This window comes from Telopea speciosissima, chromosome 3 (genome assembly GCF_018873765.1).
Source record: "Telopea speciosissima isolate NSW1024214 ecotype Mountain lineage chromosome 3, Tspe_v1, whole genome shotgun sequence".
Taxonomy (NCBI): domain Eukaryota; kingdom Viridiplantae; phylum Streptophyta; class Magnoliopsida; order Proteales; family Proteaceae; genus Telopea; species Telopea speciosissima.
This window is the reverse complement of record NC_057918.1, coordinates 2102170-2211769: the sequence shown is the minus strand read 5'-3', so window position 1 is coordinate 2211769 and position 109600 is coordinate 2102170. Positions and strand designations below refer to the sequence as shown.

Below are 109600 nucleotides of genomic sequence, written 5' to 3'. Positions count from 1 at the left end.
ATGTCCTCTTTGTTCCCTCCTTCAAATATAACCTCTTGTCTGTTAGCAAATTTATTGCTCAAACCCAATGTGTTATTACCTTTTCTCATGATGCTTGTTTTTTTCAGGACCCATGGACGAAGACGATTTTTGCGACGGGTAGACGCCATGGTGGTCTTTACCTCTTGGACACCTCACCTCCACTTGCATCTGCTGCCACCACCACATCCTCGTTCGATCTCTGGCATTGGCGACTTGGTCATCCCTCCCATTCTCTTTCTTCTAAATTAAGACAATTTGATTCTACCATTTCTTGTTCTAATAAGGATTTTTGCACTGTCTGTCCACTTGCCAAACAAACACGTTTACCATTCCCTTCTAGTTTGATATCCACTACACGATGTTTTGCTTTAATTCATGTCGATATTTGGGGTCCGTATCATGTCCCCTCTCTCTCAGGAGCACGTTTTTTTCTTACTATTGTCGATGACTATTCACGCTCTACATGGGTTTATTTAATGAACCACAAATCTGAAACTTTTTCCCTAATACGTATTTTTTTTAACATGGTGAAAACACAGTTTAATACCTCTATTTGTCGTATTCGTTCGGACAATGGTAAGGAATTTTTTAATAAGAATACCTCTCCATTTCTTCACCATCTTGGGGTTTTACAGGAATCTAGTTGTGTTTCCACCCCACAACAGAATGGCGTGGTTGAGCGTAAGCACCGCCACCTCCTTACCGTAGCTCGTGCTCTTCGTTTTCAAGCAAACCTACCCCTCTATTTTTGGAGTGACTGTGTGCTCACCGCTTGTTACCTAATTAATCGCCTTCCCACCCCGGTGCTAAAAGGGAAAACACCTCATGAGGTTCTTTATAACAAAATTCCAATATTTTCTCACCTAAAGGTTTTTGGTTGCCTTTGTTTTGGTCGCCAACCGAATATCAAACACAAATTTGACCAACGCGCCCTCCCTGGCATTTTCATTGGTTACCCGTACGGCCAGAAGGGTTACAAGGTCTATGATCTCACCACTAGGACAACTTACGTCTCCCGTGATGTTGTTTTTCAAGAACACATCTTCCCTTTTCAATTATATAAAGACCCATCACCCCTTCCCTCATATGTTTTCCCCATTCCCCCTGTTGATCTTGATGACCCTGTCGCCAATCCCATTCCACCACCCTCTACACCGACACCCCCTACCCCTACACAACCACAACCCCCAGCCCCTCCTCCTACACCACCCTCTGCCCCTCCACCTTCACCTACCCCTCCACCTCCCTCCTTAACACGACCATCTCGTGTCACCAAACCGCCAAGATATTTAAAAGACTACCATGTATCTCTTCCCCAAGCGAAGGTTTCTTCCTCCAGTGGTCACGGTACGTCTCACCCCCTTGCTCATTTTTTAAGTTATCATCGTTTCTCACCACCCCATATGTCTTTTCTTACTGCTCTTCATGATACTACTGAACCACACACATTCACTGAAGCCATAAAGCACCCTGCTTGGCGTGATGCAATGCAGCTTGAGATTAATGCGTTAAACATCAACAAAACTTGGTCCTTGGTCCCGCTTCCTTCTGGCAAAAAGGCAATTGGGTCCAAATGGGTGTACAAAATTAAACGACATGCCGATGGATCAGTCGACCGATACAAAGCTCGCCTTGTGGCCAAAGGGTACACTCAGCTTGAGGGGATTGATTTCCATGAAACATTTGCTCCTGTGGCTAAGCTCGTTACAGTTCGAGTCCTTCTCACCATCGCCATTGCCTCTAGCTGGGCCATTTCCCAATTGGACGTGAATAATGCCTTTCTCCATGGTGACCTTGACGAAGATGTTTACATGACCCCCCCACCTGGGTATCGTCGTAAGGGGGAGAACATCGTTTGTAAATTGCAGAAATCTTTGTATGGCCTCAAACAAGCCTCTCGCAATTGGTTTGCCAAATTGTCATCGGCCCTTGTCAGCTTCGGGTTCACTGCTTCCCAAGCCGATCATTCTCTCTTCACCCTTCATCGGGATGGTGCCTCCATTTTTGTCCTTGTATACGTGGACGACATCATCATTACTGGCTCGGATTCTGCTATCATCCAGGATGTCAAAGCTAGCATTTGCCACACATTTCATACTAAGGACATTGGTTCCCTTAAATACTTTCTTGGCATTGAGGTCGCCCGCTCTACCAAGGGTCTCTATCTTTGCCAACGAAAGTATACCTTGGACATTCTCAATGATTGTGGTCTTACCGGTTCTCGACCAGCGGATTTTCCCATGGAACAGCATCTCAAGCTCTCTGACACTGCCGGATCTATCCTCCAGGATCCCTCTGCTTATCGACGCTTAGTAGGCCGCTTGATTTACCTTACGGTCACCCGCCCCGACATTGTGCACTCTATAAATATTTTAAGTCAATTTATGCACGAGCCTCATCAACCTCACTTGGATGCTGCCCATCGTCTCCTTAGATACTTGAAGAGCACTCCTGGTCAGGGTCTTTTCCTTCCCGCCTCGAATTCTCTTCAGTTATCCGGCTTCTGCGACTCAGATTGGGCCAGCTGCCCTATGACTAGACGTTCCACTACAGGATATTGCATTCTTCTAGGGCCCACTCCGATTTCTTGGAAGACAAAGAAGCAATCTACAGTCTCCCGTTCTTCGGCTGAAGCTGAGTATCGCGCAATGGCTGTTGCCACTTGTGAACTTACTTGGCTCTCTTATCTATTCCGCGATCTTGGTTTGCCCGCTCAACACCATATCCCCTTGTACTGTGATAACCAAGCCGCTCTTCATATCGCAGCCAACCCAGTTTATCACGAACGCACCAAGCATATTGAAATAGACTGCCATGTCGTTCGTGAGAAAATCCAACAGGGTCTGATTCGCACAGCAAAGATACCTTCTGCCGACCAACTCGCGGATCTTTTCACCAAATCCCTTGGACGAGCTCAATTTCAAAATCTCAAGTCCAAGTTGGGCATTCGTGACCTTCATGCTCCACCTTGAGGGGGAGTGTTAGCTGTCTATATTGAAACGCAGCTGTATATATTGGAGTGTAGGGCTGTCTTCATTAGATAAGATTGGTGTTGACTCATTGTACATATCCGTTGAGTTATTTTAGGATTTAATTATGGAGATAATTGCTCCACCTTTGTGTATTTATCCCATTCAGTATCATTGGAAAGATTATCAGAGTTTATAGAATCTCTATTTTATCAAGTTTGAATTTCAGCAACGACAATATGAGTTGACCTGATCCAAGCAACTCCTACACGTCTCTAGCCGTGATCAATTTTTTTTTATCTTGTTCCTATTATCTCTCCAGTATAAATTGTGTAGAGTAGTTTTAGATAAACTCAAACTTGAACTTCTTTTTTATTTTCAAATTCTAAAATTCTTTATGTAAAGGTCATATACATTATAAATACAAAGACCCAATATCAGAATGATATGTGGGTGAATTCAATTCCATTCTCATCTCTTACACCACCCATATATTGGACTTAGCCTCCAGATGGGTCTCTGAAAGTAAATTGTGATGCTTCACTGTTGCCAGATAGTCTAATCGGTGGATTGGGATTAGTTTCTGTGATCATTTTGGGCGTCTACTTCTAGCTGCTTCTTAATCAGAAACTTTTGGGTCGGTTATGATTGGTGAAGCCATGGCTATTCGGAGAGCCCTACTTCCAATGTAATTGAGAGGATAAAAATTCAACAGTTGCAAGCTTTCCCAACACTAAGTACTGAAATGGAGATAAGAACAAGGCAAGGCTATATCCTATCCCTGCAAAAGAAAGTAACCAGAACAGCTCCCTGTCGACCTCTCTCACACACACTACACAAACACCCACCTCCTCTCTCAAAGCCCAGCCGTGAGATTCTCCTACCTCCCCATATTTATTTCCGCAACTCTTGTAATAACCTCCTTGACCTCATAATACCACTGTAAAAGGACCCCTCAAATTAGAAGAGGTTGATATATCATACTTTGAATAAATATACAAATATGTACCTACCTGTATATGAAATCCCAGTCCCACAAATTGGGACAGGATTCGTTTACTTTCTTTGTTTTTGGGGGTGGGGTCAGAAATTATCATACAACCCACAAGCAACTAGGGCAACTACTGTCGATAAATTGGTGGTGTTGCTGGCACGGGTGGGTGGCCATAGAAACCACCTTCAGATCCCTGAAAATTCTGATAAGGATTTGGACCTGTAACTGAGGCAGCAACCGTTGGATAACCAGGCAAAGGTGGTGGCTGTTGGGCTGTACCATAGTTGTACGGTACACCTGTCATAGATCCTACAGTCTGCATGAACTGGGCTGCCTGTGGTGGAGGCATTGGTGGAAGTGGTGGCGGTAGCTGCTGCATGGTAGGGCCTGGATGGGACATAGGAGAAGACGATGGAGGTGCCAGTTGATGTTCCAACTGTTGGGATGTTGCCGTGATCGTGTGGTGGAGCGAGTCAGGATGTGGAAGAAGCGGCGGTGGTGGCTGAGGATGCTGATGAACCATGTAGGAAGATGGTCCACTCTCAAGTTTAGGCCTCTTTTCAGAAGGATAATCACCAGAAGGTTCACTCAACGGATTGCCAATGACAGCCTCTGATGCCAAAGATGACAGCACATATGTGAGCATCTGAGCCGAGGAAGTTGAAGCAGCAAGCTTTGCAGCCACAGCAGCAGCTACAGATTTGCGGGGATCTTTTTCAATGTGGGCAGCCTTGTCAGGGAAAGTTCCCTGCTGTGTATACATGACTGGAGCTGATTGCTCTTTGCCAGTGCTGATGGCTGCGGTTTCTTGAAGTAAACTGGAAGGTGCATCAGATGGGGTGTTTGTTTCCTTCAACCTTTGCTCAACAACCAACTGTCCATTGCTGCAGTTTAGCACTTGTTGGCAGATGTTGCCTGCCTGTTCATATCAAGACTGCACAACCTGAAAATTGATACGTACATGAGAAACCACATCACATATACACAGTTATCCAATTACATATCTGATGAACAAAAGGTCAAAGTCAATGACATCAAAGAATGAGGATAAATTATTCTTTACAATAAATCTTCTGACAAATTACTTAGCAGCCTATTTCATGTAAGCAACCCTATTTAGTTGGGAAGAGGCTTAGTTGGGTTTGAGATTATTTCATAGGATCGACATACAAAGTTTCCAGATGGTAAGAACTATCCAATTTATAGTTCCAGCCAACAAGCTGGCAAATGGACAGTCCATATTGTTAATTATGTGCAATTGTAAATCAGGGACTATTATGATGTAAGGAATACACAGTTACCCAATTACATCTCTAATGAATAAAAAGTCAAAGTCAATTGGTCCACCTCGGCGTGGTTCCAAGTTCTGGCAGACCTCCTGTGATGCCAAAGGCTATTCAATGTTTTACGTGCAAAGGGTACAGACATATAAGTGATCAATGTCCAAACTGTTTGGTAACCTATATTGATAAGGATTCTTTTATACATTTTGGTCCCAGAAGAGCAACGAAAACTTGAGACAGATAATTTGGAGGCTAAGGGTGAGCAGGGTGAAGTCAATGGCAATGACACTGATGAGGAGTGACAACCTTGTAATGTTCTTCATCCTCGTTTGACCACAGAAAAGGTCTCTGAGGATGAAGATTGGCGCCGCAACAATATCTTCCAAACCTGTGTGAACTGCAATGAGCAATTATGTAGCATGGTGATCGATGGAGGTAGTTGCACTAATGTCGTCTCTGAAGACATTCATAACCTTGGATTGCAGACAGCGCCACGTCCAACTTCCTATAAAGTTGCATGGGTGAACACCACTAATCTCAAGATTACTGATATGTGTTTGCTCACATACTCTATTGGTGGATTTGGAGATACAGGACAATGTCACGTCCTCCCTTTGAAGGTGTGTCACATTCTTCTTTGTCGATCGTGGTTCTTTGATAACAAGGCACAACATTGTGGGTATTCAACCACAGTAAGAAGGCACAACATTGTGGGTATGCAAATACCTACTCTTTCAAGCACGACAACAAAGAAATGAAGTTTTTTCCTGCTAAAGATCTCCCCAACATTAAGCTAAAAAAGGTAGCAGGATCATTCCTCCTCCAATGTGCTAATTCAGATGGCCTCCTCGGTCCTTGTCCAAACTCGACGAAGTCGAGTTCTTTTCAAAGGAGGAGAGTTGATGCAGTGGCTCTAGAGTGGTTGGACCAATACGGCCGGCTTTGAAAACCCAAACCCAAACCCAAACAGAACCAAGCCAACTTGGGTTTTTTGTCTAAAACATGATAATATAAAAGAAGAAAACAACTTGGGTTATTCATGCTGGTAGTGGTTTAGTTTGTAGTCTCTTCTTTTATTTCTTTTATAATATCATGTTCTTCTTTTATATTATCAGCCTGAAACTATTTTGACACATGAATGGTCAGCATGAATAAAAATAAGCAATGAATTTCAGGCTGTTTACTCATGTGCCTTTCTCGTATTTGGGAATTGGCACGCCAAGATGAAATTATTCAGGTAAGTTCAGGTCCTAAATGTGGAGCATGTGAATTCCAGATTACCATCACAGGTATATAAACATTTTAGTAATAGAGGAAAAAAATTTTACCATGCAATTTTAGCAAACATCAAGTTTTGGTTCAATAATTACCCTTCTCACAAAATACTGTAGCAAACTCCAGCAGACTAAATCTCTACAGCTATAGACAGGTATCTTATTCTTACCAACACAATCTTGACATAGTTTTAGAGAAGAAAAGTACCACTACTGAGCTCGACCAAACAACTGACTTGGGGATAAACTTTGTCAAGCATACCAATAGTAGCAGAACTTTAAACATGGACAATGCAGCCACTAATCTACTTCATACAAGGACACAAACAGATAGTCTGATACCCTCAAATTTTCCCCATCATAGTTGATTTAAGGACTTCATCTTGAGATTTTCAATACTGCAAACAAATTGTAATTGAAAGGTTTAATTGTTCTCCAACTATGGCCACACTAGGCATTGCGAAATTACCTTAAGTTGATTACGAACATGGTCCAGCTTAAATTCCTGAAAACAAATCAGATCTCTTTTAATAAAAAACAAATAATTTTAAAACGGAAGAAGACTTTGTCAACTCAAACTCGACTTTCATAAAGTTACCATATGCTAACCAAACAACCTGCTCCTGAAGAGCATCTCTTAAATGAGATACAAGATCTGATCTTGATGATTCAACCAATCTCAGCTGCTCAATACATTCTCTCAGTATACTATACTGGTCCCGCAACTCATCCACAAATCTAGATCCATTAAGCTGCCCTATTCATCAAAGAATCCAGATGAAGTGAGGAGCTAAAACAAGAATCCACATCTATTGAGGAGCTTAAACTGTTTCACATTACGATTTTTTCCCTACAAAATAACCTTAACCACATTGCCACCAATAAAAAAAATGATAGGCTTCTTTCCTTTCAAAAACAAAGAAGAGAAGTGAACGGCGGTAACCTTGAGAACACCATGATGACCTCTACAATTTTAGAATGTGTTAAAAAATTATTTATCCACCCGTGTCCCCCTTTGGATAGTCCGCCGTCTTAGAGCTCCTATATGATATACATATTGTTTCCTCCCTTTCCTACAAGGTCGGCCTTTTAGAGGAAGCGGTTTCTACATGGTATCAGAGCAGGCAGGGGTCACGGTATTGAGTCCCCCTGGGAGCGGGCAAGTGTTAAAAAATTATTTATCCACCGTGTCCCCCTTTGGATAGTCTACCGTGTTAGAGCTCCTGTATAATACACATATTGTTTCCTCCCTTTCCTACAAAGTCGGCCTTTTAGAGGAAGCGGTTTCTACAGAATGCTCTACTGCCACTTTGATACCAAGCCAACCAGGTGCACTCATTTTTCCAAATGCACCACATAGGAACAGTGATCAGCAGGAAAATGCAAAGTCATGGATATAATCAGGGTCCCATTCCAGAGGAGTTAGCCTCAATAGTAATAGTCAGAATACACAACAAGCACGTATACATTCTCATTGAAGAGTCATTTGGCTTTAGGCAAGACAGAGCTCATTGCAATACTAAGAATAAATGAAAGAAATGTACTCAGAGAATAAAATATATATATATATACACAAAAAATCTTAAATTAAAGCTATGAGTAGCTTCCAAATCATGTTTGATGATATAATTCAAAGTTTAATGTGCAAAAAGTTATGTTGGGATCTCATTCCATTTACATGAAATAGCCCATCATCACATTAAATCCAAGTTAAGTGAGTTTCCCATGCGGAATTGAAAATTTGAAAGGTAAAAAGCATAAACAGAGACAGCAAAGGTCAAAGCTAAAAAATGCCACCAGGAGATTACTTGAAAACCTTCAAACAATGAGTATTTGCGGTTCTTAAAATAAACTGACACATACACATAATGTCAGCAATACCTGAGTTATAATTGCCACCAATTTCTTTGTCCACTTTTTCAACACCACTAACAGCAGTCCTGCATTTGCTCAATAAAGCCTCTTCATCCCTAGAACCATCACAAACAATTTGGAAACTTGAACTGATCTTTTCCAGCGTATCTCCAACAGACTGTTTCTGCTTAACAAGAATATTGATGGCCAGGAATAGGACCAGTTACTAAAAACCTTTAACAAGAGCAGCACATGTGCACATAAAAATGAAATATCTCTGCAAACAGAAGCATAATGCATATGGGGATAAAGCTCACCAGTTTGAAGCATGGACTTTTTCCATTTCTGTTACTATTCTCCAGGTTCCTCCCTACAAGCTCTTCCTTTAGAGTTTGGCCCCGACAACCAAAAACTTTTCTCTTTTCCCATATATCAATCTAGGTAAGAAAAATTAAAATGTGGCAAAAAAATTAGAGTTAAGTAATATAATCAGATTTATAACCAAATCAACATTTCGGCTCTGTAAGTGTAAGTGATGGCATAGGAAAAGGACTAACAAAACACAAGCACATAATTGCCTACATACCCACTTGCATACATGTAATGTGTATACGTTTGTCTCTCATTGTATGTACTATAGAACAGTTGTCATGGCGCCATAGTGACCACAATAATGGCCAGCCACCTTGACGCCTAGGCAACACCTTGGCCTCACCAAGGCGCCCAAGGTGAGCACCAAAAGTCATATTCCAGGCTATATTTTCCAAGTATTTGTCATCTTAATAAATGTAACTATATAAGTCCTAATCAATCCTGAAACTGAAAATTGAATTGAACTCAAACTCTATCTCCTATCGTTGGCTAAAACAAGACTAAATATTAAATGAAAAAAAAAAACTCTAATAGCTAAATAGGTCCCTATTGAGGTCAGTCCAGACTTGCTACTGCATCAGTCCAATACAAAGCTGTAAACTTGGACTTTGTTTACAGTAGTCAAGAAAGCCAATTTCAAGGCTAAGGGAACCAAACAACCCCCCCCCCCCCCCCACAAAAAAAAAAAAAGCTTCCAACTGCAAATCAGCTATAACAGAAGTCTCTTCAAGACTCGGGGCAAATGCCAAAAAGCAAACATAACCAGCAACAAACTTGTTCTATTATAAACGAGGGTGGAGGGTGGTTGACCAAAACCATCTGCAAAGCATAGGAACAGATGCTGGCAATCACCTCCTCCAGGTAATAAGATTGAAGGTGATTTAAATTTCTTAAGCAAGGCTACCCAGAAAAAGAAAGCCACTTTAGTCTAATGGACGAACCCCAAACCGGCTCTGCTGGGAAAGAAGAACAATATGATCAAAAGGATCCTCCCCCTTCTGGCTTTCCAAAACATTTATCATCCAATGAGACCAAGCACACCTATCTGACCAAAAGCTCAATCACATAACCCACCCCCATTACAGAATAGGAGTGTGTGTACATAATGAATTTAAGGCCTCAATAGTGTGCTCCTCCCACAACGATAACCTTCACAATTTAATGAATGAAAAATATGATAACCTTAGTAAAAATTAATCTAAGACATCAGTAACATACTGTGGCTAAATGATAACTTTCACAATTAGATGAATAAACATGTATTAATTTGGCCTCCTCTCCATCCAGCAATCTAATACCATTTTAGTAAACCTAGTACATATTCCAATCATACTTCCGTCACATGTTGTAAAACTTTTTGGATTCAAATCTAAACAAATTATCACTTCGAATACAATCCTCATATGCACAGAATCACAGAGAAAAAGTACACTGATGCCATGAGGATTGCCGGATCTTCTATATATATGACGAACCATACAAAATATACCACATGTAGGAGGGATGACCTGTACTTCCCCTACTAATTCCAAAATAAAAGGGACTAGCAAAACCTTGTGGCATGATTCTATTTGAAAGAGGCTATCTAATGGTCCTTGCGATATTCACCCAAAACAAAGGTCCTAGCGGCCCTCCAATGATTTTTTTACAAGAATGCAAGTTAATTTTGCATACCAGCCGGAGTGCAGCATTTCTTTCAAATTCATCCCCATTCTCAATCACATCACTAAGAGCTTCAGGAAGAACCTTCTGAAATTCACCAACAAACTCTGAACCCTTTCGCCGACTGTTCTGCAAAATATCATTTGCAAGATACAGAAAAGACACTCTCTGCTCCCGTGGAGAACAGCGGAACTGTCTATCCCATGTTTCAACAACTTGGTTTGCTTTCTTCCGATGAAAGATACACCAATGTGACAAAGCTTGTTATGGTTAAGAATTTCATATCAGCAAAATTACCGAGTAATAAGAATACAAATTAAGGAGTAATAACTAATATGAATACAAAACACTGACACAGGGAGAAATGTGTTAATAAAAACATTGAAAAGCAAGATTTGGGGCTCCACTAGGCACTAGCAGCACAAAATAATTGAGCACTAGTTACCCATGAAAAGAGAAAAGAGGAGACAAGGTCACAGGTTGTTGACTGATCACTTCCATAATGACATATAAACAAGGAGATGGAAACCAATAGTCCTATATAGACCTGATCAGTTGTCCTCGCAAAATTGTGCACAGGCCCATCACACCATCTAATAATTGGATCCAGCTACAGAACCTATCGCATTTAACCTCTTATACCCAGTTCAGATACACTAAAATTGTTCCAATAGGTGTGGCTTTAATATATTATCATTAACTTTGGTAAAATATATTGACACCCTTGGAATGGTAATGCCAGTTTACCCCAAAGATGCCACGAATATAGTGATAAGGAAAAGAAGCCGTCCTTTTCATTTTGTTTCCTTTTATCTAACTCAATATTTCTTTCTCTTGACAGAAACCTTCTATAGAGATAGCATAGACAGCTGACAATTTTATGGTAATGAGATGTAACACAAGATGGCTACGCCTCACTTCAGTAAATGGCAAGGCAGCAAGAAAGGTGAATATATGACAGCAATGATGGTGGAATTACTTATCAAATTCCTTTCTCTGGTTTTTTCCCATGACAAACATACCCAGCCAATCGAATAGACCTTAAGGATTTTTAATGTAGGAAAGTTCTGCTCTTCAACTAACCAACCAGCAACGCATATATGCTTTTCCACATGCACACTCCCTGCCCAACCTAGTAACCAAAATCTAAAGTGAGCAACTTAAAACCGATTGAAAGGTGTAACTGTTTAAGAACAGGTTTGGACTTGAAGCACAGATAAAAAAAATTAGTATCAACATTCTAAAGCTGATGTTAATTTGTAATAATAAAAAAGCGTCCCAGTGCACGAGGCTCCTGCTACTGCAGGGCCTGGGAGGGGACAGTGTACGCAGCCTTACCCCCGCTTGCGAAGAGGCTGTTTCCATGTTTCGAATCCACAACCTGATGGTTGCAATACCGCAACTTAACCGTTGCGCCAAGGCTCGCCCACTGTTAATTTGTAATAATAGTTTGTTCAAATAGGGCTTGTGAGATTGAGAACTAGTCTCTCTCTGCAGTGTGGGATAATCCTCTTTTCCCCCCTTCAAAATTAACTCATAAGTCATAAATGCACCCCTCTCTCATGCACACACATTTTTACATGGTCACCCAAACATAGAGAATGATACCACACACACCTCAACCTGGTCCCTCTTTATCTTCCTTAAATATATAATTTATACTCATACTAACAACACATACTCATACACACTCCAATGGCGCTGATCAGATACAGAAACACAAGAAATCTAACCATGGACACGCTACCACAAATCAGACTATATAGAATAGAATACGAGTAGAAGTGAGATTATAGAAACACATAAAGGTACAAATGAAATACAACTGAAATTTACAACATGCAAAACCCATCCCTTGCTTGGTTAGGTAAGAAGTGCTAACATGCATCCGTTTTCTTTGCGGGGCACTCCTGCACCCAACCTAGGTTAGGGCTCCAAACCTCCGTTTGCACCGTTTGCAGGCTTGAAAGCGGCAACCGCCCTATAGAGTTTTGGTTTTCTACGCTGCTCGGGATGAAGATTCTGAGCCTGATGAGCGTGATTGATAGCCCGATCCTCGTGGTAGAGATGAAGAGCCTACCTACCTATTGGTTCAGTAGTTTATTCATTAGTCGAATCAGTTGTTGATTATGCAATCGGGACGCTGTCACACCCCACTCCCTAAGGCTAGGTAGTGGGACTGGAATACCCCCGTGTATTCCACACCAATCCCAGGATCCACACTTTGCAGTACCATGGTCACCAACCCAACAATACAAACATAATCAAAGTCGCAGCAAAAGGATAGTAACATGATAATAACTAATAGAATATGGGAACTAACAAGATGATATCATATAGCAAGTGACATCTTATCTCAACATTTCAAAGTTTATCATCCATACCATATTTATCTTAGGGTTATATATATATACCAAAACCAAGAAATAAAACCATACTTAATTACATTTCCCAAAACTGAGTAGAAGAATGTATAGTTAGGGCAAGATCATCCAGTTCTGAGTCTGTTTGCCTTGGTAAATAAGGTGATTGGCCACCTTGGATGGTTGGACCTCAAGGGGCACCTTCCACCTAGACAATCATAGGCCTTATGCCACATGCCTTGACAACTATGTTCCAAGGTTTGAAATTTCAGATTTCACCCCCATTTCAATGTCTGCCAAAACCGGATATGTCAGTGAAATTTCAGTAAATTTTGCTTATAGATGTAATGTCTTTTTTTTTCCACGAACCATGCTTGTTACCTATGTCCAACAATTTGCAACTTTTAGGCATCAAGAGAAAAAATTATTAAGATTTTTCTCTTTAAAGAGGCCACCATTATCAAAGACCACAAGTTGCGAAGTCCAGCTTGATAAGAAGATGCAACACTTCTTTCTGATTTGAACAATGAATGGTGTTAATATTTTGTGATGGTTATACAAGCCTACCAGTTCATCAGAACAGATGTTCAGGTATCATATTAAGAGAGTCATTCACTAACCCTCCCCCCCCCCCCCCCAAGAGAGGGAACCAACCCAATTAACTGCAGAATTACCCGATTCAACATCATGGGTGGCAAGTGGTGACCACAGGGTGGGGAAGTCTATATGGCATTTTCCTCAATTCTTATAAAACTAATCAACTACTATAAATTTGAGATTATTTTATACTCATTTAGATTGCATTGTTCTGTATAATTATTGGACAAAACAAAGTAGGTGGAGATTCTTGGCTCCGGAGAAGTTCCAGGATTTTGTCTCACTTGACTCCTCTACACAAACAGTTGATTCTTGTGTAGACTACAAGAAGCAATAGGATGTAGCGTGTATTTAGTTCAGTTCATTAGTTAAAGAGCACTTTCTCAGGTGGAAGCACTAACTAAAATTTAACAGTAGACAATTTCAGATGTGCTGCTTACCAAATCAGCTTCTACATTGCTTATCAAGCGGATATTTGAAAAACTCTAGTATCAGAAAGCTAGCCAAGGATTAAACCTTTTCTCTTTCCCATGGCATTTTATCTTGAAATCACACACCAACGAATGAATGAAAAGTAGGGTAGCCAGTTCCCTATGACTATACACTCCAAAAGAAAATTGGGTTTTTCCTAATGTTCCCTTACTAACTGTGTCCAGCCAACAACTGCAATGAGAATAAACATTAAAATGAATACGTAAGAGGAAAATTATATGCCAGTCTTAAAACATGATCAAAAGGATACTCTCTATACTCTGTTGTAAGTTGTTAAGCTTGGCAAGCTTTTCTACCAAAATCTGTCCATTAAATGTTCTGTTCATTGTTTCTACTTTCTGTCAAAAATATAAGAGGAAAATAAAACGATAGATACAAAAGTTAAGCTGCATTCATCACATCAGAACACAACACAAAACGTAAAAGATCCAATAATGTAATAATTAAAAAGAAAAGCTTGCTATCTATATCAACACCACAAAACCAATCGCCAAATCATTTCACAATGTTCAAAAGTTCATGCCAATGTGTGTGTGTGTGAGAGAGAGAGAGAGAGAGAACATTTTTAAGTTTCAGAATGGTTTACTTAAAACTAAACAGGTTCAAATTCATGTCAGAGAACCTTTTGCAATAAGTAAATTAACACGATGCTATCAGAAGTTCTACCCTATCAACATTAAAAAGAATAGCCTATTGATCCACCAACATAAAATATTTCTGAGTAACAATATCAGGAAGAAGAAAAAAAAGTGTCTGGATTCAGAATTAGCTTAACAAAAACATATAAATTGAAAATGGCGTAAGACGTTACAAAAAAAAAAAAAAAATTGCTTATTATATACATCTATTTCTATACTGAACAGGTAGTCAGTTTGCCAATAAAATAATAAATCATGGTAAAAACATGCATAGCTAATTTCACAAATATCCAACCATGAAACTCCCAATCAAGACCTCAGGCCCCACATTAATTATCACACTAAACAGAAAGCTCGTATTGCACACAGTGAAATAGAACATCCAAACTCCCATTTAGACCAATCAAGAAACCTAAGGCCCAGCAAAGGTCCTGCCAAACGAAATGGGAAAAATAAAATCACAGAGCCAACACTCCTCAGAAATATGAACAAATACGTCCTCAAGACATCCCAGTAGCTCAACAAAGCCGTATGACAATTTTTCAAAACCTCATCAAAATCTCCTTTCTACCCATAATCCCGCATGAGAGTGCTTTTGCTGTGGCCACATATAGGTGTGTCAACTCCATGAAATAAGCTTCACTTCTTCGCGTCACAATCTAGGAATCAGCGAATATTTCCAACATTTTTTCTGAATTCTGATTCACCTTAAGATACACTGAAAATTTTCCGCTTGTCCGAGTCAAGCAGTCGCCATGACTACCTATGCGAAGAAGAAAAATAATTGTCCTGTATTAGCAAAGCAAACCAGATGCCTATTGACGCTTCCAGACAATTATTACAGGAACCAGGCAATATATATATTTCTTTACAGAAAAATTAGTTCTTGAAAGTTGAAACTTGAAAACCGTAAATTCCGAATTTTACAACTAATATATTACATTATAAACAAGCCATTTCACGTGACATTGCACGACGTTATGAAATCCAGATGAAGCTAAAGTAAATTCAACTACGGAAAATTAGCAAGAACTAGTGAATTTCATAGAAGTGAAACCCTAAAGCAGCTCAATTCGATAACTTTATTGAAAGTGAAAACATATCCATCCAAACACGGAGACCTTGAAATTGGCATCAAATTTAAATCAGGGATCAGAAATCTAACATGTCAAGGAAAATGCAGCCGACGAGTAAGACAGTTATCGGCCAATAGAGATACTATCTTCCATGTTACCATCTCTTCCTGATGACCTTTTTGAGTGATGGCTGAAGTAGATTAGGGTTTTAACTTTTAACGAGGGGTTTTGGTCGGAGGGTGCTCAGAGGAGGGAAATTTATTTTTTATTTTTTTAATTTAAGTTGCTACTTAAGGGAGACGGCAACACTGAGGAGGAGAGTCTCGTGCAGTAGTCATCGTCTACCTCTTCGTCCTGAAAGAGGACGAGATGAAGCAAGAGAATTTGTTCCCTTAACGTGTCCGCTTGCAGTACTAAACACTTCCAATCCAACTGTGTCAAAAACTGGCCCTAACCAATCGGTGCTAACCAGTCCAACCGGTTAGTAAAATGGTCTGGTGTCGAGCCTAGTCATCTATTATTCAGACGTCCACGATGCAATGTTGTAGCCCGACGGGACCTCAACTGGACCGACAAACACCGGCAACTGACTGGGACAATCGTTTACAGTCCATTTATAATTTGATCAACTCATTTATGGTAATGTTTACAACTCGTTTAAACCCTAGTTATCCCGTTTAAAGATGCGTTGGGCTCCTCTGTAGTGCACATCCAACGGCCTGCAGTGTTTGGACATGTAGCCTAACACCTCGCCTGTGTATTGGGTTACGTGCCTAAGCAATGCGGGCCGTTGGATGGTGCGCTACAAACCATGTCGCGTTATAGAGGACCTAAATCCTTTAAAGACTGAATATAGCGTGATTGGCCTGATTAACTTGACATTGAATATGAACTAGTAAATGTCTAACTGTATATAAATGTGTCCATGCTCAGCCTATGAGACCCAATTAATTAGACGATGAGGTAACGATGTGAGGTCTTAAATTGGTGGGAATCGATTAAGTTGGACTGAAACCGATCGGTGCCAATTGATTGACACTCCTACTTAGGGGTGTCAATTCCAAGCCCGGCTCAGCAGAACCGATCGAGCCCGACAGGCTAAAGCCCGGCCCGGCCCTTTAACTAAACGTGTCGAGCTTAACCGGGAGGTCTCGGTGTGAGGTTCTAGCCCGTCGGGAGCCCGAATGCTACCCTGACCTAGCCTGACCGATCCTAGCCCGACATAGCCCGACCTATTTACTGGTTTTGAAACCTTGTGATTGGTTCTAACCCACTTACCTATGAAGGTTATGGCAGCAGATTGGGTGTTGAGAAGGGAGCCATTCTTGCCTGAAGTGACTATTTCTTTCTTCAATACTTACCTAACTCCCTTAAGGACCATAACAAGTGGCCTACTCTCCCAACTCCGCTTAGGTAAAAATTTTAATTTTAAAATTAAACCATTACTGTTGTGTTCCTACTGTACCTACATGAGCTGGCCCAACTTTTTAACTTGACTTATCAAATACTTGGAACTAAATCCATATTATGTCTTTTTTTACTGACCTGAATTGATCTGGACATTTTAACAAACACCCATTAATTGTAATTTTTTGTTGAGTGTAGGGAGAATCGAGGAGTACTGTGGACAATTGGTCCTCTGTGGCACTTTAATGAAACTCTACTCCATTCACTTGGATTTGCGAGAAGATCATCTACATAAGGCATTTGGAGGAGACGACATTGGTGCGTGCAAGAAGGCCAAACCTCACACTTGGTCTCTCCTCCCAGTCTGACCCTGGTGGAATGACCATTCTCCTCCCAGACAATTAAGTCTCAGTTTGAGTTAAACAAGTCCATAGTTAGGTTAAGGCCCGATTGAGGCCCGGGTAGAGCTAGACATGCCCACAGCCCGGTTAAGGTCCGATTAGCCCGAATAAGGTTGCCCCGATTAAAGACCGAACACCGACCGACCGAATTGAAACCGTACCATGGCCGCCCAAGATAAGCCTGAATGCTTAAATGGTCGGACACGGTGCAGCTTATAAAATTGGTGAGGCCCGTCCAGGCCTGACCGAGACCAACCGAGCCCGACCGATTGACACCCCTACTCGTACTTCCAATGTAATTTACCCAACTTAAAAAAATGAACCTTCTAAATTGTAATGCAAAGTTTGAAGTGAAATCCCATAAAACTTTTTGGCTTTCAATCTCCAACCCACCTCTACCCTCTTAAAGGGTGAAAACTAGGGAGCAAGTTTTCTTTTACCCGACGAAAGCTCATCTAATTTAAGGATTAAGGTCATCATTACTCTCCTCCATAAACATTTATATGTTGGAGGTTTGAAATGTCCTTCATTGTCCGAGAGGCCCATCGAAGTACATTGATGGTCATCGATGAAGGGGACCCCCCCCCCCCTTATCAGTACCTATGTTATGGAGGGGAGGGGAGGTGAGGACCATCACCTCCTAAGAGGCCCGAACTCTGAGACCTCCTAGTAGGATAGGATAGGCTATACCGCACCATTCTCTATCAATTGTGCTAGGCAATTGTTCTCAAGCAAAATTCGGTTCGAAAAATTGAGATAAACAAACAAAACAAAAAAGGGCGATATTGCAAATAAGAATAATAATAAAGAAAATGGATTATAGTGTTTTTTTTTTTTTGAATAACTTGAATATGTTATTATTTAATATGATATCTTCCACTCTTCTATGAACTTTCAAACTTTTTTTGTTTTTTGGATCAAAGAAGGGTAGCAATAGCTACCCAACCACTTTATTAAGAGAACAGGGAGGGAGAGAGCCTGCGGAAGAGCGCAGGAGCAACAATACAATTAGGTGGGGCTAGCCACCAAACTCTAGATAAATCAAAAAGAGACGCACCCGTAACCAACATGTGGGCCTCCCTGTTGAGGGAACGAGGAACAAAAGTAAACGAGACCTGTTGAAAGTGAGACCTAAGAGCAGTAATATCCTCAACTACAATCGTAGCAGCCCAGTCCAAAGATCAAGTTGTCGAATTTAAAGAATTGACCAAGGACAAACAATCTGAAAATACTGAAACGCGATCAAGGCCTAGGCTACGCCCCATCAGTAGAGCATCTCGCACCGCCTCAGCCAACATCATCAAAGCAGATACACCTTCGCTATGCTTGCACTTTGCAGCAACAAATCTACCCCGCCAGTCGCGAATTACCACTCCTCTTCCACCTGAATCACCATTAGTGGACCAAGCACCATCTGCATAGACAACAAAGCACCTCTCAACAGGGTGAAAATCGACAAAAGGGCCATTAGCAAGGGGGTGGGATTTAGCTGAATCACGGCCCATATCCAAACATAGGCGCCCTTCCTCAACAGACACGCTAGAGGCCTTGAAGGTGGTCAGCACAGAGCCGGGAACCTGCTGAAATACAAACTTTGAATGGTTGAAATACACATTGTAAAATATGCAATTTCGGAAGTCTATTTCATACACCAAAACCCTCATTTATCTTGCATAGTTTGCTATGTATTTTCCCACTAGTAGCTAATGATATCTAAAATTATTTGATAATGTGCATTTTAGTCATTGAAACTAGGATGCGGTTGTTTCTTTTAAAAGGAGAAAGACAAGAATTCACTATTTATATAATTCAATAAGATGGTGAAACTTTCCATCTTCCATAATGATGATATTCTTTTCTCTAGGCTCAAAATACTCCAATACAAATTTGTGCACGAGGTGGGATTTCTATCTTAGGGAAAAGTACTTTGATGATGCAAGTGATATGTCTAAGTGAAAAATCAGATATCGCTCTTCGGAGGAATACTCACTCGTTCAATCCATGAGATAAAAAACCGCACTATTGGAAAGAAAGAACCTTATTAAGCGAAGACAAGCCTTACTCCTAAATAGGATAGTCCCAACGATTGAAATGCCCAATGCCATAAAATTTTACTTTTTTTTTTTTTCCGAAGATAGGGGAGGTTGCCATTTATAGGCTCTCATTAATCTACAGAATAGAATGGTATAAGATTCCTCCTCAACTAAGAAAAGCAATATAATATCAACAAAAGAGTTCCTGATCATGAATTATAAAATTCTATAGTCCATTGATCAGTATTACCAAAAAAAAAATAGTCCATTGATCAGTATAGTAAATAGTTGAATTTGTATATCTAGGAGTGAATTGAAAATAGACATTCTCTATAGCTTGATAGAGAAATTAACACCTTTTTGTTTTTTTCAAGAAAAATTCTATTCATTAAAGTGTGACCAACGTAAGTTGCCCGAGTTACAAAGATCAAACAGCCAAGAAATATAAATGGACCCAGATGAACTACATGTCACAGACATACCCCTTCGGGCCAAGGAGTCAGCTACGCTGTTATCTGGGTAGGTCCATAGGAATAACTTGTAAGGCTGGTCAGCCCATCAATTTCATCTCTGATATGTACCTAACTTTGTTAATACATGTCTGCACACGATTGGCACCTTCAGTGGGGGATTGCAAAATACAATAGGATATGTCAATGCATGGGGAGAAAATATAATTTAAATTAAGACTTGCAGACATTATGGAAATAGATTCTAGGTCTAGAATGCATTTTGAAACCTGATTCTTCTGTATGGTCTTCTTTCATAATACATTATAGGCTCAAACTCTATTTAGAAAATGAATACCAAACAAAGCCCATATCTGAAATCTGAAAAGTAATCAATTGAGACCATTCCCTGAAACCTAAAAATCTCTTTCATATGACAGAAATATGTTAGAAAACCTCTCCAAATGTACCTGTCTAGCTAGAAAAATTAGAAACCCTTTTAAACAAATTAAATAATAAATGGAATATCCATCCACAAGAAAGCTGGAGAGATTGTAGAGTATTATAGCACGTGGGAAATGGGATGGGAGTGGAGGGAATGTAATACGGACGTGTTTGGTCTACTCTGGATTCTACTAATAAAAGACGAAACAAAAAATGTCCAAGCCCTACAAACAATTCTAGAGTCCTACTTCTACTTCCTAAGGCTTGGGATTGGGCTTCCCTTCCCAGCCCATGAGCCCATCCATCAACTTTAGGAGTTAGAAGTTACAGATTTACCGCTGTAGATGAATTATTAAATGACAAAAATAACCCTCTCAATTTACTAATTTCAAGTAGACCACAACTGACTACTAGTGGAATACGAGTAGTTGTACTTTAAATAAGTATATTAATCGAATCGATAGATGATGACGAGACTCCAGCAGAGTCAGGGCGGGGAGCGCCTGAGCATGACTCTCTGCATGTGCGTTTCCTTTCGGAGTTTAGTCGGCTGCACGTCGTGTATATCTGCCACTGTATGACGCGTGGCCGCTTGGTTAGGTCAAAGAGACAAGAAAATCCCGTCTCCAGATTCAAAAATTAACTCTTTTATATTTCCCTCAACATTAACCATTTGTGGCGGACCCATCAAATGTTCTCCAAGCCAAGTAGGTCTGGGACGAATTTTTATCCGCTGTTGTGCGCATTTAGCGGTCATGTGTGCATAGCAGGCCTTACTGTACGCACATGGTCGCTATTGCACCGCACGATATGCACAGCATTGCTCCAGTTACAATAGCGAATAAAGGTCCGTCTGGGACTGGGACCCTAAAATCGTTTTTAAGGGTTTTGAATTGAATAGTACATGTTAGGATATAGCAAGAGTTTCAAGACTATAACGTATTCTTAAAACATTAACGTGTTCTTAATCATATCATCTGTTTCACATGACAATGCATGTATTAGAGGTTCCTAGAACAATGTATGTAATGACATTTTTTTTTTCTTAGTAGTTTTTACATTTCATTGTCATAGTTTTTTTTTTGGTAGACCATTTTCATGTTTTTTTATACGTACATAGTGCGATAGGTTAGTTGTAGAATTCGTAACTATTGAAGATTGTAATGTTGATAGTTATCTAAAAGATTCATATTAGACGAAATGCAGCAAGTTTGGAATCATAGGAGTTAGTTTTGTTATCTTTATATGGATTTAGGCCTTCATTTAAATTTGTGGAGTTCATATTTGAATGAAACATGAGAATTAATGGATTATATTGAGAGGTTCAATGCAATAATTTATGGTAAATCCAAGCTTGAATCACTATGTAGTAAAATTTTAAACTTTTGGGAGAACTGCTTTTAAACTGACTTTGAAGCATAATATCCTTAGTTTTAAAAATCGGATTGATCGAAATCCATGAAATCGTTCGATTCGAATTGGAATTGATAGAGGCTGATTCGTATTTTTTTTCCCGCAAATCTTGTACAAAAGGCGGAGTTGTGAAAAAGGTAAAGAAATCTCATTTTCTAATTGTTATCTTCTTATTTTGATCACAAAGAAAAAAAATAAAAAACATAAACATTGTTTTACATCATCCTTTGATTTGATTCTGTTTTTCTATGCCCAGATTGTTCTGATCATTTTAGACCAATTCAAATAAAAATCATAGTGAACAATATGATGTTCAATACTAAGTTCTAGGACTTTGCTAATATTGCCAAATAACCAAGATTATCAAAATTTACATACATTTTTCTAAATCTCCATTAAGTCTCGCTATATGAAGAAGCGATCACATTATCATTTCTCAAGGGAAATCTCGTTATAACCAATGTTGTGGTGAAAAAGAAATTGTAACCTTACTATTTTGCTAATTTAGTATGACACTTTTCTTATTTTTTAATGAAAGTAAAATCAGATCCCTTCGCATATAAATTCCAATATATACAAGACAATAACAACTCTTGATAATGATATAATAGTAAAAATCTGGTATTTTTTTCACACTTAAATAAAAAAAATAAAAAAAATAAGAATAAGACAAGGGGTAATAAAAAAAATTTGAAAGTTCTTTAATTCACCACTTTAATGACAAGAAACAACATTTCTAAAACCATCTACCACCCACTAGTCTCTGTTGACGATTTATTAGTTGTCACAAGGTGTTTACAACCAAAAAAATAAAAATAAAAAGTTCTCCACTCTACACAACTCCCACAAAAAATCCTCCATGTCTATCTAAAACAAATAATAAAAAAAAAAAGCTTAAAGTGAGTCGTGCTCCCTTCATCGTCATCTTACACGTTTTACATTACATATTAACCCATATAATTATAAAAAATTATATAATATATAAAAACTCAATCTTAATATAATCAAACATGGTTTCATTGAAATGTTACCATCCTATGTGAGCTATTCAAGACAAAGGTCGATCAAGGGCTTGCTCTATAATGGTTTGGCATTACTACCTTAGGAGAGTGATTAGGGACTTGATCAGTGGATTAAAGTCCCTTTTGATGGCTTGATGGTATCTAAGTCACAATATTATTGTGTACTAGTTTAATTGCTTTTCAATAAGTTTGACATCTTTAGTCACTATTTGGCCCTTTGGTGGGTCTTGTATGGTCGTGAGCCCTTAGACCTTGCCAAAAAAAAAAGACAAGGGGAAAATTAATAGGGTAAAAGATTCACATAGGGCCAGCTCAAAATCAAAACTGCATGTCCTCACCTGAAACGTTGTAGCTTGTCTTCTAAGTATTGTCCTAAATACCCCTTATTAGATAGTGTCCTCCTTTGCTCAAAATTACACATAAGCATCAATGGGAACCTATTCCCAAATAATTATTATGATCAGGAGATTGTTGCCTGGTTGTGTAATCCTTGCACCAACATCGGGGCTAATGAGAGCACATGTATGTACATCAACAGAGATGGAAATTTTCATTTCATGAGAGGTGGGATGGTAATTTCACGTGTTCTTGTGTCTAGGCGAAGAATCCACACCACAAGACACTATTCTACAATGCATTTGTGTATTACACGAAAAGTGGTAAAACCATCACGTAACCATGGAACAAAAACTTGACCTAAATCTGTCGAAACCACCGAGTTAACTCGGTTTCCCAAGTTTCCGAGACGAGTTGAAGGGGGATTTTATAAAATCCCTGGATTCGATCGGGTTTCGATCAATTTCGACCATATTTTGGTGGTTTCAATATATTGCCCATCGAAACTAGGGGAAACTTGACTCAAAACTAGGATAGACAGGTATTTATGCCAGAAACCAGGCCAGAAACCTGGACAGACACTTAGTTATGTCTAATATCAGTTAAGTAAATGATTTCATTTACTTAAGATATTATTCATAAATAAGCAAATACCCCCATATTTGAATCCAATAAAAATAGTTAAAAAATAAAAAAATCCAAAAGAAAAAAAAAGTCAACCTCCAGTTCAAGAACCAAAACTGGATTTTCGACAGTAGGTGTAATTTTCAACTTTCTAATGCTGGGGTTTTTCTCAAATATAAAAATTCAATAAATCCGAGTATGGTAAAACATTGCTAAAAATCAAAAGTGCAATAAAATATTCAATTGTTTTGATGTCCAGAAAAACATTTTCGTTCAGAGCGATTTTGACAGCATTCGCGCACACCAAATTAAGTTTGACCAATAGATAATTCATTCAATATAAATCAGATTTAAGCAATCTTGGACTTGTTGGAAAGCTATCAAAACAAAACTTTTTAACAAATCCAAGATTGCTTAAATCTCATTTATATTGAAAGAGTTATGTTCCGATCAAACCTTATTTGATACCATGTCCAAGAACAATATGCAGTATCAAACTTGGATTAAAACCACAAGTAATATTTTTAGTGTTTTCTATGTGAAACTAATGCATGGATTAAGTTTAAAATGTAAAAAATAGGCAGCACAACAAAAATCAAAGTAAAAAAACAACTTCTGAGCCTCGAAACCAAGGTTCGAGTTAGCCTGGAGAAAGTCCCAAGTTTCAACCAAGATATGGTCGAAACCGAGATGAATTCGTTTTCTGGTTGGTCGAAACCTAATCGAAACCCAAGTTCTAGAACCTTACACGCAACAATAAGTGTAGCCAACACGAACTATAGTTACACTACAATCATAAATAAAAAATGGGAAAAAGAACACTAATCGGTCGCGTAGCGTGGCATGTACCTATCCTCGGACATAGTCGCACATGAAATGATCGACGCACCCCTAATCCTTTCGGTGTTTTTAGGGGGTGTGTTAGTCATTTTGTGCTCGACTCTGTCTGAGCACAGGTTAGCATTTTTTATCCCATAATTTTTATTAAAAAAAAAGGGATTTTATATATAATTTTTGGTACAGATGAGAGAGATTGAATTGGAAGCATGTATTATTGATAGATACCTCTTTGTTTTATTTATTATTAATTATTAAAAGGAAGGGTGGAAGGAGCGGAGAAGTACGTGTACACTGTACATGAGGCCCAAACGTTAGCCGGTTGTGTTTAACGGTAAGCATCTCTCAAGTCTCAAGTCTCAAGTCTCAACGAACTTGAAACCGAAGCGTTATTTCATTGCTGTTGAAATTTAATTTCATTCGATTAATTTGCGATATCCTCTGTGCGACATGCGAGAGAAGAAGCCCGACCACATTTGATTGATACTCATAGAGTTGACAAGATTAAACATGAGGGATTGAACGAACGGTTTGAAATATTTTGCGGTATTTCACTCTTGATTGGGTGGAAAATGGGCTGCTTTTCATGCTTTGATTCCAAGGAGGAGCAGCATCTTAATCCGAGAAAAGAGGGGGATGTCAAGAAGGAAGCCCAGCCAACAGTGAACTCCAATGTTTCTCGATTAGCTTCTGGTGAGATTTTAATCTCCTAGTAGTTGATCTGATCTGAGGTTATTTTTATTTTTATTTTGGGGGAATGGATTACTTTAGAAGTTCGTTGATGCTACCATTTCTCTTTTAGTTATATATAGATTGTCGTCGCTGGGATTTCCGTTGCTTGTTCAATTGGAAGTTGTAAGTTTTTGATTGCTTCAAATTTATGGAAGCCTCATATCATTCCGTTTGTTTAAACAACATATCAATGTGATTTTGGTTTCAATTCAGTGCGTGGTAATTTGTTTTCTACTCGTCGAAGTTGCAAGCTTGACAGTCATGTTGATCCACATTACTGAAGGAAATACGTGTACTTCATTACTTATTCTTCTTGGGACTGTAGGTTAATTGAGATCAACTACTATTTCATCCAACATTTCCACGATAAGCCCATTTTTATTTCCTCATAGATGTCTATTTCCATGAAGTCAATTCATTTGGTGTCGTTCTTTCAGAAAATTCAATCCTAAATTGATGAAATTGCTATATTTGGTGTGCTAAAAAAGATTAAAAAAAAAAAGGTCTGCTTATTGGATTTGAGTTCTCAACTCTAAATCCTTGCACTCAGCTATATTTTGGAATCCTTACCTACATGGATTTGCGCTTGTTTGTGATGGATTTTGCAGGAGCCGACCGACTGAGATCAAGAAGTAATATAGGGTTGAGAAGGGAATCATCGAGTCCAAAGGATGTGCCTGATGTTCATATCGCCGCTCATACATTTGCCTTTCGGGAGCTTGCTGCTGCAACAAAGAATTTCAGGCCAGAGTCCCTCATAGGGGAGGGAGGATTTGGGCGAGTTTACAAAGGGTGCCTCGAGAGCACGGGTCAGGTAAATTTGGTACAAAATTTCCGTAATTCACTTCTTCTTTGGTACTGTGGCTCCTACTTAGTAATTTCCGTAATTCACTCTTCTTTGGTACTGTGGCTCCTACTTATTGTTGTAAGCTTGTAAGTAATCAACTCTTGTGACTCCTGACCTGTGGAATAAGTGTTCGAGTGCCAATATCTGTTTGCAAACTCTCGACAATGTCTGTTGCATCTCATTTTTTTGATCCTTTATGGCTTGAAGAAGTCTGGATGCCATTGAGTAGTTAAAATCATCCTTTTTCGAATTGAAGTTTATGAACACAGTGCCCATTGTTAGCAGGTTGTGGCAGTGAAACAGCTAGACAGAAATGGTCTGCAGGGCAACAGAGAATTTTTGGTTGAGGTTCTCATGCTTAGCCTTCTACATCACTCAAACTTGGTCAATTTAATTGGTTACTGTGCGGATGGTGACCAGAGGCTTCTTATCTATGAGTTTATGCCACTGGGATCGTTGGAAGATCATCTTCTGGGTAATCACTAGTTCCTGTTTCCATGTTTATTTGGTTTGTCTCAGGCATCAGATTAGTAGCTTTTGTTAGTTATTTGGATATTTTGTTTTTCCTTTCTATTTTTTTTTCTTTGTTTATTTGTCATCCTAACTTATATTACTTAAGATTTCTGGGGTTTTATGCATATAAAAAATATATGGCTTTCCAGATTGATGCAAGTTAAACGGTTAACACCACTAGTTGCTTATGTATTTCTCCACTACATGATAAGGTTTAATTATTCTCAGAGATATGCATATCTCATTTCTGCTACTGCAAACTGCAAAAGTATTCAATACTTGAAACAAAGGGCATTATTTATTTTTATTTTTTACTTCTTGAAGCAGAAATTTTCAAATTTTCTTCCCTTTTATTTCTTCTGCATGTATTGGTAGGTTTGAGTAGTGTGATTCTTGGCTCTATATTTATGTTAAATTCTTTTTTTATTTATTTCTTTTACTTCTTAAAGATGAATTGGTCCTCTTTTATTCCCCTTCTTCTTTCTCTGCCTTGTTTTTGCGAGTTTGGGGAGTGTATTTTTTTTTGCCTTAGTCGTCGTTACTGCCTAAATCTTATCTAAGTAAACAATTAAATTGTAGATTTGGTTTTGAATTTGTTATCCTTTGATTATTCTCATATACAGGGAAATGTTCATAGACATTATAGAATCTAAAACCTTGTATACAACTATAATCATAGGTTCTACTACATGAGTATTAAAATCTTGCTTGCGTGGTGATTTATCTTTGCAAACTGGCCTTAGGGTACTCTAAAAGCGTTCATGGCATTGACAGCTTTCGAAAGTTACATAATGGTAAATCACTTTCAGATTATTTTAGAAAATCTTTTTTACCCCGCGACTTAAAGAACTTTTAGGAATGAGACAAGGGGCAATCAAAAGAAGGTTTCAACTTAGTTCACTACTTTGGTTACGACAAGATGCACCAGAGTTAGTCTTTTCTGGGTGGGAGTGTATGTTAGAGGAGGCATAAGAGAGATTTAAGGGAAATAATCAGAGAAGGACCAAAGGAAACAGAGGGGCAGTTGCAGTTAATAGGAAGGCTAGATCACAAAGAAGAAATAAAATAAGGTAGGAGATTGAGGGATGGGCTGGTTGCGAAATAAATCAAAGAGAGATTTTAGGAACCAAGTAAAATTTAAAGATAGATTAAGGATATGGAGTGGGAGACGGGGAAAGGGGATTGTCCACCCAACCTCCATGTCATCCCAATCAGGGTTTTAAACACAGAATCGGTCATTGGCGATCCGATCTAGATCTGATCGGAATCAGCCCAAATTGGTGCTCAAGAAAAATAGAATCGAACTTCCGATTCAAAAACAGGGAATTTCTAGGGTTTTTGGGTGTGAATAGGCCATGTCGGATCGGTGGAAATTGGGATCGGTCATGGCTAATTCACCGATCCGATTTACGATTCTTAAAACCCTGATCCCAATACTGAGGTGGTGGGTAGATAGAAATGCAAACCTAGTTGGAGGAGAGAGAATTTGGAAAAAGTGAGGGTGTCAACATTGATGGGATAGCAGAGCTTGAAGTTTAAAATGCTTTCTAGATTATAAGGCGAGTCAAGAAAGAATCAACATCAACATCTGTTAAATTCTGGGATTTCCCGCTTGCTTCCATAATGATGGTGCTGAACAAGGGATGCTTTAGGAGTTGTGAACACAATAAGAGTTGATGCTGAAGTGCTCCCACTGACTTGAGGTCATTTCTTCTTCAGCCCTTCGCATATGAGGAGTCTTAGAAGCTTTTTTTTTGACTGATTGAAATTGATGTTGAACTTGTCAAGCTAATTATTGTGAACAGTGATAGATTTGTTGTTTCCCACATGCAGTTTGCAATTCTGCTGCTTATTGGTCAAATTGGGATTTTTTGTGCTTTCATTGTCTGTAGTGAATACTCCAAATTGATCGACTAACTCGGTTTTGCTTGCTATTGTATATTAGTGATGAAAGAAATCAGTTTGCACTGATGTCAAATTGATGTAGGAGAGGTAGTGGAAGATGAAAAATAACCCAAATAGCTAAGCTTCAGAAGCTTAAAAAATTAATTAGCTCGATTAGCCTGGAAAGTTGGTCGATCATTTCCCACTTCAAATGAAATTTTAACACAGTAAGCTAGACCCTTCAATTTCTAAGTGGCCTAAATTTTATGGTTGTCAGTAAATTATTGGGAATCTTATAGCCTAGTTGTCAGGGGTCTCTGCATTCTCAAAAAATGATGAACATTAATATCAATCAAAACTTACATGGGCCATTGCTTGGTAAAAGGTTTGGGCTGTTAGGGAAAATGCCCGGGTTCGATTCCTGAGGGCAGCCACTTTGTGTATAAAAGGCCAAAGGTTAGGACCAACTCCAAACTCACCCTTCTCGGGACCCTGCATAGGCGGTACCAGCACTGGGTAAATGATCCTTTTTTATTGTTTAAAACTTATAAACATTGACATGAAAGAAATGGAAATGTTAAAAATATCCTGAATAGATGAATAATTTCAGTTTTATGCAGATAATTGATACTTTGATAGGCTAGCAACAGCAGCTAAAATGTGAACACTATTTCTTTGATTAATGTTCACAGTTTTGAGCAGCATTTAAAGCAAGCACAAAATAAGAACTGTCAAGAACAGCGTATGAAATACTTAATTGTTAATTCTAGATATTGCTGCTGCAATATATAGAATAAAGTTGAATCATACAGCCTCCCCTCCCCAGACCCCGCAGTGGCGGGAGCCTCGTGCACTGGGCATGCCCCTTTCATTTAGCCTCCCTCCCTCCCCCCCCAAAACATAAAAAAGGAATCATAAATTCATAATGGGATGATGACCTTTGGTGCTTCTGAATCTGTTAGAAATTACATCTCATTAATACTAGTAATCAGAGGTTCCCAGTAATTAATTAAATATAAAATAGAACCAGCCTTACTTCTGAGCTCTTCAAGTTTATCAATAGAGGGAAGTGGTCTTTTACGTGTTTGAAATAGATCTGTGTCAAAGTGGAAGTTCTCAATCTCAGAACCAATTTACCTGTCTAGAATAGTGTATGCAATACTTAAGTATTGTCTATTTATTGGTTTTACGATTACATCTACTTTGCTTTTGTAGCAGCAGGTTTGTTCTTTATGAAAGAACAAATTTCTGAGTGTTCTGGGATTTGGCCAGGGTGACTGATGCTGTCGTCCCTAAAGGATTCTAGTGATGTGCCTTGATTAAATGGTTTTGGACTTTTGGGTGTTGAATCGGCAACTGGTTGAAAACTGACGCCTGGTCCCTAGAATGGGTCAAGGACCAGTGACGCAGATGGAAGGTTCATCTGTAATAGAGAGATCAGATCTAGTTTATAGGGAGGTTAGGGATAGGATAAAGGGAGAAGACGAGGTTTCAAGATCAGATTCTGATCTTGGATTAAGAGAGAAGAGGAGACAGGGGGATGAGAGGGAGTATTGTGAGAGTGAGGAGAAGAGATGAGATTGAGAGGGGGAGAGAAAGAAAAATGAGATTAGGGAGAGGGGAGGGATAGAAGGTGATCAAACACACCTGCTGATTTCCAATGAAATCCAATATTCAATTTATTATTCAAATCTTCCTTTCATTGTTGGATCACATGAGGGTATAAAGAAAATAAAAATGACTCTTGGACTCAAGCATTAATCACCTAGAAGTTAATTCTAATAAAGCATTAAATTACCTAGAAAGTAACTCCAAAAAGCATTAAATTACCTAGAAAGTAATACCAAATAAAATTAATTACTTAACACAAACTTTTGGACTCATACATAGAAACTTAACAAAGCCAAACTTGAAAACTGAAAAGTCTAATTAAGGCACCTAGAAAAAGAGATCAACTCATTAACTAAGCCTAGGAAAATGAAAAGACACGTTGAAATATTAAAAGACACTTTAAGAAAATTAAACTCAGGTTTGGTGGCTCTTTGGAGTCGACTTCATGGGCCCCACCAGCAATAATATCGCAGGGACTAACCCTGGCCAGCTTAACCCACGGCTGGGCTTAACTGAGGCTGGTTCTTGGCACTGCGGGTTGGTCTAGTTCTGATGTGTACCAAAACAGCATGAGGGATCTTCTTCAGGCTTGATACTGCATCAACTAGTCTGGGTGTAGGAACACTAAAGTTTCCTAGGGATTGATGGTCAATTTTATTTGGGCAGCAATATTCTGGTCCTTTATTTTCCCTCTATATCCTATAATGTTTTGTTTCTTTCCTTCATCATTTATCAATAAATTTCATTCTTCTCGGACATATTCCTGTAATAGGTTGGTTTTCGTTTTTGTTCTTTCTTCCAGTCTGTGATTCTCATATAAAAATTATGGGAAGTTCCGTTTGGTAGGATGGTAGTTAAGGGAAAATAAGAACTTTGATTGGTGGGGATATTGTCCAAAACCAGGTATGCCATGACAACTATGATTCTTCCTTTACTGTTATCTTTATTATCTGTAGGTTTAGTGTACTAAAAACTCTTCACCAAGATATTTTCAAATCTTATTTCTTTTGCTAAAGCCCAAAATTCTGCGTCAGAATTCTGGCAAGAACACTGACCTGTTCAAATTGGACCGCGTAGAACCTGTGGAATTTTGCTTTTTTCTTATATTGCTAATTGGTTCTTGACTTAATAGAGGTTCAAGATCTTACACCCCACCCCCTCCAAAAAATTTAAAAAAAAAAAAAAAAAGGTTAAAGATGAATTCCAGCCTAATCAGGCAATAGTGTTTCACCTTCAAACTCTAAATTCTGATTTTTTTGAATTTGTGTAATAGGGTTCAACTTTTCTTTGTTCAGTTTGGTCCAATTACCTGCAGTCTTGCTTAGGGCCTCTGCATTCCTATCAACATTATCACCCCTTGGACCATATAATAGTTTAACATGGATCTATTTTATGATCATTGACATATTCCTTTTTTTTTTTTGGAGCGGTCTGTAATCTTTATATACGAATTTTGGAAACTCCTTTGGTTAGCAGGGATATTGTTTTGAGTTGGGGTTGACATACTTAACTCAAGCCTTACCCGTATTACTTGGGGTTGGCTAATTTTGGATTAGGTCTAAAGTAATATTCCATGAAATAGTTTAATATGTATCTGCTTTTCAGCTGTGGGGTACAATCTGATGGGAAACCAAAGAATAAATAATATTTCTTTAATACTTATTAGAAAGAGGAAAAAGTAACTTTACTATTGAGTGATTTCAAAAGATTCATGCCCATACTGAAACAAAAGGATTAGTAAATGCTTAAGGAATGAGAAGGCTTAAATATGTATTCATTTTCATTAATTTTCCCTAATCCTTACACTTCTAGTTTGTGTGTATGTGTGTGCTTTATTGTGTTCTTCAGTTAAAAAAAGAAGAAGATAACAAATTATTGTGGTTTAGTTGGATCTAATTGCACTTATTGCAGCTGAATCAAGTGAAAGAGACTCTTCTACATATTTTTTTAATTTTCTTACTCCATTTAGTCTCATCTGTCTTGGAAACAGCCTCTCCTGCTAAGCAGGGGGTAAGATTGTGTACATTTGCCCCACCCAGACCCTGCAGTAGTGGGAGCCTCTCCTGCAAAGTGGGTGTAAGGCTGTGTACATTATGACCCTTCCCAGACCCGCAGTGGCAGGAGCCTTGTGCACTGGGTACGCCTTTTCTTAATGGATTTTAAGATATAGTCCCAACTTGCTCCTTTTTAGGAGAAATAAGTGTGAGAGTAGGGGGAGAACTTAGGCTTAACCATTGTGACTCTTAATTTGTATACTGGATATTGGGATGAAAAATCATATTTATGTTCTCAAGTCTCAACTACTTCACTAAATAACTTTTAGGAATTAAAAAAAGATCACTTTCTCTTAGCACTGATTGCAACTTATGAAATCAGACAATAGATGTGCCTGTTCCTAGCATTTCCAAACTACACTTTTATTAGTTCTCTTTTTATTTTTTTTTTTTGGTCAAGGAAATTTAATGTTTCTCTCTCAAATGTTTTGGATGGTTGAGTAGAATAGTTTGTGTAAGATCATTTTATTTTATTTTTTTCCAATTATGGAATGTGTGAGTTTAAGTTTTAAATGGGTGTCTTTTTATTTGTTTCTTTTTTTCCCTGACTTAGCTGGTAAAAATGTTCTCTTTTATGTGTGTCACTGTTTAAAAGGTATTCTCTCTATCATATTAGATTTGTTAGTTTTTTTTTACATATCAAGATGATAAATTCTTAGGAGCCTAATAGTCAAATGATCAAATGGTCTTTTTGCAGATCTTCCACCTGATGAAGAACCGCTTGACTGGAACACGAGAATGAAGATTGCAGCTGGTGCAGCAAAAGGGTTGGAATACCTGCATGACAAAGCAAATCCTCCTGTTATCTACAGGGACTTCAAGTCATCCAATATACTATTGGATGAAGAGTTCCACCCGAAGCTGTCTGATTTTGGGCTTGCAAAGCTTGGTCCAGTCGGGGATAAGTCACATGTCTCCACCAGGGTCATGGGCACTTATGGTTATTGTGCTCCTGAGTATGCCATGACTGGACAACTGACAGTGAAGTCTGATGTCTACAGTTTTGGGGTTGTCTTATTGGAGTTAATTACTGGACGTAGAGCAATTGATAGTACCCAAGCCCGTGGAGAAGAGAACCTTGTTGCATGGGTAAGCCACTGATTACTGGACTATAGAATTGCCAAAACTTAGGTTCCTTTTTGCCTGGTTTGATCTTGAAGTGATGTCTAATTTCAGTATTTACATCGGAATAGCTACAGGGGGCACTCATTTGGGCTGTGGCCCCTAATGGCAACACCAAATTGAATTGGCAAATGTGCCTGATAGTAAGGTCAATGGGTTAGATGGTTGCTGTTTTCTCACTGGGTTGGCTAATGATGTAGACACCCATGGGATCTAATAATACCTTTTGTGTTGCAGGTAGTAGTAGTACTGTACTTTGTATGCACCACAACTATAGTTTGTGATGCTCTAACTTCACACCCTCCCCGCAGTAGTAGGGGGAAAAGAATACTGAGATGCAGGGATTGGGTTTTAGCGTCTAAGTAGGGACTTAGTTCATCAATTTTGTTTGGTTTTAAACAGAAAGAATGTTTTAGCTGATTTAGCAGTTGGATGTTCCTATTCTTTTGCTATCTTTCATCAGTATCTGCAAAATTTAGCATTGTATCTCTTACAACATGGCGATGAAATGGGCTAAAACTTGCTAAGTACCATTCCAAGTGATATTCAGCCGAAGAGGATTAGTCACATTCCTAGTAGTAAATTGTTTTTCCCCCTTAGTTAAGAAAGCTTCTACTGTACTTAACTGGAAAAAGTATCTAGTCCTTGAAGTGCCTTGCTTGACAACGTGCTTTCCCTCCCTGATAAAATTAGTTTCTTGATTTGTATACATTTCTTTTATGAGTGGAATCCATGGAACAATTGGATAGATCATGTGGACATTTCCATTGTGGTGTATGCAATATGCATACACAGAGTGTCAAAACCATGCTTTTGATGCTCTTCCTCTGTCGAAGAACCAATCTCTTTTGCTCAAAAGTCAGCTTGTGCAACTGTGAGTGGGCATTCTTTTCTATGCATTCATCTAATTCATTTGAAATTAATTTGATGAAATTTAACTGCTCGACTTCTTAGATTTTGGCAAGACGTTGTCTCCACTTCCTTTTCTGAATCTGAACCTCTCTGTTGTTAAGATATAAAAAATTCCTCTTATTATCCACCCCAGTTTAGTGCTACAAAGCTAACTGTCAGGTTTATGTCTTTGCAGGCACGCCCCTTTTTCAATGACCGCCGGAAGTTTTCAAAACTGGCAGACCCTCGGTTAAAAGGTCGATACCCAATGCGTGGGCTTTACCAAGCACTGGCTGTGGCATCGATGTGTATCCAAGAAGAGGCTGCTACCCGCCCACTTGTTGCTGATGTGGTAACCGCCCTGTCCTACTTGGCATCCCAAACATACGACACCAATGCACATCCTCCTCCCAGCTACAGAGGTGGGGATGAGAGAAGAAACAGAGGTGGGACAGACAAGGATGAGAGGGGTGGAAGAGTTGGCAAGAATGATGATGGGGGAGGATCCGGAAATAGGTGGGATTTAGAGGGATCAGAGAAGGAGGACTCACCGAGGGAAACAGTGAGAGTGTTGAACAGGGATTTGGATAGAGAGAGAGCAGTTGCAGAGGCCAAAACATGGGGAGAGAACTGGCGAGAAAAAAGGAGGCAAAGAGCACAAGGTAGTTTTGATAGTGCAAATGGGTAGAGTATGCATGATAAATCTCCCACCATGGGTCTGTCCATGCTTTCTTACCATAGCGAGTGGGAAACTTGTGGGACTAAGTTTTATTGGAGGACTTCAACCACAAAAAGCATTTCTTAGCTTTATCACCCCCTGCTCAAAACACCTCAGTGAAAGGGAAAAAAAGAACATCATTGAGAAGAGTCTTGTAACTTTCACCTTTGCAAGTTTGGATGGCCTAACCCATCAAGTGTTGTGAAAGATTGAAGGAATTTTAGGACTAAACTATGCCCCGTCCATATGTGTATGCTGATTGGAATCCTGTGTCTGAAAATATTTCGCTTCATTCGCATTTGGACAAAACAAATGAAATGGACAGAAATAAACAGAAGGCCAAAACAGATCGAATGAGGTTTAGTGACTGAAGCGAAATATTTTTAGCAAGAATGAAACGAATCATCTACTATGGTTCAAGTGAGAAACTGTTAGTCTTTTGGTGGCTGGAAAAAGTAGAGATTATTGTGCCTGACAATTGTCCATTACTTGTGTAGGCGAACTTGAGCTGTTAAGGCCTGAATTCGACCCAGGGATTGTTGGGGATTGTTGGGCTGAGTCTGGTCAGTCTGCCCATTGGTCAGTTTGGGCTGTGTAGTAGAGGCCTGACCTGGCCAACTTTAACCACTCTCTCGGCCGAAGCTCATACAGGCTAAGCTTGTAGCTGTCAATGCTTTAGTGGATAATATATAATAGGGAGAAAGAATGCCACCCGGTCATGCACTGTGACGTGTACCTGTGCCAGACACTGCTGGGTAGAGTAAATCATTTTATTCTAATAAGAATCAGCCAAGCCTGATTTTGATTCCAATGGATTCCTATAACCCTCTTTTGAATTGCTAATTATTCATGCTAGATCATTATTTTGACTAGGGTTGCAACAAGGTCGGGTTGGGTCGGGCTTTATAGAATCCTAGTCCAACCCTAAGTCCCCTTAGTTGGGCCCAGGCCTGATCCGACCCTGACTCAGGGTCAAAAAAATCCAACCCTGACCCGCCTTCAGGGTCGGGTCGGGCTGACCTTGATTGGCCCTGATCATGGGGAGGGGGAAAGAAATGCATGGGCTAGAATGGACTACGAAGAACATTATTAATTTTACATAAAATAGCAATATAATAAATTATATTATAACACTTATTGTCTTCATATATAATATATTATATAAAAAATGTGGGTGAAATTTAAAGTTTATAATGTATAAATTATATCAATATATATTTTATAGTATAACTGAAATCAAGGTCGGGCCGGGCCGGGCCAAGCTTAGCTCGAGGCCTCAATCCTAACCCGACCCGACCCTAACTCAGGGTCAGAAATTTCCAGCCTTGACAATTTCCAGCCCTGACCCGCCCTCAGGGCCAAATATCTCAGCCCAGACCCTGTTCGGGCTTAGGGCGGGCCAGGGTGGGTTCGGATCGACAGGGCCAAACTTGCACCCCTAATTTTGACTATTAGTCAGTAAAATAGCAGTGTCTTGTAAGCTGCAACCAGATTTTTAAGGTTATTGAATAAAAAACTTTAAAACAAGAAAGAAAGAAAAGAACCCAAGTCCAATTTCTAAGGTTTCGATCGATTTCCGATGTAGGTAGGGGATTCTTAAAATTTTCCAATTTAGCACTCCACATGGGACGTCTCCTGCTAAGTTTATCAATACTATAAATCGTTGGATAGGGTGGGGGCAAAAGTGCAATAACACAATCCCACTCTCCCTAATCCAATAGTTAATGGCACGACCCTGAACATGCATTAAAAAAAAAACATATAATTGGTATAAATCTTTCTGATTGGGTCGGGCTAGGGATGAGCCACGGTCACCTGAAGGGCATGGTTCATAATTTCATTGGATTGGATCGGTATCGATCGAGATTGATCCTGAGAGTGATCCGATACACTTGTATGGACAAGCGTCAAGAACTGAGGGGGAGCGTGCTGTTCCTGCAAAGAAGAAGATAACAATAGAGGATCGGGCCGAGCCGGTTTGGTCACTCCGATGTCTAAGTCAGAACTCTTTAGCAACAGATGATAGTAATTGAAATCCGATGATCATAGAAGGAGGTTACCTGGTTATTTATAGGTGGTTGAGAGAGTCCAGCAGGCGGTGACGTGACTCAATAGGAAAGGGAATCCTCCCAACGTGAGTTTAGACGATTAGGAACCTTCCTAGGGCTAGGGACAAGCTTTCCAGCCCATCGCACCACGTCAGGCTAGATTGGTGCGCTGATTTAGGGCCGTTAGGGCCATTATGCGCTATTTTCGGGGCACGATTCCACCGTTTTTTCCAGATTTGGCGTTGGGACAAGGTCGGCCCCTCCCGGGATCGGGTCACTATCTACTCCAGGTCGATTGTTCCTCACCTCGTCCTCAGTGGTTGGCCCCTCTCAGGATCGGGTCGCTATCTACTCCAGGTTGATTGTTCCTCACCTCGTCCTCAGTGGTTGGCCCCTCTCAGGATCGGGTCGCTATCTACTCCAGGTCTATTGTTCCTTACCTCGTCCTTAGTGGTTGGCCCTTCTCAGGATCGGGTCGCTACCTACTCCAGGTCGGTTCACCTTGCCTCGTCCCCAGTAGGACGACTTGATCGTAGGTATGCATCGTGCTTGCTCTTATGGGGTTACACATGTCAGAAACCCATTGGGTGTTGGTTTTATGACGTATCAAACAAGGGTAAAAAAAACAAACAAGAAAAGCATATTTGGCCTGATTCTAGGCCATACCGACCCAATCCCAATACAAAGATTACGAACCATGCCCCGGACTTGGCTCTTGTGAAGTCGTGGCGGGAGCTGCACAAGTGCAACATGAAAACTACCACAAATACAGGGGGAGGTGGTCATTTCACATGTGGACTCCTCTTAAGGTGCGGGAAGTGTGAGAGCGCATATCCAACAGCTGGCCAGGATGCCACGATACGTATCGGGATGTGAGCTGATGTATTCATCGGGGCAGCACAGCCATTCGATGTGCACTGCACATTTTGCCGCTGCAGAGGAACCCAATCCAGTCCAGTTGGGCTCGCCCTAGCTCTTCATCCACTGACAGCTGTATTCCGCATCTACACATGACAAAGCAGGCAGAATGAGTATGTGTTCCTCGCCGCAGCCCGCAGGTAGGCTCTTATTACAAATTCACTGATTTACCTGAGCATCGGCCGGATTGGACAGTTTTACCCCTCAAAGTATCCATACCTTCAGTTTTTGTTTTTTTTTGTTAAAATCATTTTACCCTCTACAGTACCGATACAGTACCGATACCACCACTATGGTATCAGTCCGATTGGCGATAAAATATCAGATACAGCAGATACTGATGTCTTGAACCGTGAGTCAGACTTACGATTATATATTTGCACATTAATTAGAAGAGGAACATAAATATAGTTGCACTGTAATGCATCTTTATTCTTTGGATCGTTACAAGAGAGAGAGAGAGAGAGAGAGTAGAAAAGTGGTGATAATTAAACTACTACATAGAGTGCAAATGAATTGTAAAGTTGTTGTGAATCAAATTCGAGATTCGATTAGTTGGATTTCCGTGGGAGTTGTGATTTGATTAATCTTACAACTTGATCATCATCATCATCATCATCAAGTGTCTTGTTTTGATCATGAATTGACGACGACTCTTCATCATCATCATCGACCTGGATTGGGTGGACCTCTGAACTTCCCATTGTGTTTAGCTTAATTACCACGACATCTTTACCCATCTTATTCATCTCCTGCTGTTTCTGCTTCTGCATCTGCTCCTCCTCGTTAATGTTGTTGGAGTTGTTTTTGTACATCACGACGTACGTATAGCACCATCTGAATCACCCCCAGGATAGAACCCACTATGTTTGGAAGCTATATATATATATAGGTAGGGATCGAACCCGGCCATTTGTCCATCCATAATATCATTATTTATCATAGGCATATATGCAACAATGAATTAATGACGAACAACAACAAATTAATCTAATTAATTAAAAGGATTTTAATGATCGAATTGAAGAAGTAGTAGCTAGCTAAAGTAAAGTGATGGCCGGGGATCAGATCAGTACTTGCAGCAACATGCATGTCTTTGAGTAGAAGAGCATTGGCCGGAGAACCACATTATTGCGCTGAGAGTCAGAAAGAGTGATAAAGAGAAGGGCATGAACTGGACACTCTTTGTATGTATAACCATGCACTCTCTGCTCAATCATTCCATAACATTATAAATAAATTAATTCAGCTAGCTAGTTTGGTATATAACTCAAATAAATAGAAATAGAAAACTCGATGATGATCACCATATATAGCACTTAAGGGGGGGGCTAAGAAGACTCCTACAGAGAAAACAACACAAACCCATCCTAGAAATTGGACACGGTTGTCTGAGCCTTTAAATAAAAAGATGCTTAGTAGAAAGATCAAACTAGACACTCCAAAATTCAACAACACCACCAACTTGGCTGTCAGAATCTGCAATATTAATTACAAACCCAAAACTTGATTCATTAACAGATAATATCGATCGATCCATCACTATATATATATGCATGTTTAATTGTTAATTAATTAGTATAATTAATTTGTAAGAGGAATTGAAATTATATATATATATATATATGTAGCCTTAGTCTCTTGGGTGCATAAACCATGTAAATAATAGTGTAGATCAGGGTTTCAAAGATGCAGCCAATTGAGTTTACTAGGATGAGAAGGTAAGCATTGGACTTGAGGAGGAATGCATAATATAATATATCCACAGCATTAATTGGACTTAATAGTGAAATCACATAAGGCAACGATTTATACTCTTCTCTTGATTTCTTCTTGTAAATTCCATACAATGTTGGCCTGCCATCCAATTAACCCATGCATAATTAATAACACAAACAATATATAATATAATACACTCAGACAGAGAGAGAGAGAGTCACAAGGGTGCAAGAAACACCATGAAGGAGAAGATATTACCTAAAACGTCAATGAGAAAAGGATAAATATATTAGTAACGTACCCTTTTTGTAAATGAAGAAAGGGAAAGTAAATTAGATACACAAGAGAAGCAGTACTTGAAGAAGAAGAAGAAAAAGGTTTAATGGTTGACCTAGGAGTCCAAAGATAAAAGGCAAGGGATGTTGGATGTTCATGGCCGCTCTCTTTTTCTCTTTCCCTCTCAAATGGGTTGGTGTAGTAGTGAGTGAGTAAGTGAGTGGGAGATCGAACTCTAAGTGTGGTGAGGTGGTGATGATGTTGAGACAATATTGATGCAAGGAGGGTGGTGGCATTTATAAATAATGACGATCTGACGAAAAAGAGGCATCATTGAAGCATGGGGGATTTGATTGGTGGTCCCTGATGGATGATGATCGATGAGGAGGTGCCAATGCTGCCAGTGCCTGATTAATCTGCTCTTTTTCTTTCTTAAACCCAAACAGTACTGCCCAATGCTCTGCCCATGCCACCTGCTAAACCAAACCTTTACAAGTGCCGGCTCTTAAGAAAACTCTCAAACCCTACCCTTCAATAGTCATCACCATTGGGTTCGTGTCAGTCCTCTAACCTTGCCCAACTCAACTATTTTCTTAAACTGTTGAGAATTTAAGCTACTTTTCCCCCCTAACGTAACAAGTAAGGATCGATCTCAATATGCTTCCTTGCCTGTTCTCTCTCTCTCTGTTTTGCTGTTGAGATGTAGTTTGGTTTTAGTGGGATTGCATAGCCATCAATCCTCAAGGTACTGTGAGTGTGTGTGTGTTTGATATTCCGAGTGCAATCACTTTTTCCTTTCCGTCGCTAAAAATTTATTAGAGTAAATTATATGATCTTATCCTGTAATTATGCCTAATTCAAGGGATACCCCTGTTTTTGCAAAAACTCCACAGACTTCCCTTATCAACACAAACTTGATTACACTCGGCCCCTGCTCGTTAGTGAGCTGCTGTTAACTGATGACGTCATACAAGAAATAAATTTATAATGATTAAATTACCCTTACTTAAAAGTGACATTACCCTTTTACCCTCTCAAATGACTTGCCCCAAATAGTAATGTTCCATTTCCTAGTCTGGTCTCTTCTTCAACCTCTGTAACTGGATCGACCTGGGAGCGATAGTGGACAGCGTCTTTGCAGATTTGGCTGGAAGAAATGCAACTCCAACTGAAGAAATGCAGCCATGTTGCAGTGAACTCCTTTCACCGTCCAGCTCCCATCTCCAGCTTCATCTGAGACCACCCATCTCTCTCCTTCCCTGCAACCCTGCCCCAGCCCCTTTCCAAATTAGAAAAAACAGGGGAAATAGCTAGAACCCTAGAATCTAACTCCAAATTAGATGGGTAATAGTCTTCGATTTCAGATTCCACTAATTGGTTCCACACTTCGAATCCAGCATATTTGGAGAAAGCTTTCGGAGGCTGCAACAAAGAACTGCAACAAAGAACACACCAGCTTCTCTCTTTTTCCGGTTTTTTTCCACCTCTACAAATCCACAACAGAGCTCTAAACCCCTAAATACCAAACTGAAGATCTCTAATTGGAGTTCCTTATATAGACTTCTTGTGACCTAATCAAACTCTACTTCCAAATTTAATTGGATCAAACAAAGAACCAAACAGCTTCTACCAAATCTCCTAGAAAAGAAGAAAGGAAAGAGGAAGAGAAAGGTCAGGAGAGAAGAAGACAAGAGAAGCAAAAAAAAAAAGTCACCCTCCTCTGCTAACCATTATCCCTCGGCAATAAACTCTCCCCTTCCCGAAACCCACTTGATCACCACATGGTGGTGCATCGATCATGGGAAAAAAATAGCTGTAAACCTTAAAAGGTGGTGCGAGGTAGCGATGGATAGGCAATAAGTGTTTGTTTTCTTTATCCTTTCTCTGTAGAGCATCACTTTGATTTTGATATCCCCAGAAACCCTTTTGTTAATCATCAGTTCAGCACTAGAGCTATAGATCTCACAAGATTGAAATTCCATTTCCACCTCCATTCATCTTTTTGGGGTTGGGTGACTTGGATCATGGTCTCACGTTCTCCTACCCAAGCAAAAAACCGAGGCCAGAGCCAGACCGAACCTGAAGAATAGGGCTTCGGAGTGAGGGGCGGAGGCCTTTCTTAGCAGCCAAAACTTCACATGAAACAAAGATGCACCAGCTATACCACCCAGGCGTACTCGCCGCTGCTATGTGGAAGAAGGGTTTTAGGTATTTTAGGTGCAAGTCGAAGTCTCTTTGCAGGCCGAAGTAGTTGTAGTTGCAGGTCGAGCGCCTAAAAGTGGGGAGCTCCTCTGCTTCGTTTACATCATGGTTTTAGGTGTTCAAGGTTTTTAGGTTTAAGGGTAGTAGGGTCATTTCATGATTTTAACTGGTTTTGGTGTAAGGGTAGTAGGGTCATTTCATTGTTCAACCTAACAGAGTCTAACGTTCTGGGGACGACTGTAGTTTTTAAACTAACAAGAATGTCTCTTGAATTAAGCATAGTTGCAGGGGAGGTCTGTATAATTTACTCAATTTATTAAATAACGAAGAGAAAAAGCAGGGAGTGAAAATGAAAACCTTAAAAAATAAACAATAATCACACAATCCAAATATTTATTTATGTGGTTCCATAAGATTGCTTATGTGTCTATGGGAGAAAAGAAATGCTTCACTAACAATTTTTTTTAATTGATAAATTTTTCACTAACAATGGAGAATTAAGGTTGCACCCACTTGTCCTCACTTCTTAGATACAAAAATAAATCTCAAGGAGAATGTTCTCTATGCCGTGGGCGCAGGCTAGGGGTGTCAATACCCAATCCGAACCAATGAAACCGGCCCGAACCACACCGGACCGAACTCTTAATGGTTCGATTCCGTTTGTGGATCCAGAAAGACAAACGGTTTGGTTTGGTTTGGTTTGGGCTAGCCCGACGGTGCACCGGTAGTCCGAACCGTTAGGTCCGAACCCAAATCGAACCGATCTAACCCGATAAATGAGTAAATCAGTAAATGCCTAATGCCCCATTGCCCCCTAAATGTGTTGTGATAGTTTCTCACTTTATCTCATATCCTTTGTTAGTGATTACCCAACCAATTGTATCCATAGGCCATAGGACATAGGATACAAAGATGCATTGTATTTGAAATATTTTATGTACTTAAAAGAGAAAGAGAAGAAAAATTAGCACTAACCGGACCTTACTAGTTATATAAAACCGGTACCAAACCGAATCCAAACCGATATCAACCCGTTATCATAAACCGAAACCGACACAAAACCAAACCGCACCAAAACCGAAACCGCATCGAAACCGAACATTTCTTAATGGTTTGGTTTTGATTTCTATAAAAGTCACATCGAAACCGAAAAGTCCGAACCGAAACCGACCCGAACCGGCCCATTGACACCCCTAGTGCAGGCTGTGCCCAGACACATGGGGGTGGGCTCAATGACCACCCTGCCCCCCTAAGTGGCAGCCCCATGTGTCTGGGCACAGCCTGTGCTACAGCACAGAAAACATCAGCCCTAAATCTCACACTACAAATTTATTACGAAACATATATGATTTTTAGTGATCCTTCAGAATCAGCCCACAAATCCAGAAATAAAAACAAAAAACAAATATTACATTATAAATTTATACTGAAGCGGATATATGGGCTTTTAACGATCTTGGAATCAGCCCACAAATTTAGAAAAAATCATATGCTATAAATTTATAGCGAACATATATGGGCTTTTAATAATTCTTAAGAATCAACCCACAAACCCGCAATCAAACTATTGCGCTAACGCGCAACGCTAGCAGCAATCAAACTACTGCACGTGCTAACGCGCCCCATGCAACCAAGCAACGGCTGAGCTAGCTGATCATAGAGCACCGTTGCCTTGACTCTGTTAGGGGCGAAGTAGTTTGATTGCTGGATGCGCTACCCCGCTTTACTTACTCTAAAGGGCGTGCTAGCCGTTGCTTGGTTCTGGCGCGCTAGCGCTCAGGACTTTCTTCTTCGCTGAGGGAGTGGATTCTTTGCATGATGATACCCTCTATGTTGTGACGCATTTCCCTCTCCTTGAAGATCTTTTCTTGCTTCAGAGGACCTCTCAGGTAGGGTTGTAAACGGATTGGATTAAGCTCGGATGGTGCTATATCTGCATCCGCATCCGATTAGCTATCGAACGGATTCGGATAGTGCTAAACGGATAGGGACACAGATATGGATAGGATATTTTATCCGTTTACATATAAATATAGCTTTTTAGATAGCTATAACCTATCTGTATCCGTATCCGTTTAGCTTTCGAATAGATTCGGATAGTGCTAAACAGATACAGAATCGGCTTTCAGCTATTCATTTACACCCCTACTCTCAAGCCTGGGCCTCGAATTGGGACCATGTTGAATTCCCATTTACTCTCTCTTTTTCTTGGGTAGTTTAGCCTTTTAGCTAGGCATGTAATAAGAAGAGAGGCGTTAGACTCCAATATTGGATCGGATCGATATCGGTCAAGGTGATCCCGAGATTTGACCAATACAACATGGTTTGATTGGATCGTTGATTGGATTGCCCATCTCGGTTGGATCGGTCGATCCATTCAGATCCTTGATTGATCTAACTGAATATATATATTTTTTTAGTTTTTTATATTATCTTGGCTGATACCGACCTATATTGATCGACACCAATCAATTATTCTATCCGATCCCAAGGTTACAACACCCACCAACTTTGATAGATACATGACCTGATCCATAAAAAAATAATTTTAAGATGTTTTTTGACCGATCCTGACCAATTTAGACCAATTCGAACCCTATCCAGAAAGGTTTAAGCCATGACCTATCCCGAGTCCGATCCCTGGATGTTGAACGTTGAGATTGATAGATAGATGGATTTGAATTATTATCCATAACGTAGAGTCTGGTGGGTGAGTGGTTTTTTGGTTGCGTGGAGATGTAGAAAGGTAGGTAGCTAGATTAATTTAAAAAATAAAGACAAAAAAGAATGCAACAAAGACACGTTCAAGTCTATAATCAGATCTATAACATATGCCGTAAGGCTAGGGTTGTTCTTTCATTGGATGGATGGAGAAAGAAAATTAAAAGCATCCAAAGAACCCAAAAAAGCCACTTAATTGAGTGATATATATATATATATATATATATATATATATATATATTGCTTTCCAAAGAACCAAAAAAAGCCACTTAATTGAGTGGCATATATATATATAGTGTGTTCTAGCTAGCAGAGTGCATCATGACCAACTGCACATCACCTGATGAGAGATTGCTTTTGAAGGTTGTGCGTTTTAATTACTTAATTATAGATATATCCTGCTCATGATTAATTCATTAAAATTTTCAAAATTGGATCATAATTAATATACTTAATTTTTAATACCCTTTGTGTTTTTTTTTTTGATGAGCAAAAGAAGGACAAAGACCTATATTACATAAGCATTAGTCATAGAGCAGCTATTTCTAGCCAAGTTCCTAGCTATAGTTAGGCAAAGCTTATCACGGAACCTAATAAACTTTACATTTTTAGTCATATTAGAGATAAGAAAGAAATCCGTGAAATAAACCAATAGCCACATGCATTTGGTAGGAGATGGAAGAGTCTCTGTAATTAGCTTGTGATCAACCCAGACTTCTTTAATCTTCAACCCAATGCTGGCAGTACGATCACAACCCTTATGGATCGTAAAAAGAATAGCAGCTAACTGCTCTGTACTTTGGATAGTTCCTACATCAAAAAACTTTAACTTCCCATCTAGCAAAAAGAAATATGACCACTCAGCTGTAGTTAGTCCAGATCTAGAGAACCCTGCACGTATTAAAATAGGAAAATTAAAGTGGGGCAATTTAAAAGATGAAAAGGCAGAAAAATCATAAAAGCTGTCCATTACAAGATCCACTTATTAATATTGTTCATAACCCATAGAGGATCAGGGCTCTTGGAAGCCGCCACAGCCCTATTCCTCACAGCCCAAATAAAATAGCAAGTAATAAAGAACATACTAAAAAACCAACGGGCCAAAGGTCTGTTTGATTTGAATTGGAGGAAAAAGAATAGACAAGAAGACTTGAAATCATCAAATGCCATGGAGTCGAGCCTTAGTCCCAAAGGGCCGCCCACCCAGATGTGTTTGACCCAATCACAAGAAAGGGAAATGTGTGCCATGCAGATTCGACACCAGATCCACAAAGAGCGCATTTGGAATCAAGCTGGATCCACTTCGAGAGAATAGCCTTAGTAGGAAGTCCTGCATTTAGTAAACCCCACATGAAGAATTTAAATTTGGGATGAATTTGAATATTCCAAAAGAACTTCCATCAAGTACATTTAAGATTAGAAACATAAGTACAATGAGAATCAATTGAAAAAGCAGCTATTTTGGTGGTAAGCATACCATTATTAGTTTTGACACACCACCACCTATCATCAAAATCAGTAATACTGCCAGTCTGTATAAGGGAAGAAATCGATGAGGAACTACCGAATTAAGAAGTTCAGCATTCCAACAATTACCCTATTTGCCTGCCCATTTAGCCACTTCTTTATTTTTTATTTATCTTTAATTTTTCGTTTCTATATAAAACGTATCTGGGATGGAAAGGTCATTACCTGTTGTCGGGAGAACCGCTTACTTAATCCAGTAGATGGAAAGGTCTTGAGAAAAAAAAAAGGAAAAGTAGGTGAAGAAATAAAGGCCAGAAGGGGGAAACTACAGTGTAAAGACCATGGCAAGGCTTCAGTGCACACTAAAACCATCCTGCCAATTCAATCCACCTACACTATCTCCACTGAATTGAACTCACCGGCCACTAACCTTTCTTTTTTCATAACAAACTTTATTATCTAAACCCATGGGGAAAGAAGACCCCATAGGCATCAAAGTACAAAAGGGGGCAAAGAAAAGGTTGGGGGGGGGGGGGATTGAGTTCCAGAAGCCATCACCCTTGCTCAAAGAACCAGCTTTAGCTAGGGCATCGGCACAGAAATTCCCCTCTCTTAAAGTGGGAGAAAAGCACAAAGTCCAAAGAAGCACATAGAGCAAAGTAGTCCTCAATAATAAACCACAGGCGCCAAGGAGTCGTAGATGCTGCCTGTTGAAGGATAGACACCACTAGCAGATTATCGGATTCTACACAAATATGCCGGAGACCTCTATTCCTGGCAAAGAAGAGCGCGTCACGAAATGCAAGAGCTTCGCGACACAAGCGAAGGTAACTCCAATTCCCTTAGCAAACCCGAAATGAAATCTACCATCACTATCGCGTCCAACACCACCAATACCAGACCATCCCGAGTTACCTCGAGTAGCACCGTCGACATTAAGTTTAACAATACCTGTAGCTGGTGGAGTCCACCTAGCCGATCTCTCCCTTCTAGCTGTATGGGTTGGCTCAACCTTGAAATCCTGAACCTAACGAGTTACCTTGAGAACAATTGCTTCTGGAGTCGAGGTTGACCGATTGAAAGTGGGATTTTAATCCTCTCCATTTCCAGATCCATTATTTCTTATTATTTCCACCCTTAGAGTGCGACACGTGGCGGCCTTCAATCTAACGACTATAAATCATTCTCTCTATTTTAACTAACACTTAACTCTGGTTACACCAACCAAAAGCCTAACCCGGGTCAGTGTAACCCAACCAACCCTAAACCCATGGTTAAGTCAAAATTCAAAATTGAAAACCCTAATACTCTTCTTTTACCCCGCTCTTTCTCTTTCCTGCCTCATTCACACGAATAGACAACCTCACCATCGCCCCCAACCTCGCCGGAGACGACAACGAGGACCAGAGAAGTTGCTTGACTCGAGAAGGAGAACCTGAGATCTCTCACAGGAAGCAACCTCTGGCTCAAGAGGACCTCTGTGCCGCTACCTCTCTTCCCTGTCTCAGACGCGAAGGCCTTTAGATCGAGTGCAGGAGAAGGCTGTTAGATCCGAACACCTCTGCAACCTACGGTGTCGGAGCAACTAGAGCCGGTGTAGAAGGGTTTTCAAGATCCACTCTCCTGCATCTCCGGGATGGAAGAGATGAGGGCGAAGCAGGTGACAACGGTGTTGAGGCCCGCATACACGATGCTTTTCACACATTCTCCTCTCCATGGCTCTTTTGGTTTTGGTTGTTGCTCTGTTTCAGTACTTCACACATTCGTTTTTCTACTTCATCTTGTGATATGAGCAGGTGGGTAGAAGTGTTGCCATCCATTAGAGTTTCGTAAGCCAGCAAGTGAGACAAGAGAACAGAAAAGAGAGAGAGAAAGCGAAACAGGGGAAGTGAGACAAGAGAACAGAAAAGAGAGATAGAAACAGGTTCTGTTTCTATATTTTATTCATTGAACAGAACACTACAAATTACAAATTACCTCTACACATAAAGTCTCTCTCTCTCACTCTCTCACTCTCTCTCTCTCACACACACACACACACACACACAAGACACACAGACACACACACACACATAGACACACACACACACACACACACACACACATATACATACATAGATTCTTGTCCACCATAGTTTACTAGCAAGCTCCGCTCTGTTTACACCATCAAAAAATTTATATACTCGATAAGATTAATTGAGAATTTCCCCCCCTCTTTCTTACATTGTTTGTAGCAGGCAATTTAAAGTGTGACATTCCTTATATTTATGTTGTCTAAGGTCTTTGGTTATCATTGGAGCAAAGAAATATTGGTGTGTGCGTAGAGGAGTTCAATTTCTTGTTGATTCAGGAAACTGAGTTTTCAGGTTACTGGGCTGAAACTAGCTAGGTTTAGGCTAGGATTTGATACGAAAATTAAAAATTAACAGCTATGGGTATTAGGGTTTGAGAACAAAGGAATTAGACTATGAGAGCAGTCTCTTTGTTGAGACTTTTTTTTATGAAGGAAATGACAACAATAAACCATGAAGGAAAGGGATAAGAAAAAGAAGCAAAAATGATCTCAAACCATACTTTGTATAGTTATCTAATGCACCATTAGTCTGCTAGGTAGCACTGAATCATCACAATCCATTAGGAAGTGCTGAGATAGTTTTTTTTAAGGGAAAAGAATACATGGCTTAAACAGAGGATGGGATCTAGGTCCCTTCCTCTTTTAGTTGGACTTCTATTTGATCTTGCAGTTGAAAAGTCAAAACAAGACATCTTTATGTAGCGAAACATGTTTAACCTACTTAAACTCAACCTGCATAACTTAAAACTGGCAAGAAGCAACTAAAATTACCGAATTACTAGCGTGGCTTGCATTAAATAAAAAATGCATTAAATACGTGGGATTCAAAGCAAATGTTGGAACTCCCAATAAGCTATTCTATACTATGATCTGCTCTTCTCTTCCATCTGATGGTATGTATTGCAGTAGCACTCGACTAGTTGGATCAGCATAATCGGGTTTACACGTAGACCAATCTTATATATTCTAGCTATAAATGCTAAATCATAAGATTGTTTGATAAAACATACTTTAGAGAAGAACTTGGTTATTACCAGGGGAAAAAAAAAAAAAAGAACTTACTTAGAGTTTTAATATTCTATAAGATTGAACATATCTCCTATTGTCCCTCTTCATGATCATTCATCAATCAATCCACCATATTTTGACTATCAACCCAAATAGTTATGGTTGTGAGGCCTAGATCTTTAGCTCTTTGCAATCAAATTGATGGCTCTTTCCTTGGACTCTTGCACGCTTCACAAATGCCCATTCGTGCATTTGCACGTGCATTTTTACTAGTTAATTGATAAGTCAGTCCAAGTCGTTAGTTGTTTCCGTTAGTCACAAACGGGATGTGTTTTATAGAAACTTTTGGACCAAAATACCTTTGATAGGGTAAAATTACATTAGTTATCTCTTTTTCTTGCTACCCTACACCTGCGATCATCCACAACCGGCGACCAAAGAACCTTTGCTCCATATAGTCTGTTCTAGTAGAGTGCATCATGACCAACTACACATCACCCGATGAGAGATTGCTTTTGAAGCTTGTGCGTTTTAATTACTTAATTATACATATACCCTGATCATGATTTATCCATTAAAATTTTCAAAGTTGGATCATAATTAATATACTTAATTTTTAATACCCTTTGTGTGTTAGGGGACAAAATAAGCTAGGAACATACAAATGGGATTAGAGAATCCACCCTACCTGTCTACCCATTTAGCCACTAAATTATTTTTTATTTAGCTTTAATTTTCCTTTCTATATAAAACTTCTCTGGGATTTTTCTCAAAATACTGACTTAGGCATTTTAGGCACACAAATCGAGATAAGACCATCAGGTACAACCCCATGTATCTTTTGGCACATAAATTGAGATAAAATACTAAAATATCGACTTAGGTATTTTTAGGCACATAAATCGAGGCAAAATCCTAAAAAATCGACTCAGTCATTTTTAGGCATGCAAATCGAGACAAAGTCATCAGGTAGCACCCTGGGTATCTTTTGGCATGCAAGTCGAGGTGAAACCCTAAAATATCGACATATATTTTTACATGCATAAATCGAGGTAAAACCCTAAAATACCGACAGACATTTTTAGGCACGTACATCGAGACAAGGCCATCAGGTACCACCTCGAGTATCTTTTAGCATGAAAATTGAGACAAAACCCTAAAATATCGACTCAGGCTTTTTAGGCACGTAAATTGAGACAAGGCCATCAATTACCACCTCGGGTATCTTTTGGCACTCAAATCGAGGCCAAACCCTAAAATGTCGACTAAGATATTTTTAGGCACGCAAATTAAGACAAGGTCATCTGGTATCACCCTAAGTATCTTTTGGCACATAAATCGAGGCAAGACCATCATGTACCACCCTAGGTATCTTTTGGCATGCAAATCAAGGCAAAACCCTAAAATACCAAATTAGGCATTTTTAGGCATGTAAATCGAGACATGACCATCAGATACCACCCCAAGTATCTTTTGGCATGCAAAATACCGATTTAGGCACATAAATCGAGGCAAAACCCTAAAATACCGACTCAAGCATTTCCTTCTCTACTAGTGGTTCTCTCTCTTATCAGGTGTGCAAGAAATTATGTGCCCTGCAATCAACTCTTAAGAGATGGAACAACTATCAAGTTGGGAATATCTTCCAAAATATGGAAAGAGCAAAAGCTTATATGGATTTCCTCTACAACATCTGGCTCGCACAAAGAAATGATCAGTGGTTTCTGAAGGAGAAACATCAAATTGCTATTATTAGGAAGCTTGCTCACCAAGAAGAAATTCTTTGGCAGCAGAAATCCAGAAGCAATTGGGTTAAGAATGGCGATCGCAATTCCAAATTCTTCCATCTCACCACCATAGAGAGAAGAGCCAAGAATATTGTAAGATTTATCAATATAGGAGGAGTGACTGTCACAGATAATCAGAAAATTGGTTTGGCCTTCCTTGACTTCTATGCAGATCTTTTTACTACCTCCAATCCTGTAATTGATGACACTTACTTTGAGCCGATTAGAGGAAGAGTCTCTCAGGAAGATAATCTTAGACTCTTGAGACCAGTCACATAAGAAGAAATTATACTGTTCAGAAAATGCCATCCAACAAGGCACATCGTCTAGATGGCTTTTCTAGCATGTTTTTTCAGAATTCCTGGTCCATCATCGGAAAGGAGATCTCTAATTCCATATTGAAGTTCTTCACCTCGGGGACTTTCACCTTATCTCTCAACCACACGTACATAGCGCTCATTCCAAAAGTGGAACACCCTTCCTCAGTTTCAGAATTCAGGCCTATCAGCTTGTGCAAATTCATCTACAAAGTAATCTCTCGTATAATTGTTAAGCGGTTGCGCCCCATTCTCAACAAGAACATTTCTTTCAGCCAGAATGGATTTATCAAAGGAAGACACATCTAGGATAATGTTTTCATATGTCATGAACTCCTTCACAAAATTAAAAAAATCAGGAGAGGCAATAAGGGTTATTTTTCGCTCAAGATAGACATGAATAAAGTCTATAACAGAGTGGAGTGGAACTTCTTGAGAAGCACTCTTGCCAACCTCGGATTCGATCTGACTTGGATTCAGAGGGTTATGTTCTATGTTGAAAATACACAATTGGGTATTCTTCTTAATGGTTCCCTTCTCCTTTTTTTGAAACCTACCAGAGGCCTCAGGCAAGGAGATCCACTCTCCTTTTATTTATTTGTGCTTTGTGCGGAGGTCTTATTAACAAAATTGGTTATTGCTCTTCAGGAAAACAAAATTAAGGGTCTACAAATCAAAAGGGTGGGGGGGGGGGAGAAAGGTTGTCTCACATAGCTTTCGCAGATGATCTCATTTTTTTTAGAGAAGCGTCAGTGATAAATGCTAGAGCTCTCAATGAGGTCCTAGATTCTTACTGCAAAGCTTCAGGCCAGGTGATCAACCAGTACAAATCCACAACCCAGTTCACATCCCTAATGTTAATTTGGCTACGAAGAGACAACTCAGGGAATTTTTTCAGATAATCCCCACATCATCTCTTGATAAGTATCTAGGGATTCCTTTCATCAGTGGTAAGATTTCTAAACATCAATGTGCAAACCTTCTATCCAGAGTGTCTAAGAAGCTGCAGCATTGGAAGTCTCAATATCTTAGGCCGGCTGGAAAGACAGTCCTGATTCAATCTACTATATCAGCAATACCTCTTTATGCTATGTCTTGCTTTAAGCTCCCAGCATTAGTTCAAAAATTTCTGGATTCAGTCAGTCGAAACTTTTTCTGGTCCAATGGCAATAGCTCATCGGTGCCAACTATTTCTTGGAGCTCTATCTGTCTGCCCAAAAGAAAAGGAGGATTAAACATCAAACTTTCTGCTCCTATGAATATGGCTCTTCTAGCTAAAAAAGGGTGGGAACTCTTGTCTACTCCATCCTCGTTGTGGGCGAGACTCATGAAGGAAAAGTACTTCCCTACATTGACCTTTCTTCAAGCCAACTGTCCCATATAATCAGGGTCAATCAAGGGCCCAATTTCTCGGCCCAACCAGCTGCAATTACACGGACTTATATTCTAGCCCAGATTCTTCCAAATGTAAAATAGTGGACGGGCCCATGACATTCAAGTCAGAGTCCAGGTATGGATAAAGCTTATAATATAGCTCAATAAGATCTGGAAATGTTTCTCAGCTTTGGCGTTGACCTTGCAGCATCATAACAGCAAGTGGAAGCACCTTAGGCCCTATTTCTAGTTCGGAGAGATGGTATATTGCTGGCTAAGATTCTCAAGGGTTGATTCGAAGAGGGCTCTCTATTGAATCTGATGCGCTAAGTTTGACTCAAATTAAGGTTCTGAAAGGTGATTTCCTTCGTTGGTTTTTGGAAGTAATCCAAGCCAATATATATTGTAATTTGAGGAGGACAATTTGCAGGCAAAAGCGCTTTGGGTGATTTCCAGTCTCAATCGTCAGCTAAATTCTCACAAACTTTTAGAGAATTGAAAAAAAAATACAGAGAAGATTCTGGGGGTGGCTAAAGCATAAAGCTATGACTAAAGCGCCAAAGGCTAAAGCCTTGATCTTTATCTTTTCCAAAGTTCCCTTTTGGTTTACTTTTCTGAAGAGAGCGTTTAATGATCCAATCTCTGGGCGTAGGGTTTCCCAAGATAGAACCTTTCTCTGTTTCTTGTTCTGTGGAGTCAAGTATTCAAAGGGCTTGAGAGAGTTTCAGCCAGATTTATAGCCTTCCTATTTGGAACTGGCTTCACTTGATTGATATTTTGATAAAATTAAAGACTATACATTACGATTGGGCAACCAACCAACCATCAATCCATTAAACTGAAAGAAGAGTCAGTATTAACCAACACTGAATGACCTGAAAACTAGCTTAATTATTTTTCCCATTAATTATTGTGAAGAATTTTCTACTGCCAATCTCACTTCAATGAAGGATTTGTTTTGTTGCGGCACATGCAATGATCGATCATCAATGAGAATGGAACCTTTCAATCTTGTTTAATTAGTATTTTAGCTGATAAATTTTATAGCTATATATGTTCTAGCTTACCTGCTAGCCCATGTTCAAGTCAATATCTAAATATATATAAAGAAATCCAGGAAAATCACTCCTACTTGATTTGATTGAGCTACTAAAGAGGAGATACATATAGCTCATGGCTTAAGACCTCATGTACGTGTTGGAGATTAGAAAATGACATGGAAGAAGAATGTCAATGATTAGTTGCTCACCTAACCCTGAAGAAAGTAACAGGCCAGAGGTTGGAAACCTCCCAGGTGGGAAAGAAAGAAATAGCCTTCTCACATCTTTGTTTAATATGGAAATGGAAAATGAGAGAAAGAGAAAGAGAGATTTCTAACCGTGGTCATCTTCTAGCTAGTTCTTATGGCCGGAGTTTAAGGCCCGGCTTAGATGCTATTTCACTGGAAAGAAGTCATCCCAATAAAAGTTGGATCTTTTCTTCTCTTTCCCTTGAGATCATTGGCTAGGATCCTAGGACTAGGAGGATACCTTGCCCAAACCTAACAATTGGTGCTCATTAGGGTATTGGGCTCAAGTGCTAAAAATAATTAGAGTTAAAGGTGGCCTACCCTTAGGTTGTAATTTTTTAATTGTTTTTTGGGGTGGGGGGCGGGGGTTTGGTTTAGGGGGGTTAGAACACATCCTTTTGCAGTCTCTTTCCTTCGTGTCACTCTCTCTGTTTCCTGACTATGTGGATTCCTCCGCCTACCAATAGTGAGAAACTCCCTCATGTGCATCCATTGCCTTGACATCTTCTTTTGACTATGTGGGTTCGTAAGCGAGCACCATCAATTCCTCCAATTCCTCAGGGGGAGTAGACTCCATTTTGGGCGGTGTTTTTTGACATGAGATAGGGTGGTCATTTTCGCCTCCATGTACGAAAGTGGAGGGGGCAGCAAATTGGGGGGGGACAACGATTCGTGGATTCTTTTTGTATATGAATAGTGAGACACGCCATTAATTTTGTGCATCCATTGGTTTGACTTCACCGATTGTGCATTGCTCTCCTCTCTCTTTCGTTGAACATGCACTGGCTTGAAGTTAGTACAATAGAGCCTAGCCTCCAGGAGTGTGCACCCCTTCATCTTTCCTTTATTACTAAGGAATGTTTTTGGGAAGAGTCCAGACTCTTAGATTAGATGAGAAACAAGAGGTCTCCAACTAAAAACCTCCTAGAAGCTAGACTTTACTGCACTATCCTCAGGCCACGACTGTAGCAAACATTGAGTACTGTAGTTTGTTTGTTATAAATTGTAACACAAACCACAACAATGGAAAATAGATCGATGATGGCTCACCGCTCATATATGGCTCAAGCAAGTAGAACTGGTTGGGAATTGACTCGAATCGGCTTGAAACCTAGAAACCCTTCTTAGATCGGCCAATTCGAATAGGCAAGAATTAAGATCGGGCTCAGCAACAATTCGATCGATTGGATTCTAATATTTTTAAATCCTAGTCCAGATGGAACAGACATGCAACACGTCCACCCCGCTCCAACGTGCATTTCCCTTGAATCTAAACACCAAAAATGATTTTTCTTGTAAAATATATTTTATCTTATAGAAAAATATTTGCATTTCTCTTATAACCAAACAAAGTATAATTGTCGATAGTTACATGGAAAATTTGAATTCAAATTCACAATTTTTGTCATTGGGTGTTATTTCTCTTACAAAATCTTACAAAATAACCAAATTACAATGGTGCCAACACCATAAAACAAAGGAACCAACAACCTCACCCATGGATCATAAATTTGAAATAGACATCAATATGGGGACTTAATTAGTTTTTTTTTTTTTTTGTGTGTGGTAGAAAGGACCTAATTAGTTTGGTATGAGCTTTTATTAAGTTGTGGAGGTGTCATGGTCTAATTCACCTTTCTTTGTCTATTTTAGATTAATGAGGATATTGATGTGGTGTTGAATGGATTAATTTCATTCCTCCCTTGTTAAGATTGGTCGATTCCCTCAAGGTCTTCTCCAAATAAATATAATTTAGTAGAGTATAATAAAACCGCAAACATAAGCTTGGTTGGTTCCAGCTTGCAATTCCACAGGCCACAGCCATCCACATGCAACCCCCACATCGTCATCTTCATAAGGAATCTAGCTCCTTTTCTGTTAATCTATCTGTTTTTCTTTCAATTATTCTACTAACCCTACCTTATTCTTTACTTACTCTAGGCTGAGTCATTTTTGCATCGTTGACTCGGTGTCGTAGTAAACCCGGCCAGAAGTTGTATTATTGTATTGTACTGTAGACATTACAATATTGCTCATCAAGATTCATGAAAGAAAGAAAATAAAGGTGACAGAAAAGGGTGTGGCCGGGGTTTTGATAGATTGGGTCTAATCAATCTTCACCAATCTAAAGCTGTTCATTATTATTGCATTAATTATCTCATTGGATTTCATAGAGTAAGCATGGACACATTTATATTCGATCATCTTTAAACAGATTAATTGAATTACAAACGGATTGCAAACATGCCACAAATTAAACAAGTTGATTAAGCTATAAACGGACTAATCAGACTATATATGTATAAACTGTAAACGGTTGATCCCAATTGGTTACTAGTGTCGATCAAGCACCAACGTGCTACGCACCATGGATGCCCAAATAATAATTGATCGATCTATATATGGGTGATCATTTTCGTTCAAGAGTATTCAATTCCCACTTAGTTGATCCCTACGTACTGATGTAGACATGCATGGTTTCAAACATTGGAATTGGATTAGATCAAATCGGCCAATTTATATCGGAGTCGGCCCTGAATGGTACCTGATTTTGAACATTCTGAAACAGCCAAATCTTGGGTTTTTAGAATTGCGAGCTTACAGATTTAAGAAACCGATTCTAGAGTTTTTTTGAGATCAATTTTGACTGATTCCATTAGCAAAGACCGATTCAAATTCAGACCCCCGATTCCAAGTTTAATCCTTGGATGTAGGCTTGACTTTCTCATTTTCTGTAGTATCTGAAGAATAAAAGAGTGAAAAGGCGTCAAAAAGAGAGGCTTAAACTGTCTTGGCTAATGCTGTATGTGGGTAACACAAGGATTTTCCGCAAGGATGAGAGGGGGGATATTGAACACGGTTCAGCTCCTTGACCCTAGCTTCCATCATCAACTTGGATAAAACATATATATACCCAATTTAATTCTATCTTGGCTTCTATTGTTCAATCCAACAGATACCGCAAACTGATGGTAGCTGCAGGTGCCTCTGCCTTACTTGCAGAAGCTTACTGAGATGGAGATCGATGGTGCTAAGAAGCTTCTTGAAAGCATAAGTAGAGGAAAGCTCTGGGGTGTCTTTGCCAGAACTCGTAGCAGAGGAAAACATCCATTATCAAGATACGTACACACACTGATCCTTTGATTGATCTGTCTGTACCATATATTTTTCATGTGTCAACTGTAAACTGTATCATTTTTCTTTTCTACTTTCGAATTCATACTTTGAGGTACCCTGAAAAGAGTAGAGACACACAGTAATCATCATCCTTAATTCCTAATTGCTGTTGTATACTTTTTTCTTCTGTGTAAAGCTTAAATCTTGTGGTTTGTTGACATTACTTAGATTGAGAGCTTTTTTTTTTTTTTTTTTTTTTGTCTTGTAATACTAATTCACTGATCTCTCGTTTGATTCAGGAAGAATCAATTGGCGCATTGTATTCAAGCTGTTCATGTGATGTTGGATAATTTTAATTCCAATGATGGACTTGTACTCCTTTAATCATTTGATAACAAAAGGGTATTTCACCATTAGAGTAACATTTTTTTTTAGTTTTGTTATGAAGTTTGATGCAAGAGTGTCACATGACGACTCACGTCCTCATCCAACGTTTCAAAAATCGGAATCCAATAGATGCAATTAACAGATTTGGCTTGGAATCGGTCTTGAATGGATCTTATTTTCATCCATTTTAGTGCTGTCCATTCTAATGTTTTTGGGACCGACTCGTTAGGTTTCAGATTGAGGGGCTGATAGATTAAGGGGTCGATTCTAGGTTTTTTTTTTTAATCCAAAATAAATCGACCAGATTCTAAATTTAAAATCCTTTAAAAGAATATCTTTGAACCCACCTCTTCCTCCTCCCTCAACTCCAAAGCCCAAAGAAACTACTTTTGTACCATATTCTTCTTTGGAGAAAGTTTTTAACACTACGCTGTGAAAATAAACCATACCATCCAAGGGTTCATAAACTTCTATAGTGTTTTAGTATGTTTCCCAAAATACCTTCTTTTAATTGTGCATATGAAAAGTTTTACTATATTGTGCATATGAAAATTGGTGTATTAGATGGCGGCAAAAAATTTTTGATTTGTAGCAAGGTCTCCTAACACAAATAATTATCATTAAAGAGAAAGAATACCAAGAAGATAAAAAAAAGATAGAATTAAACAACCGTACATGCATTTTTTACGCATTACATGCATACGGTCTACAATGGAGGTGATTTTTCCCTTTCATCGAAGAAAGAGAGAAATCTACAAGGTAGTTCAGTTTCGCCATTCGTGCGCCAAGCCTTGGCCTCAAACCAGATGGTTCAGCCCTAATTAAGCCCAATCGGAGAGATATGGGCTCAAGTTGGACTTGGGCAAAGTCCAACTGTGGACTTGTAAATGTTTCTGCCCAACTCAACATCCAGAAATCGTTGAATTCGTTCTATCAGGCAAAATGGCCAACTGAATCCAACAGGAGCAGCAAAGTATTAGCTGGTTGAAAATGAAAACTTGAAACTAGATTCCATTTTCTTTTATCCATGAGAGGGCGGTAAGTAGAACAAAAATAAATTAAAAAAAAGAAGGAACTTTTTAGTTTTTAGGGGACTCAAATCAAATGTTTTATTTCACATTTTCTCTTTTACTCCCATGAGTATAGGATATCGGTCTCAATTAATATCAATACGAATCGAGCCATATCGAACTGGTATCAGGTGTAATTGTGTAAATGAAAAATGGATCACTTTTTAGTTGATACAACCGATCCGTGTCAATATGATTCTCAACAGTAATAATATATATTGTTTGATACAATACCGATCCTCAAAATTAGAGATTGGTACCATTATTATTATTTTGGTTGTTGATTTTTTTTTGTTTGTTTTTTAGAATTAAGGAGCTTTAATACGAGGGATAGGCCTTAAAGTGATTTGAACTCATGACTTCTTATTTGATGAATTGATCTGATCCCTTGAAATTATATCGGGTTTTGATTGATGTAATTGCCAGGTACAGAGAGACTTCACCACGAAATCAGCATCACAATTTTGGGTAACCGTCCACTATGTCCTACGCTCAATAAACGATTTTTTTTGGGTGCAACTATCAACCATGACCTACGGGTTTTGGTTGATAAGCGTCATAATGATTTTTGTCGTCTTTTTCTTTGTGACAACTTGGTGTAATCAAGTTATACTCAAATCAAGATTTGTTTTATAATTTTTTATGGGAAGGGGGTATCTTGTGTTCTTGTTGTGTGGCTCCTGTACCAATATGAAGGAGACCCCATGTAACGGCAACTAATATGGGTGAGATTTTTCATTTGATGAGGAATGGGTCAATCATTTCACATTTCTTGTGTCTAGATATGAAAGGTTCTTTGAGTTATTTTATACGTTTGGCCTCGATCTATGTGACAGCCTTCTGTTTTTACTACTTTTATGCGCTTAATGGATAAAGGTTCTTTGAGTTGTTTTGCACTTTTACCAAATTATGCTGACACACATGTTTTTTTTTTCTATCATTCTCACATGAAGTGAATTAGATGTGCTTCTTTGTATATCAGTGTCGAGAATGGTAACAGTCTCCATCGATATCAATTCAAATCCATATCAGTTAGTATCAGCCATAATCGGTCAATTTTATCCTAACTTTTTATTGAAAGTCTGATTTTTTTTATTATTTATGATTACCTTTGATCCGATATCGATATCGATAATCGATCCAAGATCGATCAGCTATTGATATCAACCTTGACTAATACGAATATGATCCAATCGATCTGACGCATCCGATATTGAAACCTCATTCCATATTTACAATACCATTTTACCGCAACTCATTGGTACACATCCAAGCTCTCCTCTCCTGTACTGGCTCATGTAACTCTCTCCCATATTCATTAATTAGTGTGTGGTAGTACACCATTCCTCCCATTATTTTGTATACAATAAAGGGAGCCTCCCAGCCCCATGTTGTTTCACGCTGCCTGTCCATTACTCCATAATCAATATATCGTAAGCTTCTGTTTCTGTTTCTGCTTCACGGGCTCTCAGTATTTACTATTTTGCAGTCTAACTTGGAAAATCAACCCTTCCCCGCAATACGTAGTCATTCCGTAGGAATGTGAAAAGAGATAGTAAAAAAAAAACATCTAGCTAGGTGCAGAAGCCGGGCGCGGCAAGCGCTTGAGCACTGCCATTATAAAATGATGTTAGCAGTGCTCTATCAATCTCAACCGTTGAATTATTATCATTTAATCTGGAATGTACATTTTATTAAACACATTACCTGTTCTTTACCCATATAGCTGATGAAAATTTTTCATCTCTTTCTTTTTTTTTTTTTGGAAAAATTACATCCTCATCCCCTGTACTTTGCCTTAATTACACATCCCTCCAGATAGTTACTTAGTTTTTTGATAATGTCCAAACTAACCCTGGGTCATTGTGAGATGACCCATTTACCCTTTTGATTTAATCCCAAACTAACCCTTGGTCCATGTGAATAGACCATTTTACCCTCCTTTTCTTCTTCTTCTCTCGCAACCCCTTTCCTGCAAATGGAACCCACCAAAATCCACTTCAATGGATTCTAATTCATGAAGTTAATGGTAAGATCCACTCTGGAGTACAGGGTGAAGATCTCATGGACTCTGGAGATCTTATATCTGATCTATCCTCTGTCATTATCTGAAACTCAAGAATTGTGAAGAGATGGAGGAGTAATTTCTGATGACGAGATGGGCTTCCCATGGATCTCTTCTCCTTCAGATGCAGAAATACTACTCTATAGCTGATGTTGCCTTGGAACTTAGGAAGGTTGCAGCGAAAAAAATGAAGATGAGAAACGAAAGAGAAAAGAAGAAGATTGAGGGAGTTAAGGTTTTTTTTTCAGCTGAGGGCACTTGCAAAGTGCAAACACTGTTCAGGTCGCGACTGGAGCATGGACAACTTGTAGTGAATCCTTCACAGAGTCATTTTCGGAAGCAGCAAGCTCTGAATTATGAGAACCACTAATGGATGTTTCTTGAGTTCCAAGCTGAAATGAGAAAAAGCAGGGAAAAAAACCGGAAAAAGAAAAATGATAAGATTTGAGTTCCAACTGAGAAACTAAAATGTAGGCAAAAAAGTTGAATCTGAAACCTATGCAATCAGATTATGAACATGAATTACAACTAATTATTTTGCTCATTCCTGTAGTAAGAATTTAAGAATTAAATGAGAATTTTTCCTTTTTTTCTTCCTTTTAGTTTAAAGTAGAATTTCACAAAAAAACTTGAATTCGTTTTGCATTTCAAATTCTCGAAATTAGAGATCATCAACCTGTCGAAAGTCGGAACGATTGGCGTCATTTATGACTGATTCTGTTTCCTTCTTTGGCGGTGGACGAGGAGGCGGCAGTGGTGGCGGTGGTGGTGGTGGTTGTGGAGGAGGAAAATAGTGGGTGTTTTAAGGTTGAAGATGATGAAAAGGGTATCATTGTAATTCTACTTTTGGTGTTTTAGAACAAAGGTAATATTGTCTTTTCAAATCATTAACTAACAACACCGTAACACCGTCAGCCATAAGGGTTCAAAATGTAAGGTGGAAAAACCAAGGGGAAGAATGTGTAATTAGGGCAAAGTATGGGAGAGGGATATATAATTTTAAGTAATTTTTTAAAAGAACAGATAATGTGTTTAATAAAATAAACATTCTAGATTAAATGATAGTAATTCAATGATTCTGATTGATGAAGTACTGCTAATATTTTAAAGTAATGGCTGCGCTTGAGCGCTGCGGCCTTTTGGCCCACAAAATTTATAACAATTTAAGATGATGTTCTCGACTTTACCCAAAAATGAAAAAACCTACACTATCTCCATTTTAGTCATCATTAACTTTTGTCTTTATTCGCAAGGAGACTTCTTATAGTTTCCCTCTCCCCCTGAATGTATTCGTCTGCCGTTCTACTTTGATTTGTCTGTAACATTATTTCAGTGATAATACATCTTTTTATCAAAAAAAAAATTAGAACATCGATACATTTTTTTTTATAATTATGCGAAGCTTCTATATGATGTACACGATCTTTGTCTTCTTTTTTTTTCTGCAGGTGATCATGTCCGGTTGCGACAGAACACCACATAAAAATGCTAGTTCTAACCGTGAACAAGAATTTTGGGGCATTTTTACGTTGGTGGCGTTAGTCTTCTTCGTATGTGGAACAATAGCATATGCATGCTATTGGTGTAGGGTTTGGAGGAAGAGGCGCGTTGCTGCAGCTAGAGTAGCTCCAATGCCTTGATCGACCCAAGTATGCTCAGTATCTTTGGAATATATTCTATATGGTAACTGGGATCACATGTGATATGGAGTGGTGCCCAAGTATTCTCAAGATCTCCAGGATCAGTTCTACATAGAAGTTATGCATTACAGTTGTATTGTAATATTTATTTCCATTTCTGTTTAGTGAGATATCTCAATCACTATACCACTATATATTTACTATTAGAGAATCAATGAAATATGGCATAAGACTTTAACTCAACATGGTATTTTTTTTGCTAAAAGATCCTTGTATTAAAGAAGCAAAAGAGTCACAAAGTCAAAAACAAGAAGACACCAAAAATCACAACCACAGACTGAAACAGCCAGCCAACTCCCCTAACTCATTGCTACGTTGAGGGTTGGGGCATCGTGTGTGTGTGTGTGTGTGAAATGACCTTGCTGCCCTCAAATATGTGAAATCATTAACTGTTCCATCAAATGTCATTGCTTATGCACTCCTCCATGTCGCTTGCGCATAACAAAAAGAAATAGAGGTTAAAGTAAGTGATAAAAAGACTAAAAGCAATATGCGCCTTCCCGTCGCTTGCATCCACCTTGACAATCTAATTATAGCATTTAAAGAGAAAACATCACATTAAAAAAAAATAAAAAAAATCATACCACTACATACATACATATATATATATATATATATATACCAATTATCACTATAATATCTATCCATTAAAATTGGCAAAATATTTGGTGGGTAACACATAGAAAAAGCACCTATTTTGGCCATAGTTAGAAATACTTGCCTTCAAGAAATAAGAAATGGATATATAAAAGAAACTGTGCAACTTCTTAGGAGTTCCTAATCTTCTTCTATCTCTTCTTGTGTTTGTATATGTATGCTCATTAGATTAAGTCTCATTCCCATAGAGTAGGGTCAATAATAATTAGGTTCCTAAGCTCTCTACTCACCTGCATGCATTGCCTTCATACTAATGCATACCTAATAATAACAAAAGACGATCAACTAAACCCTTATCACCATCTTTCTATAACTGCCAAACAAAGCTTCAACAGAAAGGAAGATATCACTTTTAACACATAAAAGAACCTCCACACGAAACCTTTCATTTATGCTCCAATATTTGCCAAAAGAAGCAGAGAAGAGAGAGTGAGAAAGAGACTTAGGGTTTGCCGAAAGTAGGGTTGACGTAGTGGGGTGGTGTTTTTTGTTCTTGATGAGAAACGGCTAAAAAGAGTATCTCATATATATGAAAGTTTCTTCAGGCCATGAAAACTTTACACGTATCCAATGTGCACTAACATAAAATTTCATGAAACTGTGCTAAAAGCCTAAAACTGAGTGCGGATCATATCTTTGTACTAGTACCGTCCAAGATAATAAAAATTATGGTACATCTTCGGGCACAACAGAGATCATGTGTGCCATGTGTGATACGTGGCCTCCGCTGTGCCATAGGATATGCACCGCACACCTTGTAGTATGATAGACAATTCCATGTGACTGGCTCTGGAAGGCCGGTACTTGTACAAACACGTCTGTTAATTCATGAGTGAGTGAGTACTGTTTTCCTCCTACGTCACCTACTAATCCTCCACTCGACTGCATAACCCAATTAGTTCCATGCGGACCTTTTCCTTCCCACTTACTACTACTCTCCAACCCTCCTCCTATACAATGGTCAGCCCTTCATTTACTTCTCCTCGCCAGATACATGAGATAGATTTGTAGGAGCGAGGAGCAAGGGTTTTCAGCAGCTAAACCCTGCTTCAAATTGTGTGTGTTTTGAGAGAGGAAGGGAGAAAGATACCTTCCTCTAGTAGTTGAAGAGATGGGTTTCTTGGCAGTGCAACAACAATCCCTATGGGTTCTCACCTTTGGTCTCTTAGGTAGGGAGATAAACGGTTCAACACCAACCCTTTTCGTCTCTTAATTTCTTCTCCTTCTTCTCCTTCCCCTTTGAAAGAAAAAAGAAGGGGGTGGGAGTACTTCTTTGATTGTATTTCATTTAAGGGTTTCTTGAATTGAATCTATCTATCACATATGGTTTCAAGAAATGGATGAATTCCAACTTGAATGATTTCGTTCCACATTAATGACCACAAAGATCAATTATCCAAATTTCGAAATTCTACTCTAAAAATCCATCCAAATGGGCCCTATTCTCATGCGTCTGTACTATTGGCATTCAATTGGAAATTAATAAGCTAATTCTTATTACCTTCTCTAGCAAGCACTTCTTGCAATTTAACGTTTATGTTATATATCCATTGGTGTTACCTACCTGACTCTGCCTTTTAAATTAAGTTAAATAGTTCCTATTTTCTCATCTTAATTATCTTTGAATAATGCTTAATAAATATGGGATCTTCCTCATGATCATTTTCTGTTATAGGTAACTTCATCTCATTATTGGTCTACATTGCTCCAATGTAAGTCCCTTTTTTTTTCTTTGGTTTTTGGGGGGGTAGTTTTAATTTCATCTTGTTTCCTTAATTACATTCTTATTGAATAAGGGTTTTTATTTGATGAATGCAGACCAACATTTAGAAGGATTTACAAGAATAAATCAACTGAAGGATTTCAATCTGTGCCATATCTGGCTGCACTGTTCAGTGCCATGCTTTGGATATATTATGCATTCCTCAAGACTGGTGCATATTACATTATCACCATTAACTCCTTTGGATGTGTTATAGAGACAATCTATATTGTCATCTACTTGATTTATGCACCAAAGAAAGCTAGGGTATATATTACCAATTCAAAACTGATTCTTCCATCATTAATATTCATTCTTGCACCTCATCACTTTTAATTAATTATATGAATTTGCAACATTTAATGCCAGAATTCGACTGCGATGATGCTTGCGTTGCTGAATCTTGGAGGGTTCTGCCTGATCCTTGTTCTCACTCAATTCTTAGCCACACAACAGAACAGGATCAAGATTGTTGGAATGATTTGTATTGCCTTCTCTGTTTGTGTCTTTGTGGCACCCTTAAGCATTATGGTAAGCGGGGTACGTTACACACTTATTACACCAACACCAAAAAAAAACCTTATTTAATAGTAATTTTGTTTAGTTTTAATTAAGAGATTGTATATATACTAATTAAAAAATAATTAATTAACAACAGATGAGGGTCATACGCACAAAGAGCGTGGAGTACATGCCATTTACTTTATCCTTCTTCCTCACCTTGAGTGCAGTGATGTGGTTCTTCTATGGTTTACTTCTCAAAGACCGTTACATAGCTGTAAGTAGTGATCGATGGATCGTTCGATCAAATTGGTATCTTTAAAGGTCATGATTTAATTGAAACTAACTTTAGGGTTTTCCTTTTTTTTCTTTTTTTTTTGTTTGGAATAATATAGATCCCAAACATACTGGGTTTCAGCTTTGGGGTAGCACAGATGTTGCTATATTTGATCTACAGGAAGTCCAATAAGGAGAAGAATGTTAAAGAGGAGGAGGAGCAAATCAATGAAACGGTTATGTTAAGCATGATAAGTTGTTCCGAGCCGGTTTAACCAGTTGACCCAGATGCCCAAGAACCTAAAGCAGAAGATGAAATTGAGGAAGAAAAAGAAGAAGAAGAAGAAGAGGTGAAAGTATATAAACATGGTGAAAATACTGGCACAAGATCACAAGGCGCATAAGGAAGAAGGAGAAGGTGTACCAACTTATCTCAGTTGGTAAGTCGTGGTACACCTTCTCCTTCTTCCTTATGCGCCTTGTGCCCTTGTGCCAGTATTTTCACCACGTTTATATACTTTCACCTCTTCTTCTTCTTCTTCTTCCTCCATTTCATCTTCTGCTTTAGGTTCTTGGGCTTCCATTTAAGAGTTGTTTACTTGTCGTCTTCTTCTTCTTTGTTTTCATTCTCTCTCTCTCTCTCTCTCACCGCTGTGTGTAGCTGAAATAAAGGTTCTAAAGAAGTGGTTTCTCTCACACAGTAACGTGTGGAGTTCATGTGTATTTATAATTCAAAATTGTGTTTTACAAGAGATGAAATAGTTACAAGTGATAGGGATAAATCTGTGATTTACAGCGATTAGAACTCATGTTACGTTTGGGACTCTCTGTTGAGGTGGTTGCAAGACTTAGTCTCTTGTTATCTTTTGAAGACTCAGTGTTGCTGAGTTAGCCTTATGATCTGCCCCCGTACACTCGACATAAGTGGGATGACCGATCCAAGCAGTGCATTTTTATTGGCTACTCCAATCAACATTGTCGTTATCGATGTCTTGACCGTACAACAGGCCGCGTGCGTATATATCTCCCGTCATGTAATTTTCAATGAAAATTATTTTCCATATGCAGAACTATTAACTCGTCCCACAACAAAACCGCCATCTCCTCACCCCATCATCCTTGGTCCTTTTCCAACACTAACACTACCCACACATGGGGTGTCTTTACCCACCTCACCACCACCCACACAAGTGGCCTCTTTACCCTCCTCACCACCACCCACACACGTGGTCTCTTCATCCCACTCACCACCACCAATTTGCCAACAAGAAAATACCCCATTATCAATCCCTACATCAACTTCTCCCTCTTCTTCTATGCCTTCATCACCACCACGTGATACAGCTCCACTACCACCGCCAGCCCCAACCCATCATATGGTCACTCGACTGAAAAATAAAATACGCAAGCCTAAGGCCATGCTGGCCACTAAGCACCCAATGTGATCCTGCTTCAATTCTACGGTCTTGAATATTGAACCCACTTGTTTTACTTCAGCCAATAAAGACCCCAAATGCCGTCTCGCAATGGCATCTGGCATCTGAAATCAATGCCCTTATTCGCAATGGGACTTGGGAATTGGTATCTTAATGATCCTTCCATTAATGTGGTCAATTGCAAATGGATTTATAGGATTATAACAAAGGCAGACAGCAGCATTGATCGTTATAAATCCCGTCTTGTGGTTAAGGGATTCACTCAACAAGCTGGTTTGGATTATGAAGAAACATTCAATCCTGTAGTCAAGCAGGCCACAATTCGAGTTGTTCTTGCCTTGGCTGTCACATACAATTGGCCGTTACGTCAACTTGACGTCCAAAATGCATTTTTTCATGGGCATCTTACTGAAAATGTGTACATGCATCAACCCCAAGGGTTCATTGATTCCCGATTCCCATCTCATATCTGCAAGCTTAGAAAGGCTCTATACGGCCTTAAACAAGCCCCTAGGGCCTGGTATCATCGGCTTAGCACCTATCTCCTCTCACTGGGCTTTGTGTGCTCTCAAGCAGATTCGTCTCTGTTTGTTAAACGGACCTCCAATCAAATATTGCTTCTACTGATTTATGTCGATGACCCAATACTCACAGGAAGTAATGAGCAATCAGTCCGCATACTACTATCTCAGCTAAGCAATGAATTCGCCATCAAGGACCTTGGCAAACTAAACTATTTCTTTGGAATTGAATGTCAGCATTCTTCACAAGGAATTCAATTAAATCAGTCCAAATATGCATCTCAGCTGTTGCAACGGACCACCATGATGGATGCCAAACCGTGCTCTACTCCAATGGCGAGTTCCTCTTCCAAACTCACCAAGGAATCGGGAGAACCAATGCCTGATGTCACACTGTATTGAAGCACAGTGGGAGCACTGCAATACCTTACTTTAACCCGTCCAGATTTGGTGTACTCGGTCAATAAGGTATGCCAATTTATGCATTGTCCGACAACAGAGCATTGGTTAGCTGTAAAGTGAATTCTGCGATACATAAAGGCCACTGTTCATTTCGTGATTCATCTCAAGCCACTTCATTCCATTCAAATAACTGTCTTCACAGAAGCTGACTGGGCTGGTAGCCCTGATGATCGCATATCCACCAATGGCTATGGTGTCTTTCTTGGCCCCAATCTAGTCTCCTAGAGCTCTAAGAAGCAACAAACGGTTGCACGATCAAGCACCGAGTCTGAATACAAAGGTGTTGCGAACTCGGCCTCTGAACTACTGTGGTTGCAATATCTTCTTCGTGATCTTGGCTACTCCATAGCTACCCTACCGGAGATTTGGTGCGACAATATTGGCGCAACATATCTTGCGGCCAATCCCGTATTTCATGCACGGACAAAACACGTTGTAATTGACTATCACTTTGTTCAAGATCAGGTCGCCAAGAAAACATTGGAAGTTCGATTTCTTCCTACTCAAGAACAAACAGCTGATATCATGACTAAGCCTCTGTCTGTATCTCGTTTCGGTACTTCACGTTCCAAGCTCACAGTGGGTGAACCCCTGCTTCGCTTGAGGGGGTGTAATAGGGATCATTATCACCTCCAATTCTGACACCCTCTAACCGGCCACCTCAACAGAGAGTCCCAAACGTAACATGATTTCTAATCCCTGTAAATCACAGATTTATCCCTATCATTTGTAACTATTTCATCTCTTGTAAAACACAATTTTGAATTATAAATACACATGAACTCCACACGTTACTGTGTGAGAGAAACCACTTCTTTATGGTAATCAGAGCAAACCTGGTATTCTAAAAAAAATTCTCTTTTTTTTTTTTTTCCCTCCCACCCTACTGTTCTAATGGCTTCCTCTCCTGCAATGAATTCTTCAACAGCCACGGCTGTTACCTCTACGACCAATCCTCCCTTTGCACTTGGGAATATTTCCCATATCCTTCAAATCAAGCTTGATCGAAATAATTATCTTCTTTGGCTGGCACAGTTCCTGCCATTATTTCGCTGGCATGGTTATCTTCGATTTGTCACAGGGACTTACACCTGCCCCTCTCCAACACTTTCTACTGATGCCACTGTGGTGAATCCTGAATACACGGCTTGGCAACATGAAGATCAATTGATCTTATGCTGCCTTCTCTCCACGCTCACTGAGTCAGTCTTCTCGGTTGTTGTCGGCTTAGATACCTCTCATGCGGTATGGAACAAACTTGAGAAGCTCTATGCCCCTCACTCCTAAGCACGCATAATGCAACGGGAGTTCCAGCTTCGCTCTCTCTGTCGCCGACTTCGTTCAAAAGGCGAAAACTATTGCAGATCACCTCGCTGCCGCTGCTCAACCTGTTTTTGATACTCAGCTCTGTCTCAGTATCCTCAGCAGCCTAGGGCCAGATTATGATGCTTTCGTCACTACAGTGACTTCTCGTGTTGAGCCTATTGCTCTAGACGACATGCTTGGACCTCTTTTCAATCAAGAGGTTCTCCTCCTAAGCCACAATGTTGAATCACCATCAGAGTCGTTACCTGCTGCAAATACTGTTACCACACCCTCTGATCCAACAACCACTTCTTCTTCTCGTCGTGGGAGAGGTAATGGTCGAGGCCGTGGGAGAGGCTATGGTTCTTATTCCTATTTTTCAATTGTGAACCTGTAGAGAGCATATGGCATCAAGTTGGACTGTTGAACATTTTCTCTAACCATGATATCAGATCGGGAATCATAACGACATTGAACACGTCTATCAAGCTAAATAGGGATAACTGGATCAAAGTATCTCTTTTCTATGGAATCATTTGGCACATTTGGAATGGGTATTGGGATTTAATCTTCAGGCAGGTTCCTTTCAACCCTGCAGCTATCACTCTCAGGGCTATTGCTAGTGCAAAGGACCAGGTTCAAAATTTTAATGAGCATAGAAGGAGATTGGTCAGATTGGTGAGATGGATTCCCCCCCCATAAATCCTTATTTGACGTTCAATGTCGATGGTGCAAATCAAGGCAATCCGGGCAATGCTGGGATTGGCGGAGTGTGCAGATCTTCTAACGCCTCTTTCATCTGCGGTTTTTCTCAAGGAATTGGTGGAACTTTGCTTTGGTGGCTGAAGCTATGGCGGTTCATGCAGCTCTTAGGATTGCCCTTAATTTGGACATAACCCTTTTAGTAGTTTAAAGTGACAATCTTCTCATAATAAACATCCTTAACGATCACACTCTTGAGACCCGTTGGAGGATATATTCTATCATTCAAGACTGCAAAATTTTAGCTAAAAGTTTTTGTCGAATCGTTTTTGTGCATTCTCTGCGCGAATCAAACTCGGCTGCCAACAGGTTGGCCACCCTTGGAGCTTTCACCCAGGCTAACTTTTTCTGGCATGATTACCCCCCTCTTGTATCCTCTTTCCGTTGGATTCCGACTTTTCTGGAACTTCCAGCGTTAATAAATCTTTTCGGCAAAAAGAAAAAGTGCATGTGAATTTGGCGAAGTAGAACAGACGCTTCAACCACAGAACGAAGCGCTGGCCTTGACTGAATCCTATCTTTCTCCATGTTTATAGGAGAGAGATTGAAAGAGACTCCATGCTAGGCGACTAGTTCTCCATTCGCACTAGCGAGCTGTCTTGAATGCCAATATGCATACATGGCTGAGACTGCAGAAGCATCTACTACCACCACTTTTTTTTTTTGGGCAAAAGCATCTACTACCACCATTGCTGCATAGTATATGTAATTTACTGTATTAGGTGTTGTATTGTGTTTCTTTAGGTTGTATATTTTGAAAAAAATTTAGCTGCAACACGGGTTGCAGCAATGTTCTTGTTGCCCCAAATGGTAGGCACCAACTTGGAATAATTCCCTTTCCCGTTGGGTTCATAAATACCCCTTTTGGTTTTAATATTGGGAAATTTTTACTTATCTCCCTAGAGGTATTACCTAATTACAAAAATACCCTTCAGTTTAGAGAAATTTCACGTGCCCCTTGAGGTCCTTAAAAGTTAACACATGCCTCCATTCCATTAGTTTAGGACTAATAGTGTTAAAACTAGAGGTATCAATTTTGGACCAGAACCGGTAACAAGATCGGAACCGTCCCGCTAGGAATTGGAACCGATCCATCCAATAGCATATTGGTTCGGATCTGGTCTTAGTGATAGGTTATTGGTTCGGATCTGGTCTGCTCCTAGTAACAGTTAGAACTGGAAGAAATGAGTAGGACTGGATTATCATCTAATAAAATCTGACGAATGATGTCATACAAAAGAAAAACAACTTCAGAAGTTGTGTTTTTGGTATTATCTCCACTCATACCTAATAACTGCAATGTATAGACTATTATTTCAATAAAAATCTTTATTCACGAACCACCATATTGGTGATGACAAATGGCGAATTATTATAATAGTTTGCTATTTCTAAACTCTCACTCTATCTTTTTCTTTGCATAAACAAAGTCTAAATATGAGGAATTATGTGAAAGTTGTAGACATCAAATTTAGTTCAAGTCTAACGACATATATTTGTTCTCATGAGATGATAATATATACATTGACACATTGGAACATCTACCGTTTTTCTAGAGCAACCCCTATTGTCATTGTTTTGGGCCCTATATTATAATAATGTTTGGACCCGCTTAGGAACTGGAACCAGACCACCCGTTACTTACTGGTCCTGGATCTCAGATTTGGAACCAGTGAGCTTTTTGGTCCATATCTAGTCTTGACATCTTAGAGCTGTCGGAACCACTAGAGAACTGGACCAATTGACACCCCTAGTTAAAATCAAGGGGTAAAGTGACAAAAAGGCCCTTGCAAAAAAAAGAAGAAGAAGCTGCAACTCATCTTCCCCAAATCATTTAGGGTTTGAAAAAAAGGGAATATGAGTTGCAGGCTCTCGTGTCCTATAAAAACTTATTGGCCAAGCTGAACTACAGATCTAAGCAACAATACATGTTTTCCTTGTTGCAGCACCGCAAAAGATGAAAGGAGCTCCAATGAAGTTATTATTGATTATCAGGGCAAAAAAGGAATTGTTAGGTACTTGATCGATATGCTAAAAGTTTCAAGACTGATGGAACACGTTAAATCAAGCCCTTTAACCTATCTCATACTAGGCTGGCCCAATTTAATGCCCATACATTAAAGTGGGCCCCATTAGGCACATAACAGGGATCTAAGAGTTTTCATCAGCAGTTACCTTTAAGCGGATTCCATCTAACTTTTGGAATGGAACAAAATACAGTTTCATCGTCGTAGCAGACACAAAAGGTTCCATTCTTTTCACACTGATGACATAGTTGGGGAGGGCTCCAACGAAGACGAAACCCACCAATGAATAATTGGGAGAAAGGATCAATCGGCCCATATTGGAATGTGGAAGGTAGCATATCCACGAGAAGATGAACCAGTTTGCATCATATGAAGAGCTATGATAATCGAGAGTAGTAGGTGGAGGAGCCGGTGGATCTCTTTTACTGATTATGGTACTAGTGCCTCAACTTTGCAATAATCCTTAATGTAATTGACACCAACAGGAGGATCATGGTGCTTATTGCATACTCTTAGTGTAGTCAATTTGATGAACCTCATACATATTACTTACATCATTCTCTGCTTCCCCGGCATGGATCACTGGTATGGAAACATTTAAACAATGAAGGTGTTCTAATCTGGGTGAGCTCCTTTCATCTTTTGTAGCATTGCAACAAGGGAAATATGTGTTGTTGCTTAGATCTATTAATTTAGATTGAACAATTAATAAGTTTTCAAAGGACATGAGAGCTTGCAACTCATCTTCCTTTTTTTTTTTCCTTTTGCAAGGGTAATTTTGTCACTTTCATCCCTTGTTTTTAACGATGTTAAGTCCTACCTAAACTAACGGAATGGGGGCATGTGTTAATTTTGAAAGAACCCCAAGTAGGCACACAAAATTTCCCAAAATTGAGGGAAGGTACCTAAAAATTTCCCTTTAATACTTTCCAAATACATCCTTCCGGATTCCAAGTGCATATTTATGATTAGGGCAGCAGGAACATTGCCGCAACTCAGGCAGCAGCCAAATTTTGTCCTTTATTCCTCTCTAAAAAAATATATGATATATTCTTTATTTAAATAGAAATCATGAGAGAGAGAGAGAGAGAGTGAATACAGAAATTATGAAAGAGAGTTTACTCGGTAATTAAACTTTATTAGAAGTTGAAAATTGTGATTAACATGGATATGTCTAGTCACAATAGTATTATTAATGATGGATCATTAGCAACCTGAACCCCCATAGAAGAAAGTATGCCTATAATAGTCATCAATGTAGGAATAATCGTGCACTTGATAGCAATTTTTACCATCTCTGACGAGTTGAAGACTCTTATCATTGGGACCTCTTCTAATGTTATCTTCTCCGACAACTCGGACTGCTCTGAAATACGCAGTAGTTTTGTAATCTGGATAACGATGTACTGGACTGTTAAATTTGTACCGTCCAGTCCCCATTGGTGGAGTTTTTTCACCTTGGAGAGCATAAACCTCCCCTCTCCAACCAACCACAGGAGCGGATTCTTTTATAGTATTGAATAATTCTCTTGGCCAATACCCAACATTACTCATATTTTCTCCAACTGATACCCACCAATTTCCACTGTTATGATCCTATTTAAGAAAATGCAACAAATTAAGAAATATAAAGTTAGTTACTGACCCATAATTCATTCATCAATTAATTAGACCAAATTTAATAACCATTTATAATAATAATAATAATAATAGTAATAATAATGATAATAATAATAATAAACGAACTTTCTCTCACCTGGAAAAGAATGGTTGCCTCTTCATATATGTCACCACCATAGGTAGAAGTTTTGGTATAAGATACACCAATGGGTATTTCTCTGTTAACTTGGATAAAACCATTGCATATAACATTGAAGCAGCCAGTCCTTTGAGAGTCATCTGCCTGTTTCATTGAAATATATACATATATATTAAGAAATAATATTATATATATATACGATAACCCCCTCCCTCCGCCCCCCCACCCTCCCCAAAAAAAAAAAAAAATAGAATGAATGCTGAGGCAAATTGGCAATAGAACTTCGCTTGACTTACAGTCCAATATCCAAACAAATGGGTCTTGTTATCACCATATAACCTAGGATTCACCTGATGATCACAAAATATATTTTCGCCAGTTTAGATGCTAGAGATTGCCAAATAATTGTAACTCAAATAAAAATGTTTGAAATCATTTATTTATTGTCATAAAAGTGTAGAAACAAAAGATAAACAAACAAGGGTATAGAGATAGAACTGACATGCCATCCAACCTGTACTTGGTCTTGTCCACCTTGAACCCACATAAATGCTCCACTGTATTGATTAGTGGAGACTGGGGGATTATGTATACTCATGCACGTTGAACCTCCATGGTACTTCAAGTTTTCATCTTTCAGTGCAAAACCTTCATACTGAATGAAGTGTGTTAATACCAATTTTTATAATCTTTCATATATGCAATTTTGCTTGTGAAATAATCCACACATGGATAGTGTGTGAATCTTTAACCCTATTGTTATTTATTAGGGTAAATTATAGATCACCCCCTGGTTTTTGAGAAAAACTCAAATCAGCCCTGGCCTCTACAGTAATGGTGTTAGTCTACTATTACTTATTGGTGTGAAAGGACTATTTTATCGTTGTACTAAAATATTAGAATTAAATTTACAATACTACCCTTCCTTCATCTTCAACCTAAATGGACAGCTTCTTTTGGGTTAAAATCAAAGCTATCCGCCATCTATAATGGCGTTTCTTTAAAATTAAAAAAAAAAATCTTTGGAGGATGCAAGTTTAAAACTTGATGGAATGGACGGAGAAGGGGCAAAGAATTTCGTGAAACCCTAAGATGAAAGCAAAAAGGTTGGGTTTAGTGGGAATTCCACATAACTTTTGCAAAAGATAAGATTTTTAATAGCTCGATCCGTGGAGGAAATTAAAAACAAAAACAGGAAATAAAACATAGAGAAATTTAAAGCATATATAGAAAAAATTGAAGTGGGAAAAAATGTAAGGAAAGAGACCTCCGGGGACTCCCTGAAATATGCAAGCACAAGCACAAATTATGGGAGGAGAGAGGAAGTAACAGAGATGTTCACGCTGTGAATTTGTTCTCGATAACGAAGAACTACATGTACAGACCTCAACCATCGCCTCGCCCCCCGTAGAGTGAGAGTGTTGATGGGTAGGTATAGATATACCGAATGCATAATCTAAGTGAACAGAAAACAACTGAAGAGGCAGAAGAACATACCAAAAACAGGTTTTGACTCTTGAGTGTTTACTCCAACAAGGAAAAAGAAAAAAAAAAAAACAGCGAAGGGAAATAGAAAGCTTAAGAAAAACTAAATTAGACACAGTCTCAGGGAATTGGGCGGTAGCTTGAGATCAAACACAATCTCCCCATTGTTGGCCGAGAACAATGGCATTTTTTTTTTGAAACCCTTATAACCCGCAAGGGTTTTCAGATTACAACGATAGCGGTTATTTTTTCCGGTATCCTTCGCCGGCATACTGGTCGCCATATGAGTTTTTCCCTTTGTCGGGAGTTGTAGAGCAGGTGGCACTTTGATAACCGTGACTTGTAGGTTTCTAAATGCAATTTTAAAACCCTATACCGATTCTTATTTTTTGCATCTAGGCATGGAGTTTTTGAGGGCGGAGACGGCGGTGGAGTTGGAGGATGCATCCTTGTAATTTCTTCTCTTTCTTTTCTATCCGGTGAAAACAAACCTGAGATTGAGTTGCCAGTGTGAGGAAGAGGATGGAATTTGGGGTTTTTAGTTTCAAGGGTAAAATCGTAGATCAACCCTGACCAAGCGTAGTTTAGGGATTTAAATTTATTTAACTGGCTGACATCATCACTTAATAGCATAAAATTAATAGTAGGGACTAATTTATCATTTTGTGGTCTAAACTAGGGGTAATTTGAGTTTTTTCAAAAATCAGGGGGTGATCTGTAATTTACCCTATTTGTTATTATTTGGGTTATTTTCACGGACGGCCCCCTGTAAGTATATAGTATATCACGGACATCCCAAACTTTGGAAAAATATCGCAGACTACTCGTACTTTATGTTTTAATTTCAACTTAGTCCACTCCGTTAGGTCTCTGCAGTTAAGTTGCTATTAACTCGTTTACAATGGTGAAATTACCCTTACCACAGTGAACTTCCCATAATACCCTTAATGTATTAAACAATGGGTTCTCCTATCAAACCAACACGGACCGGTTCAGTCAGACCAAAAGGACTGAACCGATCCTGAATTCCAACACATCGTCTTCTTCCTCTCAAATCTCCCCTTTGCTCTGCTTCCATATCTTGTCTCCATGAAAGACCGCTGTTGCAACCAAACCCTAAATTGAGATATGTAGATGAGTAGATTCTTCAATGGTAGATGGCGATCTGAAGGCGAGAACAGTGTCTGTAGATCACACGAGGCTTGATTTGATAACGAATGAAATTAGGGTGAAGATTTGAGGGCGGGAAATTTAGGGGAAAACGAAGCACTTTTTCTAGCCATAAAACTTGCAAACCTCTCACACTGCATTTGTAAAACTACTAGCCAGCGTTGTGCCCCAAATGCCATTCCACTAGTTACATATTGATTGAAAACCTGATGAACTGGTTTATTCTCTATCTCTACATGTTCTACCCATTTAACCTGTGTTGAAATGGTTCCATTAAATCATCAACTTGAAACTAAGAAGAAATGCCATTTAACAAGCCAAATAAATTAAGCACATATCAATCCATACCCTCGAATATCCATTAGGCATATCTTCAATAATGTAACCAGATGGCCTTCTTATGTATATAGGGAATGAAAATTGGTGACTGTCATGTAAGATATCAATCGATAAATCAACAATTGTCCAAGTTCCTTCTTCTTCAATGATGCAACAAAGCTTTTTTTCGTTGCATAGGAGTGAAGATTAAGAGGAAGAAGAGTTCAGGAGTTCCAAACAGTAAAACAAGTCTGAAATTTCAGGGTTTCAAATCCTTCGTTCAATGACTCTGTTTTAGAAAACCAAAACGGCGGTGGTGGTGGTTGGAGTTTGGAGTAGGACTAACCTTAATAAGGCACCTCAAACGTCATTTTTCAAAGTTAGGTTACCTAAAATGTTACTTTTCCAAACTTAAGGCACCTTAGATGTAATTTATCTATTTTTTATTTAAATAACTAAGGGGTAAAATGAACATTTAAACTTTGAGTGCTAACTGTGCTTAATGTCAGGGCACTGGTTGATATTTTGACAAGGTTTGGCATGTCCATGATTTATTGTATACTTACAGGGTGGTCCGTGAAATTTTCCCTTATTGTTTTTGTGGGTCAGGGAGAGTTTAGGGGAGACTTACTTTGGTACCAGGGGCCACATTTAAGAATTGATGAAAATTTCCAGAAGGTTTTGAGTAGGATTTCCACCTTATTAGATCTTCTTTTGTTGTCCTCCTAATTGGAACTGTTCCTAATGGGCAACCCCCTCCATCGAGTCGGAGATCTGACTGTTCTGCTCCAGAAAAAGCTTCTTTAGTAGTCTCTCTTTGAACCGAAGAACTCATCTGCAATTTTGATCCAATCATATCAAGATAAGTCCTCTCGTCAAGTATATGATTGGAAAAAAAAAGACACATAAGTTGAATGTGATCATGACACAAATCAAGAATACCTCGGGTATGTGGTTCTTGAGTAATGGGTTGTCGAAGGTTGGTTGTTTGTAGAAATCAACACAATCATATGTTTCGCCATTATCTGTCTGTATAAATTAACAAATCATCTTCCATTGATCATTCAATGTATGTTTTCAATAATAATAGGAATAATGCAACATTTCAGCATCTATAAATCAAGAGAAGGAATAGTAGTGAGTGATCTATATATACATACCTTGATACTCTTGACTGCAGGCTTGTTCATACGTTTGAGTTGTCTCTCCAACTCAACATCTCCTTCTTCCATGGTGAGGGTAGTTCCTCCTCCGTAAACTCCATTGTAACTTAGAATGATTGAAGAAGTTGCTAACAAAGCCACAAGCGTGACCACCCTTAACGCCATTATAATGAACAAAGGATCTGAAATCTCTATGATTTCCTTGGTAGTATGTAATTGGTCTCTACTATATATTGGTTATCCATCATCAGATCTTGAGTTGTCTCTCTTGAAGAACGTACAATATCTGTTGCATTGGACAATAAATATGTGGTTGTCTCCCAAAATTTAAGGCATATTTCAATAACTCAATCTTAATGATACCAATTAAGTTCAGTTTTCTCAGTCCTTGGAACTTCTAAACAAGTGGGTAAAACACCATGACCACAGCTCATTCTAATGAACGTTACTTTGGTTGCTTACTGGTGCATTTTTCATGCAGGTAGTAACCGCCAGTAACGCCATTATAAGTTACTATTAGGATTCGGCTCGTCCACAGCCTGGCTTTGATCGGCCAACCTGCTACGCAAAGCTCGCCACGTGGCATAATGGCAATTCAATGGTAGTTTTAACATTAAATTCAATTTTGAATTTTAAAACCGGTTAAGGGAGAGAACCAAAACCGAATTACACCCACCCAACCGGTTTGGCTAACTAAAATAAACCAAACCCCCATAATGCACAATTTTCCTTTCTTCATTCTTCTTCTCCCTCGCTCTGCGACCACTGCAACCACAAATCATCGAATCATTTGTTAATGGTGCCCTGCCATCTACCTTGCATAATCCTGAAAAGCTATTTTATGACTCTAACCCCTTGTTCCTACAGATGGAAAAAGAACAACCCAAGCAAGGAATTGAATCTGAACCCATCGCAAAAAGGCACTCAAATCTCCATTACTAACAAAAATCAAAGAAGAAAATTATTCATCGTTGTTCTTCTCTAGTTGTTGCATCAGAATTTTACATACAATAATATACAAGAGAAGTCAGAGTGAGACTGTGCATGAGAGAGGGGGAGGATGAAGATGCCAAGTAGAGATTGCAATCTCTCTTTCTCATTCATTGATTTATTATTTCTATGGTTCTTCTGTACAATAAAAAAGAGGGAAATTTATTAATACACCCCTGAGGTATGTGCTTGTTACTAATGCATCCATCTATATGCACTATTTACACTTACCTCCCTATTTTTCATATTAATTGATAAGTCAATCCAAGTCGTTAGTTTTTCCCGTTAATCACAAACGGGATGTGTTTTTTAGAAACTTTTGGACCAAAATACCTTTGATAGGGTAAAATTACATTAATGACCTTTTTTTCTTGCTACCCTACTACATCTGCGATCATCCAAAGCCTGCGAGCACAGAACCAGTGCTCCATATAGTCTGTTCTAGCATAGTGCATCATGACCAACTGCACATCACCTGATGAGAGATTGATTTTGAAGCTTGTGCGTTTTAATTACTTAATTACACATATACCCTGATCATGATTTATCCATTAAAATTTTCAAAGTTAGATCATAATTAATATACTTAATTTTTAATACCCCTTGTGTATTAGGGGACGAAATAAACTAGGAACATACAAATGGGATTAGAGAATCCACCCTACCTACCTGCCCATTTAGCCACTTAATTAATTTTTATTTAGCTTTAATTTTCCTTTCTATGTAAAATCTCTCTGGGATTTTTCTTAATATATGCATGGTTAGAAGTTTTTGCAAACAACTATCAATGAAGGAATTTCTTTCACGATCCACTTATTTATGCCACATAGAAGGAGGATGTGTGAAATTTTGGTCATTGGATGTTTGTGGAATGATTTGCATGATCGAGCTATATGCCAAATTTCAAATTCATTCATATATCTTTCCATGTATTGACATACTTCTTGTATATTTAGCCATTCACATCTTTTTTTAATCAATTTTTAGAAATATTATTGTTCAACCATATTTTTGAACCATGTTTAATTTAAATTTCCACTTAATTGGTCATATCATTTGGACTAAAACTTGAAACCAAATTAGTAAGGTCTACTTAAATGCTACTTCCTAAGCCTACCTAGCCATGCCTTTAATTTTTAATATATTATTAATAAAAGTTAATTCAAGCTTTCTGGCTCATACATGACTTCTCCACCATGGAATCTAAAGATGCACACCTATTTTTGCCACGTGGTAGGTCAAATATAGATGAAATATTACACAAGTGGGCATATCCCAGCTTAACAAATAACAAGCCATTTCCTATCTGTTCTTTGGATAAGATATTCAAACAGAGAGAGAGAGAGAGAGAGAGAGCGAGCGAGAGAGGTTTTTCTTTCATTCTTGTTTAAATTATCTTGAGTAGAGGGATTCAGAAGTGAGGAGCTAGCTCTTTGCTGCAGTTATGTGCTCCTCCCAAGATTTTTTTTATTTTTATTTTTGTAAGCGGTACCCATTGATGTAACGTCTTAACACAATTGGCCACTATCCCTAACCATCCTTATTAGTTTTTGCTTTCTTGGTGGGTAGGTTATGGTGTTAGGCAAGAGCACAAAATGACTTTTAATTTCCTTACAAGTGGCGAGGTTTCAACTCAAATTAATACTCCATATCGATCATCTACCAATTTTGTTGGGGGAGAGGAGTCAATTTCACCACTAATCTTTCTTTTCTTCTTCTTCTTCTTCTTTCATGGAACTTCAAACGCACACTCACACACACTTTGGCACCTGGCCGAGAGAAGAGAATAAAAGTATAGTCAAATACAGGGTTGAACCGGAATTCTTGTACACATGGTTCACTCTCATAACGTCCCTCCAAGGCTCCAACCCAATAAAAAATTTTGGTAAAAATTTTCAATATGCTTTCACAGATCTTCCTTACCCGTCTATTTGTGAATTAAATAATCCAAAGTGGGGTTTTTAGATTCACACAGATTCCTATATTGGTATTAAATCTAAATATCTTTATGAGGACAAGGAGATTGGAAGACCCCAAAGATAATATATACCTTATTTACATTTCCTATATTAGTATTAAATCTAAATATATTCACGAGGATAATGAGAATGGAAAACCCTAAGGCTCCGTTTGGTTGCAAGGGGAATTAAAGGGAAGGGAAGGCAAAATTTTTAAACCTAAAAAATAAATTTTTTTAATCATTACCCCCATGTGATTCTATAAATTACTTAAATTTCTTATCATATCTAAGATACATTTTACATGCATTATTTATTTTACATTTTAAGCCAAAGAGAAATGGATGCAAAGTAAAATAAAATTTAATAAGCAAATATGGAATGATTTGGACTTACATATATTATCACATGGTGTCATATAGGGTAATGATTAAAATTTTTTTTTTTTTAAATACGAAAATTTGACTTCCCTTCCCTTTAGTTTCCCTTACAACTAAATAGAACCTAAAGAGAAAGAGAAAGAAAAAACCTCATTATTTTCATTCCCTTTTAAATAGGTTTGGGGAAAGAGGAAGAAGAAATCTATTTGGCAATCTTGGGATGAAGAAAACGGTGAGAGATTGTACTGTTTTACTTGTTATCAATCATTCCATTGACAACAATTCGTACTAAGGAATTGGATCCCAAGGTCCAAAATAAGCATAGTGGGCGGCGGACGAGTTTTGACCCTCTTACCCCTTTCGTTCTCTATTAATTCCTGCTGGATGCTCAGTCCCGAATTCCCATTGGTTGAGTCTAAAGTTTAAAAGCAAATATTTTTTTGGTATCACTCCTATCTCAAAAAAAAATATTTTTTTTGGTATAAAATGGAGCTTATATTATATCAAGAAATTATAAAGATTACATTCTAAGGAACCTCATACCCCCGCCATCATTTTGAATAAAAGTAGAAAGAGCCTGAGGTAGAGAGTCTATACATAAGGAAATCTTCAAGGGAGAGTCCACCAAAGACGCCAAGAAATCTGCACAACCATTTATCTCACAAACCTGATGCGCAAAAGAGCAACTAAGAAAGGAATCACTAAGATGCCAAATATCCTCAATCAACCATCTCACACTCCCTAAGATTTGAAAAGATCCCACAATCATCTGAATAGCCATCAAAGAATCCGACCAAACCTGAACATGAGACAGCTTGCAAAATTTGGCCTGCAGGAGTGCAGCTAGTCTTGATAGCCTACAATTCCATGTCAACAATAGACACATCGCGCACACCTCCAGCAACTACAAAAACAGGACAACCCCAATGATCCCTACAAATCGCGTCATAGCCACCCCGGTTTTGTCTGACCGAGCCATCACAATTCAAGGCAATCCAACCTTGCGGTGGGGGAGTCCACATATGAAACGAAGTCTTAGGGTGCACAAACAAAGTATCAATGCCCCCATCTTCCAAAAAAGGCCCTATTCGCCGCATCATTTGGAATAGGCCTAGAAGAGTTCACAAAGGTACCACGTCTATCAGAGAGGACATGCTATAGGTGTATATAGAACTTGTAACTTTCTTTTGACTGCATTTTGTCTTATTTTTTAAAGTTTTTTTCTTTTAAGAAGGGAGTAAAAGAAAAAAAAATTCAAAATAATTTAAAAATGACTTGTCATTGTATTTTTACATTTTTGATACATATATAAAAATTACATAATTTATCCTTATTGAAAAAAAAATATCTCATAGTCGTGAAGGGTACAATTGTAGTATGCCTATTTTTGCTACCTGAGTACCAACCATGCATATCCGAACAGGTTAATGGGAAGAAGGCGCGCACCATGTAACTTTTTGCCTTTATTGCATAATTTCCTTTTATGCTTAATATGATTCAGAATTGCTCAAAATTTTGTAATTTTACCTTATTTTAATAGATTGAAAAGTCAAACGGGTCTCAAATTTTATAGATGAATAGGAAGAGTACGGCATTTCTCTCACTAAAAGTTGACCCCACCTGATTTGCCATGTGGCAAATAATGCTGAACGTATTGCATAGGGATGTAGTCTTGCTCGAACTGCACCCGCCCATGCACATGCATCTTATATTTTACATACATTTTTGGCAAGAGTTTCCTTTCACCAGTGGCCGGAGGAAGAATCTCTCACCTCTGGTGATGCAATTATATGATGGGACAAGTTGCTTGAATTCAAAACTACTCCTCCTCTTAAGCATCTGATGGTCACGATGCTCAATGAAGTCATTCATTCTTTCACCATGGGTGACTAAAAAATGGTCCAGCATCTTTTTATCTACAAATATTCCTTTCACTTGGTTTTCCCCCTTCATTTTGCCAAAAAAAACTCAAGTCGACCAAAAAATTTAGCATAGGTTCCACTTAATGCTCGATTAATATTTTCATTGGTGAGGATAGTTTCATTGATCAGGAAAGAATTTAACAGTTGGTAATAGATACACTAGTCAAACTCCTCTTTAAGAAGTAAATAAAGTTCATTTGGAAAATTAGAGGGTATGATAGTATCAAAGCATGGAGGCAATGTAATCCGCTGGCTGATTAGGCTCTCTCCAAAGCATAATGATACTCCCTCCAAGACAACCTATCACCCAAATGCAAAATCAGAATCTTCAAATGTTGCACAGTCCATGGGCCATTCATTGTTCTCTTCAATATATATATATGGCTAGTTTTGAATACAAATTGAGAGTCCAGATTGTCACCCTGCATGTAACCACCCCAGCCCATCCACACTGGCCATGGGGTGTGGAGCGTTTTGAATATGCATTGAGACTTCAAATCCTCTCCATACCAACTAGGGGTAAACAAGACCCGAACCAGAAAAATATTTCCTTAAGCTTAGCAAGAAGCCGCTCTTGATGAAAACTTTACTACAAAAGAAAGGTAAAAGTCCTTAAATTAAAACTAAAAAGGTACCCCATGGACGGCGTGAGATGGGCCATTCATTGTTCTTCTGATGCTAGTGTGATCATCTACCATCATTCTTATTTTCTTGTCCTAAAAATTGCCATCCATGATACACCAATGACACCTACATTTGACTGTAACACTGTTTCGATTCTTCATTCTTGCCACTTAATTTGGGCTGTATTTGGTTAATGCATTTCCAAGTTCACTTTTGCATGCTCATATACTGATTTTCTTAGCAGAGGCTATGAATTTGAAGCTTCCATTCCTTATCCAATTGGAACTCTTCTGCAGGACTTGCATTTCCTCCTCTATACATCTATAGTGGAGGTGTTCGTGAATTCCTTGCAACGTTAAAGCAACATATTTTTTTTTGTGATGTTTGTTTTTTATATTTTTTGATTAAAAAAATCATAAGTATAAAAGCCATGGTGTAGGTGGCAAATACATAATTTTTGGTAAAAAATAGAAATGATTTTGTTAAGTGCGACCCATACTGATTTCTATTTATTTTAAGGGTAAAACTGTTTGTAACTGAGATGGTTGTAACCTCTCTTTTTTGCCCCAGGTCATCTAATATTGTCTCTATTATTTGAGGGTTAAAAATATTATTTCACTTCAAGTGCATGACATAAACAAAAAAGGAAAAGTCAGAATCTAAAAAATATTTTAAGGGTATTAAGGTAATTTAGCCAGAGATGTCTGTGATTGCAAAACTAGTAAAAGATTACAAACGTCTGGAAGGGTCCAACAGGTTTCGCCGTCGCTCGAAAGAAACGAGTCGAGATGGCTTCTTCTGCAAATGAGAGAGAGTGAGAGGTTTTGCAACTGTATCCCTCCCCTTCTTATTCTCTCTGTCTCGCTCTCTCTCGTGGTGAGCAAATGAGTGTAGTTGAAAGTTGCAGCAACACCCCTCTTAAAAACCCAAGCCCTTACACTCTGTTCACCCAAAATTCATGCCCCTTTCATCGTTATATTTTATATTGGAGAGAGAGCCATGAGATATCTGGTTCTGAAAGGTCATCAAAACCCGAAATCCCAGAAATCTAGAGAAAGAGAGAGAGAGAGAGAGAGAGAGAGAGAGAGAGTGAGAAACAAAAGAGCTTCTGAGCTTGGTTTTTCCTGCAAACCTGTCCATGGTAACAAGCTCCCTGAATCTCAAAATCTTACTCTCTCTTTAGAGAATTAAATGCCCTCTAGAGACCTTCATCTCCAAACTATTGTGTTCTTTCCAAGCGCCAGCGCCCCCTGAAATCGATCATGCTTGCAAAATGGTCGAATGTGAGGAATGGAGGTGGAACGAGAAGGTCAATCTTATCTTATTAGAAATTAAACTTTATTTTATGTGAAAGTACCATCCATGATCCACCCTTGTCTAAGAAAGAAAACCATTTGCATGGGGGGCAAATAAAGTCAGGTTACAAAAGACGCACCCTTATTTTAAACTTCAGAAATGTTTTATTTTTCAGAGTTACCATACAGTATTTCAGGATCCAGAAACAACAGAAACACATAAAAGTGTGCCAGACCCAAAAACACTAAAAAAAACAGAATCGTTAGCATACAGAGCCTAGGGTTTCTCTCTTCACCTTCTCCTTTTTTTTTCTGGTTAATTGGGAGCTTTACATATATAGTTTGATAGAGGGGGGGGGGGGGATCGAACTAGGGAGGGGATAAGATACCAGTCAAGAGACTCAAACTCGAGACCTCTTGGTGAGTATAGACATGAAGTGCACCACGGCTCACCAACTGGGCTAAGCAGTTGTTGGTACACCTTCTCCTTCTACCTTATGCGCCTTGTGCTCTTGTGCTCTTGTGCCAGTATTTTCACCACGTTTATATACTTTCACTTCTTCTTCGTCTTCTTTTTCTTCCTCAATTTCATCTTCTGCTTTAGGTTCTTGGGCATCTGGGTCAACTGGTTAAACCGGCTCGGAACAACTTATCATGCTTAACATAACCGTTTCATTGATTTGCTCCTCCTCCTCTTTAACATTCTTCTCCTTATTGGACTTCCTGTAGATCAAATATAGCAACATCTGTGCTACCCCAAAGCTGAAACCCAGTATGTTTGGGATCTATATTATTCCAAACAAAAAAAAAAAAAAAAAAAAGGAAAACCCTAAAGTTAGTTTCAATTAAATCATGACCTTTAAAGATACCAATTTGATCGAACGATCCATCGATCACTACTTACAGCTATGTAACGGTCTTTGAGAAGTAAACCATAGAAGAACCACATCACTGCACTCAAGGTGAGGAAGAAGGATAAAGTAAATGGCATGTACTCCACGCTCTTTGTGCGTATGACCCGCATCTGTTGTTAATTAATTATTTTTTAATTAGTATATATACAATCTCTTAATTAAAACTAAACAAAATTACTATTAATTAAGGTTTTTTTTTGGTGTTGGTGTAATAAGTGTGTAACGTACCCCGCTTACCATAATGCTTAAGGGTGCCACAAAGACACAAACAGAGAAGGCAATACAAATCATTCCAACAATCTTGATCCTGTTCTGTTGTGTGGCTAAGAATTGAGTGAGAACAAGGATCAGGCAGAACCCTCCAAGATTCAGCAACGCAAGCATCATCGCAGTCGAATTCTGGCATTAAATGTTGCAAATTCATATAATTAATTAAAAGTGATGAGGTGCAAGAATGAATATTAATGATGGAAGAATCAGTTTTGAATTGGTAATATATACCCTAGCTTTCTTTGGTGCATAAATCAAGTAGATGACAATATAGATTGTCTCTATAACACATCCAAAGGAGTTAATGGTGATAATGTAATATGCACCAGTCTTGAGGAATGCATAATATATCCAAAGCATGGCACTGAACAGTGCAGCCAGATATGGCACAGATTGAAATCCTTCAGTTGATTTATTCTTGTAAATCCTTCTAAATGTCGGTCTGCATTCATCAAATAAAAACCCTTATTCAATAAGAATGTAATTAAGGAAACAAGATGAAATTAAAACTACCCCCAAAAACCAAAGAAAAAAAAAGGGACTTACATTGGAGCAATGTAGACCAATAATGAGATGAAGTTACCTATAACAGATCGAAAATGATCATGAGGAAGATCCCATATTTATTAAGCATTATTCAAAGATAATTAAGATGAGAAAATAGGAACTATTTAACTTAATTTAAAAGGCAGAGTCAGGTAGGTAACACCAATGGATATATAACATAAACGTTAAATTGCAAGAAGTGCTTGCTAGAGAAGGTAATAAGAATTAGCTTATTAATTTCCAATTGAATGCCAATAGTACAGACGTATGAAGAAGGAAAATTTAATAGGGCCCATTTGGATGGATTTTTAGAGTAGAATTTCTAAATTTGGGTAATTGATCTTTGTGGTCATTAATGTGGAACGAAATCATTCAACTTGGAATTCATCCATTTCTTGAAACCATATGTGATAGATAGATTCAATTCAAGAAACCCTTAAATGAAATACAATCAAAGAAGTACTCCCACCTCCTTTTTTCTTTCAAAGGGGAAGGAGAAGAAGGAGAAGAAATTAAGAGACGAAAAGGGTTGGTGTTGAACCCTTTATCTCCCTACCTAAGAGACCAAAGGTGAGAACCCATAGGGATTGTTGTTGCACTGCCAAGAAACCCATCTCTTCAACTACTAGAGGAAGGTGTCTTTCTCCCTTCCTCTCTCAAAACAAACACTAGCTAGAAAACCCTTGCTCCTCGCTCCTACAAATCTGTCTCATGTATCTGGCGAGGAGAAGTAAATGAAGGGCTGACCATTATATAGGAGGAGAGTTGGAGAGTAGTAAGTGGGAAGAAGAAAGGTCCGCATGGAACTAATTGGGTTATGAAGTCGAGTGGAGGATTAGTAGGTGACGTAGGAGAAAAACACTCACTCACTCATGAATTAACAGACGTTTGTACAAGTACCGTCTACCGTCCAAGGCCTTCCAGAGCCAGTCACATGGAATTGTCTATCATACTACAAGGTGTGCGGTGCATATCCTGTGGCACAGCAGAGGCCACGTGGCACACATGGCACACATGGCCTCTGCTGTGTCACAGGATGTGCGGTAACTATTATTAATTTGGACGATACTTGTACAAAGACATGATCCGCACTCAATTTTAGGCCTTTTAGCATCGTTTCATGAAATTTTACATTACTGCACATTGGACACGTGTAAAGTTTTCATGGCCTGAAGAAACCTTCATGTGAGATACTCTTTTTAGCCGTTTCTCATCAAGAACAGAAAATACCACCCCACTACGTCAAACTTGCTTTCGGCAAACCCTAAGTCTCTTTCTCACTCTCTCTGCTCTGCTTCTTTTAGCAAATATTGGAGCATAAATGAAAGGTTTCGTGTGGAGGTTCTTTTATGTGTTAAAAGTGATTATCTTCCTTTCTTTTGAAGCTTTGTTTGGCAGTTATAGAAAGATGGTGATAAGGGTTAAGTTGATCGTCTTTTGTTATTATTAGGTATTGAAGGCAATGCATGCAGGTGAGTAGAGAGCTTAGGAGCCTAATTAATATTGATCCTACTCTATGGGAATGAGACTTAATCTAATGATCATACACATACAAACACAAGAAGAGAGAGAAGAAGATTAGGAACTCCTAAGAAGTTGCAGAGTTTCTGCTTCTATATATCCATTTGTTATTTCTTCAAGCCAAGTATTTCTAATTATGGCCAAAATAGGTGGATTTTCTATGTGTTACCCACCAAATATTTTTGCCAATTTTAATTAGGTCCCGATTATTAGGTTTAAAATGGTTTTGATGCTTTTACTTGCCATTCTGGGAATTGATTTCTTCTTGTGTACGAAATGGTAATATCTTGATAATCTTTTGGATAGATCTTATAGTGATAATTGGTATATATATATGTAGTGGTATGATTTTTTTATATTTTTATGTGATGTTTCCTCTTTAAATGCTGTAATTAGATTGTCAAGGTGGATGCAAGCGACAGGAAGCCGCATGTTGCTTTGTCTTTTTATCACTTACTTTAACCTCTATTTCTTTTTGTTATGCGCAAGCGACATGGAGGAGTGCATAAGCAATGATGTTTGATGGAACGGTTAATGAGGGCAGCAAGGTCATTTCACACACACACACACACGATGCCCCGACCCTCAACGTATCATTCAAACATTTCGCTCACACACATTCACCACACACGACACCCCTCAAGGTATTATTCACACACACACACGCACACACACACACACACACACACACATATATATATATATATATATAGGAAGAGGGATGGGCATGCTAGCAATATAGTGTAATTTAGCATCCTATGTGACTATTTCTCTTTTCCACCCTTTAAAACAACTCCCTTACCCGTCAAAGGGGAGGAAGAGAGAGATAGACACATAGGGTGCTAGCTTAAGATGTGCATATACATATATATATTAGTAAACATGCACGTGCAAATGCACGTGTGGTCTTATGTTGGAGGGAGGGAGAGAGAGAGAGAGAAAGAGAGAGAGAGAGAGAGAGAGAGAGGAATCGATGACTATTGATTGTTTAAATCAAAATTGCTAAAAACAAGGGCAGAAAAGCAAGTACCATCTGTGTGAGGATATGGGGATAGCTAAACCTAGACTCCTATTCGTTGACAAGACTAACTGATTGTCAAAACCAATCCATGCTAGAATTGAATGAAGAATATGGTGTGGGATCCTGGAAGCAATAGTTTACAAAAAATTCAAATATTCAAATGATCAAAAACCATAGTTACTTGAAGACCTGAGTACAAAGCACAATACAAAGATTACAAGTTTTAGCCATAACCAAAAGAATTAGGAATTAAAGGACATGGATCATTAGCCCTTGTTCTCTGTGTTGGGTGCATAGCACAAGAAGCTGTCTGAAAGTGCAATAAGAATAATGAATTAAGACTTGGTGAATAGAACCAATAAAAAATGATGTGAAATGATATGAATGCACACGAAAAGATTCTGTCTTTGCAGGAAATGAAGTAATTAGATTTAAGCATTTGATGCCACCCTATAACCAGATTCTGAAGGACCTTAGAGTTCCTTAGATTGAACTCTAACCAAGTATAAGCCTCACAACCAAGGAGGAAGAGTAAATGACCCTATTGGCTTGCTAGGCTAAAAAACATCGAAATATTGCAATTTTTCATTGTGTTTATGATGTTTTCATGAATCAGCCATGATAATCCCATCTCTTCCAAGTTCCAATAGCCTTGACAAGACTCTGTATATGCCAAAGATACAGTTGATAAGAAGGTGTGAGGGGTTCTTGCAACTCAAATGCAAAGTACAGAGGTTTCTGATTTGTGTGCCTTTTTGTTGTTAGACAATCAAACTATCTTTACTTTGGGATCTTGTATTAAAATCTTACTATTTTATATTATAATCATTCAATCATAATAGAGTATCAATTGAATGGGGTAGAGCATCACAACAATGATAATAGTCATAATCTTGTTTGACCTCAAGCTCCTGAGGCAATTGACCAATTTTACATGACCTAAATTATTATAAGCAAAGTGAAACCCAGTCATATGTGACCTGATCGAGTTACAAGAAAATTGAAACAATTTATATATATATGGCTTGAATTATGACGTACTGCATGCAGTGGAAATTTAGCTTAAAATCGTCTCTCATCTTCTAGCAATATTCTTCTTTAAACGATTAAACAACTAAAGTTCATATATACCATTCAAATTGCTAACCACCATGATCATACCAAACTCTTGACATCCATTTGAGGAGATCAAGCATTCGGAAAGGCCGCATTACCTCATGAAAGACGCCACTGGTAAAAAGATAATATTTTGTCTATATTTAGAGGGAAAAATAAATCTGAAAGAAGAAAAATTTACATACCTGATATGCTTTGAGTGATTGATCAACAACCTCTTTCTTCTTGTTAATGCTCTTGTACATTGCTCGCATTAAAACTTCTCTAGGTGGATGTCAATATGGTTGTTTGATCTATGCCAAAGCTGTGGGGTAGAAAGGGGGAAGTAGAGACAAAACAGAACAAAATAACGGAATTGTTCATCCAAAAAGGCAATAAAATAAAGGGGGAAGTAAAGACAACGACAGAAACAGAACAAAAGTATAATAACAGTAAACTAAGAAAGAAAAAAACAAGATATAGGGAGAAACCTCATCACATCCATCTTTTGCATCTTTGATCACATAATTTCACATTGTTTATGTTTCAAACTTCTTATTGTCCGGCCACAATTTCAAAGGATGCCACATAAAAATCAGAAAAAAAAAAAACAAAAAAAACAAAGAAGCTCTGCTGTGGGCTCAACTCTTGGAAGAAGTACATATATAATATCATATGAATTCAAGGGTTGCTTATTATAAATTGCAACATGGCTTTTGCTGGACTCAATTAAGACTTAGGGGGTGAAGTAATACATAAAAAATTACTACACATAAGTGGATTCGGAGACAAAAAGAAGATTCATCATAGCAGCCAGTACAAAGTAAAAAAATCAACATTTGAGGCTTAGATTTGATTTTGTGACCATTATGCTTAAAGTTTTTCACTCCAGGACGGCTTATGATCCAAAAATCAGAAAATTAAGATTATCAAAAGATACCAGAGAGCAGAAATTCTATCAAATAATGCAAGCCAGACTTATGCCATAGAATGAAAACAGAACTAATGTTCAAAACAACTAAAACATCCAACATTAATGCATATATATACATATATGTTACACAATCCGTGATAAGTTTCGAGAAAATAATAATAAGGAATAAACAATGAAATGAAAGGTGTTGTAGTTTTTGCATAGAGAATTATTTAGCTTATGCAATTAATTCAATATGACTATATTTTAATTAAATCAAATGTCAGATAAAAATAGTAGGAGTCTTATGATAATGACACATTTTTTCAACGATATAATAATGTCACTTTCAACTTATTTTTGAAAACTCTTTTATACTCCCATTTTAAAGTACTTTTGAAAACAAGACAAAGGCAATTAAAAGAAGGTGTCAAATACAATATACACCTACAGAGGTGTCAATCAGATACTTCCTATGCATAGTATATTGTTCCATGCACGAAAGATGTTACATTTCCGCATTTGCATATACTTTCAAATGGATATTTTTCCACTCCCACCATAGTGAGCCAAGAACATTTCTTGTTCAAACTCCTAATCAATGATTCCCTTATATAGTATATTTTTTTAGACCAAGAAGCTAATCAAAGATTAATCTTCCATCTTTCCAGATAAAGAACCTAATCAAAGACTATTTACCAAAAGGTAAAAAAAACACCTAATCAAAGACCCAGCACTCATCAAAGATATATCATTCACTGTCTCTCCCATTTCTTAATAAATCGAGAAGAATAAAAGGAAAACTATCGTCCTACAACAAGAGATGCATGGACTAGCCCTATAGGCCTATACCCAACACAACCATTCATTGATTATGAGGACAAGTTAAGGTACATTTTCTGACCTGTTGAGGTGCATGCATTTTGTGACCACATAAGTGATCTACAATGACTGCTCATATGAATTTGGTTTGAGTTGAGATTCATGATCAATGGTTTTTTTTTTTTTGGTAAAGATCAGCAACGTATTTATTATAAAAAGTATAAGGAAATTACATTTAGAGGGAGGTATAAACCGAAGCCAAATCTGGCCATTCGCATCCCCAACTACAACTCATGTAAGAGCTCATTCCACCCAAACCCTTGCTAGAATATATAATAGGGTCGACCAGAAGCTTCCCATTCAATAGCCTGAGTGATGAAAGTAGGGGCATTGTTCCAAACGAGGGATACATGTTGAGATGCTGGTCTTTTGGCAAGAGCATCCGCCGCAATGTTTACCTCCCTGAAGCAGTGAGTGATCCGCCACTGAATGGAGCTTAAGAATTCAGATGCTGCCCACCACTACTGCAGGAAGCTCCATGGGTATGTGCTTGATAGTATTGAGGAGACCATCGAGGTTGAATCACATTCTACCCACAATCTGCTGATTTGCAACTCCTTAGCTTCTTTGATGCCTACAAAAAATGCTGCCATTTCTGCATTAAAATTAGTTTCAACACCTTGGAAAGTTGTGAAGCACCTGATTGGATGGCCTGTGTGATTTCTAAAAATCCCTCTTGATCCAGACAATCCTGGATTTCCAATGGACGAGCCATCAATGTTTAGTTTGGTCCCGCCTAGAGGTGGAGGATGCCATTTTACCTCTAGTATAGAATTGGCTGGCGGTCTTGCGATCAATGTAACACTAGTTCCCTAAAAAGTAATATATATCATCTCCCCAACCAAAGATGAATCTGAATCTGGTTGAAATATTGCAGCATTTCCATGTACCAATTAATTCTATAAAGAATAGGTAGATTGACTTTATCATACCTTAGAATTCCCAAAGAGGGAAAACGTATCAAGAACCGTTCATTTTATCGATCCACTTGAACACGGAGAAAAAAAATGTGAGAAAATGGCTGTCAAGTTTTCAGAATTTTTATCACATGCGGTTCCCCGGCCCGGTACGGTTTCCTAGTCCCTCTAATAAAAGGGGTGGACCTCACTCGAACAGTGTGTTCGGTCAGGGGATGGAATGGTCATTTCAGCCCCCCCAATGAGAGGAACCGCACAATTGCACAGATCAGCAAACCTCAGGGGATAAAGGTCCCAAGTTTTCATTGAAAGGTCACCAGCCTTCATTTCTTTCATTAAACATATGAGTGACCAATTGTTCGAGAGAAAAAGACCATAAAACTTGACCATCGAAAACAACCACATTACGAAATAGGGGAAGGGTTTTATGAGCCCCGCCAAGGGAAGGTACGATATTGCACTCCCTCTCTCTCTCTTGGGGGTGAAAGTTTGGTCATGTTGACCCAACCCTCCCTGAGCCTGAACAGGGCCTAGGCTGAGATACCTGGTTCTGAGGGTGGGTCCAGGCTGGAAATTTTTAGTTTTGAATCACGGTTGGGTCGGGCCAGGGTTGAGGCCTTGAGCCGAGCCTGACCCAACACATACTATATATATTATAAACTTTAATTGTCACACATATTTTGTTATATAATATAATATATATGAAAATAATAAGTGATAATATATTTTATTATAGTGTTATTTTTTGTAAATTTGATAGTTCTCTCCCCAACTCAGCCAAACTCAGTCCAGTCCATGCATCTCTCCCTTCCCCACTCCAAGATTAGGGTCTATCAGGGTTAGCCCGGCCCGACCTTGAGGGTTGGTCAGGGTTGGATTTTTCAGGCCCTGAGTCAGGGTCGGGCCTGGCCTGGGCCCAGCTAAGCGGACTCAAGGTTGGACTGGGGTTTTATAAAGCCCGACCCAACCTGACCCTGTTGCAGCCCTACACACACACACACTCTCTCTCTCTCTCTCTCTCTCTCTCTCTCTATTTATATATATATATATATATATCATACTATTATATAAGTGCATTAACTCATGTTTCATGGCTACTTTTTCATTTGACTATTTCATCTTTCTTTCTTATTTAAATACCATTTTTTCTTCATTATCTCTCCCGTATTTTGTTATTATATTTATCCTAAAAATTGATATCCTTAGGATTTTTTTTATTTTATTTTTTCTTAATTCTTAAACCGTTTTGTTGGGATTTTTATTTATTTATTTCCTGAAATACTTTTCCCCCTTCTTTCTTTAAATACCATCTCATACGAGATTTTCTCTTATTTGGTTACCAAAAGATTCTCTTTTTCTTCGTTAGAATATCATAATCATAATCCTGCATAAAAATATCATATCATAGTCTTCCTTACTCACACGAGATTCTCTCTCTTATTCTCAATTGCAGAAAATCATATTTTTCTTTCATTCTCTTCTCTTCTCTCACTCACTCTCTAAATTTCCTCCCGTGACTCTTTTTCCTTCTGTAGATAGCCATCACCACCGCCATGTCTCCATTGCTCACTCCATTCCTGAAAAAAACGAACTCCTTTCTCTCCGTCAAACCTAAACCCTCTCCCTCTTAAGAAAGACGGCGAGGCAAGTTATTACTTTCTCTAATCCCCAAGAGAAGAAGACGGCTTTTTAAGAAGGCAGATCGAAAAGAGCTTGCGTCCTTGGATTATAATAATAAAATCCGCCATCCCCTGTGGCCGAGTCTGGTGTTCTTGCGTTGGAAGCCGAGAAGAGTCACCAAGATCGCTTGATAATCTGCAACTCAGGCCAGCTTCAGGTAAGGTCTCCTCCTACATTAGATTTTTTTTTCACTGTTCATCCGTGGAGCCATTAAAATGCCTTTGTTGATATAGTGAATTTAATTCATACCTCTCTCCGTGCGTTCTCTCTCAGCTCTCTTCTCGAACTACCTTCGATTTTTCCCGGATCCTATCTCCTCATTCATTCTATCTCTCTTCCGCACGATGGTCTTCCTCTCTCTTTCGTCTCTCCCTTCTCACACGGCTCTCTCTCTCTCTCTCTACTGCGCTACATTCCTTCCGCGGTTCGAGTGAGAACGTTTTGTCTCTCCCTTCTCACATGGCTCTCTACTGTATGTGGGCGAGCATTTTAAGGCACTGCCACCTCTCCCTTCCCTTTCCCCTCTCTGCCTTTGTTTTCCTTTGCTTTCCCTTAATTTGAGAGAGAGAGAGAGAGAGAGAGAGAGAGAGAGAGAGACTTGGTTCGTCGACCCCAAATCTGTTAGGTATGTTTCTTTCATTCCAAAACTATAATCGATTTCTCGATTCAGTAAGGTTAGATCTAAGAAGATCTATCTCTTCTCGAAATCGTTTATCGATTGATCCTATTCGCAGAAACCTCTCTGTTTCGATATACTACGAATCAAACCTTCGAGTCCCTAGCCCCCGAATCATCGTGAGATCTCTCTCTGCTGTTTCAACTTCAATTGCAGACCACCAACCTTCGCTCTCTAATGATGGTTTTCTTGAGCCTTACCTTTCCTGTTCGATGCCCGAAAGGAAACTTAAAGTCACTATTCTTCTCAGTGGAGGTGTCGACAGCAGCGTCGCTCTTCAGCTTCTCCATGCCGCCGGACATTCCTGCACTGCCTTCTACCTCGAAATCTGGTTTCAAGTACGCTTTATATTCATACTCTTTTTATGGTGTTCGGCTTTACAATTATACTTAGAACAGCATGTCTTATTTAAGAGCATTGAGTGATCCACCTTCGTTAATTAGAAAATTTCTTACTGTACCCTTGCAACCAAGTTATTGACATGGGAATTTCTGAATCAAACACTACTGCGAGGAGGCTTGCATTTATGTTGGCAATTTGGTCTCTAAACTTTATTAATTGATTTCTTCATGATATCTGGTATTATGAAGTTCATATGCTCTATGTATGTTAAGGATATAGACCTAGCTTCAGAAGTCTTCAATCAGCATTAGTCGAAAAGGTCTCCTAATGGAAGTTAACAAATTACTGGTAGAGGGGAGGGTTTTTTCTTTTGGAAATACCACATGTTTTAGATCTTGAGCCTGTACTTCAGTTGGTTGAGATACATGCTTCACTATATAAATCAGATTTTTAGATTCCCTTAGGGTAGCATTGTCTCTGTATCACATATTTCTTCTCTTATCAGGATTTCCTTATTTGTTCATTTTTTTGTTTTACTTTGTTGAGATTTTTGCAATCTAACATAATTCTTTGCTTGTTCTGAATTTCCATGACTGGATTTTTTATGTAGGAAGATTATGAAAACTTCTGGTCAGCTTGCCCATGGGAAGAAGATTTGAAATATGCAACGGCAGTGTGCGAACAGGTGACATTAATGCTACTTCCTTTCCATTTTTTTTGGGGGGGGGGGGGGGATGGGGTGAGTATGGGTGTGGGGGTTGCAGGGGTATTCTTCTCTTGGATGATTGTTTGAGAACATTATTGTTCATTAAACATGTACCCCTTATTCTGCAGTAGGAACCAAGCTCAAGTGTGAAGTCTGATGAAAACTAGAGTGTGTCTGCATACTCTTACTTTTGGTTGGTAATAGATCTGCTTAGTTTCCCATTTGAAGATTTTTTTTTTGGGTTGGGGGGGGGGGGGGCGTGGTTCATGGTGGTGGGTACCTGACTATTTGATGGTTGGTTTGATTCTTATTTCATTTGTTAAGTAACAATACAAATCTATATGCATGATTTTGGTATTACTTGTTATTTACATATATGGGTTGAGGACTATTCTATTTTGCGTGAAAACAATGGAAGAAATCTCTCTGATTCATGAGAAAAGGATCTACATCACATGTGCATTAAAAATATTTATAAAATAAAATAAATGAAACTACATCATGTTGCTGTTGCTGGTAGTTTATACTGAGGAGAGACCTTTAAGTTCAGTTTACATTCTTTTGCAGGTTGATGTACCATTAGAAATTGTTCATTTGTCTGAGGAATATTGGGACAATGTGGTAAGGATACTGCTCATTCGTATGTAGCTTCTTGAGAGTCAGGGATTTGTCAGAGTTAGTTTTGATCCTCGTTTCATTATTCCCTATCTTCTCACCGGTGGTTTAGATTATGCTCTCGGGCTACATTCTGACATGAAATCTGCTCATTATAAAATGGGTAAGCATTGTCTTGTGCATTTTGATCTTTCATTCAGTATTTGTCTCTTTCGTATTGTTTAAAGTAAAGTAATAATAGTTCTTATTCTTATATGTAAAGAATGATTCGAATCAGAAGTTGGGACTAAATTCCGGAATTTTCATCTTTCTTAAGTGAAGTAGAATATTATATTATAATCAGGAAGTAGTCGTTGATATTCTAAATTACAAGTAAATAACGCTGTGTTACGGAGAAAATATATAGGTATAGACTTGGAATCCAACGATAAATTAGGTTTGTTTATCCACCTTGTCTCTCTCCATTCTGTAATATTTTCTGTTTCAATAGATAGTATCCATCAGTTCTATTAGTGCTTTCCTAAAAATGTGTTTTTATCTCTTTTTTTCTCTCTCTCTCTCTGGTGCTTTTCTAATATTATACTTGCTTTTGGTGAAACATGGTAATTTGTTTCCTCATATGCTGCGAGAAAGTCATACTTCATGAAATGGATAAGCAAGGTTTTTAAAATGGGTCAGGATGCACTATCAAGGTCTTTAAAATGGGTCAGGTGGTAGCATAATGATTGGACACCATCTACAATTTCTTGGGGATGAAAACATGGTGTCCCATGCTCCAATGGTAATTTCAATCTAAATTTAACTTCATACTTTTCTCTTGGTTTACTAACTTCTTTTTCTTATAATGACAATGGATATGTTGATGAGGTGACAACTAGAAAGTTATATCGAGAATCAAACATTCCAATTTATAACAATCTGTAAGTGTAAGCCCTCTCTCCCCCCCTCCTTTTTTTCTTTTGGCAAAATTAGGTTGGGGGAAGTGGGATCATACACTTTCAGAGACATATATCTCAAAAGAGCACTAAAGACCCACATAAGATACAGGACTATTTTTTTCTCAAGAAAATTAGGTAGAGGGAAGTAGAAATCACATTTGGTGATATATGTCTCAAAAGAGTACGAAGACACATATTCTTGTAAATGTAAGCCTTTGATTACATAAATCAAATTTCCTTTCTTACCCTAGAGGGGAAAAAAGAAAAAGAAGAAAGAAAGGATGCAAGAAAGGAAGGAACACTCATCTGTAGGACACCCAATAACTTACTTGCTTCATGTTGCAGTCCATGCTGCTATCCTACCAGCCATGTGATCTCCATATCCTCTTCTTTAAAAATCACAATTGGAGCTTTGAAAAATGGTTTTTTTAATGTCTAGCTGCTGTGTAGTATCCCCATCTCTAGAGGACTATATTTTCATTTTCAATTTTTCACTCTTCATGTTGGTGACACTTTCAAATATTTTTGCTTATTGAAGATAGAATTCAATTCTTATTCTATTCCCTCTATATTTTCATACCTTCTATCTTAATAAGTACTTCTATTGATGATTTAACAATTTTAAATTCTTCAGTTACCCATTCTTGCTGCCAATTCAAGAATCTGTTGAATGATTTGAATGTTATAATGAACTGTCATTTGGGTTTTCTTTTCAATCAATTCCTAGAGTCAATTTTCACTATCTTATCTAGGGGAGTGCTTGTGGGAAGCATGGGCATGCCTTTGTTAATCATCTACTCAAGTTAAGGGTTCATGAAGATATTGTTTTTTAATTGCTAGAGTAATGGTGGGATAATGATGCAATTCACAAGTATTGAAATACAAGTTCCGGAGACTGATCATGTTATAATTTGTGGAGTAAACAATCATCTGAGCATCACACTGAAGCAGTTGAATAAGTATCATGAGTTTGCAGTTCACCTTGGTACAAGTATCTCGAGCCTACCGAGATATCCGAAATTTGGCGAAATTTTGCCGAAATATTGCATTTTTTCTGCAATATTTCGGGAGTCCATCTCGGTGGGTATTTGGCCATATCTAGGTTTGATATTTCATGGACACCCTTATTTAAGCTAAATAAACACATTTAAACCTTCATATTACAAAAAAAATGAACTCAAAGTGGTGTTTTGGGTTTGCACCCTTGATTGACTGTATACGGTCGGACCCTGTTGTATAAAATAGTTAAATACATATTGTTTAAGTACTAAAAGACATAATAAGAAATTTAAACAAAGTAATGAAACAAAAATAAAATCAAATGTAACCTTTAGTTTAAACTCATAAAGTCATAAGTGCATACGTCATAACTCATAAACTTCATAATAGTCAATATTTCAATACTCAATACACAAAGTATTTCTACGAAATTTACCGAAATATACCGAAATGTACCGAAATATATTGCTCAATACACAGTATTTCTACGAAATATATCGAAATTTCGCCGAAATTTGAACTTTTTTCATTTCGAAAGCCCATCTCGTCTCGGTATTGTTGAGATATACCGAAATTTCGGCGATATTTCGTGAAATTTTGTACCATGGGTACAACTACAGCTAGGTTACTGCTTCTTTAGATATCATTTATATGTAAGTGTTTTCTTTGTCAGCTATTTTGTTGCATGGGCTCTAAATGTTCACACTCATGCTGATTTGCTTCTTTGGTTCAGTTAAAATTTGTTCCCTGGTTTTTAAAATACACGTCGTAAATTCAGGGTCATGAAAAAAAAAATCATAAAAATGCTAATAAGAATGTTGTGTTTATAATAGTAAAATCTCAAACTGCTTCACAATAGTTGCATTTTAAAAGGCTCCAGCATCCACTATAAACCAATGGCATCTATGTTTGTCATCCCTTGAATTTAGAGATCTATACATGTAAAAGAGAAATCACTCAATGGTGACCTACAATGTCGATGGGAAAAGGTATCTAGACTGTTTCTGAAGATTAATACCTACAGTTGATGCAGTATTCTTTGTTACCAGTCATTTGAGACCCACAGTTGTAACAAAAGGCAAAACCACATATGCATTTTGTATACAAGCAACCATCAAGTCTCTCAACTATTACTTTGCACTTAGGACACCTCTGCCATTTTTTCTGCTTTGCAAGCATCATTAACATGACATCTTCTCTTGATCTCTCATTCTCATTTAATTTCTGGAACTCCTGACAGTTAATCCCAGAATGTCAGGACACCGTACATTGTGCACAAAACAATCTACAGCAATTTAGACATTCTGATTCTTCAACAACTATCCCTCCAAAGATATCTGGAAGACCTCTTAATATAGTAAGGGATACTAAAGTAGTTCTCATGTTGTAAAGTAAATGGCACCAAGACTCCTCAATGTTCATTAGAGAAATTGTGCATGAAATACGCACATTTCAGCTTGCTTTTAAAATAATAAAGAAACACTTCTCTAGACAGGTTAAAAAAAAGGGGTTAAAATGAATAGAATTTTTTTTTTCCTGTACATTCAAATAGGGCTAAAAATGATCTTCATTCTCAGACTTTTATTCATATATTCGTTATCCTTTTTTATTAGTTTGATTATAAAATAAATGCTATCTTTCTCAGATTTCAAGTACAAATTTTTGTTATCCACTCCCTTTGGTTCGTGTTGAGCTTTTTTCTTTAATTAATTTAAGAAGATTGGGATCCAAAACAACTGGTTGTCACATGCCAGGGATTATGATGTCACATGCAATTGGCTTGGTGAGTTTCATGGGTTCAGTTTATTAGCTTTCATTCCTTATGAGTTCTAAGTACTCAAAATCTCACCCCATTCTGTTTGAAATTTCTCTTGATAAAATCAATGGTTTTTCTTTACTGCTTAAGAGTCGATCATTGTAATGACTGTAACAGGTCCATGATGTTGGACATAGTCCCAATGGATCAGCCCAAGCTTGCCTTTGAGATGCTTAAGAGATGGATTTTTGAATTTATTATTTTATTAGGTTGGGATCTTTTTGACCTCTTGGACCTCTCTCTGCAACGTCCAAGATATCTCTCTATTCGATGACAGATGCCACTGCTCACATAATCGAAGATGAGGTCTATCTTTGTTATTGGTCTTTCTATGAGTTCACAGATGAAGAGTAATATAAGACTACTTACAAATTTCATCTTTCATCGTCTTTTCTTTTTTTAATCTTTTGTCTTAATACCTTTTTTTCTACTAACCTTTTCTTGTGCCATAAAATTGAAGAAAATTGTATTGAAAATAATGATCTCTTCGTTTCCATTTATTTGTTCTACTTGAGGCATGAGATTTTAATGGATTGGATAGATAATCTTTGATATGTATCATTACTCCTTTGCTCTTGAAAGAAAAAAATGCTTGTCTTCTTAAGTGCTTCTACAATGTCAATATATGGTTGGGGTTTTTTCCATTTTCAATTATACGTTGCTCTTTGATTTGTGGTTTTTCTTCATCTTCATCTGTTGATTTGAGTGCATTGAAATGCTTTCCTTCTGAGGTAATTGCTTTTCTATCCCCTAAACAAAAATGACATGACAATAAGATCATTTTGCATGTCCTCTAGATTTTGGTAGGTCATCACATTATCAAGATGTGTATAGTTCCTATCTTGATAAGGAACACTGATCGATTTGAGGAAGCATTGGCTTGATAGAAAGAAATAGTCCCCATCTACGATTGGCAGGTTAAATTTTCTTCATTGCATTGTTTTTGTTTTAAAGAAGACAACAATTTGGTTCATGGTTGTCTGTTTCCTTATGAATGGGCCAACTTCATTTGCTCCTATTATTGAAATGGCTATGACTATCATCGAACAAAGTGGTGGCCAATAACATCTTTTAGTGATAATAGCTCTCACAGTATATTCTTGCCCTTGGAAAGCTCTCTACTTTGAGATTGCTACAACAGGTGCCCATTTGTGTTGGCTTTTCTATTTTTTATTTAAAGTAGTTAAGCAAATAAAAAAAAAAAATTTGGGTACTCACATATAAGTTGATCTAACAATTTCAATCTCAATGCATACCTTCTTTTCTTTTGACTCGAGGGGGGGGGAGGATTTGCCTTCTTGACAAGTCGTTTTATGCTTTTCCAGGTTTCCCACGTTTATCAGACGATGAAGATTGAGGTGTTATTTAAGATGATCCCATTTTTTTATTTCTTCATTATGGAAAAGATTTCTCTTGATGTTGTTAAATATAATTTCATCACCAAGAAAGATGAACTTAAGAAAGTTGTTATTGTATTTGGTAATTTGATAAGTTCATTTGCTCTTGTAATAAACGAAAAAATTTGATACTTTTGTTCTTTATTGAAAATCAAAATTTGATCTGGACTTGCAATGCGATGATGTGAAATTCTAGGGAACACACAAGCATACATGTGCTTTGAATACTGGTATGATGGACTTACTATTCAATTATCTTTTTTAATAAAGGATGGACCAGGGTTGATCCAATCCCATTTTCAATTAACTTTTTTTAATAAATGATTGGTTGATCCTCTGAATACAATCTGGCTCAGGATCCATCTAGGCCAATCAAATCCTAGATACCACAAGTCATCCTTATCCCAACCAAATGTGGTCGTCTACATCAGATCCTGGATGAAATTCAAAATATTTGGGTTGGATAGACTTTTGTGGTATAAACACCATGAGACCAAACCTATTGGAAAAGATAAAATGCTATGTGGATTGTTTGCATGATAGTTTAATCATCATTTCCGTCATTCATCCCCATCAACATCACAAAGTAATCCCTTTATTTAGAGTTAAAAATATTTTGTTTTGTCTTCTCTTCACCATTGCCATTTATTCAGTTATATAAAATTCAAATGACAATTAGAAATAGGTAAGCCTCTTGGACACTTAATGATTATAGAAAAAAAAAAATTGGGATTTCAAGAATAATGCTCTGATTGGTACTAAATTAGCTTTATGGATTTTCGAAGTAATACACATTGGATTATCATTCATGATTTGTTTGAAAATTATAGCAGCAATCCACACTTCAACTCGCCTCGTAGTATAATATATTATATGGTTGTGGTTAATCTGCTTCTTATTCTTATATGAATCTACTATTCTCTTCTCTTTTCTTTCTTTTCCTTTCCTTTCCAACTAGGTATTGTGGAACATAGAGTCCTTGGATCTTTGCAAAAAACATGTTTATTTTGCAATGGAAGATTATCATTTCCCAATGAGAGACAGAAAATTGTTGAAAATTTTGTAATTAGTGTTATTCTGATAAACTGGCTTGTGTTAACTCTATCACAACTCAAGTTCTCCAAACTTTTTAATTCCCCTCTCTCTCTCTCTCTCTCTCTCTCTCTCTCTCTCTTCCACATCACAAAGGCCCACACGTGCACATTTACTAGGACGCTTGTAGACTCTAATTGTGTCTACAAGTGGCATATTTACTAGCACTCTATGTGTCTGTCTTTCTCTTCCTCCCTTTGAGGAGTAAGGGAGTCATTTTGTGTGTGTGTGTGTGTGTGTGTGTGTGAATAATACCTTGAGGGGTGTTGTGTATGGTGAATGTGTGTAAGCGGAATGTTTGAATGATATGTTGAGGATCGGGGCATCGCGTGTGTGTGTGTGAAATGACCTTGCTGCCCTCAAATATGTGAAATCGTTAACCGTACCATCAAACATCAATGCTTATGCACTCTTCTATGTCGCTTGCTCATAACAAAAAGAAATAGTGGTTAAAGTACGTGATAAAAGGACTAAAAGCAATATGCGGCTTCCCGTCGCTTGCATCCACATGGATAATCTAATTACAGCATTTAAAGAGGAAACATCACATAAAACAAAAAATCATACCACTACATACATATATATTATTTGTATACACCAATTATCACTATAATATCTATCCAAAAGATTATCAAGGTAGTACCATTTTGTACACAAGAAGAAATCAATTCCCAGAATGGCAAGTAGAAGCATCAAAACCCTTTTAAACCTAATAATCGGGACCTAATTAAAATTGGCAAAATTTCTGGTGGGTAACACATAGAAAATCCACCTATTTTGGCCATAATTGGAAATACTTGCCTTCAAGAAATAACAAATGGATATATAGAAGAAACTGTGCAACTTCTTAGGAGTTCCTAATCTTCTTCTATCTCTTGGATCTAGATCCACTACTGCCGAGCTGTCTTGCTGCCCGGCAGGATCGTGCTATTCAGACACCGTGATGTGTGCAATGACCACCTTACCCTCACTTGGGCAAGGCGTTGGGGCAGGGGTAAGGTGGATATTGCGCACAACATCGTGTCTGGGCAGCACAGTCCTGCCGGGCAGCTCGGCAGTAGAGGATCCAAATTGCTCTTCTTGTGTTTGTATGTGTATGCTCATTAGACGAAGTCTCATTCCCATAGAATAGGATCAATATTAATTAGGTTCCTAAGCGCTCTACTCACTTGAATGCATTGCCTTCATACTAATACATACCTAACAATAACAAAAGACGATCAACTAAACCCTTATCACCGTCTTTCTATAACTGCCAAACATAGCTTCAAAAGAAAGGAAGATAATCACTTTTAACACATAAAAGAACCTCCACACGAAACCTTTCATTTATGCTCCAATATTTGCTAAAAGAAGCAGAGCAGAGAGAGTGAGAAAGAGACTTAGGGTTTGCCGAAAGCAAGTTTGACGTAGTGGGGTGGTATTTTCTGTTCTTGATGAGAAACGGCTAAAAAGAGTATCTCACATGAAGGTTTCTTCAGGCCATGAAAACTTTACACGTGTCCAACGTGCAGTAACATAAAATTTCATGAAACGATGCTAAAAGGCCTAAAATTAAGTGCGGATCATGTCTTTGTACAAGTATCGTCCAAATTAATAACAATTACCACACATCCTGTGACACAGCAGAGGCCATGTGTGCCATGTGTGCCACGTGGCCTCTGCTGTGCCACAGGATATGCACCGCACACCTTGTAGTATGATAGACAATTCCATGTGACTGGCTCTGGAAAGCCTTGGACGGTAGACGGTACTTGTACAAACGTCTGTTAATTCATGAGTGAGTGAGTGTTTTTCTCCTACGTCACCTACTAATCCTCCACTCGACTTCATAACCCAATTAGTTCCATGCGGACCTTTCTTCTTCCCACTTACTACTCTCCAACTCTCCTCCTATATAATGGTCAGCCCTTCATTTACTTCTCCTCGCCAGATACATGAGACAGATTTGTAGGAGCGAGGAGCAAGGGTTTTCTAGCTAGTGTTTGTTTTGAGAGAGGAAGGGAGAAAGACACCTTCCTCTAGTAGTTGAAGAGATGGGTTTCTTGGCAGTGCAACAACAATCCCTATGGGTTCTCACCTTTGGTCTCTTAGGTAGGGAGATAAAGGGTTCAACACCAACCCTTTACGTCTCTTAATTTCTTCTCCTTCTTCTCCTTCCCCTTTGAAAGAAAAAAGGAGGTGGGAGTACTTCTTTGATTGTATTTCATTTAAGGGTTTCTTGAATTGAATCTATCTATCACATATGGTTTCAAGAAATGGATGAATTCCAACTTGAATGATTTCGTTCCACATTAATGACCACAAAGATCAATTACCCAAATTTAGAAATTCTACTCTAAAAATCCATCCAAATGGGCCCTATTAAATTTTCCTTCTTCATACGTCTGTACTATTGGCATTCAATTGGAAATTAATAAGCTAATTCTTATTACCTTCTCCAGCAAGCACTTCTTGCAATTTAACGTTTATGTTATATATCCATTGGTGTTACCTACCTGACTCTGCCTTTTAAATTAAGTTAAATAGTTCCTATTTTCTCATCTTAATTATCTTTGAATAATGCTTAATAAATATGGGATCTTCCTCATGATCATTTTCTGTTATAGGTAACTTCATCTCATTATTGGTCTACATTGCTCCAATGTAAGTCCCTTTTTTTTTCTTTGGTTTTTGGGGGGGTAGTTTTAATTTCATCTTGTTTCCTTAATTACATTCTTATTGAATAAGGGTTTTTATTTGATGAATGCAGACCGACATTTAGAAGGATTTACAAGAATAAATCAACTGAAGGATTTCAATCTGTGCCATATCTGGCTGCACTGTTCAGTGCCATGCTTTGGATATATTATGCATTCCTCAAGACTGGTGCATATTACATTATCACCATTAACTCCTTTGGATGTGTTATAGAGACAATCTATATTGTCATCTACTTGATTTATGCACCAAAGAAAGCTAGGGTATATATTACCAATTCAAAACTGATTCTTCCATCATTAATATTCATTCTTGCACCTCATCACTTTTAATTAATTATATGAATTTGCAACATTTAATGCCAGAATTCGACTGCGATGATGCTTGCGTTGCTGAATCTTGGAGGGTTCTGCCTGATCCTTGTTCTCACTCAATTCTTAGCCACACAACAGAACAGGATCAAGATTGTTGGAATGATTTGTATTGCCTTCTCTGTTTGTGTCTTTGTGGCACCCTTAAGCATTATGGTAAGCGGGGTACGTTACACACTTATTACACCAACACCAAAAAAAACCTTAATTAATAGTAATTTTGTTTAGTTTTAATTAAGAGATTGTATATATACTAATTAAAAAATAATTAATTAACAACAGATGCGGGTCATACGCACAAAGAGCGTGGAGTACATGCCATTTACTTTATCCTTCTTCCTCACCTTGAGTGCAGTGATGTGGTTCTTCTATGGTTTACTTCTCAAAGACCGTTACATAGCTGTAAGTAGTGATCGATGGATCGTTCGATCAAATTGGTATCTTTAAAGGTCATGATTTAATTGAAACTAACTTTAGGGTTTTCCTTTTTTTTCTTTTTTTTTTGTTTGGAATAATATAGATCCCAAACATACTGGGTTTCAGCTTTGGGGTAGCACAGATGTTGCTATATTTGATCTACAGGAAGTCCAATAAGGAGAAGAATGTTAAAGAGATGGAGGAGCAAATCAATGAAACGGTTATGTTAAGCATGATAAGTTGTTCCGAGCCGGTTTAACCAGTTGACCCAGATGCCCAAGAACCTAAAGCAGAAGATGAAATTGAGGAAGAAAAAGAAGAAGAAGAAGAAGAGGTGAAAGTATATAAACATGGTGAAAATACTGGCACAAGAGCACAAGAGCACAAGGCGCATAAGGTAGAAGGAGAAGGTGTACCAACAACTGCTTAGCCCAGTTGGTGAGCCGTGGTGCGCTTCATGCCTATACTCACCAAGAGGTCTCGAGTTTGAGTCTCTTGACTGGTATCTTATCCCCTCCCTAGTTCGATCCCCCCCCCCCCCCTCTATCAAACTATATATGTAAAGCTCCCAATTAACCAAAAAAAAAAGGAGAAGGTGAAGAGAGAAACCCTAGGCTCTGTATGCTAACGATTCTGTTTTTTTTAGTGTTTTTGGGTCTGGCACACTTTTATGTGTTTCTGTGTTTTTTGAGCATTTCTGAATCATGAAATACTGTATGGTAACTCTGAAAAATAAAACATTTCTAAAGTTTAAAATAAGGGTGCGTCTTTTGTAACCTAACTTTATTTGCCCCCCATGCAAATGGTTTTCTTTCTTAGACAAGGGTGGATCATGGATGGTACTTTCACATAAAATAAAGTTTAATTTCTAAAATGACTAAGATCCGTCAGACTAGGGGGTATAAAAGGAATTAACCATTGCGCTGGTATACGCGCTATGTCTTCTTCTTGCTCAGCGCCGGTATAAGTAACCAAGTCGCATGGCCACCTTGTTGATCATTGATTTGTTGGTTACCTGTTAGGTTTTTCCTGTTATACAATTCTTCCTTTCCCGGCACACATACACTCTCTCTCCTCTGTATCCCTGTTAATCGCTTCGTGTCTCTGCAAACGAGGTGGGATTTGGAACACTAAAAGTCGCCGCTGCAACTGCCGGACACCAGTATGATGCCCGAAAATCTAATAGGCCTTATACATTTCGGACACCAGAACGATTTCGGATTTGGATGACCTTTCAGACTCACTTTTCACATAATAAGATAAGATTGACCTTCTCGTTCCACCTCCATTCCTCACATTCGACCATTTTGCAAGCATGATCGATTTCAGGGGGCGCTGGCGCTTGGAAAGAACACAATAGTTTGGAGATGAAGGTCTCTAGAGGGCATTTAATTCTCTAAAGAGAGAGTAAGATTTTGAGATTCAGGGAGCTTGTTACCATGGACAGGTTTGCAGGAAAAACCAAGCTCAGAAGCTCTTTTGTTTCTCACTCTCTCACTCTCTCTCTCTCTCTCTCTCTCTCTCTCTCTCTTTCTCTAGATTTCTGGGATTTCGGGCTTTGATGACCTTTCAGAACCAGATATCTCATGGCTCTCTCTCCAATATAAAATATAACGATGAAAGGGGCATGAATTTTGGGTGAACAGAGTGTAAGGGCTTGGGTTTTTAAGAGGGGTGTTGCTGCAACTTTCAACTACACTCATTTGCTCACCACGAGAGAGAGCGAGAGAGAGAGAATAAGAAGGGGAGGGATACAGTTGCAAAACCTCTCACTCTCTCTCATTTGCTCGGCGGAGTCTTTCCAAGAAGAAGCCATCTCGACTCGTTTCTTTCGAGCGACGGCGAAACCTGTTGGACCCTTCCAGACGTTTGTAATCTTTTACTAGTTTTGCAATCACACACATCTCTGGCTAAATTACCTTAATACCCTTAAAATACTTTTGAGATTCTGACTTTTCCTTTTTTGTTTATGTCATGCACTTGAAGTGAAATAATATTTTTAACCCTCAAATAATAGAGACAATATTAGATGACCTGGGGCCAAAAAAAGAGGTTACAACCATCTCAGTTACAAACAGTTTTACCCTTAAAATAAATAGAAATCAGTATGGGTCGCACTTAACAAAATCATTTCTATTTTTTACCAAAAATTACGTATTTGCCACCTACACCATGGCTTTTATACTTATGATTTTTTTAACCAAAAAATATAAAAAACAAACATCACAAAAAAAAATATGTTGCTTTAATGTTGCAAGGAATTCACGAACACCTCCACTATAGATGTATAGAGGAGGAAATGCAAGTCCTGCAGAAGAGTTCCAATTGGATAAGGAATGGAAGCTTCAAATTCATAGCCTCTGCTAAGAAAATCAGTATATGAGCATGCAAAAGTGAACTTGGAAATGTATTAACCAAATACAGCCCAAATTAAGTGGCAAGAATGAAGAATCAGAACAGTGTTACAGTCAAATGTAGGTGTCATTGGTGTATCATGGATGGCAATTTTTAGGACAAGAAAATAAGAA

The 109600-nt window shown here is 38.4% G+C and overlaps 7 protein-coding genes and 2 pseudogenes across 9 annotated transcripts; 4 read left to right on the top strand and 5 right to left on the bottom strand.

The window, feature by feature from the left end:
- Positions 1 to 4098: 4098 nt before the first annotated feature.
- LOC122657104 lies at positions 4099 to 15807 on the bottom strand (annotated as a pseudogene).
- A 9260-nt stretch (positions 15808 to 25067) lies between these two features.
- On the top strand, positions 25068 to 35222 carry LOC122656751 (serine/threonine-protein kinase PBS1-like). The gene is made up of 5 exons (XM_043851390.1): positions 25068 to 25254; positions 25902 to 26107; positions 26426 to 26615; positions 32900 to 33291; positions 34412 to 35222. The coding sequence occupies exons 1-5, from the start codon at positions 25134 to 25136 to the stop codon at positions 34901 to 34903; spliced, it is 1401 nt and encodes a 466-aa protein (XP_043707325.1). The 5' UTR covers positions 25068 to 25133; the 3' UTR covers positions 34904 to 35222.
- Positions 35223 to 38685: 3463 nt separating this feature from the next.
- On the bottom strand, positions 38686 to 40079 carry LOC122653898 (annotated as a pseudogene).
- A 24160-nt stretch (positions 40080 to 64239) lies between these two features.
- LOC122656422 (bidirectional sugar transporter SWEET14-like) lies at positions 64240 to 68770 on the top strand. 3 transcript variants are annotated; one of them, XM_043850930.1, is made up of 7 exons: positions 64240 to 64297; positions 64804 to 64840; positions 64947 to 65157; positions 65260 to 65421; positions 65554 to 65668; positions 65787 to 65870; positions 67758 to 67768. In XM_043850930.1, the coding sequence occupies exons 1-6, from the start codon at positions 64240 to 64242 to the stop codon at positions 65858 to 65860; spliced, it is 657 nt and encodes a 218-aa protein (XP_043706865.1). In that variant the 3' UTR covers positions 65861 to 65870; positions 67758 to 67768. The 3 variants fall into 3 exon arrangements, with proteins under 3 accessions (XP_043706865.1, XP_043706866.1, XP_043706864.1); XM_043850931.1 differs by lacking the exons at positions 65787 to 65870; positions 67758 to 67768 and adding an exon at positions 68757 to 68770; XM_043850929.1 differs by lacking the exon at positions 67758 to 67768 and having other exon boundaries at positions 65787 to 65905.
- A 4616-nt stretch (positions 68771 to 73386) lies between these two features.
- Positions 73387 to 75333, bottom strand: LOC122653896. Its single transcript, XM_043847852.1, has 5 exons — positions 75325 to 75333; positions 74454 to 74594; positions 74236 to 74289; positions 73937 to 74083; positions 73387 to 73776 (listed from the first exon to the last, which is right to left on the bottom strand). The coding sequence occupies exons 1-5, from the start codon at positions 75331 to 75333 to the stop codon at positions 73387 to 73389; spliced, it is 741 nt and encodes a 246-aa protein (XP_043703787.1).
- A 2195-nt stretch (positions 75334 to 77528) lies between these two features.
- LOC122653887 lies at positions 77529 to 78240 on the bottom strand. Its single transcript, XM_043847843.1, has 3 exons — positions 78073 to 78240; positions 77855 to 77941; positions 77529 to 77747 (listed from the first exon to the last, which is right to left on the bottom strand). Exons 1-3 carry the CDS (start codon positions 78238 to 78240, stop codon positions 77529 to 77531), a joined length of 474 nt encoding a protein of 157 aa, XP_043703778.1.
- Positions 78241 to 85873: 7633 nt separating this feature from the next.
- LOC122653883 (bidirectional sugar transporter SWEET14-like) lies at positions 85874 to 90877 on the bottom strand. The gene is made up of 7 exons (XM_043847841.1): positions 90818 to 90877; positions 89751 to 89826; positions 86975 to 87011; positions 86660 to 86870; positions 86393 to 86557; positions 86149 to 86265; positions 85874 to 86029 (listed from the first exon to the last, which is right to left on the bottom strand). Exons 1-7 carry the CDS (start codon positions 90875 to 90877, stop codon positions 85874 to 85876), a joined length of 822 nt encoding a protein of 273 aa, XP_043703776.1.
- A 4891-nt stretch (positions 90878 to 95768) lies between these two features.
- LOC122656508 (tRNA-specific 2-thiouridylase MnmA-like) lies at positions 95769 to 97399 on the top strand. The gene is made up of 3 exons (XM_043851061.1): positions 95769 to 96017; positions 96632 to 96706; positions 97295 to 97399. Exons 1-3 carry the CDS (start codon positions 95892 to 95894, stop codon positions 97373 to 97375), a joined length of 282 nt encoding a protein of 93 aa, XP_043706996.1. The 5' UTR covers positions 95769 to 95891; the 3' UTR covers positions 97376 to 97399.
- Positions 97400 to 99135: 1736 nt separating this feature from the next.
- LOC122653880 (bidirectional sugar transporter SWEET14-like) lies at positions 99136 to 107331 on the top strand. The gene is made up of 6 exons (XM_043847838.1): positions 99136 to 99271; positions 106194 to 106230; positions 106337 to 106547; positions 106650 to 106814; positions 106941 to 107057; positions 107176 to 107331. The coding sequence occupies exons 1-6, from the start codon at positions 99136 to 99138 to the stop codon at positions 107329 to 107331; spliced, it is 822 nt and encodes a 273-aa protein (XP_043703773.1).
- The last annotated feature ends 2269 nt before the right edge of the window (positions 107332 to 109600 follow it).

Bases quoted from the DNA above. Each gene is read 5' to 3' on its own strand.
- LOC122656751 (XM_043851390.1), top strand. From the start codon at position 25,134: ATGGGCTGCTTTTCATGCTTTGATTCCAAGGAGGAGCAGCATCTTAAT. The intron at 26,108-26,425 runs GTAAATTTGGTA...CATTGTTAGCAG, and splicing joins GCCTCGAGAGCACGGGTCAG to GTTGTGGCAGTGAAACAGCT. The intron at 33,292-34,411 runs GTAAGCCACTGA...ATGTCTTTGCAG, and splicing joins AAGAGAACCTTGTTGCATGG to GCACGCCCCTTTTTCAATGA.
- LOC122656422 (XM_043850930.1), top strand. From the start codon at position 64,240: ATGGGTTTCTTGGCAGTGCAACAACAATCCCTATGGGTTCTCACCTTT. The intron at 65,422-65,553 runs GTAAGCGGGGTA...ACAACAGATGAG, and splicing joins TGGCACCCTTAAGCATTATG to GGTCATACGCACAAAGAGCG. The intron at 65,669-65,786 runs GTAAGTAGTGAT...GGAATAATATAG, and splicing joins TCAAAGACCGTTACATAGCT to ATCCCAAACATACTGGGTTT.
- LOC122653896 (XM_043847852.1), bottom strand. The intron at 74,290-74,453 runs GTTGGATGGCAT...TGTGATCATCAG, and splicing joins GTGGACAAGACCAAGTACAG to GTGAATCCTAGGTTATATGG. The intron at 74,084-74,235 runs GTAAGTCAAGCG...TCAATGAAACAG, and splicing joins ATTTGTTTGGATATTGGACT to GCAGATGACTCTCAAAGGAC.
- LOC122653887 (XM_043847843.1), bottom strand. From the start codon at position 78,240: ATGGCGTTAAGGGTGGTCACGCTTGTGGCTTTGTTAGCAACTTCTTCA. The intron at 77,942-78,072 runs GTATGTATATAT...TAATTTATACAG, and splicing joins CTGCAGTCAAGAGTATCAAG to ACAGATAATGGCGAAACATA. The intron at 77,748-77,854 runs GTATTCTTGATT...TCAAAATTGCAG, and splicing joins TCAAGAACCACATACCCGAG to ATGAGTTCTTCGGTTCAAAG.
- LOC122653883 (XM_043847841.1), bottom strand. From the start codon at position 90,877: ATGTACAAGAGCATTAACAAGAAGAAAGAGGTTGTTGATCAATCACTC. The intron at 87,012-89,750 runs GTTATGGCTAAA...GATCTGTTATAG, and splicing joins TTTAATTCCTAATTCTTTTG to GTAACTTCATCTCATTATTG. The intron at 86,030-86,148 runs GTAAGTAGTGAT...GGAATAATATAG, and splicing joins TCAAAGACCGTTACATAGCT to ATCCCAAACATACTGGGTTT.
- LOC122656508 (XM_043851061.1), top strand. From the start codon at position 95,892: ATGCCCGAAAGGAAACTTAAAGTCACTATTCTTCTCAGTGGAGGTGTC. The intron at 96,018-96,631 runs GTACGCTTTATA...TTTTTTATGTAG, and splicing joins ACCTCGAAATCTGGTTTCAA to GAAGATTATGAAAACTTCTG. The intron at 96,707-97,294 runs GTGACATTAATG...ATTCTTTTGCAG, and splicing joins CAACGGCAGTGTGCGAACAG to GTTGATGTACCATTAGAAAT.
- LOC122653880 (XM_043847838.1), top strand. From the start codon at position 99,136: ATGATGCAATTCACAAGTATTGAAATACAAGTTCCGGAGACTGATCAT. The intron at 106,231-106,336 runs GTAAGTCCCTTT...TGATGAATGCAG, and splicing joins TTGGTCTACATTGCTCCAAT to ACCGACATTTAGAAGGATTT. The intron at 107,058-107,175 runs GTAAGTAGTGAT...GGAATAATATAG, and splicing joins TCAAAGACCGTTACATAGCT to ATCCCAAACATACTGGGTTT.